The 142,395-nt window shown below is 44.7% G+C and overlaps 5 protein-coding genes across 8 annotated transcripts; 1 reads left to right on the top strand and 4 right to left on the bottom strand.

The window, feature by feature from the left end:
• Positions 1-6,537: 6,537 nt before the first annotated feature.
• SAT1 (spermidine/spermine N1-acetyltransferase 1) lies at positions 6,538-9,454 on the bottom strand. Of its 2 annotated transcripts, XM_004587820.3 has the most exons (6): positions 9,321-9,454; positions 9,038-9,089; positions 8,855-8,938; positions 7,318-7,419; positions 7,193-7,233; positions 6,538-7,066 (listed from the first exon to the last, which is right to left on the bottom strand). In XM_004587820.3, exons 1-6 carry the CDS (start codon positions 9,384-9,386, stop codon positions 6,896-6,898), a joined length of 516 nt encoding a protein of 171 aa, XP_004587877.1. In that variant the 5' UTR covers positions 9,387-9,454; the 3' UTR covers positions 6,538-6,895. The 2 variants fall into 2 exon arrangements, with proteins under 2 accessions (XP_004587877.1, XP_058514567.1); XM_058658584.1 differs by lacking the exons at positions 8,855-8,938; positions 9,038-9,089; positions 9,321-9,454 and adding an exon at positions 8,331-8,443.
• On the bottom strand, positions 9,371-9,460 carry LOC131478513 (uncharacterized). Its single transcript, XM_058658585.1, has one exon. The coding sequence runs from the start codon at positions 9,458-9,460 to the stop codon at positions 9,371-9,373; it is 90 nt and encodes a 29-aa protein (XP_058514568.1).
• A 22,599-nt stretch (positions 9,461-32,059) lies between these two features.
• Positions 32,060-68,291, top strand: ACOT9 (acyl-CoA thioesterase 9). The gene is made up of 15 exons (XM_004587817.3): positions 32,060-32,231; positions 37,921-38,018; positions 47,245-47,290; positions 49,914-50,084; positions 50,323-50,360; positions 52,970-53,053; positions 54,062-54,165; positions 59,509-59,582; positions 63,780-63,847; positions 65,338-65,449; positions 65,611-65,701; positions 65,990-66,075; positions 67,241-67,328; positions 67,481-67,631; positions 67,988-68,291. The coding sequence occupies exons 1-15, from the start codon at positions 32,212-32,214 to the stop codon at positions 68,074-68,076; spliced, it is 1,320 nt and encodes a 439-aa protein (XP_004587874.2). The 5' UTR covers positions 32,060-32,211; the 3' UTR covers positions 68,077-68,291.
• A 5,448-nt stretch (positions 68,292-73,739) lies between these two features.
• On the bottom strand, positions 73,740-75,209 carry LOC101524411 (E3 ubiquitin-protein ligase RNF168-like). Its single transcript, XM_036497922.2, has one exon. The coding sequence runs from the start codon at positions 75,207-75,209 to the stop codon at positions 73,740-73,742; it is 1,470 nt and encodes a 489-aa protein (XP_036353815.2).
• A 14,092-nt stretch (positions 75,210-89,301) lies between these two features.
• PRDX4 (peroxiredoxin 4) lies at positions 89,302-110,521 on the bottom strand. 3 transcript variants are annotated; one of them, XM_058658819.1, is made up of 8 exons: positions 107,908-108,244; positions 104,232-104,349; positions 99,649-99,765; positions 97,080-97,202; positions 93,988-94,118; positions 93,236-93,270; positions 89,962-90,008; positions 89,302-89,413 (listed from the first exon to the last, which is right to left on the bottom strand). In XM_058658819.1, the coding sequence occupies exons 1-8, from the start codon at positions 108,122-108,124 to the stop codon at positions 89,410-89,412; spliced, it is 792 nt and encodes a 263-aa protein (XP_058514802.1). In that variant the 5' UTR covers positions 108,125-108,244; the 3' UTR covers positions 89,302-89,409. The 3 variants fall into 3 exon arrangements, with proteins under 3 accessions (XP_058514802.1, XP_012783232.2, XP_004587873.2); XM_012927778.2 differs by lacking the exons at positions 89,962-90,008; positions 107,908-108,244 and adding an exon at positions 110,102-110,521; XM_004587816.3 differs by lacking the exon at positions 89,962-90,008.
• Positions 110,522-142,395: the final 31,874 nt, after the last annotated feature.

Here is a 142,395-nt window from a genome sequence, read left to right on the forward strand (position 1 = left end):
TAGACGGGACAGGAGAGCCCAGAGAGGTCAAAGAGCAGGAAAAGGTCGAGCCGTTGCCTGACGTTTGTCTTGAACTGACTGAGCATTCTCGAACCTTAGCTGTGTATTCCTTCAGCAGTTCCTCAGGTTACCGCTATTATTTCTGTTGTCCAGGCTTGTTGTGCTTGTCAGCTAACACCCTGCTGGTGGATAAGCATCTGCGAGATGTGCAGGAAACAAGGCCTGGTGTAATTACAACATAATGCCATAATAACATTGCCCAAGACCGCCTCAATACTCCACGCCAGGGTCCATAATGACCATCTCGCCGGCAGGCATTTGGATGGCACTTAGTGTTGGATCGTGTCTGGGAATCAGGCTTGCAGCCAGAGAAAGTGGAAAATGATTTTTGTTGCTTAACTCCTTGGAAGCGCGTATGGAAAATTTAGGAGGGCATAGCTTGGTTTCTAGTAACAGAACTCAGATATAATTCGAGGAAGAGAAAACAAAGCGGGATGGTTCAGAAACCACTTGCTTTGCTGGGCTTTTCATGGCAAGAGTGACTGTTCCTGCAGAGCTGGCCCGAAGTGTTGAGGCAGCAGACAGTGGCTAGGAGGTCCATACTTCCCGTGGCCACTCCACACCTAAGCCAAGCACGAGCAGGACCTTTACTAGGTTTTGAAGAAACAGTTTTAGCCCTGAAGCACTGGCAGTGTTAAGGCCGCCGCTCATGGTTAACCTAGACAGGGAGATGTGCTTTGTGAGGTATGTGGGGAACATGCCTCCCCAATTCAAATCTGCCTCATTGCTTTCTGGTGGAATGGCATGAAATAATTGTCCCTCTCTCTACACCCTACTTTGCTTGAACACAAAAGGATGGCTTTGTTTTAAGCATGAAGTAACATAATCCATGTGTAATACTTTGCATGTAGAAAGTGCCCTGTAATCTTTAGCTTTTTTTTTTAATTAAATGGTGACTCTCAAAACAGATGTCATAGGCCCTTACACTGAAACCTCTTTATTCCTTGTATGTAATGGATATTGCTTAAATGCCATGCATGGACTGAAGCCTGAGGACACAAAGAAAATGGGACATGGCCCCTGCTCCCAGGATGGGTACAGTTAAGGGAGGTAAACCTTTTTGTTCATGTTGGTATGCCCAAAGCATAGGAAATATAACTCAGTCTGAGATCAAACAGTGTAGATGAGCCTCTTGGAGAAGTGACATAAATGAAGATGAACCAGGATCTAGTTCAGTTTCCTTCATCTCCAAGTCAGGTGTGTGCCAGACCCAGCCTGTTGCTGGAGCATGTCTGTTTGCCAGCAAAGAACCTTTTTGTTGTGCGTTCCGCTGTTTTTGAGCCATTTTGTTGTTGTTGATATTGGTTCATGAGAAGAAAGTCATGTAAGCAAGCAAGTGGAAAACTGAACTGGCCCACAGCTGCTGGGCCTTCCCTGCAAGGAACCAGAAGGGCAGACCGCTGCCTTCCACCTGTCTAAAAGAAAGTACCTCTTGTGCCTGGGTCTCTGTCAAAGCCGAGAGCTGTGAGCGATGCCTGCTTCCAGTAGGGGTGGTCTCCCCTCGGAACCTCTGAGGCCATTGATGTCAGTTTGGGGGAGGAAATGTGCAAGATGAACCTGGACAACTTTAAAAGAAAGGAAACTAATGAGGAATTCTGGAGTTATATTCAAAGGATTCTGGAACCAACAAGAACAAGCTCTTACTGGACAGTCGGAAGTCTGATCTTCAGTGAGAGGACTAGGGGCAGGTGTTTAATGCAGTAGTTAATTTGCCTCTTAGCTCACCTGCCTCTTGTATCAGAGTGCCTGGTATGAGTACCAGCACCTCTGATTCTGCTCCAACTTCCTGCTAATGCACATTTCCAGGGAGATAGCAGGTGATGGCTCAACCACTTGGATCCCTGCCTTCCATAGAGACATGTGGAGAGAGTTCTTGGCTGCTGGCTTTGCCCTCACCAGCCTTCAATATTATGAGCATTTTGGGAGTGAATCAAGTGTTGCTCTGCCTTTCAAATCAAATCTTTATTTATTTATTTATTTTTAATTTGAAAGGCAGAGTTACGGAGCAAAGGAGAGAAAGGGAGATCTTCTACCCATTGGTTCATTGCCCAAATGGCCACAACGTCCAGAGCTCGTCCAAAGCTAGGAGTCAGAAGTGTCTTCCAATTCTCCCATATGAGTACAGGGGCCCAAGTACGTGGGTCATCCTCCTCTGCCTTCCCAGGCCACAAGCAGGGAGCGGGGTGTGAAGTGGAGTAGCTGGGACATGAACCAGAGCCCATATGGGATCCTGGCACCACAGACAATTAGCTTGCTATATCATAGTGCCAGCCCCCAAATAAATGCTTTGTGAAAAATGAAGTTACTGCTTGCAGAGGAAAATGGTAGTGACGCTGGGGTGGATGTTCTTTGGTTTCAGCATTGGATGGAATAGAATGACACAATTCCCTGATCATTTTGCTGATAAAACCTCTCTAGAAGTTCTCCTTTATGTAGTGTGCCATGCCTTCAGTGGTTTGGCAAGATCTGACAGTTAACTGTGGAGCGTTAGGGTGACTATATAAACACAAACTGAAGTGGCTGTATTTCAGTTGAGACTAGGATTCAGTTACAACCTGAATCCCACATCCGTGGGCCTGGACTCTGGCTTCACTTTGGAAAGCTCTTTAAAATATAGGCAAACTGGGCCTGGCGGCGTGGCCTAGCGGCTAAAGTCCTTGCCTTGAACGCCCCGGGTTCCCATATGGGTGCTGGTTCTAATCCCGGCAGCTCCACTTCCCACCCAGCTCCCTGCTTGTGGCCTGGGAAAGCAGTTGAGGACGGCCCAATGCATTGGGACCCTGCACCCGCGTGGGAGACCCGGAAGAGGTTCCAGGTTCCCGGCATTGGATCGGTGCGCATCGGCCCGTTGCAGCTCACTTGGGGAGTGAATCATTGGACAGAAGATCTTCCTCTCTGTCTCTCCTCCTCTGTGTATATTTGGCTGTAATAAAAAATGAATGAATCTTTAAAAAAATATATAGGCAAACTAAGAATCTGTCCATGTAGAACGTTAGTATTTTGTTTTGGTTTGTTTTGTTTTCTCAGTTGGAGTATTAGTATTTTTAAAAAGCTTCCTAGAAAGTTCTAACATATAACCCATACTGACAAACACTGATTTTAATGAAGCAAAAAATACTGTGATTATTTTTTACAAATATTTATTTTCATTTTACTTGAAAGGCAGAGAGAAAGAGAGACAGAGACAGAATATGTTTCACTCCTTAAATGGCTACAACAGCCAGGGCTAAGCAAGGCTAAAGGCGGGGGCCAGGAGGTCCATCCAATTCTCCCATGTAGGTGGCAGGGACCTAAGGCACTTGAGGCATCGTCTCATGTGTTAGCGGGGAGCTGGATTGGAGGTGGAGGAGCCAGAACTCCTCCTAGTCACTCCAATATTGAATATGGGTGTCCAAAGCAATAACTTAACCTCCTCATTAAGAGCCTACCTATTGATTATTCTTTTGTATATAATCCAAAAGAAATACCAAAATTCAGTCATTCTTAGGATTCATGAAGTCTTCACAAAATATGACTGGAGTCCTTCAGGGGTTTGGGAAATTGGTAGAGAACTTTATTCCCAGGCCTAGTTGTGTGGCCTTGGATAACTTAACTTCTCTGAGATTTAGTTTCTCATAAAAAGCTAATAATAGTACCTACCTCAGAGTAGTTGTGAAAATTAGATGAGATAATAATGGATACAAAGCACTGAACTTAATACTTGGCTCCTCTTATCATCAGCTATTATGTTGATAATCATCTGGAAGCTAAGAAAACATTTGCTGGGCAGGTATGAGCCACAAGAAAGAGCTGATTGGGGGAAATCGGATCCTGAGAGAACATTTATGAGAATGGGCATGATGACCTCAGACAGGTGGGCAAGCAAAGGTAATGATGACGGGGTGGATTCAGTGAGGGTTTGGGCTGCGTATCAGGCTGAGCTGTGGGTAACAAGTGACTGCCTTCAAGCCCACACTGGAAGACAGGGTCACCCTGAAGTGATAACCCACAGGAAGAAATGATGAAGAAGCAAGAAAATAAAGATGGTTTCAAGTGGAGCAAACTGAATTCTGGGAGCAGTCCTGGCTATCTGTGGACTCAGAGAGAGAGAGAGAGAGAGAGAGAGAGAGAGAGAAAATGCCTCCCACAGGCAGCAGGAGCAGGTGGCTGCTCCCTCAGGTCGTAGCCAGCTTTACCAGTTACTGCTGAGTAGTCATTTGGCTTGCGGGGGCCGTGGCAAGTGTCATCTGTCCAGGTACCTGAAGGAAAGGAGACTCATTGGAAGGGGTAGAGTCCATCTAAATCTGCCTTCACAAAGTATCTCGTGTGGGATGAGGTTTGGAGGCATATTTTGCCTCCTTTTCAGGTTTCATAATGATTAGATTTCTTGTGAAAGACACACTTTCTCTAGAAAGAGAATCACACAGAGTCTAAACAGTTGATGATCTTGACCTCTGCCTTGAATAAGAACAGACCATGAACTTGTCAGCAACCTTGTAATCGAAGCAGGGAGCAGGATGTCTTAGCAAGCCTAACTGCTTCCAGCTTTAATTGCATCATTCTTATTTTGTAACTCTCTTAGTGATATAATAAACTTAGCAAAAAAAAAAAATCCTGAAAGACAACATAGAGTAGACCCCCCCCAATATCCTGATGTAATAGTTGCCTACTTCTTTGGGCTGATATGTCATTCCTGATTGGTTATGTCAGGCATCATATTTTAGTGAAAGTTATCATTACAGTGGTGTTGTATAGCTGGTCTTTGTATTCTCTTCCTTGTGTATCAGTTTGTTTTTTTCTTTCTTATAATTCCCCTGGAATATATTTTCCTAGCTTCCCAGAAATGTCAATTTTTTAACATTTATTTATTTTTATTGGAAAGGCAGATTCACAAAAAGGAGAGAGAGAAAAAGATCTTCCATCTGCTGGTTCACTTCCCAAATGGCCGCAGTGGCCAGAGGTGAAGGATTAGACAGTTGAGGCATTGCGCCAGACCAAAACCGTGTACATTTGTGTTATAGCTCAGTTTTTAAAGAGGCGTCTACACTTGAACATCGAGTGGACTAACAGCTTTGAAATTTTACACTTACGGGACTTCTCCCAGGTAGACGCCACCATTTCCTGAAAGCTTTCCTCATGACAACACTGATCCTTTAAACTTAAACTTTGGAAGGATGAGAAAAGAGTTATATTGTGATTTGTCTGGTTAATTCATGTAGTTGTTTTTCTCTAAGAGGCCCATTTTCCAAAAAAACACAGTTTTCACAATACCTTACATGTCTGTTAGGCTTTGTATTTAGTTACCCTTTTACTTTCTGCCAGCGTTTCTCTCATGTAGCTAGTTCAAATCCTGGCAGGATGCTGCTTGAGGATGCACTCTGGCGGCCTGTTTTCATGCCCTGCTGTCTGAGCTCCCAATAAATCCCAAAGCTCTGCTGTGTTCGGCGCAATCCAGGAGCTGGCTTCTCACCTAGGAAGCCCCAACAGCTGCTGACACAAATCTCCTTTCACTGGGGAGCCCACTGTGTGTTTCTGGCAGCACACAGGAAGACTACAATGTGTTTCAGGTACCTGATGATTTCTTCTGGAAGGCATTAATCTTGGGCATAGAACTCAAAGGTTTTAAAGATGTAGATTTTGTAAGAGGGAAGCTGTGCTTTCCCCTTGCCTCTGCTGTTTTCACTTTCAGTTCTTGTGGAAGCTTTTGGTCATGCTCACATCCCCCCAAGTTTGAAGTGCTCTGCTTGTTCATATTAGCATAATACAACAAATGGACTCCCCAAATGGGATGCTAATTGATTTGATTCCTCCCAGTTTCAGACTATTTGCAATGTTTAAATTTACAAATCTCCTGCAAAAATACACAGTTGCTTTTCTCTTGCCTTATTGGGAAAGTGAGCTTTATCTTCCAAAATCAGCTTGCGTGGGATGAAGTTGTTGGGAACCTCTTTTGTGATTGTGTTTCATAATCCCACCTCCACTTCCCCCCATTTTAATTTTACTATAATAGGGTTATTCATTGTGGATCGCAGTGGGTTTTTTTTTTTATCATTTATTTGAAAGAGAGACAGCGATCTCCCATTTCCTGGTTTTCTTCCCAAATGCCTGAAAGAGCCAGTGCAGGGCTCCCACATGGGTCAGGGATCCGAACATCTGAGCTGTCACCTGCTGCTTTCCACACTGTGCATTAGCAGGAGACTGGAACGGGATCAGGCATCCCAAACAGCAACCTAAACACTGCAGCAACAGCCGCTCCAAAGCCTGAGTTCCTAATCTGGTTTTTTTTAGCTTTTGAATGTTTTCCGTGTAAAATCACGTTTCACACATTGCCAATGTTTAAAACCTTGGGAGCCAAGTGGCTCCGTTTTGGACTTTGCTACCACATGACATCCCAAAGTGTCAAATGGGTGAAAAACTTTGTAAGCAATTGCAGTTATTACACTGAGCATTTTTGTTTTATATGTAATAGCCCCCCAAAAATTAAAAAAGGATCAGAACTCAACCAATTAAATGAGAGTAGTTTATTAAAAAAGAACCAAAACAGAAACTCTAAGTACCAGTGTGTACATTGTACACATTTAAATGACTCACAAGAATGAAGTTTTCCATATATATTATGATCATACCACCTTGCTGTTTATCAAAAGTTGTTCAAGGAGAAATTTGACTCCAAATTGTATATGAGACTGCCATTTTCAACAGATTGCATTTGAAACATGCAACAACGCCACTGGTAATAAAGCTTTGGAATGGGTGCTCATTCTATTATTTTACTACAAACAGGATAGAAAGCAAGAGAAGTTGAGAATTTATTCTAAAATAGAATGGAAGTTGTCATCATTTACACCAGCATTCCTCACTCCTCTGCTGCCATTTTGATCAAGTACTCCTTGTCAATCTTGAAGAGCCTCCACCCCTCTTCAGTGGACAGATCAGAAGCACCTCTTCTCTTGTAGAAGCTGATAGATGGTTCATTCCATTCTGCCACCAAGAAGTGCATGCTGCTACAGCGGCACTTGATTGCGACCTGTTTGGAGGGCAGTGAGACACAAATCTTGTGACATTGGATCCCTTTTCCAAGGCTTGATTTTGCTTCCAAACTAAAACTATCTAGTAACTGCCACAAATTCAGAAACCCCAAACTAGGACATACCTGGCTTAGATTCTTCAGAATTTCTGATCCTATACCAAAACCTAGAAGAGGACAATTTCAAAGGCCATTGTAAGGACTAACGGTGTGGTTTCTCTTTAGACCCTCCCCAGTCAACTCAAGCTTACCTCTATAATCACTCATCACGAAGAAGTCTTCAAGATACAGTAACTTGCCAATCCAGGGGTCATACGTAAAATAGTACATGGCAAAACCAACAATGGTGTGTCCTGTAATAAGAGGATCACATGAGCTACAGAGAAGAAAAGCAACCCATTAAAGTTGTAGATGCAGAATCTGAAGCCTTTTATAGGTTTTAAGAAATAAACATGCATGTATTTATGGAAATAAGCAGCCACTGAACAGGACTGCCCCCTGACTTAGGCTAGGATGATCTCACTGCCCTCGGAACATGTATTTGTAAAAAAGCACACATTAGAGCAAGCTGAAGGCAGGCTACAGCTGTGGACTGGCCACGCAGCCGGCCGCTGGATCTCACAGGAAGCGAGAAAGCTTTCATTACTTGCCAGAGCAAAACTGCTATGGGCTTCAACTACACACACGCACACATTATGCACATCCTACTGATACAGTGGTATGCTGACTTGGGCATAAGATGGGATGACACGGCAGTTCAGAAGAGGAGATATTATACTTAACAACTCTTGCTTCCTTGAAGACTGAACACCAGGCCAAAGTACGATGTTTAATTTCAGAACTTGTCTTCCAATTTACACATTTTCAATTTGCTCTCCCCAGTTTTTAAGGCAGAAGCAGCAGCAATACCCAGAAACAGGTAGTTGGTAAAATCCATAGGCCCCTAAAATGCAGTCCCTCTCTCCCTGTGCTTTCTGCTCATTTCTTCCAGCTGGGGATCAGATGTGAGGACAAACATCAGAAAGCACCCACCCACACAACTTCCCCTTTCAGCTGTCTTCTGACCAGTCAACAGGGGCCAGCAAAAAAAGGAGGGGAGGGGCCACATGACTCCCTCATAATGGGAGACTACAGTTTCAAATGGAGACAAAGATTTCAAATGCAACTTTGTAGCCATTCTCTATTTCTTTGCAAACAAGCAGGAAGCGAGTATAATGGTATTTCTGATCTACCGTGTTTTAAGTGTGTGATATTAGGACCTTACCTCATTTATCATGATCATCTAGTTTATTGTGTAAAGGATCTTTTAGTTACCTCCCCGCCCATCCATGTACACGGAAGGGCCATGTACATGGCGAAGCTAGAGACTGTAACCTGAAGATTGGGACAAATTAAAGAAAAAAATGTGATTTAACACAATTACGAAAAAAGGTTACGTTAGGGTCAAACAAGAACCACTTTATGAAACCGAATGACAACAAATGACATCACTTATTCCTAATTCTTCTGGGTCTCCACGGAATTCTAATACTTACGTAAACAGGTCAACCTTTGCAGGGTCTCCACAATCGTCTGACTGATACCTCAGTAACCCGCCCTATTTATTTCTATGGGCGGCACACCTGTCAGTTTCCCACCTACAGATGGAACTTGAACGGTGGTTGGCTGTTAGTTCCAGCCAACTTTTCATCAAGAAACTTCAGCCTGTGTGGGGAGTGGTTCTACACAGCAGACCTACTTTCACCCAACAGTTGGCCTGGCTGGCTTCAGGCAGGGGGCAGGGCTTACCTTCCGCTGTCCGCTGCTCCTTAGGCACTTCAGCAACCAGGCAGTGGTAGAATGGGTGCTCTCCGAAACCATCCTCTAGCAGATCTGTGGGGGGGAAGAGGGTGGCAAGCCCACACAGGGTTGGCTTCGGTGAAGGGGCCAGGCGCCCACCCCTTGCATCCCACCCTGTCACGGCTCTGTTACCTTTTTCAGTTAATAATACTTGGTCTTCCATATATTCATATTTAGCCAGCTCCTGGAGCCATACACATGGGAGAAAGACAGAAACAAGTTGAGGCCTTGGTCGGGCCAGCTCAGAGGGAGGGGAATGGGGCCGGAGGGGAGGGGTGGCGCCGCGGCTCTGGGCTAAGGATGAGGGAGGCGGGTGGAGAATAGGCCATCAGCCCGGGGCCCGTGAGGTCCGTCCTGCCCTCCCCATCCCCCCCCCCCCGCCTCCGTCCCGGGAGATGCTCCAGCCTTCCACTACCTTGATTAACCGCAGGATGTCACTGCAGTCGCCGGCGGTGGCCGGACGGATCACGAATTTAGCCATTTTCGTCTTTTGCTCTTCTTCCCTTTGCGGACCAGGCCCCTGTACTTGAACAGTAGGAGGAGGTGGTTCCTCATTCGTTTCGCGGGAGCGTCCTCTTCTCAGTCAGGCTGGCACCATGACCCGGCGAAGCTCTGCGTCTCAGGGAAAGCTCTGCTGAGAATGCAACTAACAGCTGCGCAGCAAGCGGCGGCCAGGCGCGTATTTTAGCTCGAAGAAGTCCCGCCCCAGGCGTGAGACGGAGGCCCCTCATCCAATGGGGCCGCTGCCTGGCGGCGCACCGCCTCCTTTTCCGGACACCGCCCCTTCTTTCCGGAGGCCCGTGAGAACCCGGAGGGCGCGGGAGGCGTGGCGAGGCGCGCCGGGAGGCTCTCTGGCGGCACCCTCTAGCGTCGTCTCGTGGAATTTTCCCGCAAACTGCGTCGAGAAGGACGCACGTCCTCCTGTAACCTTTGCTAAAGAAAAAGGGAATTCCCTCTGCGTCCCCCTCTTGGGCTGCCCTTCCCTTGGCCTGTCAGGGAAACCTGAGCTCCGGCGATGGAAAAAGGATTTAGAATATCAATTCTCGACGTGATCCTGGTGACCTTGTGGATCCTGCCGTCATTTGCCTTTTCACTCTTGCTGGAATTTTCCAGAGGCAGCCTGCTGGGTAATGATGTCATTGCCCTTGTGACTAAAGGAATGTGTGCTTGTGTATTGTTTTCCACAATTTCCTAAGGTCAACTATTTGGGTTTCTCCATTTTTTCCTTATAGTTTCTACAGTTACCGAGGTTTTCTCGCCTTTCTGGCCATTTTCTCACTTCACTGTTGTAGAACGTTGCTGTAATCCCTGCTGCCTGTCATCTTTTCCTTCATTTCCTTTAACTCACCTTGATTTCCTCTTAAATCATGTATTTAAGGAATTATGAGGATGTCGTTGCTCTGGTGACTGAAAGATTACAGGCTCAAGTTTCACAAGTAAAAGCTTTACGTTTTTCACTACAATGTCCCCAGATTAAAATGCCCACCCACAGTTATGCTACAGCGTCCTGACGCAGGGATTCCTCCGGCTTCCCCCCACGGCCGCTGCCGAGGGCGGCTTTGAAGTGGCTGCCGGGTTCCACGCTGAAACACTAAAGTGTTTCCTTAAAGTGTAAACAGGTTCGGCCGTGTTTTCAGTTTAGTGAGGGGTAACCACCTATGACACTGAGCAAGCTTCTGCCTTAGTAACGTCCTGTACGTAGAGCGGAAAGCAGAAGTAGGTTCCCTGTCCCCCTCCCCCTCCACACCCCACCGCGGAGTCCATGCCCAGTGAGTCATCGTGAGAATTGATAAAATGTCTGTCTCAAGACTGTTAAAAGAGCGTTGTTTCTCAGCTGTGAATTAGGGCAACTAGACCCCGTGCACAGTCAGAGAGCCCTTCTCTCCGTTGTTGCGCTTACCAATGCCGCAGGATTTAGATCTTGTTACACATGTGCTGATAACGGTAGACTTCATGACTAAGCTCTCAGGATGGCTGCCTAGTTGAAGCAAAAACAAGATGTTTTCTTGTTTGGACTCGTGTCCAATTGACATGTACTTACCCTGAGGCAAACAAAATGTAGTCTTTATGGAAAGAGACTTCCTTAACCGGGGAGGGCTGACGGGGTACTGAGGAAAGACAAGGGCCAAGACACCGTGCTGGGTGCTTTGCGGCATTCTCTGGTCCTTACATCTAGGCTCTGAAGTAGGTTAAACCACACAGATGAGGAAACCAGAAGCTCGCAGTGCTTACAAAATGGTCACCACTTGGTAGGGGCAGAGTTGTGAATAATATTTATGTTTTGAGACTAGCTTTACTGGTCCAGGGGCCATTGAATATACTGGCTTATTTATTTACTATTATTTTTCATTTTAAAAAATTTTCTTATTTTAAGTTTTTTTTTTAATTGGAAAGGCAGATATACAGAGAGAGAGAGAAACAGAGAGAAAGATCTTCTGTTCATTTCCAAAGTGACTGCAACAGCTGGAGCTGAGCCAATCTGAAGCCGGGAGGCAGGAATTTCTTCTGGGTCACCCCAAGGCTTTGGCCTGTCCTCAACTGCTTTCCCAGGCCACAAGCAGAGAGCTGGATGGGAAGTGGAACAGCCAGGACTTGAACCAGTGCCCAAATGGAATCTCAGTGGATGAGATTTAACCACTAGGCTATTGTGCTGGGCCCAAGATGATGATGATGATGATGATGATGATGATTTAGCTTCCAAAACCCATATTTAGCCTCCAAAAGTTTGGTTATTGAATTCAGTCACTGAAATAGTAGAAACTATCAAATATGCTTAAAGTAAATATAAATAAAGCCTACTTGCCATTTAATAAGATTTTTTTTTAATGGAAAGGCAGATTAGATTCACAGAGAGAAGGAGAGACAGAAATATCTTCCATCCACTCGTTCATTCCCTAAGTGGCTACAATGGCTGAGCTGAGCTGATCCAAAGCCAGGAGCCAGGAGCTTCTTCCACGTCTCCCACGTGGGTGCAGGGTCCCAAGGCCTTGGGCCAACTTCTGCTGCTTTCCCAGGCCACAAGCGGGGAGCTGGATGGGAAGTGGAGCAGCTGGGACATGAACCGGCGCCTGTAAGGGATCCCAGCACATGCAAGATGAGAATTTAGCCATTGAACCATTGTGCTGGGCACTATTCATTATTTATTTGAATTAACTTATTAGAGAGAGACACACAGGAAGAGAAATTGTCCATCTCCTGTTTCACTCTGCAAATGCCTGCCGTGGCTGTGATTGGGTTGGGCTGTGCCTGTGAGCACTTCTATTTCAGGACTGTGCAAAGACTGAATTCCAAAATGTTCCTTCTGGTACTTTGCATGGGCCCTGCTACCAGAAGAGTCAATTATTTGAAAAAGGAAATTGTTGTAATACCATCCATCCCTTTTGTTAGTCACCTGTTGCCACATAACGAGTTATCACAACCTTGATGACTTAGAATGACAGAGACAATTGCAGTTTTGGTGTGTCAGGAGTCTAGGTGTGTCTGAGCTGTGTCCTCTGTTCAACCAAGAGGTATTTTCATGTGGAGCTAGCCACTGCCATGCTCATTCAAGCTACTGCTATTGGCAGAACCGTTTCTTGGGTTGTAGGGCCTTCCAGAGGCCTCTTGTGATTCCTTGTGATTCCTTGCGAAGTGATCCTATTCCGTAAGGCTCTTGGCTTTCTCAAGCCAGCAAGGAGAGTTTCTGAAAAAGTCTGCTCACAGGATAGAATTTTTCTTTTAGATTGTGGAAAAAAGCACATAACATGAAGTTTGTGGTCTTAACTGTTTATAAGTATACAGGGTAGTCAAACTGACTGCATTTAGCGTGTTGTACAACAGACCCTCCAGAACATCTGTGAAACAGAAGCTCTCGAGCCCTCGAGCCCTTTCCCCTTCTGGTCCCTGGTGTTCTACTTTTTGTTTCTATGAGCTTGAATACTTTTGACATCTCATATAAGTAGAATCAGGCGAAATTTGTCTCTTTTTTTAGTAGCTGTTTTTTTTTTCATTTTGCATGATGTTGACCAGATGTATTCATCTGACAGGCATTCCAGGAGCCCCTGGAAAGTAAAGAAAAACATAAGAAAGAAAAAAAAGATATGGTGTAACTCTGCGGGAACCTGGAGGGGTGGGGGAAGAGTAGATCTGGAGGCAACATGTACAGTGTCATCTACAGATGTTGTTGAGTCTGTCCAGTAGACCTGAATGAGAATTCTGCCCATTTTTGTGCAAAACAGCTTACTCCAATGTCAATTTTCTAATTGATTCATGTAGTGCCTCATTAGCATGCACTGTCAGTTCCCTGATTGGTTAACACAGCATGCCTCATTAGCATATGCTTTCAGATTGTTGTCCCTCTCTCTTCTGATTGGTGGTTATCTCTGCTTTCTGATTGATTGTTATTTTGGCTTCCTGATTTACTGCTCTTCCCTGCCTCCTGAATGGTTGTTATTCTACTCCTTTCCTAATTGGTTAATCTAGATTGGTTTTCGAAAAGGGACCAATCAGAGAGAGAAACTTTATGTATAAAAGAGCCAGAATTGGCAGGCTCCTTTGGAAACGCTTGTGTTCGAGTTCCCCTCCTGACTGCTGCAGCAGGTGGTTTCTCATTCTCAACAAACCTCACTTTGCTGACTATCCCTTGTCCATATGGAAATCCTTCAATATGAAACAAGAACTGAGATTGCCTTAGTCCAGCAGCAATAGCATGGAGAAGATTTTCTGCTCTCTTTTTAAAAGTTGAATAATATTCAGTTATATGGATATGCCATATTTTCTTGGCTGTTATGAATAATGTTTCTGTGAATATGGGTGAGCAAATACCTCTGTGAGACCTTGTTTTCACTCCATTTGAATTCTCAGAATTGGGATCTCTGCATTTTATGCTACTTTAATATTTAATATTTTAAGGATGCTCCATGCTGTGTTCTGTAACAGCAGCAGAGTTTCCCCTTCATTTCAACATTGAATGATGATAACAATTTCTCAACATTCTTGCCAGCACTTGTCATTTCTGAGTTTTTTCTTTCTTTTTCGCTAGTGATCATCCTAATGGGTGTGCAGTTATGTCTCATTGCAATTTTAACTTAGATTTTTCTGATTATTAGTAATGTTGAGTGCCTTTATATACTGGTTGGTCATTTGTATGTTTCTTTTAGATAAATGTTCAACTCCTTTATCTAACTTAAAATCAGGTTATTCTGGTTTTGATGTTGAATTGCAAGAATTTCTTTATCTATTCTGAATATTAATCCTCTGTTCCATTTTGCATCTTGCCTTTTCACTCTGGATTGATATAGTACCCTCTGTCTGGTTTTATGCTTTGGTTGCCTTCCAGGGTAGTGCCTGGCTTGTGTACTAGTTCTACATTTTATTTTTAAAGTTTATTTGTTTATTGGAAAGTCAGAGTGAATAGAGAAAGGAGAGAGAGGGAGAGAGAGGGAGAGAGAGGGAGAGAGAGGGAGAGAGAGGGAGAGAGAGGGAGAGAGAGGGAGAGAGAGGGAGAGAGAGGGAGAGGGAGAGAGAGAGAGAGAGAGAGAGAGAGAAAGGAGAGAGAGAGTGTCTCTGCTGATTTACTCCCCAGGTGACCACAACAGTTGAGACCAGGTGAGGCTGAAACCAGGAGCTTCTTTCAAACCTCCCACCTGGGTAGTAGGAGTCAAATCACTTGAGTCTTCCTCTGCTGCTTTCCCAGGCCATAAACAAGAAGCCAGAGCAAAAGTGGAGCTGCTGGGACTTGGACCTTCACCCATTTGGGTCACCACCTTGGTGGGTGGCAGCTTTACCTGCTATACCACAACACTGGCCCCAATGAGCCTGGCTCTGTTTCTGATCCAGGTTCCTGCTAATGTGCACCCTGGGAGGCAGTGGTGATGGCTGCAGCAGCTGGGCTCCTGCCCCTGCATGGGATATCTAGATTGGTTTCTGGGCTTAGGGCTTTAGCCTGGCCCAGCCCCTGCTCTGGGCATTTGGGAACTGAAACAGTATACGAGAGATCAGTCACTGTTGTGTCTGTCTGCCTCTGCTTCTCCTTTCAAATAAAATTTTTTTTTTTTTTTACAAAGTCAGATATACTGAGAGGAGGAGAGATAGAGAGGAAGTGGAGCTGCCGGGACCAGAACCAGCGGCCATATGGGATCAAGGCGAGGACCCTAGCCACTAGGCCACGCTGCCAAGCCCTCAAATAAAATTTTTAAAAATCTTATTTTTATTGGAAAGGCATAGATATACAGAGAGGAGGAGAGACAGAGAGGAAGATCTTCCATCCGTTGATTCACTCCCCAAGTGGCTGCAGTGGTTGGAACTGAGCCAATCCGAAGCCAGTAGCCAGAAGCTTCTTCCGGCCACTAGGCATGGGGCATGGTCTCTTAAATTTTAAAAACTTATTTGAAAGGGGGGCCTGACACGGTAGGTAGCTAAAGTCCTCACCTTGAAAGCGCGGGGATTTGTATGGGCACTGGTTCATGTCCCAGCAGCCCCACTGTCCATCCAGCTCCCTGCTTGTGGCCTGGGAAAGCAGTGGAGGACGGTCCAAAGCCTTGGGGCCCTGCATCCACTTGGAAGACCTGGAGGATGTTCCTGGCTCCTGGCCTTGGATCAGCTCAGCACTGGCCGTTGTGGCCACTTGGGGAGTGAAATCATTGGACAGAAGATCTTCCTCACTGTCTATCCTCCTCTCTATAAATCTTTCTAATAAAAAAAAATCCTTAAACAAAATTAAAAGAGCACCTCCCATCTGTGAGCTCAGGGTTGAGGCTATAACTCCTCATAAATACTTAGGAGATCCTGAAAAGTGTGATGCACCAAACTTGGGTCTCCTAAACTATCAGCTTTCTGAATCTGGATATGGAGGTTACTCAATAAGATCAGAGAAAATAATTGCCTGTTAGTCCACACAGTATAAGACACCCCCTCTTTTCCCTATGGCCTCTGGGTACATGCAGTAGATTTTAAAGTTCAGAATCCAGTTTATCAATCTTGGTACCATTCTCAAACTGGCAATTAAATGTTAACAGTGAGTCCTGGAAAATAGAGGATACTTCAAAGAAGGAAACGCAAACGTGAGAACCCCACCCAAGCAGTCTGGGTTTGACCCAAGGAACAAGAGACAGAACCATGTTCTGACCCTGGTGTGAGTGGATGGTTGGGGTAGCCCGCTGGTAGTAGCACAGGTTGTTGCTTGAAAACTCATTCTAGAAGTTGAGGATGTGGGTGTAGCAGGATGATGAAGGTATAAAGGTGTAAGAAGATAACAAGGAAACTCGGGATCACAGGATTGAGGGAATTGTAGCATCGTTTAAGGCCTCCTTCAAAGATTGCTTTAGCAGGGTGCTACAGCTGAGCAACAAGTAAACAGTACAGCTAGCAATGCCCTTGTCTCTCTTTTTTTTTTTTAAGATTTATTTTTATTACAGTCAGATATACAGAGAGGAGGAGAGACAGAGAGGAAGATCTTCCGTCCGATGATTCACTCCCCAAGTGAGCCGCAATGGGCCGATGCACGCCGGTCCGATGCCGGGAACCAGGAACCTCTTCCGGGTCTGCCACGCGGGTGCAGGGTCCCAAAGCTTTGGGCCGTCCTCGACTGCTTTCCCAGGCCACAAGCAGGGAGCTGGGTGGGAAGTGGAGCTGCCGGGATTAGAACCGGCGCCCATATGGGATCCCGGGGCTTTCAAGGCGAGGACTTTAGCCGCTAGGCAACGCCGCCGGGCCTGCCCTTGTCTCTTTTAACAGTCTTTATGGTAAAGTATTTTGTCTGATATGAGAATGGCTCTATATGCTCATTTTTTGCTTTCTGTTAGCATGGAATATCCTTCTATGCCTTCAGTCCATGTGTATCTTTATTGGTGAAGTATATTTCTTGTGGAGAGCAAACAGATGGGTCTTGTTTTTTAATCTACTAAGTCAGTCTCTCACTACATATATATATATATATATATATATATATATATATGTATAAAATTTTTATTGGAAAGGCAGATAAGATTTATGGAGAGAAGGAGATACAGAGAGAAAGATCTTCCATCTGGGCCCAGGAAGAAAGCACGGTGGTTAAATCCTTGTCTTGTATGTGCTGGGATCCCATATGGGTGCCAGTTCATGTCCTAGCTGCTCCACTTCCCTTCCATCTCCCTGCTTGTAGTCTGGGAAAGCAGTCGAGGATGGACCAAAGCCTTGGGAGGCCTGGAAGAAGCTCCTGGCTCTTGGCTTCAGATTGGCTCAGCTCCAGCTGTTGTGGCCACTTGGGGAGTGAACCAAAGGATGGAAGATTTTGTCTCTCCTCCTCTCTGCATATCTGCCTTTGCAATAGGAGGAGGAGAGACAGAGAGGAAGATCTTCTGTCCAATGATTCACTCCCCAAGTGAGCCGCAACGGCCAGTGCTGAGCTAATCCAAAGCCAGGAGCCAGGAACTTCCTCCAGGTCTTCCACACGGGTGCAGGGTCCCAAAGCTTTGGGCCGTCCTTGACTGCTTTCCCAGGCCACAAGCAGGGAGCTGGATGGGAAGTGGAGCTGCCAGGTTTAGAACTGGCGTCCATATGGGATCCCAGCGCTTTCAAGGCGAGGACTTTAGCTGCTAGGCAACTGCGCCAAGCCCAAATCTTTTTAAAAAAGAAAACACAAATCATCACTTCTCCCCTATCCTGTTGATCTGATGTTGTAGATTGCCCAGGGAAGGGGGTATGGGGATGTGTGGAGTGGTGGCTGCTGAGTGAGTACTGTATACATGTCAATAACTTCTGGGGGCTTCCACTAACCAGGCTATTGCACTTACAGGTAAATGAGGGAGTTGAGACCCAGCAGTTTAAAGAGGGAAAACTGCATGTCTAGATCAGATTTATGTATTCTCCCATGTGGGAGAGCTGGGCTGGGCTAGATGGCATCACCGGCTGTCCACTGGTACACACAAAGGCTACGGCTGGGGGGCCTACCTGGCAGGGCTAGGCTGCAGTACCTGGCAGCAAATGTAGGGTCAGGGCATAGGCCATGCCAGGGTGGGCCATGATAGCAACTGATGCATGAGAGAATCAGGTCTGGGTGCAGATTTTATAGGGAATATGTGGGCTCATCCCTGTGGGTCTGCAGTACCCAGTGGTTTGCATGAGATCTGGTAGTGGTGATGAGCCAGGCTAGACGTGACCACAGAACTCAACAATACTCAGGAGAACTGGGGTTGGAAGCACGTTGGGCTGACCTCGGCTGCAGCATCCACGGGTGCACCTGGTCTGGGCCAGGCTAAGCTGGGCCAGGCCAAGCCTTAGCACCCACTGGCATGCAAAGGAGCCAGGACAGGGTTTGGGCTGTGCTGGACTAGGTTACTTCACCTGCCAGTTCATTTAAGAGCCAAGATTGGAAGCAGGCTGTACATGGCTAGGCTGCTGCACCCACTCACAAGAGTTGGGACTGCTGGGAGGAGGGGGTGGGCTGGGCCAGGCCAGACTGCAGCATTGGCTGGCAAATGCTGAGACTGAGGGTGGGCCATGCCAGACTGGGTCAAAGCACCACGGGTATGTGCAAGATCCAGGCTGAGAGCAGGCCTGGTAGGGGATTTAAGGGGATTTTTCCCCTGCTTGGCTGTGGTTCCCACTGGTAAGCCTGAGAGCTGGAGTTGGTGTTGACAGGCTGAATATAGCTGCAACACCCTTTGGCATGCATACTGGGTCTGGGAGCATGCCGGACTAGGCTATGCCCCAGTACCCACTGGTGCTCGCAAGAGCTGGAGTAGGTGCAGGATGAGCTAGGCTAGGTTGCACCACCTGCTGATCCATATGAGAGCTGGATCTGAGTGTGGGCTGGTCAGGCAAGGTCATAGTACCTGCCAGTAAATGCTAGGACAGGAGGCAAGCCATGTTGGACTGGGTGGAGTAACCACCCAATGGAGTTTGAAATCCAGGGCTAAAAGGGGATCTTGGGAAACTGTCAAGCTGCAACTCCTGCTGGTGAACACAAGAGCTGAGGCCATGGGCATCCCAGGCCAGGTCCAACTACAGTATCCATTAGCATACAGATGGACCAGATGGGAGCAGGCTGGCTGGATGGACCCGTCTGCAGCACCCATTGGCAGGGCGCGAGCCAGAATGGGCTGTAGGCCATGCTTGGTCGGACTACAACTCCTGGCAGTTCACATGAGGGCCAGGCCTGTGGACTGGCCAGACTGAGTTAAGCTGTAACACCTACCAGCATAAGCTGGGACTGGGAACAGGCTGGGTGGAGCCAGGCTGCAGCCACCAGCACATACAAGACTGGGGCTAGGGGCAAGCCTATAGGGGAGCTTGAAGGACTTTCCTATTAGGCCAGTGTTCCCACTGGTGAGTATGAGAGCTGGGACTTGGGGTAGACCAGGCTGGGCAGGGATGCAACACCTGTAGGCCTGCATATGAGCTGGGTTTGGGGGAGGTCTGGCCTAGGCTAGGTCACCGCATCCACTGGCACATGCAAGAGCCAGAATAAGTTCAGGCCAACTGAGCTTTGTCACAGTATATGCTGGCAAGTTCAGGGACTGGGTGCAAGTCATGTTATACTGAACTGCAGTACACCTTTGGCAAGTGCAAGATTGGGGCTTGGAGTGGGCCTAGTAGGGGAAATGTGGGCACGCCACTACTGCATTGCTGCTCCCACTGGTAAGCATAAAAGCCAAGGCTGGGGGTGGGCTGGGCTGGACAAGGTGGCAGTACCTGGCATACATGTGTGTGCTGGGTATGTAGGTAAGTTGGGCTGAACTAATCTGCAGCACCCATGGGTGTGTATGAGAGCCAGATGGGATGTGGGATGGACTGAACTAGTCTGCTACTCATACTGGCACATGTAGAAACTGGGGTCAGGGGCAGGCCTGATGGGAGTTATTGAGGGTTACCCCAACTAGGCTGAAGTTCCCACTGGTATGTGTGAGGACCGGATCTGTGGTGGGCTGAGTTGGGATATTGGGCTGGGGGCAGAAATGACCAGGCACTGCGTTCACGGTATGTGAATAGGCTGATAAGGGTAACAGACCCTGCAATCGCTGACACATACAAGAGTCAGGTTTGCAGTAACTCCAGGCTAGGTTTCTTGAGGAGGGAGGTGGCAACTAGACCATTGGACTCAAACTTCAGTCACAGGGAAAATCATAGGATATGTGGTCTGACTTTGGAATGCATGCATTAGGAGTGGGCCTCTTCAGTTGCTGATGCTTGTGCAGTGGACAACATGACCCGATGCACACTGGGGACATGAAGGCCAGTTCATCTAGGCCAGCAGGGGATATCAAGAGCTATGTCAGAGAATGGAAAGTAGAACAGGTTGGACCACTCTCCTAGTCAGGCTTTGCAACATGATCCTGGGCATGTGGATGACTAAGCTGGACCTGATCAGCCAGTAGACTTTGGAAAGCTTTTCTCAACCCTGGAATAAAGACACCAACAATGTCTCAGAACTATCAGAATCACTTGAGTAACACCCTCAGAACATCCTTCCTCACATTAGGGTCTCTAAGATGACATCAAATGACCAATCCCTGGGTGCTGATGTAGTTTCACAGCAAGGAGCCACCCCCTCCCTCCATCACCCCTCCGAGATACAGGAGAAAGAATTTGAAATATTTACCACAGGCCCCGCGCAATGGCATAGCAGCTAAAGTCCTCGCCTTGACCGCGCCGGGTTCCCATATGGGCACCGGTTCTAATCCCGGCAGCTCCACTTCCCATCCAGCTCCCTGCTTGTGGCCTGGGAAAGCAGTCAAGGATGGCCCAAAGCTTTGGGACCCTGCACCCGCGTGGGAGACCCGGAGCACTGGCCGTTGCGGTCACTTGGGGAGTGAATCATCGGACGGAAGATCTTCCTCTCTGTCTCTCCTCCTCTCTATATATCTGACTTTCCAATAAAAATAAATACATCTTTAAAAAGTAAAAATTAGTAATAATTATAGGAGTTAGAAAGTTTTCTTAGAAGTAGGACATCAGGACCAGCAGATAAATCCTTTGCCTGCAATACTGGCATCGTATATAGGCGCAGATTCATGTCCCTTTTGCTCCACTTCTGATCCAGCTCCCTGCTGATGACCTGAGGAAAGCTGCAGAAGATGGCTCAAGTCCTTGGGCCCCTGCCATCCATGTGAAAGCCCACATGGATCTCCTGCCTTCAACCTGGCCAGGTCCTGGCTGTTGCAACCATCTGGGGAGTGAATCAGCTCCCCAAATATCTCTCTCTCTGATTTTCAAGGTAAAAGTAAATACATCTTTAAGAAAAAAAAAAAGAAATAGGATTTTGATTAGGCACTGAAGATCCATAATGGGAGGAGAATACACAAGGAAGAGCGTGCAGCCCAGCTGGAAAGTCCAGAGGCTTAGTTGTTTCATCTGCACAATGAGTCAGGAAGGCAGACACGTGTCCCTCTGAAGCAGGGACTGTTGTTTTCACTCATGTGGCTCCTACGTCAGACTTTCTCAAGGTCAGCACTTGGAATGTGTGTTTTGATTTGAACAAACAAGGCTCGAGGAGAAGAAGGCTTGGAAGACATGCTTATTCAGGGTCAGAGTTCATGTTAGCAATCTGTGAGTCTCAGAACAGTCTTGAGAAAGGCACGCTACTTCCCCCCGGGGCACGGAACTGAGCCCTGGAAGAATGAACCAATAAGGTGTCTCTTGTCGGTGCAGCTCACTTGTGCTGAGGACACGTAAGCTCCAGTAGCCTCCAGCCCTGGAGTCATCTGATTTGGTGCGATGCTGACACTGCTGGGTCACTCAGGGGCATCTGGGCCATTGACACAGTGCTGCCTGGCCACGTCCCATCTGTGTCTTTAATTAAAATGATGCATTTTAATTATCCAGATATTTAGGTATATGTTACAGTGGGAAAAGACAAATAAAAATATTTTATTTTTAAAGAAAATTCTCTTAGCCTTTCAATAAACGGTTTAGTTATAAATCTGGAAAATACAATTTGGACAATTTAGGTTTTTTTAAGATTTTATTTATTCGTTCATTTATTTAAATATTTGGAAGGGCAGATTTACAGAGAGGATATAGATAAACATCTTCCATCTGCTGGTTCACTCCCCAAGTGGCCACAAGGGCTGGATCACAGATGATCCGAAGCCAGGAGCCAGGAGCTTCTTCCGGGTCTCTCACACTGGTGCAGGGTCCCAAGGCTTTGGGCCATCCTTGACTGCCTCCCTAGGCCACAGGCAGAGAGCTGGATGGGAAGGGCAGCAGCCCAGGTAGGATTCCATCACCGCAGGCGGTGGCTCTGCCCACAATGGATTCCAGTGCTACAGGCAGAGTACTAGCCTGCTATGCAACTTTGTAGGCCCCTTAGTCTCTTACTATAAGGAAAGAACTTTCTGTTGTCATCTCCTCTCTGTGGCTTTCCAAGCATTATCCTGCCATCTCACTAGACTCCTGATGTATAGTAGATGCTCAGTTAATGAATGAATTGTAATTACACACACATATTAGCTCAGTTTTTAAAGAGCTAAAACTAGGGCCCGGTGCCATAGCCTAATGGAACCATTGCAACCACTGGGAACCCATATGCATGCTGGCTCATGTCGCAGCCGCTCCACTTCCCATCCATTTCCCTGATTGTGGCCTGAGAGAATGGCCCAAGGCCTTGGGACCCTGCATTAGTGTGGGAGACTTGGAGGAAGCTCCTGGATCCTGGCTTTGAATCCAGGAGCAGCTCTGGCCATTGTAGCCACTCGGGGAGTGAACCAGAGGATGGAAGATCTTTTCATCTGTATCTCCTTCCCTCTATAAATCTGCCTTTCCAATAAAATTTAAAATAATAAACAAATATTTAAAAATGAATTAAAGGTATGGAGGATTTCTCTGCACACCCCTCCCAACAGTGTTCTATGCCTCAGCGGGTGTCACATGCCTTGCTAAAGGTATAAGCCAGTTTAGACTACCCTAAAATCTGCCAAGTTCAGTAATAATTATGCTTCAACACAATAAACTGCTAAATACTAAAATGAAAATAGACATGAGATAGCTGAATGGTATCCTATAGCCAATTTAAGGTAGATAGAAGCCAGTTGTATACAAACTGTAATTGAAATGTTAATGAAGTCGTCACAGGATATGGTTAAGAACTCGCAGTGTCTAACATATCATTCACTCATTACAATGTTAATTAACCCCATAATGTTGGAAACTATTGTTGATGTTATGTTATGGCTTTTAATTGGTCAGAATGATATTCTGCCAGCTATGACTTCAGACCAGAGTTGTTCTCCCCAAGAAACTGTTGAATTGAACTGGACAGTAAGATACTGGACTCTATGCATGGCACAGGCTTGCAATGAAAGAAACAAGACTGGATTTGAACTGTAATACTGCAACAAGGTGGAGCAATCCACCATGGGGGGAGGGCACGGGGAGGGGATGGGGGAACCTCAGAGCCTATGAAACGTTGTTATAAAATGAAATGCAATAAAAATATATATATTATTTTTTAAAAAAAACAAAAATGCGATAAAAATTCAATTTCCTTTTATAAAATTTAACAGAAACTCTATGAAAAATGGAATGCTACAGTCTAAATATATGACAGAGTTTGAACAATGTTGATATAGATGATACATTTCACAGGGAAAAGTCAAAGCACAGATCAATGAAATGAACCTCAAAGAAAGATTCTAAATCTGCATGGACAGTACTGAAAATAAAGTGGCACAAACATCCTAAAGACTTTTAAAAGTTAAGAAGTAAAATATTTAAGGTAACCTATACCTATTAGTTGAAACTAATATGATCCATACACCTTGGAGGTACATAATAAAATATTTAGAAGATGCAAAAAAAAAAAAAAAAAAGAATTAAAGACGAATTTTGTTGAGTTCCAGAAAGATCAGGCATAAACTCATAAACCTGAGAAAAATTCTCATTACACAAACCCAAGAGGTAGAGTAGTAGCATTCCAAAAATAAAAGCTTCAGAAGTGATTAAATAGAATTACCAGGAAAAAAATTACCTAGTGCTGGGAAATGCTTTGGTGACCACGTAAGATCACCAATTGCTTACACTTATTTAATGGACATATTTGTAGCACAGATAATCATCCAAACATGTTTTAGTTAAAAACAGAGGTGGATGGTTTGTGTAGCTGCATGCATCCCCACTTGGGACAGCCCCAATCCATACTGGAGTGCCTGATTCAACTTCCAATTTTGAACCCAGCACAATGGCTCTATTAGCTAATCTTCCCCCTTTAAGTGCTGGCATCCCATATGGAAGCTGGTTCATGTCCTGGCTACTCTACTTCCCATCCAGCTCCCTGCTTGTGGCCTGGGAAAGCAGTCAAGGACGGCCCAATGCATTGGGACCCTGCACCCGCGTGGGAGACCCGGAAGAAGCTCCTGGCTCCTGGCTTTGGATTAGCTCAGCTCCCTCCGTTGTGACCATTTGAGGAGTGAACCAGTGGATGGAAGATGTTTCTCTCTGTCCTCCTCTCTGTAAATCTGCCTTTCCAATAAAAAAATAAATATCAAAAAAATAATCAAATTCCAGTTCCTCCACTCCCCATCTAGCTTCCTGCTAAAGCAATTCTGTTAGGCAATGGGTAATGGATGACTCAGTGACCTTGGTTCTTGGCACACGTGAGATCTTGGTGGAGCTCCTGGCTTCAGCCAGGCATAGCCCTGACTGTTGTCAACATTTGGGGGAGTGTAACAGTGAGTAGAGGAGCTTTCACTGTCATTCAAATAAAATGAAAATAGATAAATAAAGTATTTTATGAGAAGAGTTTTGGTGTTGAAAAATAAGAGAGACATTTTTGGAATGAGAGAGGGAGCTGCTGCATCTGCTGGTCCATTCCTCGAAAGTTTGGACCAGGACCAAAGCCAGAAGCTGGCAGTACAATGTACTTCCTCCCACCCCCGTGTGCCAGGGACACAGTTACTGTACTCATCAGCTGCTGTTTGCCCAGCTCTGCAGTGCCAGAATGCTGGAGCAGCACTCCAACCCAGGGACATTTACTGGGAGACAGCCTCTCTCTCTTGTCAAAGATTTATTTGTTTTTATTTGAAAGACAGATTTTTATATAGAGAAGACAGACAGAGAAAGTCTTTCATCTGCTGGTTTACTCCCTAAGTGACCACAACAGCCGGAGCTGAGGCGATCCAAAGCCAGGAGCCAGGAGCTTCTTCTGGATCTCCCACGCGGGTGCAGGGTCCCAAGGCTTTGGGCCACCCTCCACTGCTTTCCCAGGCCACAAGCAGGGAGCTGATGGGAAGTGGAGCAGCTGGGACATGAACTTGTGCCATATGAAATGCCATCACTTGCAGGTGGAGGAGTAGCCCGTATATCTTTACTGCTAAGCTAAGCTTTGATATACTGTTTGTAATTACAGTATTAGGCTGAATATGTAAAGCAACTTCATGTACTCATGCCACAGGCAGGGAGCTGGATGGAAAGCAGGGCCGCAGGGATTAGAACCGGCACCCATCTGCGATCCTGGAACAGGCAAGGCGAGGACCCCAGCCACTAGGCCACTGCACTTGACCCTCATATTGTCTTTTTTATAATATCCAAAAAGTAGAAGCAACTTGAGTCTTTGGATAAAGATGGCTGTGCTATGCGATTTCCACGGACTACTGTTCAATTGTAAAATGGAGTGAGGCAGTGCTGTGTGCTGTAACTTGGGCAATCCTTTATCTTAAGTGAAAGAAGCCAGTCACCAAGACCACATACTGTAGAATTTCATTTATGCGAGATGTCTGGAATTGGGAAATGAATGGAGACAGGAAGTGGTAGATGGGGGGGTGGGGGAATAGAGATTGGGAGGTGGCTGCTAATGCATACAGGGTTTCTTTTGGGGGCAATGAAAATATTTTGGAATTAGTAGCAATAGCTGTACAGATTTGTGAATATACTAAAATCTATGGGACTGTATATTTTTTTGTGAACTTTATGGTCTGTGAATTCTATCTAAAAAAAAATCCCCAGCAGGCTTATGGCAATAGATTTGAAGAATGGTGGACAAAAATTAGACGTTAGGGCCGGCGGCATGGCCTAGCAGCTAAAGTCCTCGCCTTGAACGCCCCGGGATCCCATACGGGCACCGGTTCTAATGCCAGCAGCTCCACTTCCCATCCAGCTCCCTGCTTGTGGCCTGAGAAAGCAGTCGAGGACGGCCCAAAGCCTTGGGACCCTGCACCCGCGTGGGAGACCCGGAAGAAGATCTGGGCTCCTGGCTTTGGATCGGCACAGCACCTGCTGTTGCGCTCACTTGGGGAGTGAACCATCAGATGGACGATCTTCCTCTTTGTCTTTCTTCCTCTCTGTATATCTGACTTTCCAATAAAAATAAATAAATCTTAAAAAAATTTAGACGTTAAACATTAGTGCTTCACACTGTTGATGTGAACATAAATTGGTACAGCTATTGTGAAAAAAACAGTAGGAAAGTTCTTCAAAAATTTGAAAAGAGAACTACCATATGATCTAGCCATCGCACTGCCGGGTATATCAAGAATGGAAATGAAATTGTCAGAAAGGCACGTGCACGCTCATGTTCGTTGCAGCGCTGTTCACGGTATTCACTGGGTGAGCATGCACTGATGAACAGATAAAGCAAACATGGTACAAATGCAGTGAAGTTCTACTCAGATGTAAAAGAGGGGAGGAAGTTTTGTCATTTGCTAAAACATGAATGGGCTCAAAGGTCATTATGTTAAGTGAAATGAACCAAGCTCAGGAGGTATTGCATGCTCTTGTGCCACAAATATTGCCCTTGATTTCTCTACATGTGCCCTGGTTCAACATGTTCTTCTATGTTTTCTCTGCTTTCTCTCTGTGTTTTCCTGCCTGTTACCTGTAGTGCTGTCCGGCAGGAGAAGGGGTTTCTGCACTTGTCTTCATCTGTAGAATGGAGGCCTTGGATTGGTAAGCTTGTTTACTGTTCTTTTTGTTGTTCTACAATCCTTTACTTCTTACTGCAGTGTGTTTTTCGTACCTTAGCAAACAGCCAAGGTATCTATTAAAGTGCAAAAATCCAATAAGAACCTCCTTTTAAAATAAACTATTTTTTGTTTATTAATTTTTAAAAAGATTTATTTATTTGGGTCCAGCGCAATAGCCTAGTGGCTAAAATCCCCTCCTTATATCCACTGGGATCCCATATGGTCACCAGTTCATATCCAGGCTGTTCTACTTCCCTTCTGTCACCCTGCTTGCGGCCTGGAAGAGTGGTCGAGGATGGGAAAAAAAAAAACCTTGGGACCCACGTGGAAGACCCAGAAGAGCATCTGGCTCCTGGCTTCGGATTGGCTCAGCTCTGGCCGTTGCGGCCACTTGGGGAGTGAACAACCAGACAGAAGATCTTCCTCTCTGTCTCTCCTCCTCTCTGTAACTATGCCTTTCTAATAAAAATAAATAAATCTTTTTTAAAAAGATGTATTGATTTGAAAGTCAGAGAAAGAGAGATTGTCCCTCTGCTGGTTCACCATCTGAAATGGCTGCAATGACCTGGACTGGGCCAGGCCAGGACCAGCAGCCAGGAGCTTCTTCCGGTCTACCTGGGTGCAGAGGCCTAAGCACTCAAGTCATCTTTTACTGCTTTTCCAGGCTGTCAGTACGGTCTGGGTTGGAATTGAAACAGCAGGAGTTGAACTAGGCTCACATATGGGGTGCCAGTGCCTCAAGAGGCAGCTTGAGCTGATGTGCCAGAACACTGGCCCCATACATACTCTTAAAAATACTGTTTGTGTGCCTGGTGCGATAGCATAGTGGTTGAAGTCCTCGCCTTGCACGTGCTGGGATCCCATGTGGCCGCTGGTTCTAGTCCTGGTGGCCCTGCTTCCCATCCAGCTCCCTGCTTGTGGCCTGGGACAGCAGTTGAGGATGGCCCAAATCCTTGGGACCCTGCACCCGCGTGGGAGACCCGGAAGAGCTCCTGGCTCCTGGCTTCGGATTGGCTCAGCTCCAGCCATTGCACTCACTTGGGGAGTGAACCGTCAGACAGAAGATCTTCCTCTCTGTCTCTCCTCCTCTCTGTATATCTGACTTTCCAATTAAAAAAAAATAAATCTATAAAAAAATACTGTTTGTTTCTTTATAAGGCAGAGTCAGAGAAAGAGGGCTCTTCCATCTGCTGGACACAATAGTTGGGACTGGTCCAGGTTGAAGTTTATGTGACACAATGCTGGTCCCTAAAATACAGACTCTTAAATGAAGAGTTGCTTCTGCTGGTATCTTATTATGAGTTTGCTAAAACCAAATGTAACCAATGCTGCCAGTTTTATTTGGAAAATTCATTATTTTGAACCAAACTGTCATAAGCCTAGTGCCTTAACGGTAACACACTGAGTAGCAATGACTGGTTCCTGCTTTCATTTCTTCAGCTGTATTTTCCTGATTTCCTGACTGCTTCTTGCCTAGTGGCTCATGAGTTAGAAAGCATCAAAGTGCTAGAGTAGGACAGAGCAGGGTGTCAGGCCTGGCCCTGATGGGAGATGCTTTGTGGACCTACAAGCCTTTTTCTGGTGAAATCCAGCAGTTTCTTTGTTTGCGTGTGTTGCTAGGGGAAGGAGCATACATAAATCTGGCTTTTAGTCTGTCACTCAAATTGAGTTTTGGCCTTATTGCTCAGTCCAATGTAAAAATCAGGGGTGAGATGAGGATGATGCAAGTGACCTTTGGCGCAAAGTTTAAGGGGTAGCTCTCCAAAAAAAATAAATAAATAAAATGATACTTCCGTACAGTGCTTTTTAAAGTTCCAGTCTTGTGCTTAAGGCAGCTACATTTGCTTCTCCTTGGTCGAAGCTCCACTTTGTGTATCTGCCTGTCTGACTGCGGGAGTCTGCGATTTGTTCAGCTCCAGGCAGAGCTGTAGATGGCACCAGCCAGCAGGGCTGGGCCTCCCAGATGACATAGGATGTGAAGAGATGACCTTTGAGTTGATGAGAGCAACGGAAAGGTATGGAACAGCCCGTCCCTGTTCTGTGCTTGCTTCTGAGTCTGCATGGGAAGGCAGAGCTACTGTTCCCTGGGCCGGCAACCATCAGCATCTTAGGTTGCATGTGCAGAATAAATGTTTGAAATAGTCTTGGGAAACGCACACTTGTGACTGAAGGAACCAGCAACATGTATCTCTAAGAACATGGAGGGTAAGAAGTAATAGGGCAACGACTTACAAGACAGTGTTGCAACAGAAGCAGGGTAGACTTAGACCATGTTATGGCAAGGGCAGTTACTGCGAAGTAGATATTAGCTCAGTGCGAGGAGAAATGTTTCTTAGCAGAATGTCCCTAAAGAACTGCATGGAAGAAAGGGACGTTTCTGGAAAATAAGGTTGCAAAAAAAAATTTCTACTTTATGAGACAGATTCCCTGAACGTGCTTCGTGGGAGGCCTTGCCAAGTCCAAGATCCTATTTTTTCTTTCTAGATCGATTGCCAGGAATCATTTGACTCGTGTTCTGTCACTGTGGGCTCGTGGGGCTGCTGCAGCCTGATCAGCACTTGCATGCCAAGAGTGGCCAACGGACAATAGCCTGATTCATCTCTGCCCCAACTCAGAGAAGCAACGGGCTGCAATGTGTGACGTGAACGCTGTGATTCTCTTTTCCCCTTTTCTGATAGAAAAATATGTCCTGCTGCCTCATCGCACATGCCTGGCCACGCACGTGGAAGGTGCTGCTGTTGTGGTCTGAAGCTTGACTTGGAACTTGTCTAACTTGTGTTCTTTGTAAAAAAAAATTCTTTACATTTTCGCAGAAAAAAACCTAGATTCTTGTAAAAAAAAAGTTAAATTATATATAGAGATATATGTATGCAATGAAAATTTACATAAATATGAAGACAGAAGAGAAGGACTAGTATAGTTTTTTTGGTCTCTTACAGCTGTGAAATTTAATGTTTGTACGACGGTTGAGTCAAGAATAGCTGTTTCATGTCTTATTCCATTTCCCCCTTCCCGTCTCTATCCCCAAATAATCATATTCAGTGTGGGTCGGATAACCAGCTGTCATAGGATGCAATCTCTTCAAAGCACGTCGAAATGGAGGACATTGCCCTCAGCCCCTGGGCCAAGCTGAGCAGTATGCGTTCAAGGTGAGCAGAGGTGAGTGTGGGAGAAGTGAGGATGGCGACTGAAAGGGAGAAGGTAAAGGTACATGTGCGGTGGCCTCAGTGGTCCTGCTGGCGGAGTCGAGTGGTGACCAGGATAAAGGATGTGCATGTTCCAAAGCCAGCACTGTAGCTCTCTGGGCTAATCGTTTACCCCATAGAAGACCTAGAAGAAGCTCCTGGCTCCTGACCTCGGATTGGCGCAGCTCTGGCTTGGTGGATTATAAATGAAAGTTTTCAGTTACTCAGAAAATTGCTCTAACAATTGGCTTTCACTAGAAATAATAATTGGAAAAAAGTAATAAAATATTGTTCACAAACTGTCGTCATAAAGGACCATGTGCCTGTATTAGTTTTCTTGGAAGTCAGAGTTATGGGGGGAGCGGGTTCCATCTGCTGGTTTACTCCCCCAGTGGCTGCAGTGGCTGGAGCTAGGTTAATATAAAGCCAAGAGCCAGGAGCCAAGAGCTTCTAACATGTCTTTCAGGTGGGTACAGGAACCCAGGGATCTGAGCCATCCTCCACTGCTTTCCTAGACTATAAGAAGAGAGCTGGGCAGGAAATAGAGCACCTGGGACTCAAACCAGTGCCTATATGGGATGCTGGTGCTGCTGGTAGAGGATTAGTCTGTTTTGCCACCACACCAGCTTCAAATCTGCACTTTTAAAAATCATGATCAGTGATGCTGAATAAGGTGGGGAAGAATGTCATGTCAATTTGGCTTCTTTGAACAGAGCGGGAAAGCTGATAAATACATGATAGAGGACTTCAGACCTCTGGATTATTCACAAAGCTGTTGGCAGGGGGCCGAAATTTCTTGCCACATGGATTTCTCCATAGGAGTCCTTTAGTATATAAGCGGCATTAGAAATGGACTTCCTCAACAGTGAATGACCTGGGCCCGGTGCGATAGCCTAGTAGCTAAAGTCCTCACCTTGCTCACACTGGGATCCCATATGGGTGCCGGTTCTGGATTGCTCCAATTCCCAACCAGCTCCCTGCCTGTGGCCTGGAAAAGCAGTAGAGGATGGACCAAAACCTTCTGATCTTGCAATTATATGAGGCCTTTTTAAAAAATAAAATATTTATTTATTTTTATTGCAAAGTCAGATCTATATATAGAGGAGGACAGACAGAGAGGAAGATCTTCATCTGATGATTCACCCCCCAAGTGACCACAATGCCTAGTGCTGCGCCAATCCAAAGCTAGGAGCCAGGAACTTTTTCTAGGTCTCCCACGCGGGTGTGGAGAATCAGTTCTGCAAATGAAATCTCTGTTCTTGCCTTGAAGCTCTGTGGGTGAGCCTAGGTGTCCAGATGGCAAAGATTAAGGGGCGTGACAGTTGCAGAAGAGGAACAGTGCTTTCTCAATGAGGTCAGTGGTTCCGACAATCCTAAATCCAGACTGCAACCATGACTAACTAAGTCAGAATGTGTGCAGGGTGGGGCGCTGGTAGCAGTATTTTAGAAACCTGTCCAGGAGATTCTAGCGTGCAACTGAAGGGCAAGAACCACAGACTGGCAGACAAGCCGCAGGGGTCAAGGATAACAGAGACAAAATGCGCAGAACAGCCTGTAGCTAACTTCCGAACCACGCCCGTCCGTTCTAAGTGGTCCATTTACTCAATAATAGCGGGAATAGGCGGGTTCTAGGGTTGCTAATAGAAACTGGGCAGTTGATTGAGCGGGGAAAGCCCTTAAGGGCGTATTTAGTTTCTAGCCAATGAACGGCCAGGGACTGGCAGGCTCAGCATGGCCAACCCCCCCCCACCAGAAGCAGCCTCACCCTGTTGACAACCCGCACCCCGAGAGCGGCTGGATCCCTGGAATCGTGACCCCACCCATCTCCCTCGGGGCCACGCCCTCTCACTGTGACCCCGCCCCCAAAAAGAGAGGCCCCTACCTCCTGACAACCGGGTCCCCACATCCCGGAAAGCCTGGGCCCAGGCCTCCAGCAGGGTGGCCTCGCCCTCTGCATCGTGGTCCGCCCTTCTCCCCACCCCTCACAGGGTAGCCCGCCCCTGGCAGCTCGGCTTGGCCCTTCAGAGGGCTTTCCCTGCGGCGCAGCATGCTCCACCCACTCCGGGCAGCAAGGCTCCCCTCCGCAGCATGGCCCCACCCTTTGACGGCGTGGCCCCGCCCCTGGGTGGCCTCGCTGCTAGGGCGCGGTCGTGGGGAGCGAGGTTCCGTCTCTTGCCTGCGTTCCTTGTGGGCTCCTTTTCCCTTTCCCTTTGTCCACCGGCGCGTGAGTCCCATTCTGCAACGGCTGGCACAGCGGCCGAGCACGATGAGGCGGGCAGCACTGCGGTAGGTAGCAGGGCGTGGGGTGGTCTCATAGGGAGCTGTCCCTGGGCACCCATGTCCTGCTTCTGATCGCGGGGCGGGGCGGGCCGGAACGGAAGGTGGCAAGGGCGTGGAGAACTGATGCCTTGGGCCTTTCAGTTTTGGGAGAATGGGCAGCCACCCACAGCAAACCCGCCATGACATTGGCCTGCAGGCTCAGCGCTGCAGACACCTCTCAAACATTTGTAGCCTGGGGTTTGAACGTCATAACGAAGTCTAACTTTTAAGGGAGGAAATTGGGTGTTGCCCGAAATTCCTTTCTCTTTGCTCCTTGGGGATGTGGTTGAAAGTGTCTGTGGGGTAGTTCCCGCTCCGGAAGCTTCTTTTGCCCCAGCACCGGGGAGTTTTGCTTTCCTTCAACATGTTCAGGGGTGGGCACCTGACACACTTTGAGTGACTAGTGTGTTGTAACTTGCGTACAAATTGCAGGGTACGTTTTGGTTCTCGGGGCTTAAGGAATTGTTTTACTAGCACTCCTGGTGTTAGTTTGAAACTTCCCTGAGTAGCCAGCCCTTTGTAAAGGGGCTGCTAGTGTTAATTAGTCTGCTTGGTGAGTGATCATTCCAGCTGGCCCAGTGGCTCTCCTCCCCCACGGGGCTCCTGGCTTTTCCCCTGCTTGCTTCTTGGCTGCCTCTCCGGGTTGGTTCTGTCCACACCTGTTGCTGCTTCTGAAGGTGTTTGCGCCAGTGGGCCTGCCCCCCAGCTGCACACCATCAGTGTAGCCTCAAGACCTGAGCCGCATTGTTTCATCTGTTCTCTTGGCCCTGGGTCCCTCTGGCCCTGTCTCCCTCCACAGGTATCTGTATGTATATTTATCGTTTTGTTTCATGGTGCTTAGTGTCTTTGCAGTGTGCTGAATGGAAGGGTTCTTTCAGTCTCTCTTGCTCACTGTTGCGCAGTTGACTTTAGTTTGTGTTGAATCCCTTGTGAAAGGCCCTGGATGCCCTCCAGCGAGGCTCTGCTTGGCGCTGAGCTCCCACAGGCCTGCGTGCCTTCTGGTGGACCCCTCTAACCTTCCATGGCCTCTGTGAGTGGCTATTGAGAGTTCACAATGGAACACAGACACTGAGGGTCAGGTTGCCTGGTGGGCAGCCTTCGTAGCTTTTTTGTTTTTTGTCTTGACTCACCTTAGTTTAGTCTCTTAATTGAAAACTAGGATATATGAGTGACAGTGTCTGTCACTGTAATAAAAACTTTGCAGTCATTTGAGAAACAAAACTTGTAATCTTGGGAGTCAGGATGACACCATACCTTGTGTGTGTGTGTGTGTGTGTGTGTGTGTGAGAAAGATTTACTTATTTGAAAGGTGCCATTACACAGAGAGATGAAGAGAGAGAGCTTCCATCTTGTTGCTTCACACCCCAAATGGCCTCAATTGTCAGGGCTGATCCAGGCTGAAGCCAGGAGCCAGGAGCTTTTGCTAGCTCTTTGACATTGTTGACAGGGACCCAAGCACTTGGACCATCTTCTGCCATTTTCCCACACCCTTAGCAGGGAGCTGGATTGAAAATGAAGTGGCTGGGACTTAACTGGTGGCCATATGGGATTTTGGCATTGCAGATGGTGGCTTAATGGCATTATGTCACAGTGCAGGTCCAAGACATTTCTTTGCCATCTCCCGTGACTTCTGTGATTCTATCAGCAACCCATGAGAGCTTGGGCTCCCTGGGCTCTTCTGACTGGCAAGGTGTAATCATGAGTCCTGGGGACTGTGTGTCCCTCAGGCCTCTGACAGTTTCTTCTAAAGACCTAGAGCTTTTGCTATGGGGCTCCTAAAGGCTGAAAGCGGCAGGCACTGAGGACTTAGGGATTGGTGAAACCATCCTTCTTTCTCCACCTGGGTGCTGCATCTTCAGTCCTGCAGGCGAGAAACAGATGGTTAGGTGATTCCCTGTGGACCATCACAGATTTAAAGCAACCTAAATGGTCTAGCCTGCTGCACACCGAGGCCACATGCTGTATCCTGTTGCGCTTGGGCTGTGGGTCTGTACAGCAGGATCCTGTGCTGCATACCACACGCGGGGGTAACACAGTGACATTTGTGTATCAGAGAACGTATCGCAGAAGTACACTATGAAAGACAAGGGTCCATCTGTTTAGGGTACATACTATGAATGGGCCTTCCAGGACTGGAAGTTGCTCTGGGTGAGTGACAAGTGAGTGGGAAGGCCAAGGACATTACACTCAATCTCAAAACATTTTTCTTTCTTTAGTAATAAATGACTTTTAGCTTACTGTAACTTTTTAAAAGGATTTATTTTGTTTTTATCTGAGTGGTAGTTACAGAGAGAGGAGACGTGGGGAGAGAACGGTCTTCCATCCACAGGTTCACTCCCGAAATGGCCCCAATGGCTAGAGCTGGGCTGGGCTGAAGATGGGAACCAGGAACTTCTTCCAGGTCTCCTACATGAGTGCATGGTCCCAAGGACTCTGGCTTTTTGATTAAGATGTGAGTGTTGTGGCACCCTGGGTTAAGCAACCTCTTGGGGTGCCTGCATCCCCTGTCAGGATGCTGGTTTGAATTCTGACTACTCTGCTTCGGATTCAGCTTCTTTCCAATGCATCCTGGCAGGGAGTGGAGAGAGGTCCAAAAGCTTGGGCCTCTGCCACCGCATGGGTACCAGGTGGCGTTCCAGGCTCCTGGATGCCCTTGGTAACGTGGACATTTGTGTTGCTGTGCCTTTCTACTAGATAAAAAATAAGTGACTGGGTATTTTGAAATGAAGATGTTAACTGTCCAGTATCTTTAAAAATCACATGCACACACACAGGGCCTACACAGAATAGGACTGCCAACATTGTGATTTTCCACCTCCCCATCTGGTCCCACTCACAGGCCTTTGATGACAGTGCCAGCCTCTGATTGGTTTGTTTCTTTTTCCATTTTGGATTGGCTTACAAGCAGATAATGTACTATTAACATTCTTCTCTGTTAATGAAAACCTTTAACTGTTGGGATCTGTTTTCACAGTTTTTTTTTTAAGCTTTGTTTTGGGCCCTGTGTGGTAGCCTAGTGCCTAAAGTCCTCTCCTTGCATGTATTGGAATTCCATATGGGTGCCGGTTCATGTCCCAGCTGCTCCATTTCTCTTCCAGCTTCCTGTTTGTGGCCTGGGAAAGCAGTAGAGGACAGCCCAAAGCCTTAGGGCCCTGCACCCCTGTGGGAGACCTAGAGGAGGCTCCTGGCTCCAGATCAGCTCAGCTCCGACTGTTGTGGCCACTTGGAGAGTGAACCAGTAGATGGAAGATCTTTGTCTCTCCTTCTCACTGTAAATCTGACTTTCTAATAAAAATAAAGGATTTATCCATTGGTTCACTCCCCCAAATAGCCCTATGGCCAGAGCTAAGCAGAACTGAAGCCTGGAACCAGAGGCTTCTTTTGGGTCTCCCATGTGGGTGAAGGGTCCCAAAGACTTGTGCCATTCTCTGCTGCTTTCCCAGGCCATTAGCAGGGAGCTGGATCAAAAGTGAAGCAGTTGGTACACAAACCTGTGCCCATATGAGATGCTGGCACCACAGGTGGAAGATTAGTATACTATGCCACCATGCTGACCCATTTAAAACTGTTTAAAGAGCTGATTGAGGCCTGGTGCGATAGCCTAGTGGCTAAAGTCCTCGCTTTGCACGTGCTGGGATCCCATATGGGTACCAGTTCTAATCCCGGCAGCCCCGCTTCCCATCCAGCTCCCTGCTTGTGGCCTGGGAAAGCAGTCGAGGACAACCCAAAGCCTTGGGACCCTGCACCTATGTGGGAGACCAGGAAGAAGCTCTTGGCTTCTGGCTTTGGATTGGCACAGTTCTGGCCGTTGCGGCTTGGGGAGTGAATCAGTGGATGGAGGATCTTCTGCTCTGTCTCTCCTCTATATATCTGACTTTCCAATATATATATACATATATATGTATGTATATATAAACAAATAAATAACTGAATAAATTAGTTGATTGAGATCTGCAAAACTTATATTTCATTTCACTGTGAATTTTCTGAGGTGTTGTTTTTCTTTTGTGATTTTCTCATGCCTCTTCAGGTATAGATTCCGTGGATCATAGGAATTTTTTAGTGCCATCATAATATTATTGGACTATCATTGTATGCAATCCTTCATGGACCAAAACGTCATGCCACGTATGAGTGTACATACTCATACGTGGATACTTCCAAAAGTTAGTGAAAACGTGAAATTAAAAGGAGGTTGTTTTGATCAAAAGCATTTTTGAAATCCATGCAGTTTTTTCATAATATGCATTTTCTTAAACTTTTAAAAGACCCTGTGAAGGAATTAGCCGGATATTGTGAAAAGAGCAACTTGTTTGTGCACATATGTGCGTGTGTTGCAGACAGCAGAATTGGGTCTCTGGGGACTTTGGCAGCAAGTGCATACTCCTATTTCTGTGTTCTTTGGGCTAGTTGACTTGGTGAAAGGTCAAGGATTTGTTGCAGCAGCTTATATGTGGATTTTACAAATTTTTATGGAAAGTCAGATTTACAGAAAGAAGGAGAGACAGAAAGATTTTCTATCTGCTGGTTCACTCCCCAAATGGCAGCAATGGCCAGAACTGAGCCGATCCAAAGCCGGGAGCCTCTTCTGGGTCTCCTACGTGGGTGCAAGGCCTCTAGACTTTGGGCTATCCTTGGCTGCTTTCCCAGGCCACAAGCAGGAAACTGGCTGAGAAGAGGAGCAGCCTGGATATGAACTGGCACCCATATGGGATCCCACTGCTTGCAAGAGGAGTATTACTCAATTGAGCCATCTTGGTGGGCTCCCAATGCAACCAATTTTTTTAAAGATGTATTTATTTTATTACAAAGTCAGATATACAGAGAGGAGGAGAGACAGAGAGGAAGATCTTCCGTCCGATGATTCACTCCCCAAGTGAGCTGCAACGGGCCGGTGCTGCGCGGATCCGAAGCCGGGAACCTGGAAACTCTTTGGGTCTCCCTCACGGGTGCAGGGTCCCAATGCATTGGGCCGTCAACTGCTTTCCCAGGCCACAAGCAGGGAGCTGGATAGGAAGTGGAACTGCTGGGATTAGAACTGGCGCCCATATGGGATCCCAGGGTGTTCAAAGCGAGGACTTTAGCCGCTAGGCCACGCAGCCAGGCCCTAATTTAAATTTAAAGAGAGAAGCAACTAGCTATATTTGAGCCGATAGTTTTTATTCTGTTCTGGAACTAGGAAATATCTACTCAAGCACAATAAATTCTTTGAGCCTGGAAAGGGATAGTTCAAAGTTCAAAGTTGAATCATTGATAATTAGCCTTATCTTATTTATTCAGGAACTACAGTGTGACAATAAGGAACAAAATAAGTGGTCATAATTTGTTTAGTTGTTTACTGAATCAATTTTGGGCTTCTGGAGCTAGTAAAATAGAGCAAGAATACATTCATCATTAAACCTGTTTGACATGTTTTATTTATTTTGAAGTAAATTACTTAATTATCAGCTGGCAAGAAGTGTTCACTCTAGCTGGAGAGCAGCCTTATGGAGTAACCTCATATGCCAGTGCATGTGGGAAGCAAGTGCAGGCGCCACCAGGCAGCGTAACCGGAGGCTGTGCTGCGGCCGTATGCTCTGCAAGAAGGCGGGGGCTCTCGAGCTGCCAAGGAAGAAGCCCTGGAGTCTGTTCTCAGTGTGTTTTATCTTGCTTATAGGCTTTGCGCCTTGAGCAAGGGGCTGCCGACTCCTGCCAGAACACTGACTCAAGGGTCCCAGGAGCCGCAGACGCCGGGGATCTTCCACATACGTGAAGGCAAGTATGGGTTTTATCTCTTATTGACACATGCTGAATACCCATATTCTCATTTTGGTTGGGAGATGCATGCGATGATACCTTCTTTTTGATTTTTTAAATTTTTCATTATACAGTTCCATAGGCTCATGGATTTTCCCTGCCCGCCTCCCCATTCCCCCTCACCCCTCAGTTACCCTGTGTTATTACAATAGTATAATCCCTTCAACAGCAGCCACAAGTCCATCATTCTGCTAGTTAAATGTAGCAATAGAAATGGCAGAAAGTCCAGCATCTTATTGTCAAGATTTATTGACAAGAATGTGAAAAAAATCAGCTGGCATCTAGAGGAATCACAATGAGACTCATAACTGACCTGTCACAGGAAACTCTACAGGCCAGAAGAGAATGGAGTGACATATTCCAGATTCTAAAAGCAAAAAATTGTCAGCCTAGGATCACGTACCCAGCAAAGCTTTCCTTTGTCTTTGCAAATGAAAGAAAATTCCTCCACAGTAAAGAAAAGCTCAAAGAATATGCCTTTTCCAAACCTGCGCTGCAAATGATACTTCAAGATGTTCTCTAGAGAGAGAAAAGGAATAGCGCCCACCAAAACCAAAGGCAAATGTGGAGAAACTACCAGTAGAATGACAGCAAAAGACTAAATGAAACAATGACAGTCCATTGCTAAAATGACAGGACCAAATTACCACCTATCCATATTAACCCTGGGTGTAAATGGCTTAAACTCACCAATCAAATGTCATAGATTAGTTGACTGGATAAAAAACAAAACCCATGTTTCTGTTGCCTACAGGAGACACTCTCACCAGCAAAGATAAACAGAAACTGCATCTTGTGGATTTCGATGTTTTTGTTTTTATTTTCATTTATTTGAAATAGTTTTTTTTCATATTTGTCGCTGACTCGTTTATACAATAGCATCATTTTCTTCAAGAAGGTTCATGATTTTCTTTTTCATTTATTCAGTCACACATTAGTCATTCTTTAGCATGTTATTTAACTTCATGGTGTCGTTAATTTTTTTTTTACTTCCTGCTGTTGATTTTGTTTTATGGCTTTTCATTTAAGGAGATGTACAGTAACTGTGTAATAGACATTATCGAATCCAGATGTGAGGATGTGATACAGCATGCATCTCTACTTCTAGGTTAAAGATGAACTCCCAATGAAACTGTAAAATATATCTTGACAACAAGATGTTGGATTCTTTGCCACTGTCCATGCCTACAATTTCAGGATGCACTTAAATAGCAGAATGATGGACTTAAGTCTGTTTATGAAAAACTATACTATTGTAATAATATGGGGAGGGGCTCAGCAGCGTGGCCTAGTGGCTAAGGTCCTCGCCTTGATCCCATGTGGCCACTGGTTCTGGTACCGGCAGCTCCACTTCCTCTCTGTCTCTCCTCCTCTCAGTATATCTGAGTTTGTAATAAAAATAAAATAAATCTTTAAAAAAATAATATAGGGGAGATCGGGGAGGGGGTTTTGGAGAGGGGGTAAGAATAATCCCAGAGCCTATGGAACTGTATCATAAAGTAAGTAAAAAGATGAAAAAAGATATTTAACAATTTCTGCAAAAACACGTTAAATCAATTGGAACAACCATATTAAAGGTGGAAGTTTCACAAGCATCTTGTTTAGACAACGCCCGGAGTCGCTGCAGAGGCGCTGGGCATAGAAATCACATTGTGAGAATTTGAGCTCCTGTTTCTGGGGGCCTTGGGGACTGAGTTCTTGTTCTTAAGTGATTTGACTGCTCTGTGTAGGCACTGAGGGCTGGATGAAGAGATCTCTTACGACAGTTCCATTGGTTGTACCAATCAAACAATCCTAGAACATGGTTTTGTTAAGAGAAACTGTTTACCCATACTTAATTGAAGTTCATAATTCATATATGCAAACACGCATTGCTGTTATTAATTTGGGAGTATTTATTATCCTTAAAATGGTGACCTTGTAAGGGTCCAAATTAGTGTATTTATTCATGCATATGTAAATGAAGCTTCAAATTGATTATTGGCTTTAGCACCTGCCACTCTTCTTTTTTTTTTTTTTTTTATTATTATTGGAAAGCCGGATATACAGAGAGGAGGAGAGACAGAGAGGAAGATCTTCCTCCGATGTTTCACTCCCCAAGTGAGCTGCAACGGGCCGGTGCGCGCCAATCCAATGCCGGGAACCTGGAACCTCTTCCAGGTCTCCCACGCGGGTGCAGGGTCCCAAAGCTTTGGGCCATCCTCGACTGCTTTCCCAGGCCACAAGCAGGGAGCTGGATGGGAAGTGGAGCTGCCAAGATTAGAACTGGCGCCCATATGGGATCCCGGTGCGTTCAAGGCGAGGACTTTAGCCGCTAGGCCACGCCGCCGGACCCTTCTTCTTTTTTCTTTTTTTTTTTTAAAGATTCATTTATTTTTATTGCAAAGCCAGATTTACAGAGAGGAGGAGAGACAGAAAGAAAGATATACCATCCACTGATTCACTTCCCAAGTGGCCGCAACAGCTGGAGCTGAGCCAATCCAAAGCCAGGAGCTTCTTTCGAGTCTCCCATTGCAGGTGCAGGGTCCCAAGGCTTTAGGTATTCCTCTAGTGCTTTCCCACGCCACAAACGGGTAGCTGGATGGGAAGTGGAGCAGCCAGAACAGGAACTGGTGCCCACATGGGATCCTGGGCATGCAAGGTGAGAAGTTTAGCCACTAGGCTACTGCATCAGGCCCTCTTTTTTTTTTTTTAGATTTATTTATTTTTATTACAGCAGATTTACAAAGGGAAGGAGGGACAAAGCTCTTCCATTCGCTCACTGACTCCCCAAGAGACTGCAACAGCTGGAGCTGAGGTGATCAGGAGCCAGGAGCTTCTTCCAGGTCTCTCAATAGCTTTGGGCTATTCTCCACTGCTTTCTAGGCCATACTCAGACACAGTATGCTGGATGGGAAGTAGAGCAGCCAGGACATGAACCGGTATCCATATGGGATCCCAGGGCATGCAAGGCGAAGATTTAGCCATTGAGCCATCATGCCTGGCCTGTACTCTTATATTGACCAAAATGGTAATTTTTTATGTCACTGGGTATCAATAGTCCATGCATTGTTTGGGGGTATTTGCTTTCCATTTATTTATTTAATTAGATTTACTTAACTACTTTTATTTGAAAGGCAAAGTTACAGAAAGAAAGAGAGAGAAAGAGAGAGGTGTTCCATCTGCTGGTTCACTTCCCAAATGGCTGCAACAGCCAGAGATGAGCTGATCTGAAGCCAGTAGCCGAGAGTCACCTTTGGGTCTTCCACGGGGCTACAGTGACTCAAAGACTTGAGCCAGCCTTTGCTGCTTTCCCAGGCCATAAGCAGGGAGTTTAGTTGAAAATGTAGCAGCTGGGACATGAATCTGTAGCCATATGAGATGCCAGTGCTGTAAGCAGAAGTTTAGCATACTGTGCCTTAGTACCAACCCCTCTATTCTTTTATTTATTTATTTTCATTTTTAATTTTTATTCTTTTTATTCTTATTATTCAGCATTGGGGTTTCCCCCTCCCTCTCCCCAACCCCTTTGTTCTCCCTTCCTGTCTTTCAATAGGTGTCTTTCAGGTACCCTCAGAAGGCCATCACACTGCCATTGAGGTGTCTCCTTTGCCTTAATGTAAAAATAGTATGACATCAAATCTAAAAATTGTACCTGTGAATTTTATCTTATTGTACTTCCTAGCTGTCTGTACCACATGTAATAAAATCTTGTGATGTAACCTATTTATTTTTTTTGTTTTTGTTTTTTTTTAAAGATTTATTTATTTTTATTACAAAGTCAGATATACAGAGAGGAGGAGAGACAGAGAGGAAGATCTTCCGTCCGATGATTCACTCCCCAAGTGACCACAATGGCCGGTGCTGCACCGATCCAAAGCTGGGAACCAGGAACCTCTTCCGGGTCTCCCATGTGGGTGCAGGGTCCCAATGCATTGGGCCGTCCTCAACTGCTTTCCCAGGCCACAAGCAGAGAGCTGGATGGGAAGTGGAGCTGCCGGGATTAGAACCGGCGCCCATATGGGATCCCGGGGCTTTCAAGGCAAGGACTTTAGCCGCTAGGCCACGCTGCCGGGCCCAACCTATTTATTTTTTACGATAATTACTTTTGATGATTTTTACATAGTTGATTAGGGTGCAAAGGATCAAGGGCTACAGGAAGGTGAGTGAGACCGTTATTTCCACATTCTCTTTTTTCCCTTCCTGCATCTGGGGGAAGGGGAGAGACAAGGGAAGAAGCCACACCCAGCATCCCAACTGCCTCCATATCCTGGGATATAGGACAGCTACCTGACACCATCCCAGGGTTCCCCATGTGGGACAAGCTCCGAGGGTCCCACTCAAGAGATAGATAGTTCCACAGTTCTGAATTGCTGCCAATCTTGCCACTCCAAGTATGATGAAATCTCTCCAGAATCCATTGGTTGACATAGTCCAACTTAGAATCTCCGTTTGCTCAGATATTTATTACCAATGCTTTGCTGGAGTAGTGGATCCATTTCTTCTGTCCTGTCCTCTGTCATGGTACCAGGTTTCCTCTGTAGGCTCCATTGTACTGCTATATCCTTTATGTCCACCTGGATATGCTGTCCACTGCTCTATCTAAGCCACTGAGGAGGCCCAGCTCTGACACATGCACTCCACGGTCAGACCATGGAACCTGCAATTCTCTCCATGTTTGGGGTTCTGAGTCCAGTGATTCAGTTGCAGGGGATCCCCATAGAATCTTCATCTGAGATGATCCCAGACCTGGTTCTTGTGTGTGCATGCCAATACAGGGTCTGGCATAGTCTGTTGCTCAAATCAGCCTATGCACATGCTGGTGGTTGCAATTGCCTCGTCAGTTCTGGCTCCAGCCACATCTCCTACACAAACCAATGGGTATTGCAGCCCAGCCCGATCCTGCCCATCACACACTCAGCCCTCACACAAATTAGTAGGAGCTGCAGCCTAGTCAGAGCAACCCACAATAACTACCACCAGTTCTGCCCCTGTGCTGGTTCCAGTGTTTGCCAGTATGTACAGCAGACTGGTCCAGTCTCCCACATCCCAGTCAGTTCTTGTACATGTCAGTGGGCATTGAATTCTCGTTCAACCCAACCAGCCCCCTTATCCAGTCCATACACATGCCAGTGGGTGCTACTCTCTGTCTAACCAAGCTTGCCCTGGTCCTGGTTCTTATGTTCCCAGTCAGAGTGGCAACCCAAGAGGGAGGTGCCCACTCTTTCTCTAATGGGCCCACTTTCACTCCCAGATCTTGCACTCTCCAGGTGGTTCTGCAGTATAGCTTGACAGAATTTTCCTCCCATGCCATCATCTGCCAGCTAATGCTACAGCAAAGCCCAACCAACCTGCACTCACTCTGACTTCTGCATACACCAGCAGGAACAGTCAACCCAGCCTGGCTTTCTCCTGATCCAGCTCACATGAGGCCAACATGTGTTGTAGCCCTGCCCTGCCTAATGTGCCTCTGATCTCAGCTCTCATGCTCAGCAGTGGGAGTAGTGGCCCAGGAGGGGAGCCCCCCGCACCCTACCACCAGTGTAACCCCTTCCCTTCCCCCTGGGTCTCACATGTGCTTATTGGGATCTGTGGTCCAGTCTGGCAGAGACTGCCTCACCTTGGCATTTGCCAGTGGGTGCTGTAGCCTGGCTAGGCCCAGGCCACCTCCAATTGCAGCTCACTCTGCTGGGGGCTACAGTCTAGCCCAGCCCAGCCGGCCCCCAGACCCAGCCTGGCCCACACTCTATCCTGGTGCTCGGATTCACCAGCAGGTAATATGAACTGACCCAGTTTGGTTTGCCCCCAACCTGAGCCAAATGTATGCTGGTGGGTACCATTACTTGGCCTAGTCTGGGCTGCTCGCTATCATGGTTCTTGTGCTCACCTGCAAGGACTGTGTCCTGACAGAGGAGTTCCCCAAGCTCCTCCATCAGGATCTCTCCCAATGCCAGATCTCACACCTACTGGTGGGTCCATGGGTCAGTCCTACTTAGTCCACCTCCTTTCCTAGCAGGAACAGTGGCCTTTCCTGACTGGCTTTCACCCATTCCAGTTTTTGCTGTTGGGTGTTACAGCCCAGCCAAGCCTGGTCCACACCCAGACACAGCTCGCACAGGTTCAGCAGTGGCAGAGACCTAGCCCAGCCCATCCTACACCTACCCTAGTTCTCACGAGCACCAGTGGGTGCTGGAGTCTGACCCAATGTAGCGCACCCCAGACCCAGTCCACATTCATGTTGAGGGACACTGCAGCCATGTCCAGATCAGACAGCATCTCTCATTCCAGCCCTCACATTCACCCGTGGGAACCACAACTCAGCCAGGGCATCCCCTTTGCTCCTCAACCATGCCTATTCCCAACCACAGATCTCACATGTGCCAGTGGTTGCTCTGACCCAGCTTGACAGAGTCCCTCACCTGTCTTGGCCTTTGCCTTTGGATGCTGTAGCCTGCCATGACTCAGCTGGCCCCTAGTCCCAACTCTTGCTGGTGAGTACTGGAACATGGCCTTGCTCAGTCTGTTCCCAACCCTGGCTCATGCAAACCAGTAGGTATGACAGCTTAGCCTGGCATGACCTGCACTCTAGCCTGGTTTCTGCACTTGCCAGTAAGCTGAGGTTTTCTTGGCCCTGCCAGGTCTGTCCCCTTCCAAATCCAACTCAAACACTTGCCAAAGAATGGAGCTACATTGCTTAGCCTGCCTGACCCCTAGGTCTGGACCATGTGCTCACCAGCGGGAGTTATGTCCCACTAAGGGTTTCCCAAATTCCCCACTCGGCCCACTCTCAGATCCAGATCTCACATGCTCCAGCAGGTGCTAGGCCCTTGCCTGGCATAGCCTCCCTCTCCATCTTGGCCTTTGAATGAGCTGGTGGATGTTATGGGCTGGCATGCTCCACACCCTGTTTTAGGATGCACATGCAAGTGCTGCAGCATGTACCTGCCCAGTCTATTTTCAGCCCTAGTACCCATGAGTGTTGGTGGGTTCCATGGTCACACCTAGGTTAGCCTATCACCACCTCAACTCTTTGTTTTTTTAAAGATTTATTTTATTTTTGTTGGAAAGTTAGATACACAGAGAGGAAGAGAGACAGAGAGGAAGATCTTCATCCATTGAATCATTTCCCAAGTGACTGCAACAGCCAAAAATACACTGATACGAAGCCAGAAGCCAGGAGCCTCTTCCTGGTCTGCGCATAGGTGCAGCGTGCCAAGGCTTTGGGCCATCTTTTACTGCTTTCCCAGGCCACAAGCAGGGAGCTGGATGGGAAGTGGGGCTGCCAGGATTAGAACCAGCATCCATATGGGGTCTTGGCATGTGCAAGATGAGGACTTTCGCCTCTAGGTTAGGCTACCACACTGGGCCCGCCACCCCAACTCTTAAGCTAACCAGCAGGACTTGTATTTCCATAGGGTTGGACCCACTTATCCCCCACAGAATCTATCCCCGGACCTGGTTCTCTTGCGTGCTGGTTAGTGTCATGGCTCTGCCTAATGTGACTCATCCCCTGTTCCGACACTCAGTTGGGTACTGGGATCTAGCCCTGCTAAATAGGCCCCCAGCCCTAACTTTCGTATGGACTGGCATGTGGTGGTCAGTGATGTCCTGCATTAACACACCCATCTCAGGACTCCCATGTGGGCTGGTGCATCGGTCTGACCTATGCAGATCTTCGGTCTCTCCCCTCCAATCCACCAGTTCTCAGTCCCCTCGCTTACCTGCAGGTAAATGGCCCTGTTGTTGGGAGTCCTTCTGGATTCATTCTGCACCTACACATATGATGGCCTTATCCATGGATGTCCCTAGGCAGTAATTCCACACCCCCAAGTCCCCAGAGCTCGTCGCTGGGCAGCCAGTGGGCAAGCAAAGGTGGCACTGGCTGCTTTTAAGTGGTCAGGCCAGGCTGTGCCACCCGCCCCCACCAGCAGCCAAAAGCGGTTGGTGGAATGGAGGTTCCTGTTTGCATGCCTAGCCCCCATTTTTTTATTTAAAAGAGCTTTGTTGCTCTGAGTTTCAAATAATTTTTAAATATATTTTTATTTTGAATTCTGAATTATGTGGTACAATTTCGTATAGGTTGGGATTCCCCCACAAACTCCCACCCCCAACAGATTTTTCCCATTTACTACAGTATTATAGTCCTTCATAAGGAATAATTCTATCAGTCTCTTATTTAAGTGTACCCCGACATTGTTGGTACAGACAATGTCAGACAGTCCAGCATCCCATTGTCTACACATGTCCAACAGCTTCATTGGGAATCCATCTTCTGTCTGGAAGCAGGGATCCTTGTTCCATTATACCCCCACGTCTGTATATGACAGACCCCAGTACTCCATCACTATACATTTCCATAATTGAGAAGTCATGAAACCAGGTCAACAACTGGTATGAGTTAGAACAGCCACAACAACAACAACATCAACAACAAATTACAGCACCATGAAGAAACGCGCCACTGAGTAACCAACACGTGAGTGACAAAAAGGAAACACAAAAGTCTCTTGGGAAAAATGCTGACTTTTGGATTTAATGAGATTTCTTGCAATACAAAATTACATTTTAATTTCCAGATATGTATTCTGTTTTCCTATACAAAGTGCATGTGGCTCAGGTTTTGCGGGACAACAATTGGATCTGTGATGTTCACAATATGATATTATAATGCTGATGCTTATTTTTGATGCTCATTTTCTTTTTTTTTAAAGATTTATTTTATTTTTATCACAAAGTCAGATAGAAGAGGAGAGACAGAGAGGAAGATCTTCCTTCCATTGATTCACTCCTCAAGTGGCCGCAACGGCCAGAGCTGAGCCGATCTGAAGGCAGGAGCCTCTTCCGGGTCTCCCACACGGGTGCGGGGTCCCAAGGCTTTGGGCCGTCCTCGACTGCTTTCCCAGGCCACAAGCAGAGAGCTGGATTGGAAGTGGGGCCACTGGGATTAGAACCGGTGCTCATATAGGATCCTGGCGTGTACAAGGCGAGGACTTTAGCCTCTAGGCTCCCGGGCTGGGCCCCACACACAGTGTTTTAGGAACCTAGATTTTTTTTTCATAATATGTGTAAAATGTGTATTATGAAGAAGCGCTTCATGGATTACAAAAACATTTGCTGAAATTCATAGTTTTAATTATGTTTCTGTGAACTTTTCCAAGTGCTCTCGTGTTTCTGTGTTTAATGGAGTGACCTCTTTTTGTTTCAGTACGAGATAAGTTGCGGGAGATAGTGGGAATATCCACAAACTGGAGGTACGTATGTGGGTTTCTTCCTTCATCCCCAGGATATTGTGACTAGGCCCAGTGGATGGGGAGCCCTGTGGTGGAAGATAGATTGTTTGTTGCTAGGAGAAAAAGGTGAACATTTTAATATGCTCACTAGTTGTATCAGTATTAGAAAACAGTGTGACTTATAGGTACCATGTATTTCTCGAAGTACATTCCGATGCATCACCTAACTGATCCACATTTAAAATATACACCCAAATGAAACTTGTGGCATGCTTACAGTATGTTTCTCTTTTTATTTTTCTCACCTGACGAGACAGGAATTCCAATTAAAATGTGAACGGGCAGGGTTTTGGGTTTGAACCCAAGTGTCCTGCTTTTGTCTGGTTTTGCACCTTGATTTCTTCATTGTTTCTTGTCTGTTCACAATTAACTGGGCCTGCTACATTGTGTGAATAATCACTAGACACAACTTTTTTCAGTTGTTGGTGCAGAAATGATCTGGTTGCTCATCCATATCCAGGTTTCCTCAGCTGTTTCCAGAATGTCCTTAACACATTTTAAAAAGATACAATAAAGGGCTGTGTGGTGCATCTGGTGGTTCTGTTTAGTCTACCTCAAATAGCTGACACTTACCCCTCCCATTCCCACCTTTTGTGTTAGCTTGGCTTTAAAGAGACCAAGCCATTTTTCTTGAGAATGTTTCCACATTGTTAATTCACCAGGTACCATTTCACTTTCTCCTGTATATTTTTTTAGATTTTATTTTATTTAGAAAAGATTTGATTGGACGGTCAGATATATAGAGAGGAGGAGAAACAGGAAGATTTTCCATCCGCGAGTGGCTGCAATGACCAGAGCTGAGCCAATTCAAAGCCAGGATCCCAGAGCCTCTTTCAGGTCTCCCACACAGGTGCAAGGTCCCAAGGCTTTGGGCCGTCCTCAACTGCTTTCCCAGGCCACAAGCAGGGAGCTGGATGGGAAAGGGGGTCGGCAGCACATGATCCGGTGCCCATATGGGATCCTGGCACGTGCAAGATGAAGACTTTTTTTTTTAAAATATTTTATTATTATTGGAAAGCCGGATATACAGAGAGGAGGAGAGACAGAGAGGAAGATCTTCCGTCCGATGATTCACTCCCCAAGTGAGCCGCAATGGGCCGGTATGCGCCAATCCGATGCCGGGACCTGGAGCCTCTTCCGGGTCTCCTACGCGGATGCAGGGTCCCAAAGCTTTGGGCCGTCCTCGACTGCTTTCCCAGGCCACAAGCAGGGAGCTGGATGGGAAGTGGAGCTGCCGGGATTAGAACCAGCGCCCATATGGGATCCCGGGGCTTTCAAGGCGAGGACTTTAGCCGCTAGGCCACGCCGCCGGGCCCAAGATGAAGACTTTAACCCCTAGACTACTGCACCAGGCCCTCCTGTATATTTTTAGGCTTGACATTTCTGTGAATGATATTTCACCAACTACATTTAGAAAAAGTTTTTAACTCATGGTAACAACATTGTATTCCTTGTCCTTGGCTCTCTTTCTGTCCCTACTCCTTATGCCTCTCATCTTTCCTTTGCCTCTTTTCATGCTCTCTTTCTCTTTTTTTTAAAGATTTATTTATTTTTATTACAAAGTCAGAGACATACAGAGGGGAGGAGAGACAGAGAGGAAGATCTTCCATCCGATGATTCACTCCCTAAGTTGCCACAATGGCTGGTGCTGCACCGATCTGAAGCCAGGAGCCAGGAACTTCTTCCAGGTCTCCACATGGGTGCAGGGCCTTTGGGCCGTCCTCGACTGCCTTCCCAGGCCACAAGCAGGGAGCTGGATGGGAAGTGGAGCCGCCTGGATTAGAACCAGCGCCCATATGGAATCCCGCCGCATTCAAGGTGAGGACTTTAGCCGCTAGGCCACGGCACCAGGCCGCCCTCTTTATTTTTTGTTCTGCCTTCTGGTAGACTTCATTTTTCCTCCTCTGTCTCTCCTTATGAAATTAGAGCACTGTGGTGGAGCTGGCAAAGCTGCTATCTGCGTCACCAGTATCCCATGTGGGTGCCAGTTTGTGTCCTGGCTGCTCCACTTCTGATCTGACTCACCGCTGATGTACCTGGTAAAGCAGCAGAGGATGACCAAGTGCTTGATCCCCTGTGGCCACATGGGAAACCTAGAAGAAGCTCCTTGCTGCACTCTGGCCCAGGCCTGGCCATTGCAACTATTTGAGGAGTGAACCGGTGAATGGAAGATCTTGCTATCTCTGTTTATCCCCCCTCTCTCTAACTCTGCCTTTCACATAAATAAATACATACATTCATAAATCTTTTTAAAAAATGAAGGTAGTGAGAGGCACAGAGAGGACAGAGGGATTCAGAATTGTCAAGGTAAGAAATGGGACTCTGGAGTTCAGTGGCCTTGCTGTTCATTAATTGTTGATGAGGATAAATATTTATTCTATCACTTTTAACTCTATTTTTCTTATCTACAAGCCTAAGAAATGGCACCAGAAGTGTTCGGTTTCCACAGCTGGTGATTGGGCGGGGGAGGGGAGGAAGAGAGGGTGAGGCAGGTGCAGACCGACAGACATTTCCCCCTTGTGCATGTCCCCAGGATTGCAGGACGATGCTGTTCCTGTGTTTACAAAGCTTGCTTTCTTCTCAGAGACCATGTGAAAGCAATGGAGGAACGAAAGCTCCTTCACAGCTCTTTGCCGGGCTCACAGAAGAGCTTGTCACCTAGGAGAATGAAGGACAGTTACATTGAAGTTCTCTTGCCTTTGGGCAGTGAGCCTGGGTTACGAGAGAAATACTTGACTGTTCAAAACACCGTAAGGTAATGTGACACTAGTCTTGTTTGATTAGATTTGATTTCCTGTTTGAGAATCAACTGAAGGATGTAATTCACTGGTCGCACAATTCACCTGTTTGAAATAAACAACCCTTTGGTTCAGAGAATTGTGTAGCCATTACTGCTATCGATTTTAGTACATTTTCTGTGCCTCTAACTTGTTAATTTTTAAAAGAATATCATCATGACTTGCGCTTAATCAATGGTTCACTTTCTCTCACAGATTTGGCAGGATTCTTGAGGATCTTGACAGCTTAGGAGGTACTTGTTATTCTAATATTTCTAATACTTACAGTATGTATTGACTAATGATGGACAGTCCTTTTCATTCTTGAGCTTGCACAAATGAGGTTATTCTAAAAGCACAGAAGGGGATCTGCTACTTTGAGTTCTAGTTTATGTCTCATAAATATAAATGCAGTTTCGAATGGGATTATAATCTGAGTGCATTTTAATAATGTTTGAAGACTCTTAAGAGACTGGTACGGTGGCTCAGCAGGTTAAGCCTGCTCCACTTCCAATCCAGCTCCCTGTTAATGGCCCTGGAAAGCAGTGGGTAATGGCTGAACTCATTGTGTCCCTGCATCCTTGTGGCATCCCCACCAGTTGAGGCTGTTAGGGGGGTGAATCAGTGGATGAAAGATCTCACTGTCTCTCCTTGCTATCTCTGTAACTCTTGCAATTAAAAAGGTAATATAATTCAAAGTAATTAAATCTTAAAACTTGAAAATACAGTATAAAAATTGTTATTTGCAGGATTATCTGAGAGTAAATTGTTGACACCCTGCTTTATGACTCCCCAATTTTTTTAACTAAGATTTATTTATATGAAAGGTTAGAGTGACAGAGAAAGTGAGTAAGAAATGGACATGATTATGAATCTTACATTGCTGGCTCACTCCTCAAATGACCAAGGTTAAGCCAGGAGCCTGGAACTACATCTGGGTTTTACATATGGATGTCAGGAGGCCAAGTACTTGGGCTGTCTTCAGCTGCTTTCCTGTGCTCATTAGCAGGGAGCTGGAGCAATTGCAGCTCAACCCAGTACTCTATGGGGTGCCAGCATTGCAGGTGGCACCTAGTGAACTAGGTGCCAGATAAACCAGGATGCCAGTTACATACTCTAAAATATCATTTATTTTTTTTTTATTTTTAGGGACTGACTTGTTCATTTATTTGAAAGGCAGAGTTATATATATATATATGTATGTATGTATATATATATATATATATATATATATATATATATATAGAGAGAGAGAGAGAGAGAGAGAGAGAGAGAGAGAAAGAATGAATGAAAGACAGATTGAGAGATAGAGAGCCCATCCCTGATTCGCTCCCCTAAATGGCTGCAATGGCCAGGGCTGGGCCAAGAGCTTCAACCTGGTCTCCCACATAGGTGCAGGGGCTCAACCACTTGGGCTGTTTTCTGTTGTTTTACCAGGTGTATCAGCAGGGAACTGGATTGAAATCAAACTGTTTTGACTAGAGTCAGTGCCCACATAGGACACTGGAATCATAGGCAGTAACTTAACTTCCTACAAGGCCGGCCACCCACCACCCTGCCCCCAAGTGCCTTAATGTGTTTTTCCTACAAGCAAGGACATTGTCCCGTATAACTGTAATGTAACCTTCAAACTCGGGGAATTTGCAGTGATACATTTTCCTGTGTAGTCCTCAACCATGGTCAACTTTACTAATAGCCCTTTTTTAAAATTGTTTTTTGATACAGTTTAGTTGGCACTGTGGTCTCCCTTCCCCCTCCGCCAAATTCCTTCCCCTCCCCTCTGTTCTCCCCTGCAGTCCTAAAGCCAAAAGATACAATTCTGAATCACATATTGCATTTAGTTGTCATGCCGGGGTTACTTTCTCAGTCTTTCCTTGACCTCTATAAATTTGGGAAAGTTCCCGACTTACTTTTTGTCTGATGCTTCTTCATAATTAACCCTGGAATGTATAACCTTGGCAGGAATGTCATAGAAGGGATAACTGATTTTTTTTCTTTTTAAACATTGGAAATGGAAGAGAGGGAAAAGTACAAGAGTGGACATGACAACTCTTACTTCTGGAGTGGCATTCACAGAATCAGTACCTACCCTATGATACAAGCAAACAAACCCAAACCGTGCTTTTTGCTTATTGTGTCCTGTCACGTGGTGTGTGGTTTTCATTTGTCCCATTATTGATGATATAAAGTTTGATTACCTGGAGAAGGGGATGTCTGTCAGGCCTCTTAACAAAAAAGTTCCTTTTTTTCTTTCTTCTTTAGGAAGATGCATTTAGACCTTAGAACAATATCCTGTTCCTCATTAGACTCTGAATTTATAATTTTGAAAGCACTGTGAAAGCAAGGATTCCTTCTTTGTTGACTGGGCTGTCATAGGTCATTGTCATCAGTGTTGGTATACAAACCATCCCAGAACTGTCCCAATGCCATCGAGCTACTTTCTGGATCATTTTTTTTCTCCATTGTGTGCTACTCATGGAGTATTCCCTAGTTTCTTGGACAAGTAGATGTTCTGGGTTCATCTTGTGCTTTGCTGGCCCAACCCTGGGATTGACCAAATTTCTGAAGAGCCCTGGTTCTTTTGTGTGGGCTCCTGTTCTGATTTAGGCATTGCGTCTGTAGAGGGGTGGTAAGCTACTTTCTAGGACTGAACTTTGGGCTTTGGTTTGCTCACCATATTAGAGAATCTTCAAATCTTTTCAACACAGAGAAGTCTGTTTCTAGGAAACTGTCACTAGTGCTTTTCTGGAAGTTGGCTCTTGAAAGCCAGATAAAACATTTGAAGGATTTCAAGACCAAATTACAAATGTTGAGAGATAATTTGGGTATTTTCTTCTTTGTTACACTCCCTGTTTTCCTACAGTTCTTATTTGCTACATGCACACGAGAATTCCTTCAGCTAAGATGTCTCCTTTATCGATAGTTACAGCCCTGGTGGACAAGATTGGTAAGTGATACCACTTTCTATGCATATTTGGAATTCTTACTATTGATTTTCAAGATTTTATTGAAAAAAAATGTCAAAATGTCAGAGTGAGGGAAAAAGAGGAGAAGAGGCAGAGGAGTGTTGATTGGTTTTCCATCTGTTGGGTCACTCTCCAAATGGCTGCAAAAACTAGGGCTTGACCAGGCCAAATGCTAGAACTCCATCCAGGTCTGCTACATGGGTATCTGGAACCCAGGAACTTGGGTTATCTTCTGCTGTTTTCTCAGATATGCTAGCAGGGAGCTAGATTGGAGATGGAACAGCTGGGCCTTGAAGCAGCAATCTTACAGGATGCTACAATGTGGGCAGCAGCTTAACTCTCTTTATTACAACATTGGTCCTATGGGATTCTTTTTTTGTTTTTAAAGATTTCTATATTTGGAAGTCATAGTGACAGAGTGAGGGAGTGAGAGAGAAGGATAGACTTTGTATCACTGGTTCACTTACCAGATGGCCACAATAACCAGGGCTGAGCCAGGCCACAAGCAGGAGCTAAGAGCTTCTTCAGGATCTTGGCCTTGACCGTTTTCCACTGCTTTTCACAGGCACATTAGCAGGGAGCTGGATCAGGAGTGGGGTGTCAGTGACCTGAACTGATGCTCATAGAGGATGCAGACATCACATGCTGCCTACGCTTTACCTATTACACTGCATCACCAGCCCAAGGAATTACTTTATGGGAAATGTTACTGCATTTTCGCATCTGAAAATGTGTGCAATGCCCCATACCGTGTTAGTTATTATAGCTAGGTGGAGGAGTGTTGCATGATTCCAGTTTTACTTTTATAGTCTTGTAATTGTCTACATTTCCCAAAAAAGACATGCCAAATTCCTTTATGTGTTTAAAAAAAAGTCATTTTAGTTTTGAGGACAAGAAAAAAATGTAGTGGATTCACCAGAATTTTCAATGCAGTTGTACAGAGAATGTTTTGCATGGTTTGCATGCAGACTGATTTTGTGTTTTTACAGATATGCGCAAGAAGAGCTTAAGCCCAGAACAGGACATCAAATTCAGTGGCCATGTTAGCTGGGTAGGGAAGACATCAATGGAAGTCAAGATGCAAATGTTCCAGGTATGACCGCCCCTGAGGATTGTTGCTTGTTCAAGTAGCACCTGCCTGGAGTCAGTGCCAGGGAGGCCTGCAAAGCCCTGTCCTGAGAACCATACCCAGCTCACTACTTCTTTGAAACACAGGGAATGCATAGCATACTGCTGGCTGGTGGTTAATTCCACCTACTGGACAAAGGTCGACGTGGTATTCGGTGTTCACATTCAATGTTTATTACTTTCTGATCAGATACAGCACTCTACTGAGGGCCCGCATCTGATGTTGCCCAGGAGAAAGCCACAGAAATCTGAGTTCTGTCAGGGGTGAGGGGAATTGGTCCCATTATGAATGCCACCCATCCAGGAGTGCGGGTTCAAAACTGCAGAAATGCACTGTTTTAGTTTAGAAGCTGGAAGACAAAAAGCAAGTTGTTGGGCAGACCAGGCTCCCATGAAACCTGGAGCGGGGAGGACGCCTCCTTGCCTCTTCCTGGCTTTAGGTGCTTTGGCCACAGTCCTTGATGTTCCTTGGTAGTCCTTGACATTCCTTGGCTTGCACCTGCTGCACCTCAGTGTTGGCTTCTTTGCTTGTATCTCTTGATTTCTCATTAGGACACTAACCACATTGGGTGAAGCCCCCAACTCTACAGCACTGTAACCTTATTATAACTAAGTATGTCTGTTTTACCCAGACCACATTTCCAAATGAAGCCATGTTAATAAGTGTGGCGCTTATCTTTTTTGGGTGACACAGTCCAACCCTTCACAGTCAGATGGGCCATAACAGCAATGAGGAATGCCCCCATATGAAGAACAATCAGAATGCATCTTTTTTTAAAAAAGATTTATTTATTTTATTACAAAGTCAGATATACAGAGAGGAGGAGAGACAGAGAGGAAGATCTTCCATCCAATGATTCACTCCTCAAGTGAGCACAACGGTCGGTGCTGCACCCATCCGAAGCAGGGAACCAGGAACCTCTTCCGGGTCTCCCACGTGGGTGCAGGATCCCAAAGCTTTGGGCCGTCCTCGACTGCTTTCCCAGGCCACAAGCAGGGAGCTGGATGGGAGGTAGAGCTGCCGGGATTAGAACCGGCATCCATATGGGATCCCAGTGCGTTCAAGGCGAGGACTTTAGCTGCGAGGCCACACCACCGGGCCCAAGAATGCATCTTTTAAACAAAGAAGTTTGACAAGAAAAGTACCTCTGTGCAAAAATCAAGTAATTCAGAGGATGTCCCCAAATTTCCTTCCTGAAAATTGGCTTAAGAATGACTTAGTAGGCTTTGCTAGGGTAGTTAGTAGACCTGTAGTTCAGATGCACTTTTTTTTCTGCTGTGAATTCTTCAGCATTTCCTCTTTTGGTGAAAACCAACTTTCAGGCTTCTATAAAAGCTCTGAGGCTTGCTCTGTAGTAATAAATTTTCTAAAGTAAGTAATTTTTTCTATAATGTTATGTGTAAGAAATTGCTTCAGTTCCCTTGTTGATGTAACTGACAGCAGTTTTATTTTTTTACTTAGAGATATATTTTGAAAAGCAGAGTTACAGAGAGAGAGAGAGAGAGAGAGAGAGAGAGAGAGAGAGAGAGAGAGAAAGAAAGATCTTCAATCCAGTAGCTCATTCCCAGATGGCCATGATAGCTAGGGCTGAGCCAGGCTGAAGGCAGACTCTCCATCTGTACCTCCAATGTGGGGGATAGAAGCCCAAACACTTGGGCCATCTTCAACTGCTTTTCCCAGGCTATTAACAAGGAATTGGATCGGAAGTAGGACTGGAACTCGCACCCATATGGGATGCCGACACCATAGGTGGAGGCTTTACTTGCTGGTCACAACCCAGTACTGGTAATCCTGGTTTTTTGTTTTTGTTTTTTTGTTTTGTTTTTTAATATTTATTTATTTTTATTGGAAAGGCATATATACAGAGAGAAAGATCCTCTGTCCACTGGTTTACTCCCCAACTGCCCGCAATAGCTGGAGCTGAGCCGATTCAAAGCTGGGAGCCTGGAGCTTCTTCCAGGTCTCCCACACGGGTGCAGGGTCCCAAGGCTTTGGACCATCCTCTGCTGCTTTCCCAGGCCACAAGCAGGCATTGGGAAGGGAAGTGGAGCAGCCAGGATACAAACTGGCTCCTATATAGTATCCTAGAGCATGCAAGGTGAGGACTTTAGCCACTGGGCTACTTACTGTACAGGGCCCGTGCTTGTTTGTTTAAAGATTTATTTATTTATTTTTATTTGAAAGGCAGATTTACAGAGAGTATGAGAGACAGAGATCCTTCATTTGCTGTTTTCCTTCCCAAATGGCTGTAATGGCCAGAGCTGAACTGATCTGAAGCCAGGAGCCAGGAACTTTCTTGGGGTTTCCCACATGGGTGCAGGGTCCTCTACTGCTTTCCTATACCATAAGGAGGGAGCTGAATAGGAAGTGAAACAGCCAGAACTTGAAGCAGCACCCATATCGGATGCTGGCATCATAGGTGGAGGCTTAATTTTCTATGTTATGGCTCTGGCCTCAATAATACTGTTTTAAAATAACGTAAAATGGCTGGAAATGCTGCTACGATTTGTACTCTTTTTGTGATAGTGTCAGTTAATTTCTGCTTTGCTCAATGTTATGTGCAGTTGATAACTGGTCCAGGACCTGCCATCTAGGGAATCTGGATAGATTGAGTGCTGGATAGATAGGCCAATAAAGAGATAAAGGCATGATTGAGAAAAAAGGCTGATGAAAAATCAAAAGCCGGCAACATCATCAGTGCCAAACAAGTACAATCTTTTTGTTTTAAATTTGTGTTCTTCCTTGGCTATTTGACTCCTGTATCTGCTGATGTAAGTGATGTTTCTGTTTCAGAGAGGTGGCTAGCATGAGCACTCTAGCTCAGGTTCTGGTAGGCTTAGGTTCTGTTCCCAGCTCGGCTGTTCTTTAGCCGTGTGACTGTGTCCACTACTTCTCTGAGCTGCTGTTTTCTCGTGTGAAACAGGAAATATCGATCGTACCATGTTACATGACTGTGGTAAGGATGAAATGGAAAACGAAAAACAATTCTTGGAAGTTCTTGAAATACTTGGACCAGTGCCTGTCACACAGTGCCCACTGTTGGTAGTGATGTTTATTTATTACCAGAACAATTGTAATCCTGGATCTCTCCGACACCTGACCTTCCTCTGTGTTCCTGTATTTCACTCAAGTCCTCAAAGCCTCTTAATATGTCAACGTATTAACTGTCTTTTGATGTGCCCTTCTCTAATCTGTCCTTTCTTGTTGGTTTTATGCATTTTTACCTAGTGAATTTTCCAGAATCCATTCTTGAATACATGATTTCTCTTCCCAAAAATCACTCAGATCACTTTGTGCAAATTAAAGTTGAAACTCAATGACAATAATAAAAAGAAGTTAAAAAAAAAAAAGACACAAAAAAGTTGAAGCTCTTTTGATTGGTTGGGATTCCAGATGCTCCAGCCCACCTCTCTGTATTTTGTGTGACTTACCAGTGTTCAAAGAACACATTCATCTTTCATTCCCAGGGATTGGTGCTAGAGCTGTTCATTAGAGTTAACTAACTTGTACAGTGAGTGCCTTAGCTTATGCATTGTTCTTTGCCTGAAATCCCTTGTCACCCTTTAGTGCTGTAGGATGCCCTTATGTTTAACACCTTCCCTAATCCTCCTAACCCACAACACCTGTTCCTTTTCTCAGGCACCTTCCTTGGCATCTTGCCTCCTACCCTCTTTCCCTGCACCTGCTACTTGTCTGACCTGTAGAGCTGTCTATAGATCTGCCTTTTCCTTTCTACTAGACCATAGCCTCCTGAACATTAGGACCTGAGTTTGCGTCTCAGCCCACTTCCTGACATTGATTTGTATAACATTCACTTAGCAATTATTTATTAAGCACTTGTTCTTGGCTACTCACACAGCAGTGAATCAAACAGGCAAAATTCCTTTACCTTACAGTGACATTCCAGCAGAGGCCAATAATGATCTTTGTCATCATTCACTGGCTGTCCCTGATGGAGCGTCTGCTGTCTGCTAGCCTGTTGGTGCCTAGTGCTTGGGATGCCACTGTGAGGAAGAGTGCTCTGAGTCTCAGGGAGCCCACAGTGCCAGCGGGAGATAGCCAGATAAATGCAGGGTTATTGTACATTGTGCACTGTTTCTCAGCAAGGACACGATGGGCATTTTGTGTGGGCAATTTTTTTGTTCTACAGGCCTCTCTCCTGCACTGTCAAGTGTGTAGCTTCCTGGACTGGCCTCCACCAGTAGTAGTCCCTAAGTCATGTGACACCCCGCACTACCTCCATGTAGATACTTCCAAATGTTCCCTACATAAGTCATTGTCAAGGGAGGACTTTGTTTCCATTATAGTGGCTGAACATGAAGGAGGGAATGAATTATGAACTTGGCCTTGGAATTAGGGGTAGGATAGAGGAAAGGGAGGACTATTCTGAAGAAAGAGGCTGGTGGGGAAGGCATCAGGTGTAAGCATGGACCAAGACCAGCTTGTTATTGCCCAGGACATTTAGCTGCTGCCTTTGGCTGGGGAAAAGGTGCAGGTGTTGAGAGAAATGTCTGGTGAACCACAAAAGGCAATCTGGCCCTTACACATGAGCTCAGGAGTGGAAGGAAGGAGGGGTTATTGAAAGGTTTGAACAGGGCAGAGGCCTCAGGAGATTTCTGAGATAATTCCTAGGCTGAGGGGGAAAGCAGTTATGGGTGTACACAGGCAGAGGTGATGAGGTTTGGCTTCTTCTGAGGAGAGAGCTAAGCAGACCTTCAGATTACAAAGAGCTTCAGTTCCTCCTTTAGGATACAACTCCCTGAGATACACAAACTTCTAGGAAATAAACACCCTGAGCTTTCCCCTTCTCAGGAGCTCCTGTGCTAGCTAAGGAAGTGCAAACATGTGTAACCAGTTGGCACACCACAGTTCCTGCAAATGCCAGTGGCTGTGAGTGCAGAGGAGGGCCACTTGCGTGGCATGCCTTCAGGAGATGGACTGGCCCCAAAGGAGGCCAGGAGTCTGTGTGATGGATACAAGCTGAATGCAGATGGTGCAGAAGGTCCCTCTGTGAGCCTTGCCCCTGGGCCCCCAGGCGTGCACAGCTACATCCCCTATCCTAGCACTGTGTGGGTTTTGGGGGCAGATTTCTCCTGCAGTAGATGTGGGCTCCCTGGTCATCCTCTTATTTTCAGAGTGTCGTGCTGTGTCTCACTCAAAGCTGGCTATAGCAGATAGCGGGTAGTGAGCATGCTTCCCTTTGGCCAGTTACAGACTTTCCCACGGCAGGTGCTCTGTTAGAATTACAGTAGGTTTTCCTAGAACATGTGTTTCTTACACCTGCATTTTCTTTCCTTTCTTCTTTAGTCGCACGGTGGTGAATTTTCTCCTGTTTTGGGTGCAACATTTGTGATGGTGGCTCGTGATTCTGAAAATAAAGGGTAATTATTGTTTTTTTTCAATGATTCTTTATTTTGAAGAATTTCATGTATGTAAAACTAGAGAGAAGAGTATAATGCATTTCCATATACTCATCATTGGATCTTTTAATTTTAAGATAATATTTATTTATTTGAAAGATTGACTGAGAGGAAGAGAAAAAGATCTTCCAACTACTGGTTTACTCTCCAAACGGCCACAGCAACTAGGGCTGGGCTGAAGTTGGAAGGCTGGTGTTACCAGCTGTGGCTTAACTTGCAGCACCACAGTGGTGGCCCCTGTTTTTGATGGCATTTTGAGGGGTGCTATCCGGGGAGTACACTGCAGTGCTTTAGGGAGTACCTGCGGTATTTCTTATGCTCATCCTGGGATTTCAAAGGGCTTGTTCTTGTCAGCGGGACTTCCCTGTGTCATCGCCAGTCCCAGCAGTGTCAGCTGTAACAGTGATGCCTTAGTTACTTTGATCTGTATTTTCTTTTTTCTATCTTATTTTTTTCTATTTAAAAAAATATTTTAATGCACAGGTAATAATTGTGCATTTTTATAGTGTGCATGTGATCTGATAAGCTTTTTTTTTTAAAGATTTATTCATTTTATTACAGCCAGATATACAGAGAGGAGGAGAGACAGAGAGGAAGGTCTTCCGTCCGATGATTCACTCCCCAAGTGAGCCGCAATGGGCCGATGCACGCCGATCCGATGCCGGGAACCAGGAACCTCTTCCGGGTCTCCCACGCGGGTACAGGGTCCCAATGCATTGGGCCATCCTCCACTGCTTTCCCAGGCCACAAGCAGGGAGCTGGATGGGAAGTGGAGCTGCCGGGATTAGAACCGGCGCCCATATGGGATCCCAGGGCTTTCAAGGCGAGGACTTTAGCCGCTAGGCCATGCCGCCGGGCCCGATCTGATAAGCTTTTAAGTTGTGTATTGATCAAATCTATTTTTCTTTATAACATTTTAAAGTAAATAGCAAATCTAGTAAAAAGTCACATTTGTATTTCAAAATATCTGCCTGTCTATCCATCTGTGAGGTGAGGAGACAGAATCTTCCATGCACGTGATCACCCCCTAGATGTGTGCAGTGTCTGGGGCTGGCTTAGGCCAAAGTCAGGAGCAGGAGCAGGGCAGTCAGTCCAGTTGTAACCACGTGCGTGGCAGCAACCCAAGTACTGGAGTCATTGGCCACCTTCCGGGGTACATGTTAACAGGAAGTGGAATCAAAAGTCGAGCTGATGAATGGTACCTTATAGCCATTTTAAGGTAGATAGCAGCTGGTCCTGTATGTAAACTAAAATTGAAATGTCAATGAGCTAATCATAGGTTGTAGTTAGAACTTGCTTTTTTTTTTTTTTTTAACATACTGGTTACTCAAAACCATGTCAATTCCATAATATTGCAAATTGCTGTTGATGTTATATTGGGACTCGTAATTGACTGGGATGATATTCTACCAGCTCTAACTTCAGACCAGAAATGGTCTCCCCAAGAAACTGTTCAACCCATCTGGACAATAAATAGCTGGACTCTATGCTTGGTATATGTTTGCAAGGAAAGAATCTTGATTGAATTTGAACTGTAATACTGCATCAAGGTGGAGGAATCCACCAGGGGGGAGGGGAGGGGGAGGGGGAGGGGTGGGGGATTCCCAGAGCCTATGAAACTGTCACATAATGCGAAATAATTAATAAAAAATATATATATAATAAAAAAAGTCGAGCTGAAAGCTGAGCCCGGGGACTGTGACAGAGGCTGTGGATGTCCGTGGCGGTGGTATAACTGCAGTGCCGAGTGCCTGTCCTGACACTTCACCTCTTAGTACTCTTATTTTCATATAGGCATCTTTTAGAAGATGATGTTTTTCTTAATAACTGTATTACTGCTATCATGTTCAACAAAAATAATAGCAAACCCTTTCTATGGTTTGATACATGGTTTTCCCCAAGTATCTTTTTAACGACTTGTTTAAAATCAGTTATAAATAAGGTCCGTATAACACATTTGATTTTTATGTCTCTTAAGTGCTTTTGGGGGGACATGCTAACAGTCTTATCGAGATATAATGTACATTTTACACCTTTCATCCATTGAAAATGTACAATTTAGGTCCTGGCACGATGGCCTAGTGGCTAAAGTCCTCGCCTTGCATGCACCAGGATCCACATGGGCGCTGGTTCATATCCCAGCTGCTCCACATCCCAACCAGCTCCCTGCTTGTGGCCTGGGAAAGCAATAGAGGATGGCCCAAGGCCTTGGGACCCTGCACCTGTGTGGGAGACCTGGAAGAGGCTCCTGGCTCCTGGCTTCTTATCACCTCAGCTCTAGCCATTGTGGCCACTTGAGTAGTGAACCAGCGGATGAAAGATCTTTCTGTCTCTCCTTCTCTCTGTAAATCTGACTTTCCAATAAAAATAAATAAACCTTTAAAAAAGAAAATGTATAATTTAATGGCTTGTATATATGTATTAGAATTGTGCAGTCTCTTAAATCTGTTTTAATCCAGAATAACGTGTTTCCCCATGCCCCCATTGCTTTGTGTCATTAAGTTGTTGCAAGGCTGTGTCTTGGTCCCTTTTCAGTTGCTATTAGTGAGTGTCACGGCTGGGCCATAATATATGAAAAGAGGAGGGTGATTTGGCTCTCATGTCCCGTAGTAAGGTGCTTCTGCCCACTGAATGTCTTGCTGTCACATGGAGATGAGCTGGAGGTCATCCTATTCCAGAGAGCAACCCTGCAAGCTTGGGTGTCGTTTTCTCTTCTTTTGGAGCCGCTCAAGGCATCATGGGGCCGCCTTTGTGACCTCTCCCCCCTCCCCCTGCCTCTTCCTTTGCTCTCTCCCTCTTCCTCACCCCTCAACCTATCACTGCCTCCCTTTACTCTTCTCTCCCCTTCCCCCACTTTCTTTGCCTTTGCCTTCCCCCCTCTTCCTCTTGCCCTGTGCTTTCTCCTGCCTGTTTCCTTTCCCCTCCTTTCCCTTCTCCACCCTTGTCCTCTCCGCCTCCCCTCCCCTCCTCCTTCCTACCCTCCTTCTGCCTCACCCTCTCCCCTTTCCCTTCTTTCTCCCCCCCTCCCTCACATCTTCCTCTCTCCAGGTAACAGTTAACATGAATATGGAGATTAAGTGTAAAACTTCTGGGAGTTTAAACCATCGCAGATTGGATCCCTTATTTTATTCACAGTCCTACTATCTGGATTTGTCTTCCTGTTTTCTCACAGCTTTAACGGATTCTTTCAAAAAAAAAGTTATGTATTTGAAAGGGAAGGAGGGAGGAAATATGGTAGGGAAGGAGTTGTGCATGTATGTATGTACACACACATCTTTTTTTTTAAGATTTATTTATTTTTATTGGAAAGTCAGATATACAGTGAGGAGGAGAGACAGAGAGGAAGATCTTCCATCTGATGGTTCACTCCCCAAGCAGCCGCAATGGCTGGAGCTGAGCCAATCTGAAGCCTGGAGCCTGGAGCCTCTTCCCAATCTCCCAAGCGGGTGCAGGGTCCCAAACCTTTTTAGGCCATCCTCGACTGCTTTCCCAGACTACAGGCAGGGAACTGAACGGGAAGCAGGGCTGCTGGGATTAGAACCTGCGCCCATATGGGATTTTGGTGCAGTCAGGGTGAGGACTTTAACCAGTACACTATCACACTGGGCCCAGATCTCCCACTCTGTTGGTTGCTTTTTTGCTTTGTTGATCATTTCCTTTGCTGTGCAAAAGCTTCTTAGCTTAATGTAGCCCCATTTGTTTATTTTGGTCTTTATTGCCTTTGCTTTTGATAATTTTTCTAGGAAGTCTATGCCTACATGTATATCTTGCAGAGTATTTCCAACTTTTGTTTCCAAAAGTTTGATGGTTTCTGGGTGTAGGTTTAGATCTTTTATCCATTTAGATTTGGTGTTTGTGTATGGTAGAAAGTGCGGGTCTTGCTTCTTATTCTGCAGGCTGTTAACCAGTTGTCCCAACAGCAATTACTGAAGCTGCAGAATGTATCCTTCACAAAGCGTGAGCTTCCGTGTGTACTGTTATGTCTGTACCTAGAAGCCCCTGAGTTGTTTCTACCGTTCATGTAACACTAGAAAGCATTACAGCCAGTAAGCATGACCCATAAGGCAAAGTGGATTTTACAGCTAGTGGGTCGTTGTTCTTTTTCAGTGTTTACTTAGAGAAAGGTACATCTTAAACCGTATTTTCTCTTCTCTTTAGACCAGCGTTTGTAAATCCACTCATTCCTGAAAACCCAGAGGAAGAAGAACTCTTTAAACAAGGAGAATGTATGTTAATCTCTTCCTAATAAAAGACTTTCTGAATTTCTTTTTAAGCCTTTGCTTCATTTATTTGAAAGGCAGAGTTAGAGAGCTTGGTCTTCGTTCTGCTTTACGCCCCTCATGAGTGCTCACAGTCAAGGCTGGGCCAGGCCAAAAGCAGTAGTTTAAAACTCTGTCCTGGTCTCCCATGTGGCTGGTGGGGGCCAAAGCCCTTTCGTCATTGTCTGCCTTCTTGGGCACATTGACAGAGAGCTAGGTCAGAAGTGGAGTATTTGGGATTCTAGCTGGTATCACGTGGGATGTTGACATCACAAGTGGCAGTGTAACCCATGGTCAGTAATTTTTAACGTAACTAAAATAATTTTTAAAATCACTGTAATTGGGCCCAGCACAATGGTTTAATAGCTAAATCCTCATCTTGCAAGTGCCGGGATCCTGTATAGGCACTAATTCATGCCCTGGGTGCTCCACTTCCCATCCAGCTCTCAGCTTATGGCCTGGGAAAACAGTAGAGGATGGCCCAAGCCTTGAGGCCCTGCACCTGCGTGGGAGACCCGGAAGAAGCTCCTGGTTTCTGGCTTTGGATCAATGCTACTCTGGCGTTTGTGGCCACTTGGGGAGTGAGCCAGCAGACAGAAGATCTTTGTCTCTCCTTTATGTAAAATATGCCTTTCCAATAAAAATAAATCTTTTTAAAAATTTTGCATTTTAAAAAATAAATAAAATCACTAATTTTTCTGTAAAAAAGATTAAGATTATATATGGAAAGTTGCGTTGCAGCATAGTGGAGTAAGCTGCTGCCTGGTCCACTGGTGTCACATATGAACACTAAGTTGCTGCTAATATACCTGGCAAAAAGGCAAAAGATGACCCAGATACTAGGTCTCCTGCCCCCGTATGGGAGACTGTGATGGAGTTCTAGTCTCCTGGCTTTGGCCTGGCCCAGCCCACACTCCTGAGGCCATTTGAGAAGTGAACTAATAGATCAAAAATCTAACTTTGCCTTTCAAGTAATACATTAAAAAATACATTGAAAAAAATTTTTAAAGGTGTATATGGACTGTTTATAGCATTCAGAAGTTTTGCGCATGTACCGAGTTTATTGAAATTAAAACAATTCATCATTTGTTCTTTGGAGTCTGTACTTGGAGTGATGTTCTTGACCACACTGTTAAGTAAGGGAATGATTGGATTGCTCAGACCATCAAGTAAGGGGTTTGCTTTCTCATTCTTAATGAAACGGCATGTGTGTCTTAGTGGATGAGTACAAGTCAAGGGCTCTGGATCACACTGCCTTCACACTGAGCTGACAGTGGTGTGGAAAGCAGACTGACAAGGAGTTTCGTGTGACCTCAGCAGCCTTCCCTTGGAGATCTGTATGGTTTCCAGTGGGGTTTTGACATCTACAAATACTACTATCTTTGTGAGATCTGGGGTGTTGTGGGTGTGACTTCATGTGATCTTGCTGATCGGAGCTCGTGGTTCTCACATCACAGTGAACAAGGGCAGAAGGGTCGCCTTCAGCTCCACTTCATTGCTGAAAGTGGCTCCCAGTGCCGAGGAGAGGACTACCATCCACGACATGTTTCTTAACACGCTGGATCCCAAGTAAGTCAGCACGGTGAAATTGCAGGTTGGCAAAGGACTGAAGCCTTGGCCTTCTGGCTTGCCACACTTGCCTAAATGTACTGGACGTTGTCTGCAAATGTTGACTTTTCAGCAGTGAAACTATGGCACTAATAATGTTTTATTAATCTCCGCTTATATAGGACAATCAGTTTTCAGAGTCGTGTTTTGCCCCCTAATGCAGTATGGATGGAGAATTCAAAACTGAAAAGCTTGGAGATTTGCCACCCTCAGGTATTACAATTTAGTGTGAAATAGTTCACAGTTGTGACATATGTCGCAGGTGTGATGCAGCTTTCAGCAGACCTGATAAGTTCCTATTAATTCCCTTGTTCTGTGTGTGATGGAGACTGTAAGTTTGCATGAAGTCTTCAAAATATTCATAGAAAACAGAATGAAAGATCTGTTTATTTTGGTTCACATCCTTTTGAAACTCATGTCTACTTTTTCATAACACAAATTGCCCATGACCTTTTAAGGAACCTTTGTGTTTAATGAATATTTATTTTGTGTCCTATGTAGGAGCGGAACATTTTCAATCGGATTTTTGGTGGTTTCCTTATGAGAAAAGCATATGAACTTGCTTGGGCTACTGCTTGCAGTTTTGGGTGAGTTACCTTTACACAGGGTTAACTTGCAAGAAACTCATACGCCCTTCCTAAATTCAGCAATTAACATTGTACTACATTTGGTTTACTCTTGCTCACTCTATAGATGTGTGCATAAGCAAAGTTTTCCCCAGAATCAGTTGAAAGTAAATTTGAACTGCTTCACTCCTCCACAGTAAGCATGTATCTGCTACATTTTCCCCAGTGCCTTTGTTAGACCCAGTAGTGATCTAATATGTGGTCCATATTTAACTTGCTAGTTGTCCGTTAAAGTATCCTTAACCTTTCCCCTGTTAGGATCTGACCAAGGGTCACATATTGTATCTGGTTATCATATTTCTTTTTTGAAAGATTTATTTATTTACTTTAAAGAGTTAGAGAGAGGGGGAGAGATAGAGATTTTCCATCTGCTGGTTCACACTCCACATGTCTGCAGGGGCCTGGGCGGGGCCACGGTGAATCCAGGAACAGGAAGTTCCTGTGGGTCTTACATGGAGGTGTCAGGTGTAGGTGTACAAGTACTTGGACCGTTTTCCACTGCTTTTCGCAGGCCATTAGCAGGGAGCCAGGTCAAAAGTGGAGTAGCTGGAACATGAACTGGTGCCTAAATGGGAGCCAGCATCACAGGTGATGGCTTTCCCCGCTACTCCACAACATTGGCTCCTAACAAATTTCTTTTTAGCATGGTTCTCCTACCACTTGCTGTCTTGTAAGACGTTGATATTTTTGGAGCGTTGGAGGCAGTTGTCTTGCAGAATGGGCCACAACCGATTTCAAACTGTTCCTGATTAGAATCTGATTCAGTGTTTTGGGAAGCAGCTTGGTTATGATTGCAAATATGTGATGTTGTTAAATGATTACCACACTGATACTTACTGATTTTGATCTTCATTTTAGAAAGCTGTTGCTCTGACTTTGTAAAGCAGTTCCTCAAACAATTAAAGGGAAAATACAGTGATGATATATAGAGGCCATAATAAGACAGTGACTCTGCCCTGATCTGGTCATGGTGGTATTTTCTTACGATTCCTTGTGGGAATTATTATTTCCCCTTATCAAAGCTGATTCTTTGCTCATTTTTGTTTGACTTCAGTTGGTTGTTAGAGAAAAAATCGAGGTCATCTGAGTTTTTTAGTTAAACCAAACTTCTGCCTTTCCTTAATAGTGGTTCCCGACCGTTTATCGTAGCAGTGGATGACATCATGTTCCAGAAGCCAGTTGAAATTGGCTCGCTGCTCTTTCTTTCTTCACAGGTAGGTGTGCAATGAGAGATAAAATGCAATTTGGGGGGTCACCTGGGCCTCGAATGGTAGCTTCTGGGTTGGAGAGCCACTGTTTCTCTTATGAGTGCCTCCACCCTCCCACCCCCGTTTAATGCAGTTGACTAATGTCTAAAATCTGTTAGGTGTGCTTTACTCAAAACAACTACATTCAAGTGAGAGTCCACAGCGAAGTGTCCTCTCTTCAAAACAAAGAGCACATGACCACCAATGTCTTTCATTTCACGTTCATGTCGGAAAAAGAAGTGCCCTTGGTTTTCCCCAAAACATATGGAGGTAAGCATCAGCTTGGCCCGTCCCCAGTGAAGGGAAGAACTTTCAAAGAAATTCTATTTTAAGTTGTTCCAGGAAGTGTGTCCGTGCCTTTCAGCACTAGAGCCTGACATTAGGAGAGCTTGCCTTTGAGCTTCTGTAGCCCTGAAAGCCAACCCCCCGGTTGGCTCTCCAGCAGCTCTTGCTGCTCTTACACTTGGCTCTTGTCTGCAAAGGCTGATCCAGCACAAGCAGCCATAGGAAATGGATGGCAGTTGTGGCCTGCTGCCTTGAGAATACTTTTTGCTGCCCAGATGCCCATGTGTATCTATGATAGTCTGCCTGTAAGTTTCTCCAGGGTTCATTTTCTTGTGTTTCAGAATCCATGTTGTATTTAGATGGACAGCGCCATTTCAATTCCATGAGTGTTCCAGTGACCTTGAGAAAAGACGACCTTGTGAAGCCGTAGGAGAACCTCACTGGAAACCAGCACTCCACCTTCAGTGACATAAAGGCAGAGCAATGCCTGCTCAAGTGTATTGTTTTTGGTGCTCCTTCTAATCCTCCATAGAGGAGGAGAATGTATTCAGCTTTTAAGGTGATCATAAAAAAAAACAGAATGAAAGAGTGGATGGGACTGAGGGAAGAAGGAGTTTTTAACCAATAAATACCTTCAAAAAAGTTTTTAATTGTGAACTTACCATGTTGCCTCTTTTCTGTTAAAGGAAGGTCTTTTTATACAGTTGTTAAAATTGTTTTCTTACGTATATTACAACAATCAATGTGTAAGGTTCCTTCCAGGGTATTTCAGTGACTTTTTTTGGAGACTTCTGTATATGGAAAGCAGAATCAGAGACACACATGCAGAGAGAGAGCGAGAGAGAGAGAGAGATCTTCCTGATGGGTTACTTTCCAAATGACAGCCGAGGCGGGCCTCAGCCAAAGAAGTCAGGAGCCCAGAACTAAATCCTGTTCTCCCATGTGGACAGTAAGGGCCACCTTCCACTACTTTCTCAGGCTCATTAGTGAGAAGCTAAATCAGAAGTGGAGCAGCCAGGACTCGAACTGGTGCTTATATCAGATGCTAGTGTTGCAGGTGACAGCTTAACCCACTGCATCACAATTTTGGCCCCTTAGGAGCAGGGGTGTGATGCAGTGGTTAAGATGCCATCTGATGGGCCCGGCGCCGTGGCCTAGCAGCTAAGGTCCTCGCCTTGAACGCGCTGGGATCCCATGTGGGCGCCGGTTCTAATCCCAGCAGCTCTACTTCCCATCCACCTCCCTGCTTGTGGCCTGGGAAAGCAGTTGAGGATGGCCCAAAGCCTGGCGACCCTGCACCCGTGTGGGAGACCCGGAGGAGGTTCCTGGTTCCTGGCTTGGGATCGGTGCAGCAACGGCCGTTGTGCTCACTTGGGGAGTGAATCATCGGATGGAGGGTCTTCCTCTCTGTCTCTCCTCCTCTCTTTATATCTGACTTTGTAATAAAAATAAATAAATCTTAAAAAAAAAAAAAGGATGCCATCTGAGATGCCTGCATCCATATCAGGGTGCCAGGGTTCAAGTCATGGCTCAGCTTATGATTCTGACTTCCTGCTAATGTGTGCCCTGGGAGGCAGCAGGTAATGGCTGAAGTGTGCGGGTCACTTCAGCCACATGGGAAACTGGATTGAGTTACTGCTTCAGCTGCTCCAGCCCTGGGTGGTATTGGCATTTGGAGAGTGAACCAGCAGATGGCATCAATCTCTTTGTTTCCCCTTCTGCCTTTGAAAGAAAATAAAAAATGTTTAAATATTTCCTTAAAAGAACCATAAGTGCTGTCCTAGGCACTTGATATAAATTAGCCGTTTCACTTTCAGCTGAACAGATTAATGAATAATTATTAATTTAATCTGCTGTGTGTGACACCAGCATTCCATGTAGATGCTGGTGTGAGTCCTGGCTCTCTGCTTCTGATCCATCTTCCTGCTAATGCACCTGGGAACGCAGCAGAAGATAGCCCAAGTGCTTGGGCCCCTGTAGCAACATGGGAAACGCAGATGAAGCTCCTGGCTCCTGCCTTTAGTATGATCCAGCTGAAGACATTGAGATTATTTGGAAAGTAAATCAGTGAATATAAGATCTTTTTGTCTCCCTGCCTATTTCAAATAGAATAAACCTTTAAAAATAATTGAAATAAAGAAGTAAAAATTGTAGACAGTTCACATTTAGCTATGGCTGATCCCAGATCAAGGTAGGAACTTAATCCAGGCCTCCCATTTGGGTAGAGGAACCCACCTATTTTAGCAATCATTTGCTATCTCCCAGTAGGCACATTAGTGGAAATTTCAATTTGGGTGTAGAGCAGCACTTGAACTCAGACACTCCAATATGGGATGAAGCTTTCCTAAAAATGCTATACCAAACACCTGTCCTGAATATCATAAATGTAACCTAGAAGCTTTTATGTATCCACATATTTATAAATAAAGGTTTAGTTAGTTATTTGAAAGGCAGAGTTAGACACAGGTCTTTTATCCACTGACTCATTCCCCAAATGACTGTAATAGCCAGACCTGAGACAGTCCAAAGTCAGGAGCCAGGAGCCTCTTCTGGGTTTCCCAGCTGGACACAGGGGCCCAAGGGGTCCAAGCACTTGGGCCATCTTCCCCTGCCTTCCCAGGAGCATTAGCAAAGAGCCAGATCGGAAGTGAAGCAAGTGGGGAACATAAACAGGTGCGTGTATGGGATGCTAACAAGATTATTAGAGAACTTTGGGTAATTTTAATGGTGTCATCTTTTTATTTTTAAAATTAACTTTTAAAGATTCATTTTTTTATTTGAAGGGCAGATTTGCAGAGAGGAGGGGAGACAGATATCTTCTAGATGTCACTCCCCAAATGGCCACAACAACTGGAGCTGAGCAGATCTGAAGCCAGGATCCAGGAGTTTCTTCTGAATCTCCCACGTGGGTGCAGGGACTCCAGGACTTAATTCATCTTCCTCTGCTTTCCCAGGTCACAAAAAGGGAACTGAATTGGAAGTTAAACAGTTGGGACATGAACCAATGCCCATATGGGATGCTGGTACTGCAGGCAGAAGATTAGCCTACATGCCATGGAACCAGCCCCACAGTATCTTTCTTAAAACATAAACTGCTTTTAGAAAAGCATTGCTGGACCCGGCAGTGTGGCCTAGCGGCATGGCCTAGCGGCTAAAGTCCTCGCCTTGAATGCCCCGGGATCCCATATGGGCGCCGGTTCTAATCCCGGCAGCTCCACTTCCCTTCCAGCTCCCTGCTTGTAGCCTGGGAAAGCAGTTGAGGATGGCCCAATGCATCGGGACACTGCACCCGCATGGGAGACCTGGAAGAGGTTCCTGGTTCCCAGCTTCGGATCGCCGCAGCACCGGCCGTTGTGCTTACTTGGGGAGTGAATCATCGGACGGAAGATCTTCCTCTCTGTCTCTCCTCCTCTCTGTATATCTGACTTTGTAATACAAATAAATAAATCTTTTAAAAAAAAAAAAAGCATTGCTTTGATGATAGATTTGTTTTATATAAATTGAACTAGTTTGTGACTATACTTACCATTCCAATTATTTCTCAGGGCACTTTTTTAAGGAGAGAGAAGCTATTTAAATCATATTTTCCTCTCAGTTCCCCCTTTCCTTCCTCCCTCTCTCTTTAAAATTTTTTGTCTTGTTTTGCAAAAACAATTTTTTAAAGAATGTTGTTATTTGAAAGAGCAAGAGACAGAACTTCCATCCCCTGGTTCACTTGCAAGGTGCTTGCAACAGCTGCAACCAGAGCTGACTGAAGCCAGGAGCCAGGAGTTCCCAGGTCTCCCACGGGGCGGGGATCTAAGCACTCAGTGTGCTGCCTTCTAGGGTGCTGCAGAGCAGGAAGCTGGATCAGAAGCAGCGGCAGGACTGGGAGCAAGGCTCTATGAGGCAGAATCAGGTGTCTCAAGCAGCGGCTCAGTCGGCCACACCACAGGGCCCAGTGCCCCTGACTCAAACCCATCATCACCCCTTCAGTACTGACAGATGCCGTCAAACATGCAAAGATTAACAGCATTTCAATTACAACAGTGAGGTGGAAAAAAAAGCTTTAACGACATAAAAATCTTTGGAAATTTAAGTGAGTTAGACTTTAGGATATTTCATTATCATTACATTAAAAAGATGGGTAACCAAACATAAGCAGAGATGCTGTTTGCACTGTCAAAGTTGTTAATAAAACAAAGAAGATCACTGGTCTATGTAAAAGTTTACAAAATGAAATCAATGCTTTCTGTTTTAACTTTCAGAAGCAAGACACTGCAAAACCAAAAAAATCATGCTCTGTCCATAAAGAGGAAGTCAATAAAAATACCATAGGTAAACATTATGTTTCTAGTTGTATAACCTAAGATATTGTGATACATGTTTCTTACAGTAAATTCATTTTTTTGGAGTAGCAGATTAACATAAATGTGAAGTTACAGAAATCAGTTCTGATTTAGACGATACTATAGTGTGAAAAGCTGTAACACTGAAAATTTTTTAAAAATGCATTTGAGAGGCAGAGGATTGATTCAGTCTGCTAGTTCACTTCCCGAATGGCTACAAGAAGCTGGGAGCCAGGAACTCAACTCACGTCTCCATCAGGGTGACAGGGACCCAGCAGCCTGAGCCATCAATTGCTACACCAAGGCCTGCATTCCACAGGTAGCTGAATGGGGCGGGGGGAGGGGGGAGGTGGGGTGGAGGACTGGGGTTGGTTTCCAGGCCCTCTGATGTGCAATGTGTTCATCTTAACCCCCAAGCAAAATGCCTGTGGCTAAAATGTTCATCGCTGATAGGGAAAGAAAGAGGAAGATACCCTGACAAAGCTAGCACTTCCTCCATCCTGGAGGCTGTTTCTGAGCATTCGTTCAATCCCAATGCTCCCGAACTGTCCATTTATCCCACCCAACCCCATCCCAAGCCTTAACTAGTTTTGCATTAAAAAATCTAGTTTTCCTTCCATTTCCATTTTTTCTAGAAAATACATTTGCTTATTTTACATTGATCCTAATTCTATTTAAATCAAAGAAAATAGTGTACTAAACTTTTTAAAGTAAATTCAAAATAGAAGTTAGGTCACTTTAGTGTTATGGAGATACATTTCAGCTGCTGTAAATATGTAAGAAAGAATGACAAAAACCTACACTTTGGGGCCCGGCACGGTGGCCTAGCGGCTAAAGTCCTCACCTTGAACACGCCAGGACCCCATATGGGCACCAGTTCTAATCCCGGCAGCTCCACTTCCCATCCAGCTTCCTGCTTGTAGCCTGGGAAAGTAGTCAAGGACAGCCCGAAGCTTTGGGACACTGCATCTGCATGGGAGACCAGGAAGAGGCTCCTGGCTCCTGGCTTCGGATTAGCGCAGCACCAGCCATTGCGCACACTTGGGGAGTGAATCATCAGAAGGAAGATCTTCCTCTCTGTCCTCCTCTCTGTATAGCTGACTTTCCAATCAAAAAAAAAAAAAAAAACGGACCCTACACTTTAAATAAACTGCCTCAGTTTCTTAACCCCTTGCGATAGTATACCCTTGCTTCATGACAAAGACGACAAAGGCCATCAAAAGTGTATTTCTGAGGAAAAGAATGATGTCTGAAAAGTGTTGCAATTGACCAAAGCATTTTAAAATTTTTTTTGTGAATTTGAATAAGAAGCAACTGATGGATCGGGGAATACTGGACCAAAACAAATATAGCAGACTTGAAGCATTTAGACCCTTAAGGACTGTTGAATAGGCCATCACAATTATTAACAAAGGAAAGGATAGGACCTCTGACTACTGAGTTTTGCACTCACATTTGTACACTCTTCCCTGAACTCAGAAAGCACTAGCTAAAGTCATTGTGCACATCTATAGAACAGAAGTTAATGACAAATTACAGAAAAGAGCTTCACCATACAGCTTTGCAACATTGCAAAAACACCCCCTTTATGCAAGGCTTTGCATCTGAAACATTTAAAAACTACTTTTCTAAGCATGACTAGACTGCCGGAATGAACACATCTAGGCATATAATGGCCATTTCTGTTATCTTTAATGACAATTAGATGCAAAGGATTGCCACCACTAGCAACAAAGTGCTTCAACCGGAGCTTAAAACTAGGCCTCTAATTGTCATCTGTGGAGCCTTTCTGAGATTCCAAAACTTCAGCTTTTGAAGTTCCGGCCTTGGGACTCTTCCCTTGAACATCTGCGAGAGCGGATGCAGTTCGTAGCTGGTACTCATCGGATGAGCCCTTCTGCCGGTTTGGCTTCATCCCTTTTCTGTCCTCCTCTTCCTGGAGTTTTAATGCGAATAACCAATCTCGTTCTTGCTGATGGCTTTTGGTAAGGAGATTCTGCAGATTGCTCAGTTTGTTGATGAGATGATTTTCTGCTCCCTCCGTGTCTGAGGAAGAACTGGGTGACAATTCCCTTCTTTTGGAAGAGAAGCAAGGGTCATTGACATCTCTGAAGGAAGATTCTTGATTTTTCCTTTTGGCAACGGCTTTACGGGCGGTGCGAGCAGGCTCTGTCTTTTCTGTCTCAACTGTGTTGTTCCCAGTTGTCTGTGATAGATCTGACACTGAGGCAACCTGTTCTCTGAAGCTGGGAACTTTGGCTTGAAGTTGGTCTCTATCAGGGTTCTGTGATCTTGTTTTCATTCTTCCTTCAAAGCCACTTTCTGTGTTGTGCGGATGGTAGGACAGCATTGATGGATCTGTGGATGATGTTGCAGCCTGTTCCGGAATCTCAGGGGTTACTGGTGCAGGAAGTATTGGCTTATCTTCTTTAGTATCTGTGCCTTGCCACAGTGGAGCGTTCTTGTTAGTCTGTGCAGTTTTCTTCACTTTCGACTTTCTCCTGACTTTTTGTACACTCACAGCCTGGGACGTTGACCCGAATTGAGAGGTTGATGACAAGCAGGTATGAATCTTGCTGATGTTTCTTTTTTTGGCTTTGTTTTTTCTCGGCGACTCGGTTGCCATGGGTTCAGGTTTTGTAGATTGTGAAGGTAAGGGCACACTGTCCCTCCCACAGACATCCTTAACGTTAACACTTAGCTTCCTTCCCAGCGCCTGGATCTTCAGCCTTTTTTTTAACTCACACTGGTGTTTTCCTGCCTGTCTTTGTTCTTCCTCTGCCGATAGTTTCACACTGTGCTCTTTACTGGCCTTGCTCTGTGCCTCAGTCGGGACCTGGCACTCTGCACCTGTCTCATATTTTTCCTCTTCACGGTCTCTTTGTAGTTCCCCGGGCTCGCTCACTCCCAGATGCGCTGGCTGGGACTCGTCCAGTGTGTCCTCGTATTCTTCTCCCAAAATCCTCAGTCGACACTTGGTTGGGTAGTGTTTCTGAATTAGCTCCCACAGCTCAACATTCACCAGGGAGTTTCTTCCGGCATGGTATCGAGCCCACGAGGAGATCCGCCGGCGACAGAAAGGACAGCATATGCTCGTCTTTTCGATGGTCAACTGAAAGCATGACTTGCACAGAGTATGGTTACAAGGCAGAGTTACAGGCTCAATCAATATATCCAAGCAAATCTGGCACTGGCAATCTGACAGAGATGGTACAGAATCTTTCGGGACAGACATTATAACCCACTAATGAGCTTGCCTCAATTTCATTACCAGGTTAGGGCACTCACTTGGCTCTCAGCATGTCGACTGCCTGCCGTGGTTCTGTGAATAGTGCCGCTTCCGCCTGGACCCCAGGACTTCTGGTGGACGGTTGCCTTGGGAATGCTTGTGAACTCATCAGGGCCCAGTTCATAGGTGTCCAGCGCACTTGCCAGTAGTCCTTGCACTGACCCCTTCGCTATCAGCCCTTAAGGGGAACTTTAAATCAATAACATCTCTCCTAAGCGGCCAGCACAGCTAGTTTCTGAAAGTTTGTTGGAGATTGTTTGTACTGAACAGTCTGTGCTGAGATCCCAGTTTTACTTGAGTACTTCAGGCCATTTACTTGAGTACTTCAGGCCATTTATTACGAAGTTGTGAGGCCAGTTTTTTGTTTGTTTGTTTGTTTCTTGACCCATCAGCTGTGATGTCCAATGTATTCAAAGGTTGGGACTACTTTTTATATTACTAAAACTCAGAAAAATACTTTAAATTGAAAGATAATGATTGTGCATTTTTGTTTATTGTTTTTGCTTAGATATTTCTCCATTGTGCAATCTTTGAGGATGCTGTTTTGTCACTGGTTTCGTTTAAAGCTATTACTTCTCACTCACATGCTTTGTGCACAGGTAAGGCTGCGTTGCTCTGTGACCACCCAACTCTTCGGACTGCACATTCCTTTTCATAGTTGCTTTATCTCTGCTATGATCTGCTTTTGGTCAATTCTGAATAGAGCCAGGAACTTGATTCCTGAAGAACTGAACCTTTCACCTTATTACCCTTGCATTTGACCATTTTCTTTCTCCATTCTTTGAGTTTGTACAGTTTTTGCAAAGAGTATTTGATTCTGTGGGATGCTGGACCCACTTGGGAGTTTTTTGGTGTCATGTGGAATTGGCTGGAGTTACAGCTAGTGAGTTCTGGGACTGGGACATCTGCCATCCCAGCTGGGGTGGCTGTGATGCCTTGGGGGTTCTCTGGCAAGCAGCTTGAATATCTTTAAAAAAGTTATTTCCGTTGAAAAACAAACTTGGAGTGGGAGAAGTAGAGACAGCTCTTCCACCTGCTGTTTTACTCCCCAAATGGCCATAAGAGCTGGGGTTGGACCAAAAGGAAGCAAGCAGCCAAGAATCAAAGCTTCTTCCAGGTCTCCCACATGGGTGGCAGGGGCCCAATCTCTTGATCTGTCTTCTGCTGCTTTCCCAGGTGCATTAGCAGGGAGCTGGATCAGAAGTGCAGCCATATGGGATTGCAGGCCATAGCTCAAATGTAGTATGAAAGGACATTCTAGTGTATTGTCCAAATAGTAACTTTTCATACCCTCCTTTGCTATGAAAAGTCAAATATTAGGTTTAAGTGTTTTACAAGAAAATTTAATGACATCTTAGATCGGACTGACCTTTCCAGCCTGTAAGGGTTGACACTCTTGCTTTTGAACAGCAGTGTATTGCTTACTGTCACTGTTGATATTTATAAAATGCATTTAATTATACACAAATGCTGGATAATAAATGTTAGCACTGTGCTCATCTTTACAGATGAGAGAAGGATGAAAGAGCTGCAGGTACATCAGGAAGATGGTAAAGGTTGGTTTGCATTTTGGTTTGTGGAATACAAGTTTATATTTTAACTTGGGTTGCTCAGCAAGAGTTTCATTAAAATTCAATAATGCTTTATGCTTTAAATTCAATAATGCTTTATGCTTTAACATGAAAACATTTGAAAGGAATTCAAGATTATTTGGTTAAAAATATTAATGGCAAAAATGTTAGAGAAGTGTGGTGCAAAGTTGGCAGAAAATCTCTTAAAAGATGTACTCATTGGGGCAGGTGTCATGGCAAAAGGTACAAGCCACCACTTGTGCCCCCTGCATCACATATCAGAGTGCTTGGTTACGTGCTATCTGCCTTGCCTCTGATCCAGATCTCTGCTTATGACCCGGGAAAGAGGCAGAGGATACCTCAAGTGCTTAGGCCTCTGCCACCCATGTATGAGACCTGGATGCAGCTCCAGGGTCCTGGAAGATATCTTTCTTTTTTGAGGGGTCCCTCTCTCTCTCTCTATCTCTCCCTCCTTTCCTCACTCCTTTCCTCCCTTTCTCTTTTACCTAGCCTTTCAAAAAGAAAAAAAGACTGCTCACCCAGGACCATGGCACTCTGCTAGGCACTACAGCAGGTGTAGAGAGTATGTGCAGGTACTGGCCTGTGACAGAGACTGTTAGCATTGGCTGAGTTCTCTGTTTTGGGCACTGAGTTCTAAAACAGTACCATGATTCACTCTGGGCTGCCTACCCAGGGTTGCAAAAGGGGTACTGGGGGGAGCCCCTTAGCTACTGAGTCTCACAGTCACCAGGTCCTGGGCAATCTTGATGGTGCACACCAGTACCATGAGAGGTTGGTGCTATGCCCACAGGCTGCAGGTCTGCCTCATTTGGGGACAATCCAGAGGCTGTCGTAGACTCTGGCCTGGTGAAGGAAACTGTTAGGATCTGCTCAGTGTCCTGGGTTTCAGCAACCTATAGTGGGAGGTGGCTGACTGGGGCCAGTCCAATGGATGGTGAAGGATTTCCCTGGAATAGTCAGGGAGATTGACTAAAGACGGACTTACTGAATGACTGGGGGCAGTGGGCAGGGTAGCTGGGGCTGTCTGCTGTGCAGGAAGCTTTGATTCAAGAGGGTCATGTAGGGCAGGCAGCTTCCTCCCAGCCCAATTGAGTTTCTCTCTTTTGCAGTCCAACAAGTTTTTCCACTGGCCAGGTAATTTGCTTTTTTGGCTGGAGCTGAGAAATGTCTACTGCTATTAGCTACAGACATTTTCTACTTGCCAAGTGCCGCAGGCAAGCCCCACACAGCCCACCACTGGTTTGCGAGACAGTCTTTTGGTCCCCTGATATTTGCTCAAGATTGGAGGAACAAGATAATGGCAGGTACCTAGTGTCTCCATTGATGCCAAGATGGACATGTTAACTGTTTCTGCCACAAATCTAAGATGTCAGGCAAAGCAAGTGAGCCACACAAGTGAGAGCTCCTTTTTTTTTTTCTTTTTTTTTCTGGCAGAGCAGAGAGAGCAAGCAAAGGGCAGAGGCCCCTTTATAGCCTCGAGGTGGGGTGTGGGAGTGCAGGACAGGGACTGGCAGAGGCTGCTGTAGGTGGACAGCAGAGATAAGTGGCTCAGGGGACTGGTGGAGCAGGGCCTTCAGGTGTGGGGGCATAAAGTACAGGGATTGGCAGAGAGCACAGTTTAAACCTAAAGGGTGCTTTAAACCTAAAGTTTAACCTAAAACCTAAAGTTTAAGCCTAAAGTTCACTTAGGTGAGTGGACTTAAAGGGGACCGAGATGTAGGGGATTTATGGTTGTGCTGGGTACGCAGGTATTCCAGGAGGCGCTGGGTCCAGATTGGTGGGGTCAGTGTTTGGAGTTACTCTTTAGCTTCTTCGAGCTGAACTGGGGTGCCAGACCATTGCTGCGATGGTCTCACGGTGACTGAGGGAGGAAAGGTTGGTCAGTCAGGAGAGGCTGAAATCCCTGCAGATGAGGCTGGTGTAAGGTTTGATCAGAAATTTTCTGCATTTGAGCATGGACAAATTTTTGAAAGATATACGGTTATTTGAGTGGGGTGAAGTTACAAAGGTCTCCTTGGAGCCAGTAGTCTGAGACAAAATTGGTAAAGCAGACTGGTACAGTTGGGTAGTGGCGGCTCTCCTGCAGAAGGATCTGGAGAAATCTGTGGAATTCAGGGATTGTTAGGGACATAGGAATGGAGGGAGAAATTACTTACCAGAAGTGCTTTGGAAAGTAGCTGGAGTCCTTCCAGAGAGTCGCAGGAATATGTAGTCTCTGAGGGTTGATTTTGGTGAAGAGCTTCTGTCTCCAGGGCTGTCTTCAGTGGTAGCAGGTGGATCAGCGGATGTACCTGTGATGTGCCATCATGGCATGTGCTGTCCTTCTGGGGCTTAGCGTGATAGCCTAGTGGCTAAAATCTTTGCCTTGCACATGCCAGGATCCCATATAGGCACCGGTACTAATACCTGCGGCCCTACTACCATCCAGCTCCCTGCTTGTAGCCTGGGAAATTAGTAGAGGACAGCCCAAAGCTTTGGGACCCTGCACCCGCGTGGGAAACCTGGGAGAGCTCCTAGCTTTGGATTGACTCAGCTCCAGTCATTGTGGCTGCTTGGGAGAGTGAACCAGTGCACAGAATATCTTCCTCTCTGTCTCTCCTCCTCTCTGTATATCTAACTTTCCAATATAAATAAATAAATAAATAAATCTTGAAAAAGCATCTCTGGATGGAGTATCAGCTTGATTTAGCAAGGTGCTGGATGCTTGTCACTTCTGCTCAGCCCCAACAGGAGATGCCACAGTTCCTAAGCTCCGCCGAATCCTGGGTTATCATCTTGACCTGCCAAAGATGGTGGCAGCATGCACAGCAAAATGAATCCACCGCAGAGCAGCGCTAGTGTCTGCCTGATGGCAGGCCAGGCCAGTGGCTTCGTCTGTGAGCATGGGCTTGGGGGTGGGGTGGGGGGTGAGGCCTTGGCATTTGCTCAGACACTTGGTTGCAGCACAGTAAACCTGTCTTCCCGCTTCAGGCCCTCTTCATGTGACTACAATTTTTCTTTGTCCTGGTGGTAGAGATCAGGGTGGCTGAGATTTGGCGTGGCGGCGCCAAATATTTTCCCCACAGGTCAGGGTCTGAGTTGGGGTCCTGGTGGGCCAGACCCTAGGATTCAATTGGCGCTCTCTTTCCTAAGTAGGAGGAGTCTTCTTGGAGACACGGCACTTTTTGGAGCTGCCAGAGTAGTGACGCAGCCACTGTTTGCTTCTGGCATTCTTCAACATGACTTTTCTTACGATTCTAGCAAGGCAAGGTGTTGTGGTCTCTCACCTAGCTTCTGCAGCTCTGGCCAAGGTCACTTGGTGTCTTTGTGTAGCTGTTCATCGCCAGAGGCCAGCTTCAGTCAAGTTCAGAGTTTGAGAAGGGTGTGTGGATTCGGCAAGGAAAAGAGACACAGACACGGTCACTTGGTACCCTCTACTAACAGCTCAAAAAGCTGTCTTTTTTTGTTTTTAACTCAGACACATCACAAGCCGCCGTGCAAACATTATTTGTTCTATTTTTACTTCATGACTAAGCAGGTGCTCTTAAAGATAATTCTGCAAAAGACTATATTCATTTTCTTCAAAGCAAGCCATTATTCATTCTTCAGTAATAGCCATTGGGCGACGGCCAGGACTCGGAGGCCAAGGCACATGCGGTTACCTGCTAATCAGTAAAATACATTGCTGCTACATTTCTGTTTCTACAACTTGCCTATCACTTAATGAGAGAAATATGTCACAAGGGAAAAAACAAAGATCCAAGACAAAAGTTTCAAATATTAACCCCTCCTACAATTACAGGTTCTACTACCCCATAAACAAGCAAGCAATAATTAAAAGCATATCTCCATAATATTAATAAAGCATGCTGTAATTTCTCTAGCCAAAAATTATAGAAGTGACTAAAGCAGCTACGTTTCCTGTGCTCCAAAGAAATCGCAAAGGCAGTACAGCCTTTAAGGTCACAGTAACTGTATTTTTTGCCGTAGCAGTTTCAGTTTATATTCCCATCACTTTCATTGATTTTTAGGCTATTTATCAAGCCCTTTCCCAGAAGGCTTGCTACATGTCTGGGCCAGTCTCCGGGGCAATAGTTAGGCACACAATAAGGAGTCCAGAAACAGCATGGGCTTAATTGTATTCCTGTGTGTATTAATTCTCATAAATTGTTAAAGGCCCACTCACCAGGACATCATCAGTAATATTAATTCCCAAGCTCATATCAGTTGCAAAAACCATCTTACAAGGGCCAACAACAATGCCTCAGTGAATTACAGAATTCTTGGTGGGGTGGCTGAGTGCCATGCAAAGGGGGTGAGACTGCGTCAAGGTGGTTGGAGAGACATCTGCCAGGCCCTGCCACACAGCTGGAAGCTCCTCTTTACACCTGCAGGTTTTCCACACCCACCGCACGGACCCTCGCAGTTCATGTTGATGGCTCTGCAGGCACTTCTTACTCAGCTGCATCTTATCTCCACCTTCATTTGGATATTTCAATCCCTGGATAGTTCCTTTCTGCTGCTTAATTTGCTCTTTAGGTGAGGTGATGATGTCTTGGGAGGTTTTTTTTTTTTTTAATTTGTTTAATCTGAAAGGCACAGTTACACACAGAGGTCTCTCCTATGACTGATTCTTTCCCCAAATGGTCCTAACAGCTGGAGCTGGGCAGGTTGGAAACCAGGAGTCAAGAGCTTCATCTGGCTCCTGGCTTTGGATCGACTCAGCACTGGTCATGACAGCCACTTGGGGAGTGAACCAGTGGACAAATCTGTCTCTCCTTTCTGTAAACCTGCCTTTTTTTAAAAAAAAGATTTATTTATTTTACCACAAAGTCAGATATACAGAGAGGAGGAGAGACAGGAAGATCCTCCATCCAATGATTCACTCCCCAACTGAGCCGCAACGGCCGGTGCTGCACCGATCCGAAGCCAGGAACCTGGAACCTCCTCCAGGTCTCCCACACGGGTGCAGCAGCCCAAAGCCTTGGGCCATCCTTGATTGCTTTCCCAGGCCACAAGCAGGGAGCTGGATGGGAAGTGGAGCTGCCAGGATTAGAACCGGCGCCCATATGGGATCCCGGGGCGTTCAAGGCGAGGATTTTAGCTGCTAGGCCACGCTGCCGGGCCCAAACCTGCCTTTCTAATAAAAATAAATTAGTCTTAAAAAAAAACAAACAAACACAGTGTTTCCAGATTTCTTTATGGGTGCTTTCCCAGGCCCTAAGCAGAAAGCTGGATTGGAAGTGGAGTGGCAGGCCCAGCGTGGTAGCCTAGTGGGTTAAGTCCTTGTTTTGAAAGAGCTGGGATCCCATATGGACACCAGTTCTAATGCCAGCGACCCTGCTTCCCATCCAGCTCCCTGCTTATGGCCTGGGAAAGCAGTCAAGCATGGCCCAAAGCCCTGGGACCCTGCATCCATGTGGGAGACCCGGAAGAGGCTCCTGGCTCCTGGCTTTGGATTGGCTCAGGTCCAGCCGTTGCAGCCACTTGGAGAGTGAATCATCAGAAGGAAGATCTTCCTCTCTGTCTTCTCCTCCTCTCTGTATATCTGACTTTCCAATAAAAAATAAATAAATCTTTTAAAAAAAGAAATGGAGTGGCTGGGACTTGAACTGGCACCCATATAGGATGACAGAGTTACAGATGGCAGCTTAACCGGTAAGCCACAGTGCCAGCTCCTCTTTGGACATTCTTGATGCTTGTTGATGTAGATAATCCACACATTGAAGGATTAGTTGCACAACAGTAGTCTGGCTTCCTTTGTGATTGTCTTTCTAGAGATTTTAAGTAGTCCATTTATTTTCTCTGAGCCAATGGCTACTTTTACTTTTTCAATGTTAGTTATATGGTTTGCCCTATATCCCTGATAACATAATTTTACTGTCAGTCCTTTAATACTCCCCAAATTCAAATTTATCCTGAATCTTCAGTTCATGTGTTGAGTAGAGCAAATGCCTGAAAGAAAGTAGTTCAACCCTACAAAGAACTAGTCCATCCCTCCTTCTGAGCCTGTAGTGCTCAGTCTTACAATGTGTCTGCAAACACAATGATACTAGCTCACACCTGGGCTCATAGCCCAACAAAACCAGCGCTGTCTGGGCTGGGGACCAAAGCTCACCCTACTCTTCTGGTCTCTTCGCTGCTGTGATGGGCTCACTGCCTGAGGTTGCTTGGTGGTGTTTGTTGGGGTAAGAGACCTGTCTGGAGTCTGGAGCCAGGACCATTAAGATCTGCTCAGTGCTGGGTTTGGTTAGTCTGGAAATGATTTCCAAAGCAATGCTGTGTTTCCTTGCTGCCTGTCCAGCATTAGAAGAGAGGTGATAAAACCAACTCTGTACCTAATTCGGCAGGTGCTGAGTGGATCACGTGTGGGTCTCACAGCCGCCAGGCTCCACGCAGGGTGCTGGACCCCACGCGATGGTGGGGAGGTTGGGCACTTACCTGGGAATGGAAGCCATTGGCATCTGCCCAGCATTTTACTTCCAGTCCAGCAGAGTAATAGGACAGAGTCTTGTGGCTGCTTGCCCAGGCTACCCTCGGGCTGGTCCCACCTAGGTGCCGCAGTCACAGGTCCCCACCGGGGTCCTGCAGTGACACAGGCCAAGGGGAGTCTGGTGACCTGGAGCGCAGGTCGCCAGATGCTAGCAAAGCCCAGCAGCTCAGCCTGCGAGCAGCAGCCGGGGTGAGCTGCTGGGCTTTGTCAGGGGCCCTGTCTTGGGGTGGCAGGCTTGCCTCTGTGCCCCCAACGTGCCGCCCTAAGCTGCCTGGCCTGGCCTTTCTGTTTTCCTGGGTTTCTATTTCTGCTGTCAGCTGGGGGAGGGTGGCAGCAGCTGCTTGCAGGTGGAGGCTCCAAGTATGCACTTGGCAGGTGTGGGGCAGGGGCAGAGCAGGTGGGACTTTTGGGATGCTGCCACTGCAGATGTAGGCTTAGCCTACTACACCAGGGCACTGGCTCCTAGGGTTTTTATTTATTTGTTTGTTTATTTATTTGTTTGTTTGTTTAGTTATTTATTTTTGAGGAACCCCTGTACTGTACCATGACAGCTGTATGAACTTGAAATGCCACCAGCTTGTTGTTTTCCACGTCCTCACCAGCACATCATTTTTCTCTTTGAAGGTAGCCATTCTAGCTGGATCGATATGATACCTCATTGTGGTTTTCACTTGTTCTTTTCCTGTTGCCTAGTAATATTAAGCAAATTTTTCATGTGTTTGTTGGACATTTGTAGTTTTTTTTAAAGATTAATTTACTTTTATTCAAAAAGCAGATATACAGAGAGGAAGATTGTCCATTGATTCACTCCCCAAATGACCGCAACAGCTAAGCTGAGCCGATTTGAAGCCAGGAGCTTCTTCCAAGTCTCCCACATAGGTGCAGGGTCCCAAGGCTTTGGGCTGTCCTACACTGCTTTCCCAGGCCAGAAGCTGGGAGCTGGATGGGAAGTGGAGCTGCTGGGATTAGAACCATCACCCACATGGGATACAGGCGCATGCAAGACAAGGACTTTGGCCACTAGGCTATCATATCAGGCCCCATTTGTAGTTTTTGATGCTAAGAAATTTCTGTTCAGATCATTTGTCCATTGTTTAAAGATTTGTTTATTTTTATTGCAAGTCAGATATACAGAGAGGAGGAGAGACAGAGAGGGAGATCTTCCGTCCATTGATTCACTCCCGAAGTGGCCGCAATGGCCAGAGCTGCGCCAAACTGAAGCCAGGAGCCTCTTCCAGGTTTCCCATGTGGGTGCAGGTCCCAAGGCTTTGGGCTGTCCTTGACTGCTTTCCCAGGCCACAAGCAGGGAGCTGGATGTTGAGTGGAGCAGCCAGGACACAAACTGGCACCCATATGGGATCCTGGTGTGTGCATGGGGAGGACTTTAGCCACTAGGCTACCACACTGAGCCCATTTGTCTATTTTTAAACTGAGCTGTTTGTGTCTTTTGTTGTTGTTGTTGTTATTGTTGTGGTTTTTGGAACTTCTGATGTGTCCTGGTTTTTAATCCTTTATCAGATGCATAGTTTAGAAATATTTTCTCCCATTCTGTTGGTTATCATTTTACTGTTCATTATTTCCTTGTTTTTTGAAAGAAATATTTATTTATTTGAAAGACAGAGTAAGAGAGAGAGAAAGAAAAGGAAAGAAATCTTCTATCCACTGATTCACTCCCTGAATGCCTGCAGTGCCCAGGATCAGGCTATGTGAAAGCCAGGAGCTTCTTCTAAGTGTCCCACATGGGTGCAGGGGCCCAAGCACGTGGGCCCACATTTACTGCTTTTCCCCGTCATTAGCAAGGAGCTGCTTTGGAAGTGGTGCCAGCTGGGCAGTGCACCCATGTGCATATGGGATTGCAGCATTGCAGGCTGCAGCTTAGCCCACTAAAACCATCCTCTGTGATTTTATTAAGCACCTTGGTTTGATATAATCCTCTGTCTATTTTGGATTTCGCTGCCTGTGCTTTTGGAGATTATCTAAGGAATCCTTGCTTATGCCCCCGTCTTGTGGTGCTTCCCAGTATCTTTGTGTGTGTGTGCGCTTGATAGTTTTATGTCTAATTTAGATCTTCCTTCTGCTTGGACCTGATTTCTGTGTAGAGTGAGAGGTAGTGGGGGAGTCAGAGATCACTGAAGAGACTATTTTAGTATATGTTTTGGGGATTTTTTTTTTTTTTTTTTTTTTTTTTTTACAAAGGTGGCTGTAGATGGCCTTATGATTTACTTTACTGAGTACAGCCTGTAAAGGTGCTGCCCATTTTGGCAAGTCACTGTTGGGTTTCCATGTGCTGAGTGCCACCTTGTGGTCTTTGCATTGTAGTGCAGCGCACTCCCTTTAACAGAGAACTTGAAAATCCTGTGTCTGCTGTCGTTGCTGAACAGCACAGATGGCCAGGACTTGAAGTTAATTCTTAACTCGTGTCTCAGCTTGAGCACACACTGGGCTCCTAATCCTAGCCAATCAGCTCTACAGTGTGTGCCATTTCGTAGCAGATTGTTGTGAGAGAGGAAGACCAGCCGGAGCCTAGCAGAGGTGGGTTTGAACCCAGGCATGCTGATACGGAATGCATGGTTCCTAAATGGAAGGTTAATCACTGTGCCAAGTGACAGCCCCTGGTTTCATTTTTGTTACTGTAAGCTTATTGGAACAATTCAAATTGCCTCTCGTCCTTTCACCTTCTCTTAACAAAGTAACTTGCACATGGGTAGGTAATAAATGCTTTATGAATAAATGCATGAGGTAGGCGAATGTAGCTGTTTGAGTTGGCTTTGAATTTGCTAGCTGAAAAAAATCACAAACTTAAGCCTCAGGATTTAAAAATATTTTGGGCCTAGCACGATGGCTCAATGGCTAAGTCCTCACCTTGCAAGCATTGAGATCCCATGTGGGCATTGGTTTTCCGGCTGCTACACCTCTGATCCAGCTCCATGCCCGTGGTCTGGGAAAATAGTAGAAGATGACCCAAAGCCTTGGGACTGACCCTGCACTCACATGGGAGACCCAGAGGAATTCTTATGGCTTCGAACTGGCTCAACTCCTGCTGTTGCAGCCATTCGAGGAGTGAACCAGCAAATGGAAGATCTTTCTGTATCTCCTTCTCTCTGTAACTCTGCCTTTCCAATAAAAATAAATTCTAAGAGAAACTTATTTACTTATATGAAAGGCACAGTTACAGAGAAAGGGAGACAGTTTTCAATTGCTGGTTTACTCCACAGACAGCTCCAGGGCAGTGGCTGGGCCAGACTGAGCTAGGAGCCAGGAACTCCATCCGGGTCTCTCACATGGTGGGATTGGCCCAAGTCTTTGCACTTTTGCGATCTTCCCAGGCACATTTGCAGGGAGCTGGATCAGAAACATGGCAGCTGGGACTTGAACCAGCACTTACATAGGAGACTGGTATCAGGCGGTAGCTTAACTCAGTGTGCCACAATGCCAGCCCAAACTTTCTTTTTTAAAAATTAGGTAAAACGTTTTAGTGCACTGATAGAAGTGTTTGCGTATGTATAGGGGAGTATGTTTATGTTAACATATTAACATAACTATGTACTTGTTATATTTTCCATATTAAAACCATGTGTTCAAAGATATTTCATTGCTTAGTATACTTTTTTTTTCTGGGGTTAGGGGTTAGGATATAAAAAAAAATCTCACTAATTAATGAAAGAGCAGCAATGTGTTTAAGAACAAAAGAGGGGGAGGGAGTTTATGTTGTAGGGTTTGAAGCACCTTGGACAGAGAAGATGCGATGGAGGTATATAAGTGCGGTCTGGGGAATCCCTAGTCTGCAATTCTGGGGAGATTTCTGAGTGATTGCCCACAAACATTGGGAAGTTCAAGGACGTAGAAATATCTACCAAAAGACCAGAAATTTAACAGAGAAGCAGGGAATCACAGATGCTACGTATTAATGCACTGGAAAAACATTGCTTAATGCATTCCTCAGAAACTTCTCATCACCCTGGACTCTGGCTAAGCTCAGCTGATCGTGGCATGGTTCTGGCCTCCTGCTGCACAGGTAGCTACTACACCGTACTCATCCCATACCTTCCTCAGTCTGCTGGCACTTCTGTCTCGGGCAGTTTCTCAGCCTTCCCACTACTGACATCTCAGGTCAGGGTCTTCTTGTTGGGCTAGCCCTCACACTGCAGGGTGCATAGCCCCTGCTCACCAGGTGCCATAACACTCCTTGGTTTTGGCAACCACACCCTCACATATCAGCATGTCCCATAGGGGAAAAAAAAACTCTCCCCTACCTTATGTTGACAGTCATATTTTGGGAGCTGGATCACAGGCTGGGACTCATCCTGCCAGGAGAGGAAGAGAGTATGTCTTGCGCATATTGTAAATGCCTATTCAAGGTTACCTGTAGGGTGTAATTGAGGCATTGTGGTACAGTGGCTTAGCACTTCAAGGTGCTGCCTGAGATACCAGCATCTCATGTGGATACTGGTGTCCCAGCTACTCTACTTCTGATCCAGCTCCTTGCTAATTGCCTGGGGAAATGTAGCAGCAGGTAGCCCAAGAACCTGGGCACCTGCTGTCCATGTGAGAGGCCTGGTCCAATCTGGCTGTTGCAGCTATCTGGGGAGTGAAACAGTGTATGGAAGGTCTCTCTCTATGTGACTCTTTAATTGACCTTTTATTCATAAGCTAGTTTTATCACCTGATTGATATGAAACAAAGTGAGCTGTATATTTTCACTTCTTTGTAAGTACAAAGACATCACTACACAACTAGCGTCTGCTACAGTATTCACACAGTAAGCATCTTGAGGGAAGAAATTTGCTGTTTGGTCACTGGTATAAGCCAAGGATTTAAGAGTAGGTGATCAAAAGCTGCCAAATGTTGAAAGATGAATGACCAGCTTTTCTGAGCGGATCTCAAAGTAGCTGCCCTTCTTGTGCATAAACCTAACAAGAACAGGAAAGAGGCTGGGAAAGCATCAATCCAAGGGGTACAAACTCATTGCATAAGTAAAAATTTTGTACTTTTCAGATTGCAAAGAGGAAATCGGAGAACAAGATTCCAATTACACTGGATGTTATTGATTGACAAGATCACCACAAATTTGTTAGTCTTCAAGTTCACTAACAGGTTGGTTTTTAAAACTTGTACTTTAAGCTAGCATTTGGGATATTGCTCGCTGTGGAAAAAAGGCTATAAACGGCAGTCAGTTTTTCACATCTGCCTACAAATGCCCACCACCAGAAACCTCCCATTTGTTTTGAGCTGGGAGACCAAGAAAATCCCCAGCACTTCTAGCTGTGGCCTTCCCTGGGGAGCAGGGCTTCCTGTGAGTAAAGGGAGATCAGCATTCAAGACAGGATGGGATGCACCAGTTTCTTCAGTTATATAGCACAGTGCTGTCATTTTGGGGTGGCAGATACGATGAAGTAGCACTGGAGTTCAGCTTTGCTTTACTGATTCAACTTTTACTTGTTGAATATAAAAATATCAGTGGCTACTTACACATTTGGTACAAGTTGAAAACACAAGTTTAGAGAAAAGAGACAAGGGCAGTGGGCCATGGCACGAGCTCTCCCTAGCCAATGCTGCGGAAGGTGACTGCACTCAACTTGCTTACTACTGCTGCTTTCAAAGGTGCCAGGCGCTGAGCACAGCACAGCCTTGTGAGCTCAGAAGATAGAATTAGCTTGTTTGGGTTCAAAGTCAGCTTTTATCTTTTCTAGCCATTTGTCTGATCTTGGACAATTTATTTGAGCATCATTTTTTTTCCCCTCATTTGTGAAAAAAAAAAGTTTCTGTACTAAACAAAAGAGTATATCTAACATAATGCAATCAGTACTATAAGGCATGCACTTCATAAATGTTAGTCATTGCTGTTGCTAGTTGCATTCATTCTGACAGAGGGTAAACACTTCTCTTTTGACATCAGTGTTTGCTTTGAACACTTCATATCTGGGTTGTAACATGATTTTTATGTTCTCTAAATAATTACTCCTGGAACACAAGGTGGTAGTGGATTGGTGTTCTTTATTGAGGATGTTCAAGCACCATGACTTGAGGAAGTATTTTCAATTTAGTTTATCGAAATACTTCAGTTTTCCAGCTGGATCTGGGATTATCTGTTAAAATAAAACATAAAAAAAAACAATTATTCATCTTAAAAGCCAACATATATATCAGTGGTAATTCGATATTAGTTTCTTATTTCTTGCCTTAAAATGATGAAGATTTTTTTGGGAAGACTCATTTATTTGAAAAACAGAACACAACAGAGAGAGGGACAGACAGAAGCAGAGAGCTTCCATCTGTTGGTTCGTTTCTCAAAATGGTCAGGAACTCCATCCGGGTCTCGCACATGGGTGCAGGGTCCTGAGGACTTGGGTCATTACCTGCAGCTTTCCCAGGCCACAAGCAGGGAGCTGGCTCAGACAGAAGTGGAGCAGCAAGCACTCGAACTGGCATGCAGCTGTGGCATGTCAGTGTTGGGAGCAGTGCTTTAACCTCTTGTATCACACTGCCGGCCCCCAGAGATGATTTTGAATATATCAAAATATATAATATATAGAAAAGCAGATTTGTCCTAATTATTAATCTCAGCTGTCCCACAAAGCAAATAAGTTACCTAAAAAATGAGTATCTGTACTCAAGCACCCCCAAATTTACTTACAGCTCTTCTCTTGGCCACCAGGCTTTCATGGCATCTTCAGGTTTGATCTAGTTAAATCAAACATATTGAGAGCATGGCTACAGATGGTAATGCATTTTAAGTCATTTGCTGATTAGATAACCTGGAAAGGGGGTAGTATATTCACTAAGGGTTTAACCAACGAAGTTTTGGGAGGCCCAGAATGCAGTTTTCTTGAGTCTCAAACTAGAGTAAAAAGCCAAAAACCAAAAAGCCTTTAAAAACTCCATCAAGCATTGTCTTCAGGAACTGTTCAGTGAATGGATGAACACTGTAAAAGATAAAGTGCCCTCCTTAAAAGCACCATAGCCAGGCCGGCACTGCAGTGCAGGTTAAGCTGCTGCTTATGACGCTGGCATCTGGCATGAGCACTGATTCGAATTGTGGCCGCTCCACTTGTAATCCAGATTTTGCTGATGCAGCTGGGAAGGCAGCGGAAGATGATCCAACACAACTGGACCAGCTCCAAGAGGTGCAGCCATTTGGGGAATGAACCAGCAGCTGGAAGATCTGTTTCTTAACTCTGCCTTTCAAATAAGTAAGTCTTAAAAAAAAAAAAAAGAGTATCATAATCTTAGAAAGTTATTAGACTTAAAACATTTTGTAATAGAATTTGGCTTCACGTTAACTATTTTACTTGCTAATTATGCATAAAAGACATCTATTTTTATATATCTATAACATATATATATATATATCATAAGCATACTATAATCATTGTAATCCACTAACTTTAAATCAGTTTCTGATTGTTTGCCAAACAGCTGTGCTTTCAAGATTGAGTTAATGTTACACTATCAATTTTGCTCTCTACACAGATCTGACAGATCTCAAAAGGATTGTGAAGTTAGGCAGTAAAGGTACTTTCAATTATAGATTAGCTGTTAGTATAGTTTACATTTATTGATTGTGTAGGCAGGTAGAAATATGAATCAGAAGCTGTTGGCTTAAAAAGCAATTATTTAACAGTGAGCAGTCTCCACCGTTAGAGCTGTGTTTTAATTCTGTCTTTACGCTTACCAGTTTTTGTTTCAGACAGTGCATGAGAGAACATGTGCAAGTGAGACAGAAAAGCAAAAGAAAGTGTGTGAGTGACAGTGTTCCCCTGTCTGCTGGCTGATTCTCTCAGTGACACTAATGGTCAGAGCCAGGCTGAAGGCAGGGCCCAGGCAGTGAACCCAGGTTCCCTATGTGGGTGGCAGGGACCCAAGTCTTCAGCTGTCACGGGCTGTTTTGTTAGCAAGAGGCTGGTGTTGGGAGGCAGAGCTGGGACTGCCAACCAGACACGCGATGTGCGATATGGTCATCCCAGCAGTGTTTTCGCTGCCGGGCTAAAAGACTACCCTCATTCTACTTTTAAAAATGGGTTGAAGGGGTACATGGGGTGGGGATGAAGTGGCGAGGAAGTTCTGAGTCAACATTTGAGCTGAAAGATGAATGGAAAGAGGGAGCCAGGACCCAGAGCAGCAGCCCAGTGGCTATCCTCGCCTTGCATGCACCAGGATCCCATGTGGGCACCGGTTCTAATCCTGGCAGCCCCACTTCCCATCCAGCTCCCTGCTTGTGGCCTGGGAAAGCAGTCAAGGATGGCCCAAGGCCTTGGGACCCTGCATCTGTATGGGAGACCTGGAAGAGGCTCCCGGCTCCTGGCTTTGGATGGGCTTAGCTCTGGCTGCTGTGACCACTTGGGGAGTAAATCAGCGTACGAAAGATCTTCCTCTCTTTCTTTCCTTCTGTCTGTATATCTGACTTTGTAATAAAAATAAATAAATCTTAAAAAAAAAAACAGTGAGCCAGTCTTGCACAGAACAGTAGACAGAACATCCAGGACAAAGGCACTGAAGCAGGCAGTAGCTTAGCATGCTCCAGGAACAAGAAGGCAAACAAGTTAGTGCAGTTTTACCTCTGATTGTGGCCAACAGTAAAAAAAAAAAAAAAAAAAAAAAATTTAATTTTTGTTAGAAAATCCGATCTACAGAGAGAAAGATCTTCTATCCATTGATTAACTCCCCAAGTGGCCACAATAGCTGGAGCTGTGCCAATCTGAAGCCAGGAGTCAGGAACCTCTTCCAGGTCTCCCATGCGGATACAGGCTCTCAAGGCTTTGGGCCATCCTTGACTACTTTCCCAGGCCACAGGCAGTGAACTGGATGGCAGGTGGGGCTGCCGGGATTAGAACCGGCGCCCATATGGGATCCTGGCACGTGCAAGGCAAGGACTTTAACCGCTAGGCTACTGCGCTGGGCCGACCAACAGTAAATTTTATTTTCATTTGCTAAGGAAGTAGTCTTAGGAGCTATATTTCCCGACTAATCGAAGATAATGATGTCTTCCTCTAATGCTGTAGTATTTCTCAATTTCCTAATTACAGTTTGTGTAGAGCTCTCAATTTCTTTCAATTTTATTTTTAAAGGATTTATTTACTTATTTGAAAGGCAGAGATACAGAGAGAGAGAGAGACAGAGAGATCTTCAATCTGCTGCTCCGCTCCTTAGATGGTGGCAATGGAGTGTGAAGCCAGGAGCCAGGAGCTTCTTCCGGGTTTCCCACGCAGGTACGGGGCTCCAAGCACCTGGGCCATTGTGCACTGTTGTCCCAGGAGTATAAACAGGGGCTGCATCTGAAGTGGAGCAGCTAGAACTGGAACCTGCCACGGCTGGCCTTGCAGGTAACTTTCACTTGTGGCGCAGCAGTGTTTAGAAGGTACCCATGCTATTAAAGAAAAGATTCAGGGCCCAGCTTTGGCCTGGCTCAGCCCCAGCCATTTTTGAGTGAACCAGCGGACAGAATATTCTTTCTCTCTCTGTAATTGTCTTTCAAATAAATAAAAGTCTGAAAAAAATCAGATTCAATTAAGTTTGTAAATTGTCTTCTGGAGACAGACTACGTCAGAGACTGCTTATAAACAATGCAGCCTCCCTAAATGAAAGAGTAGACCTATTTCAATCCTTTGTCTTCAAGTGACTAAGGGGAGAAATTTACTTTCAGTGTTAATTAAATTCCATATGTGACCTCTAAACTTAATCTTTCTTTTTCCTTTTGTTTCCCTGAATACTTAGCTTCAACTCATAGCCTTAAACTCTGTTCTGCTTTTTTCCAGTTTGAGCAGCTTTTCCTGGAGTCCTGAGGGTGTGTGTACTCAATGGCTTCTACCTGACTCAGTGTCACGGCCGTTCTAGCACACGGGAAAGACTATCCACAGGTTGGCTTTCTTGGTTCCACTCACCCCATTAGCAGAAAAATCGATATGACTTACTGTTTCACTACCAGGTTTCCAGCCAGCAGGGCAGACTAAAAGGAACAAAAATCAGAAAAGACAGTGTGTTAAAAATAGTCCAGTTCTCTTTAGAAACTCTTGAGTTACTCTGTTTCCATGTAAAAGTAGAGACTGTATTGCTAAGAGCATTTTCAGATTACTAAGTGCTTACGACCAGTTATGTTCAGTTACACTTACAATGTAAGAAAGCAAGTTGAATGTCCTCTTAATAAGGCTGGCCAAAGTTCCGCTGACTTTCTACTAACTTCTAGTAGGCATGCCTGCCCACGTATCCTACAGAGTTGTGGACCAAAGCCACCGTTTGTGTTTGTCCAAAACAAATGCAAGGATGCACCCTGACCCAGGAACTGACATTTTTAAGAGAAACGTGTTTTAATTTGGCAAAATCTTACTTTCCAATTTAGCTATTGCCAAAGCTTGGAGTAAAAGGATGAACTGATTAGCATTATGATACTGTGTAACTCTCAAGATTATGTTATTTAAAAAAAATCCAATTTTCTCTTTGATCTTAGTCAAAAGCATGATAGAAACAATGAATATTTTTGCATCTTATTCAATAAGCCAACTATACTAATTAATGATTTTTGTTAAAATCATTTTAACTGCTTGGTCTGCTAAACAAGTCTAGTAATTTGAAATCAACTGGAAGATTTTGGAACTGCACAAATTACTTTAATGATAAAAACTAATTATGCCGTTAGCTGTCACACTAAAACATCAAGGAAGGGTACCTTCTCCGTGCTTGTCGGTGTACTGGAATGCTTGAACCAGACGCAGTGTCTCATCCACTGATCTACCCACAGGCAGGTCGTTCAGAGTAATCTGTCTTAGGACTCCTTTGTCATCGATGATGAAGAGCCCTCTGGAAAGCACAAGAACAGTAGAGGTGAGGCCATTTCTGGTTGTTTTTTTTTTTTTAAAGATTTTGAAAGACAGAGTTACAGAGAGGAGAGATGGAGAGAAAGGTCTTCCATTTGCTGGTTTACTCCCTAAATGGCTGCAACACCTGGAGCTGAGTCGATCTGAAGACAGGAGCCAGGAACTGCTTCCAGGTCACCCATGTGGGTGCAGGGTCCCAAAGTTTTGGGCCATCCTCGACTGCTTTCCCAGGCCACAAGCAGGGAGCTGGATGGGAAGTGGAGCAGCTGTGACCTGAACTGGTGCCTGTCTGCAATACTGACGCCACAGGCAGAAGCCCAACCTACTATGCTATGGAGCTGGCCCCAAGTGAAGACAGCTATCTGTGCATGTGAATTCCTGTATCATTCACACAGGATTCTATACTGAACCAACAACACTACTTGTTTACATACACCTGTCTACATTCATACATCCCGGTACCCCCATCTACCATGTAAATTTAGGATTAGCACTGTTAAAAGATAGTTTTAAAATTTTGCTTTTCATTATGAAATGTACTGTATCATTATTTACTTACGATAACCTGACTTTAGGGGTCAGTGTTGTGGTACAGCATGTTAGAAGCCACCTGCAATTCCAGCATCCCATATGAGTGCTGGTTCAAGTCTCAGCTGCTCTGCTCTGCTTTGCTTCCTTGCTAATGCAGAAAAGCAGTAGGGGATGGCCCAGAGCCTTGGGACCCTGCATCCACATGGGGGACCTGCAAGGAGTTCCAGGCTTCAGCTTGGCCCAGGCCATTGCAGCTATTTGAGCAGTGGACTAGGGGATAGGAGATTTCTCTTTCATGTTTCTCTTTCTGCAATTCTTTCAAATAAATAAAATACATCTTTTAAAAAAACTACCACAGTCTTTGTAGTGGCCCATTTATTCTGTAGGAGTTAAAATATTTTATAAAACAGAAAGCAGGGTCTGACATAGTAGCCTAGTAGCTAAAATCCTTGCCTCGCATCCACTGGGATCCCATATGGGCGCCAGTTCATATCCAGCTGCTCCACTTCCCATCCAGCTCCCTGCCTGTGACCTGGGAAAGCAGTTGAAGATGGCCCAAAGCCTTGGGACCCTGTACCTGCGGGGGAGACCCAGAAGCTTCTGGCTCCTGGTTTTGGATCAGCTCAGCTGCAGCCACTGCAGCCACTTGAAGAGTGAACTAGCATTATGGAAGATCTTTCTCTCTGTAAATCTGACTTTCTAATGGAAATAAATAAATCTTAAAAAAACATTATGGACTTGTTAAGTACAGAAGGAAAAACTTGGCAGTGATATATAGCATAGTATGGATGAATCTTGAGGGAAAGAGAGTAGTAATTAAATAACATTTTGTAGGATTCCATTTACAAGAAATGTCCAAAAGAGGCAACTGCTGAGCCATAAGGGAGATTAATGGTTGCCCAAGGCTGAGGGAATGGGGTTGGAGAAAGCAGGGAGTGCCTACTAACACATTGGGGATTTCTTCTTAAAAGTAATGAAAATGTTCTAAAGTTGAATAATTGGGTGAGCCTTTAGCCTAGCGGCTAAGACGTCTGCATTCTCTAGTGGAGCATCTGAGTTGGATTCCTGGCTCAGTCCCTTCCTCCTAATGCAGACCCTTGGAGGTAGAGGTTTTGGCTCAAGATCTGAGCTTCTGCCAAGCACTTGGGAGATCTGGATGGAAGGCCCACCTCCTGGCTTCAGCTGTCAAATCAAGTCCCGGTTGTTCTAAAAAGCCAGGGGAGAGAACCCATGGATGAGATCTGCCTCTCAAAAAACCAACCAACCAACCAACCAACCAACCAACCAACCAATGATAGTTGCACACTTCCGTAGATACGCTGATAACCAAGGAATTGTATACTTTTAAAATTTTTTATTTTTGTATTTATTTATGTGTGTGTGAGAGAGAAAAAGTGTGAGAGTGTGTATATGTGTGTATGAGAGAGAGAGAAAAAAAAAGAGAGAGAAGGTTTGCAGGTTCCTCCATCTACTGGTTTACTCCCCAAATGCCTGCAATGTCTGGGGTGGGCCAGGCCACAGCCGGGCACTCAATTTAAGCTTCCCACATGGGCGACAGGGACCAGCTACTTGAGTTATCATTGCTGCTTCTCTGTCTGCATTAGCAGGAAGCAAGAGCCCGAAGCTAGATCTGGGAATGGAGCCAGTTGCTCTGACATGGAACATGGGTGTCTAGACCAACATCTTACAGTTACATTAAGTGTGCACCCTCGATAGGATACTTTCAATGGGTGAACTGTATTGTATCTGAATTACATCTCAAACCAATTATAAAGAAATAGGATTTAAAATGCATTTTATGTGAACATGTCTTTTAAAATACATTTCTTTTAAATACATTTAAAAGACATGTTCACATGAAAGACTGAAAAAACCTACTGGCACTGCAAAATCAGTATAATTATAATTATAAAATTACATTTTAGTCCAATATTTCCTTTTTTCTACCAGAGAATCCTGTTAGCATGTTAGCTCAAGTAACCCAAGAGAGAGCTGCTGGGTAAAATAGGTCTTTCCCACAAATTTACTAAAATATTATATTTATATTTAGAAAAAATTACTGGGATTATTTTGAAAAAGACATGCACAAGGAGCTGGAGGAGCTGGGTTCAAGTTTTGGCTCTGTCATTAACTAATTATGTAACTGGCTAATTTCACGGAACTCTAGGCATCTAATTTATCTGTAAATTGACAGGGTTGGTCTAAGGCCTCTAAATGATCTTCTAACTAGTCTATGACACTAATATAGTTTAAAGTAGGACACTAGCAATTAAACTAACGTTTCTACATTTTTGCAAATAGAGCAAATTATTTCTTGATGAAAGCTTGTATCTCCTAATTCACCAGTAATATCCATTTCAAGGAGGATTATAAACATTTGGTTTCATCACAATATAAACCCACCAAAAGATACCTGAGAGTGTGGCCTGAGTCTTCCAGATAAACGCCATAGTCCTTGGAGATCTGATGGGTCAGATCTGAGAGAAGTGGAATCTTTATTGACCCAAGTCCTCCTTGTCTTCGAGGGGTATTAATCCTGTAACAAACAGAATACATGCCTCTCAGAGCTAAGGAAATGGTAGATATTAAAAGTCAATTCTTTTTCTCCATTAGTACATGCTTACAGAAAAACACACATTCTAATAAAAACAGGCTTATGTCCTTGCTGTTTTACTTCTCCCCCTCTTTAATGATAATATTGATATCCTTTGAGCACTAAATATTTATATAAAATTATGTTTGTAATGCATGGACATGACTATATTTTTTTAATCTCTAGTGACAGGTATTTAAACTGTATCTTTTTCCCTTTGATAAACACTGCTGGAAATGTCCTTGTAAACAGGTCCTTCAAACTGTTCATGTAAAATGGATTCAAAAACTGGTTTTATTTTGGTGCAGAAAAGTTTGAAGTTCAAAAATTTCCATGAACTTTCTGAAGACCCCTTATGTTGTCATCACTGTACGTTTGTCTGATGAATTTCTATCAGTGCAGTTGATAGGTCCAAGGCCAAGCGTTGTCCTAAGCACGACTTTAGAACTCGTTTGAGAGAGAGGCAGGATAGAAGTGGATAGCATTTTAATATTTTGTGAGACAAAGAAACGCAAGGAAGTTACAAGCTGCATCAATCTTCAAGTGCTTTTATCTAACTTGAAAAATGGGCTGTTGGCCGGTGTCCCAAAGGGATGGCATTAACAGAGCAGCTAACAAGCAGGAAGAGGCAGCTCCAGCCCCAGTTCTGAAAGCCAAATAGAAATCTCAGGTTGATATGAAGAACTATGCAGTTGAGAAGATAGCTCCCCCCAAGTTTACTGGGGAAAGGAATCCCAAATTATTTGGGATGATGTAACTTTTTCCTTAGTGGGCATGCATTTTAATCCTTGAAGAATTTAGAATTACTATAGGAACCATGAAGCAAGTTAGGCATATAGTTTTACAATATGTTTATATAAATATTGTATACTTGCATTATTTAAAGTGTTTAAGATAATACAGCATATAAGAACTTGGGAAAGTTTGAAAACAGATATTTAAACGGAAATAAAATATATTAAATATACAACTGAATTTTAAAATAACTTAAGGGAATTTAACTAAATTCTATCACCCTAGTAAATTAAAAATTTTCATATACTCATGTACGTGCATGTGTATAAAAACTGTAAATAGAGAAAAAAATCATGCTTTGAATTTGTAACTTCAGTAACTTAGAAGTTAAGCTGTAAAACCAAAATGCTTCTAAATGTCCTCTACCATGAGCAACATTTTCAGCATAAAACTGCAGACATTGTAATGTGAAATTCACAACTGTGTGTACATTTCATTTTACTAGAAAGCCTGTCTGCTTTGTAGAAATGCTGGACCAACTGAGTTCTATATCTTCCCACCTTTGGCAACAGAACACGCATTTTCTTCAGTCTCGTCAATCTTGGCGAATCAGATAGGGGAAAATGACTTCTCTTAACATCTTACAATTTCAATTTGCACTTCTTCACAACTAGGTGAACATGTTTTCAGGATTAATGAAATTAATTTCAAGAAGTTTAAAGTTACTCAATTTACGTTAATAATCATGTAATGTAGTGTTTTTATTGTAGAAGTCATTGATGTCAATCCCCTCCCCTCAATTCTGAAATGTCCTATAAATTTTTTTAAAGATTTATTTCTTGATTTATTATCACTGTTACAGAGAGGGAGAGACAGAGAGCTTTCATCTGCTGTTTCATTCGAACCCAGATATCTGCAATGGCTGCTGTCGGGTCAGGATGAAGACAGGAGCCAGTAGCTTTTTCTGTATCTCCCACATGGTCCAAACAATTGAGTCATCTTTTGTTGCTTTTCCCAGGCATGAGCAGGGAACTGGATCACAAATGGAGCAGCTGGAACTCAAACTAGCATCTATACAGGATGCTGGCTTTGTAGGTGGCAGTTTAACCCACTACTCAATGACACAGGCTGCATTACAGGTGGCAGCTAACCCACTACTCCACAATGCTGTCCCCAAAATGTCCTATAAAATTCTTAAGTCTTTCCACCATAATTTTATTGAACCAGTAGTTATCTTTAACACTAGCAGATGCATCTACCCTCTAATTGATTAATGATATGTTAATTACTTTTCTGGGACTGGTGTCATGGCATAGCAGGTTGATCTGTTGGCTAAGATGCTAGCCATCTATTTGGGCACTCATTCATGTCCCAGCTACTCTGTTTCTGATCAAGTTCCCTGTTAATTGGCCTGGAAAGCAGTGAAAGGTGGCCCAAGTGTCTGGAATCACACATACATGTGTGGAACCTGGCTTTGGCCTGGGTCAGCCCTTTGCCTTGTGGCCGTTGAGACGTTGCCAGTGGATGCAAGATCTCTCTGCAACTCTGCCTTTGGAGTAAATAAAGGAGTAAATAAATAAATACTTGAATTTAAAAAGTTATCTTCCCATGATGTAAGAGTAAATTCCATCTTTTCCCCCACAGACTTACTGACCAGGCCAAATGAGTGAACTGTGAATCAACGGAGCATGCCACCACTTCAGTATTTATGGCTCTGAATTCTTCAATTCTGTCGCCAAAAGCGATAATTTCAGTTGGACACACAAATGTGCTGAAAGTTAAAAAAAAAAAATTAGTATTCTCAAAATAAGCATATATGTGAACTTCCAAATGATTTAATTTTTTACAAACATCTTTAGTATACAAAATTTGATGTTTAGAACCAATTTATATACACACATTTTCTAGACAGAACAGTCTTAAACAGCAAGCCCTGCATTTTCTGACAGTACTTTACATGTCCCGTGCTGCAGCCAGGTGTTTTACCCTACCACCTTCATGTCGTCAGAGCAGCGTGTTTAGAAAACTTTATGTATGGCAGTGTTTTAAAAATTGCAGTAGGGATGCCTTAACCTAGTTTAGTGAGTTCCAACCAACATTTTAAAAAGTAAAAGATGTGAACAGACATCACACATATATATCATACATTTATGTGATATGCAAAATAACCTTAAACAACCTTAACTTAGAATTCAGAAAGTGGCTATTTGCCATTTAGTGTGGATGTTTATTTGGTATTTTAACAATAGGCCTGGGTGTGCTGGTACATTTGGACTGAATGTTATTCAACTTGTGTGTGTATGTACATAAAGACATATATGAAAAAATGGCCATGAAAAATGTGTCTTATACCATGAGTCAGTCAAAAAAGATAACATGGGGACAAATGGGAGGAGGGGGAAAAGGGAAGGGAGGAACCCCTAAACCTACAAAACTATTACGGAAAACAATAAAAGAGAGAAAGCATTAAGGGCTTTCCCCCTGCAACTGAACCGTTAGACTCAGAACTCCATGGGTAGAATCAAACATCCCCCAACTCAGAACACCCCCCAAGTGAACCACTGGACTCAGAACTCCAACCATGGACAGAATCACAGTATCTGTGGTCTGACTGGAGAGTGCAAGTGTCAGAGCTGGGCCTCCTCAGTGGCTTAGATGGGGTAGTGGACAGCATGCCCAGATGAACATACAGCAGTTTAGTGGGGTCTACAGAGGACATCGGTACCATAGCAGAGGAAGGAGGACAGAACAAATTGGACAACTACCCCAGCCAAGCATTAACAACAAATATCTCAGCAAATGGAGACTCTAAGGTGGACTGTGTCAGCCACTGGACCTTGCAAGGATTTCCTCATCTTTGGAGCAACTAAATCAACAGCACTTCAGAACTATTGAAAGTACTTAAGCAGAACCCTTGGAGCATGCTCCACACTGTGGGTCTAGGATGACAGCAGGTGGCCATCCCTCATCCCCAGGTACTGATGCGGTTGGGATGCCTGGTGCAGTTTCTCCCTTTCTCTCTCCCTTTCCCCCAGATACAGGAAGAAGCAAAAAGAAAATCTGGAAACAATGATCAAACATCATGAAAAAAATTTTTTTAATGCAAGAAAAGTAAAAAAAAAAAAAAAATGACTTATTTTTATTGGAAAGGCAGCTTTACACAGAAGTACAGACAGAAATATCTTCCATCCGCTGGTTCACTCCCCAAGTGGCTGAAATGGCCAAAGCTAAGCCGATCCAAAGTCAGGGGCCAAGAGCTTCTTATGGGTCCCCCATGCAGGTGCAGGGTCCCACGGCTGCTTTCCCAGGCCACAAGCAGAGAGCTGGATGGGAAGTGGAGTAGCTGGGACACGAACTGGCGCCCATATAGGATCCCAGTGCATGTAAGGTGAGGACTTTAGCCCCTAGGCTATTGTATGTGGCCCTAATATGGCACCTGAAATGTTTCAGTTGTACAACTATATAGCACTGTCAAGAGCAAGCAGACACTGTGAATCTAGGATCACCTGGGATCTTGGGCTTGTAATTTTCAACATTTTCTAAAGGAATGGTCAGCCTCTGCTTTCTTTCCTATCATCCCAAGAAACACTAACCAGTGGCACATTTGCCCCATCTCTCGGTAAAGAAAAATTTCCGACAGGAGACTGAAGGGTTATATTTGTTACTGTCCCCTTGCGTATTGTGGGAAGTGCTCAGAATGTTTTCATCTCTAACTAGTCCCAGTCAGGCTCACACAGGCACAGAAGTTAGCAGCTACCTTATGCCCTGCTGCTGAAGTGTGGTTAACAACCCAGTTCTTTAAGATGTTTGCTGGAACTCACTAAATGAAGAAGTCCCTGCTACAATTTTAAAAACACTGCCCTGGGCCCGGAGGCGTGGCCTCGCGGCTAAAGTCCTCGCCTTGAAAGCCCCGGGATCCCATATGGGCACCGGTTCTAATCCAGGCGGCTCCACTTCCCATCCAGCTCCCTGCTTATGGCCTGGGAAAGCAGTGGAGGACGGCCCAATGTTTTGGGACCCTGCACCCGTGTGGGAGACCTGGAGGAGGTTCCTGGTTCCCAGCTTCGGATCGGTGCAGCACCAGCCGCTGCGGCTCACTTGGGGAGTGAATCATCCTCGGATGGAAGATCTTCCTCTCTGTCTCTCCTCTTCTCTTTATATCCAGCTTTCCAATAATAATAAATCTTTAAAAAAAAAAAAGAACCTATTTAAAAAAAACACTGCCCTACAGATTAGTTTCTAAGCATGCTCTTCTGACAAGATGAGGATGATGACATGAGGTATAGTTTCTGGCTGCACAGGACATAGAAAGTACCATTGGATAAAATTGAGTATGTTTCTTGTTACAGAGTTTTAAATAACACCAGAGAAACACAGAGCCTATTTTTCTATTATGTTAGATGTTTTTCAAAATTTGAGCTAGTGTTATATACACTTCACTTACATTTTAACTTTCTGATTTTACAGCAACATGAATTTAGAAGGACTATCATTTTCTATACCAAGAGTTCTACTTCTGGTTTCTATTAGAAATTGAGTTATATTTTTGGCTAGTCAAATTACAGTGTAAGTTGATTAGAAAGAACCACAAGTTCTTAGTAATTTAAGACTTCCAATATACAGATTCATAACCTGTTTTAGTTTAAGTATACTAATACTTAGAGGAATTTTTCCTATTTTGGTTAGGGCAGGGGCTGGTAACTTTGGCTCACACTCCATATTTTTCCATCCTACTTGTTTTTTGGTGGGTACATTTCAACAGAACACGGCAACAGCCATTCATTTATGTATTGTCTATATTGCTTTTGTGCTACCATGGTAATGTTCAGTATCTGTATATAGATTACTACATAGCTAAAATATTTTATTTACTCTCTGACCCTTTATGTAAATTTGTTGGCCCTAGCTTAGAAATAACCTAGAGGGCCCAGCGTGATGGCTCAATTGGCCAATTCTCCCCTTGTAAGTGTTAGGATCCCATAGAGGCACTGGTTTGTGTCCAGGCTGCTCTGCTTCCCACCCAGCTCCCTGTTTGTACCCTGGGAAAACAGTGGAGGACAGCCCAAAGACTTGGGACCCTGTACCTGCGTGGGAGACCTGGAAGAAACTCCTGCCTCCTGGCTTTGGATCAGCTCAGCTCTGGCTGTTGTGGTCATTTGAAGAGTGAATATCTGGATGGAAGATCTGTCTCTCCTTCTCTCTGTAAATCTGCCTTCCCAGTAAAAATAAAATAAATCTTTTTTTAAAAAAAAGATTTATTTTATTTTTATTACAAAGTCAGATATACTGAGAGGAGGAGAGATAGAGAGGAAGTGGAGCTGCCGGGATTAGAACCAACAGCCATATGGGATCCCGGCGCATTCAAGGCGAGGACCCTAGCCACTAGGCCACGCCGCCGGCCCAAAATAAATAAATCTTAAAATAAAATAAAAAAATAACCTATAGAAATGACCTTAAAATAGCTATATAGCTCTAGATAAGTCCTACTGGAAAAAAAGGTACAGCATCACAAAGATAGAGGAATTTTCTACTTGGTTTTTGAAGCCAAAAAGTGAGTTCAGAGAAAGAAAAGATAAAAGTTGGGGGTAACTGTCTTTTGCTTTTGGTCTTAGTTCACTTTCATGTGATTTGAAAATTACTCAAAATAGTGTTTTTAAAAATAAAATCTAATACTTAGTGTGATTAAGCTCTAAGACTTTCTCTCAACATCTATAAAAATGCCTCACTGTCAGAGTTAAGAAATCCCCAACAATTGCTATAAATTATATTAATAGGTAGTATTCCTTAAGCAGGACACAGTATTTTCAGGAAAATAGTTCAATCCCAGGAAAGCAAGATTCAACAAAATATAAAAATGGTAAAATTCTAGTTAATTGCAGAAAATGACTTATTTATCTAAGTAACAAACATACATAATTATAGCATAACTTTTCCTATTACATGCTCCCTAAAATATCACCAGTCCACTTTCTTACCGTAATAAGAAATACTTAATGAAGATATTGTAGCTTGGCTCTAATCACATCATGATAACACAATTATACAGATATAAGTATAACGTTTTCCATACAATGGGTTATGATAATATGGTAGATATTATCACTCAGAATAAATTTCTCATGTCAGCTTGCCTTTCTAAGAATTAAGAGCTGAATACAAGAATTTCTGTTGCTGTTTTTGCATAATGAATGGTAAAGACCAAGGTTCTCAGGGCTGCTATTTACATGTCCTACTTACAAATCAAGTGGGTAGAAGAAAAAAACCAAGTATTTTCCACGGTAATCAGTTAACTTGAGCTCCTTGAATTCTCCATTTATCACAGCTGTTCCTTCCCAGTAAGGTGCTGGCTTGGAAACTAAGAAAGAAAAAGACATGATGTTCTATAAATGCTGAAAATATTGGCAAACTGGCAGATGGAAACCTTCAGAAAAATTGCTAAAATCAGGGCTTGTCAACCTTTGGACCTCTTGGGAGTCTGGTGAAGCACACAGACTTCCTAGAACTGTGCTACTGAATTCAAAATACATAGAAATACAAAGGAAACCGATTACAGTGAGATGCAATTAGTAACTTAAAAACCCCAACTGCAGAGTATACATGTTCTTTTTTATAAGCTTTGGCGGTGATCTAATAACTACCTAATATAAAAATAAATATAATAACATTTCCAGATACCTTCAATAACCTACATGACATGACAGCGTCTGTGCTTCAACTGCGATAGTTACAACCAAGTACTGCTCAATCTAGTGTGGTTCATTACCAGTGTCCGCAGCAGAAATGCTAACTTTCACTTGTTGGTTAGTGAAAAGACTTTTTCTACACAGGCTCACTGTGACCCCCTACATTCCATCCCTACCTGAAATCCGACTGGATTCTTTAGTCCTGCTGAGTTATTGACTTGCCTACGTTTCAAGAATTTTCCTTTCTCTAATGGTGGTCTACTAGATGTACTAACATGGTTTATCCGGCTTCTCAGGTACACAGGGGGGGAACCTAGTGTGGATGAGGCTAAAGTTGAGGGGGAACTCTGCAAATCCATCAGGCCAGGAGGGTAACAATCTCTGGCCAGTGGGATAATTTGCCCAGAGGGCTTTGAAAGGAGACCACCCCTTCCCTCCCATCTTGAAAGGGGTTCAAGTGAAATGGAATACTTTCTGTCACTGTCATGTAAGGACATACTGTAACTCTACCCACCACACTGTGATAATAGATCTTCATGCTCTCTTGGACACATTTACATTGCACTTACTTCTTCAAGAGCCATCACACACACTGAGGTCAATACTTGCTTTCAGGTTTGGCTTAAGTTTCCTAGAAAGTAAAGTTTATACGAGTGCTTTTGCATAACAGTCAACATTTAAGGTCACTCTGAAAATAAAGACAAAGTGAAGATGAATTTCTTAGGGTGATTGCTTAGCGTGAGCTCTAAGCCCATCTCATATATATAATCCTGATCTGATTAGGTGAGGGCCAGGTGGGAAAATTAGAAAAGTATCAGAGTATATATGTTTTTTCTATGTTACTTAAAATGCTAGTCATGTGAGAAGTTATAATAATTGTGACAATCTGTTACGGTGACACTCTAGATACTCACTCTAGATACTTTAGCCTGGTGGCTAAAGCTCTCACCTTGCATGTGCCGGGATCCATGTGGGCACTGGTTCATATTCCAGCTGCTCTACTTCCCATCCAGCTCCCCACATGTGGCCTGGGAGAGCAGTGGAGGATGGCCCAAGGCCTTGAGACCCTGCACCTGTGTGTGGGAGACTCAGAGGGATCTCCTAACTCCTGGCTTTGGATCAGCTCAGCTCTGGCCTTTGGGGCCCCTTAGGGGGTGAGCCAGTGCATGGAAGATCTTTCTCTGTCTCTCCTTTCTCTGTGTATCTGCCTTTCCAATGTAAATAAATAAATAAACAAATATTATAAAAAGAACTACATTCCAAGAGCTATAAATGCAATTCCTACATGCTTTAGGAATTCAGAGTTTTAAACAACACTAGGTTTTAAAAAAAAAAAAACCTGTCCTGAATGTAAGCTATAGATCAATAGTCCGATAAATGCAAAGAAATATAGAATATTCAAATCTCCTTTATCAATAATCCCAGTCATTTTAGTAAGCATTAACATTTTGATGACTTTTCCTTCCAGTGTTTTTTTTAAAAAAAAAAACACAAGTTTAAATCTTATTACCCTGTCCTTTTCTTAAAGGAAACAGTAAACATGAAGGTTTTCATGCTACTGAAGGGGTTTGATCCACAGTATTCTACTTTATGATTAGAAGTCATTGAATCTTTACTTATAGATAAGCCTACATGTGATACAACAATGTACCAAGTACCTAAAATCTAAAAGAATTGCTGGTGAAGTGAAAGTTGTTACTACTGGGCCCATATGGGCGCCGGTTCTAATCCCGGCAGCCCCGCTTCCAGCTCCCTGCCTGTAACCTGGGAGGGCGGTTGAAGACGGCCCAAAGCCTTGGGACCCTGCACCCGCGTGGGAGACCTGGAGGAAGATCCTGGCTCCTGGCTCCAGATTGGCACAGCACCGGCCATTGTGCTCACTTGGAGAGTGAATCATTGGACGGAAGATCTTCCTCTCTGTCTCTCCTCTCTGTATATCCGCCTTTCCAATAAAAATAAATAAATCTTTAAAAAAAAAAAGAAAGTTGTTACTATTATTTGCCTGCTTCCAGAGGCAGCTTTGGGAGACATAAGTAATGTCTGGAAACACTTACTGGCAGGCGTATTTGAAAATGTATGCGCCATATGATGTGTAATACTATGACTTTGAAAGGAACAGACTGGCTTTTTACAAACAAAAATCCAAAAGCAGTTAACTTCTAGCAGGAAAGAGCTGCCTATGTTTAAGGAGGCACAACAGTTTCATTTATCATTCCCACTCCAGCCCGCGTCTTAAGAACACTGCATTTCGCCCCGGAGATTTAGAATACTGGGTATTACCTTTCCCACTGAACACTGGCAGGGGAACATGCCGTAACTGAATCACAAAAGCCAATTACACACCTAGAGACTATAAAATGATCCCTAGAAAAAGCAGGCTACTGGAAAGCCAGCAAGGGGCGGCTGTTAGAGCTGCAGGTCACTTCTTTTTGGCTCATCTTAGCAGTCAGATGCAGCAGGCCACAACGTCCTCAGTACCTACTTAGTCTGACGTGTCCTTCCTGAAAGTGGCCATTAGCTTTGTACCCTGGACAGAAATGCAAATAATCAAAAGGCAAATTGGCAGGGTGCAAATTTGCCAAGAGATTTATCATCAACCCAAATGCGTTCCTTTAAACCTCCCTTTTTTCTCTGTCCTTGTAAAGCGCACCCTGTTAACAGTCTTTTCCTGTCTGCGAAATACAAAGACTACTCCGTAACTACACTGCTTTGTGGGAATGTGGCTTCTAATACTCTTTATAAGATGCAACAAAGAAAGAAAAAAAGAGAAAAGGGAAAGGTTTGGCTTCCGAATCCTTGTGCTTAAGCAGTTCTCTACTGGATCAAACTTTTTGTGAATTATTATTCAAAGTCTTCTTCCCTGAATGTACTTGCGAAGGGATGGGACGTGCTGCAAGGCACTGCACGATGTCTGAGGAAGTGTTTCAGTTTGCACAACATCCTGGAAGCCAGAAAGCCCGGGGCTAGGGTCACCTACTTTGTTTCATCTGCGGTTTTTGGAGTAACCACTACTGCTTCCAAAATCTGATCACGGGAACCACCCCTTGTTTCCCCCATCGCAGTCACTCTGCAACCTCCCTCTTCCCAGGAGACAGAACCAGGCCTGCTCAGGGCCTGGAGACAGCTCAGGGGGAGCCGCCCAAGCCTAGGCCCCCGGGAAGTACTCGGAGTACACGTGTCTCCAGGCTTTCCCCACCTCTCACCCAAACCCTTGCCACAGCACCACCTACTCTTGGCTTTGCTTAGGTGCAAGGAGTGGTCTGCGACTGATACCCGGGACGCTTCCCCCGGGTACACTTGTCCACCAGCGTAGAAGTGGCACTCCTCTTCGCGGGTCCGGGGCCTCTCGTCTGCCTCCAAGTCCCGCAGAGTCACGGCCAGCAGCAGGAACAGCAGCAGCAGCTTTGGGCTCCAGCCAGCGGCCGGCAGCTGCAGCGGCACCTCCATGAGCACACGAATGCAGAAACACGTCCCTGCGCGGTAGCCTGGATTCTCCCGCCGCCAGGCAGTCACCACCGCGTGCACGATACCCGCGCGCGAGCTGGGGCGCGGCCGCGCGAGCCTCGCTCCGCCCCTCCGCCTCCGCCCCCCACGTCCTGCTCCCCGCCACGAGGGCGCCGGCCCCGCCTCCTCGCTCCGCCTCAGCCAGCGTGTGCGCCTGCGCCGTGGGGCGGGCCCAGGCGGGGCGCGTCTCTCAAGCGCGGGACGGGCGGCTCCAGGCGTGGCTCTCGCTGAGCTTCCGCGCCGCCGCCTCTGCGCTCTGGCAGCTGGCTTCTCCCGCCTCTTCCTCACAGCCTCAGCACTGAGCGCCTTCTCTCGGAAAGCCACAACTGTACGTCTAATATGCTTTTGAAAGTTACTTTGAAACACACTTAAACATTAGTTGCCAAATCATCACTGGTTTCTTTTATGGGATACAATGTGGAATGATTCAGTCGGGTCAATTAACGTCGTCACCTCTTTTTGCTACTACATACAGGGCGAAACATTTGAAATGAGTTGTTTTGAAATCGGCGAGGGCATTATTGCTGACTGTATTTATACTGTTGGTTCGGAGGGCTGCTGGCGGGCAGGAGAGTGGGAGGAACGATGCGGTGCGTGGTTGCTGGTCAGGGAGGTACAAGCATTCAGATAGGCAGGTTACACTTGGAAACTCAGTAGGCATTTCCATGTTTGTTTCCCTGCATTGGTTTGTGGGAACAGTCCCCTCTACTCGCAACCCGTTCAATACCAGAAACACCCTAGCCGTTGGCTCTCTTCCACCACAGGAACGCATAAACAAGTAGTTTGATTTTAACATGTCGCGAAGTCACCTGTTTTCATTTCTCTTTTTAAACCAAAGCTTGCTAAGTTAGCTGAAAACTTTTTTCTCTCACCGCGGCGAGGGGGGGGGGGGTGGTTCGGTCAGCTTCTGACCTTTGCCCTATTCCCTACACGGAGGCCCGCTCCCTGCTGGGTGGGCCTCCCCTCCCCCAGCCCCTGGCCTTTGCGACTGCGCCCCGGCGGGGCAGCCCGCAGCCCCAGGCTGAGTCCCCTGGTCCCTTTGTGAAGTCACAGGCCTGTGACCCGCCCCATTGCCTCTGGCTCCCCTAGGGCTCCACCCGGGTCCTCTTTTCCCTCTAAGTTTTACGCCAGTGTCCCTGGCAGTGATGGAGCCTTAGCCTTCACGGGGCCTTGGAGGTGGGCCGCCTCTTACCTTCACCAAAGCACTGTTTTAAAGCCCGGTAGCCGGTTTCAGGCCCTAGGTGTCCCCAGAGCTGTGTCCCGATGCCTTGGGGCCCTTCCCTCAATCATGTTGGGCCCTGCAAAGCCTCTCCATCCCACGCCATCTCCCGTAAATTGGAAATTAAGCTTTCTGCCTTTGAACAGCTTGCATTTGCTTTTCCTCCCAGGCATTTCTTCTTTCCCTTGCAGCCATTTGCAGGACTAGTGCCCCTGAATTCCCTCTTTAGTCACCACCCTGTTCACTCCTGGGAAACCTTGGGAGAGCAGCTTCCAGCCTGAAAAGCAGCATCTTTAAGCCATTTCCTTCTTTCAGCAGAGAAGGAACTGCCGGGCAAACGGAGTTTGCTAACTTACACCTCTTTCAGTGTGTGAACTTTTTAAAATTAGGACTTGAAATGGTCCCAGAAGACCCTGTGTCCCAGTTTCTGACATTTGCCCCAGGAGAGCCGAGCACCCACTTAACTAGTTCCCCACCTCCTCCCTGAAAACGCCCCCTCACTTGCTAGGCCGCCCGGAAGGGTACTGCTTGTAACAACGTTTTGCCGCAGAAAGTTTGTGGTTCTGGCCCTGGCTATACTTGTCGCTCCCCCTACTGCCGCCCAATAGCTATTCTGCCTTCTAGTCCCCGCTTGCTGTGGCCAAAGGCTGAAAAGGGCGAAGCCAGTCCCCTATGCCAGGAGAGGGACAGCGTGGCCTTACCCATGACCGCGTCTGGCAGCTCTTCACATTCTGCTGGCCTGTAGGTAGGAGTCCTCGGCCGAGGTAGCTCTCGTTCCCATTCTTCTCCTTCCCTGGCCTCCTGCTCCACATGCAGAGGGACGGGGGTCCGGGGGGCTCGGGCCTGAGGCCCAGGGAGCCGGTTCAGGCCTACACTCCGGGGTCGGCCTCGGTGATCCATGGTGACTGTTGGGCAGTCTCCAGGCTCAGTGAACTGCGCCTCTTGAGTCTGGACCTACACTAGGAAGCTGGAGGAGGACGTTACGTCCTTATACCTCTTAACCCTGGGCTCAGAGGAGGTATCCCAGCTAGCAGCAGGGACCGACCCCCTCCTCCACCCTGTGGGTCCCAGTGGACCTGCTGCCCACTGGAGAGTGACCTGCTGGGCTGCCTCCCACGCACCTACTGGACAGATGATACTGTGACACTCACATTGTGCTGTCATGATGATGTCAGCGAGTAAGGTTGAGGTGGGGGCCCTGCCCTCAAGGCACTTAGCATTCAGCCAGAGTCAGTTGCCCACATTAATAATACAAAACTCACTAGCCAGAGTCATGCTTCAGAACCCAGGGTATACGTAAGAAACACCAGGAGGGCTTAAAAACAGCCAGGCGAGGGGACCGACCACAGCCCCACCAGTGACAGCTGAACAGGTCCTGGAGGAGAGGGATAAGTGTGTTTGGTTGCTCTCCTGGGCATGTTTGGGTAAGAACATCATGCTGATGGTTAAAAGTACACACTGGGGGCTGGTGTTAGGATGCATTGGCTTATGCTGCCGCACACAACAACTATGTTCTGTTGAGTGCAAGTTCAAGTCCTGGCTGTTCTACTTCCTATCCAACTCCCTGCAAACTGTACCAGGGAAAGCAGCAGCAGGTGTCTCAAGTGCTTACAGATGTTGCTGCTCGTGTGGGAGACCTGGATGGAATTTTAGGCTTCAGGCTTTGGCTTGTCCAGCCCTGTAAGATGTGTGATCAGCCATGTCTAGGTGAAATCTAGGCTCTGCTCCTTGTTGGTCTTGTGGCCTTGACAAACATGTTTGAACTTTTCTGAACCTCAGTTTCTTCATCTGCAGGTGGAAGATAATACTTTCTACGTTGTGAAACTGAAATAATAATTGTCAAGCCCAACTTTGCCTTTGGGACGCAATTTTAGTGAATATGGCAAAAGTAATGCTTTGTGACTTCAGAGGCTGGATCATAAAGCAAGATTTTTCTATCTTATGCTTAGATGACTCATTCTGGGAGAAGGCTTTTTGTCCAGAATTTTTATTTAGATAGAATACATGAAGCATAGTGGTTATTTTTTACTTTAAACTGCGTGTGTGATTCAGTGGTTATTAGTATAGGTCCAATGTTATGCTTTGTACTCACCAATTTGTTTTAAAAAAGTGATCTGCATACGTTTTAGTTTTTAAAAAAAAGTTCAGACATTTAAAAAACAAGAGGGAAGAGTGGGAGAGATATCTTCCATCTTCCATCTGCTGGTTCACTTCTCAAATGGCCCAAACTACTGGGGCTGGACCAGGCCAAAGCCAGGAGCCTGGAACTCCAGCTTTGTCTCCCACATGAATTGTTGGGCCATCTGATGTTGTCTTCCCAGGTGCATTAACTGGGAGCTGGATTCATAGTGCAACAGCCAGGACTCAAACTAGTGCTCTGGTAGGGATGTTGGTGATGTAAGCAGCAGCTTAATATACTGTGCCGCAGTATCAGCCCGTGTGTGTGTAAATATGTTCTACAGTGTGGGAGATCGCCCATTTCTCTGCTTGCCTAGCCCACGTGGGAGGCTGTAAGCACACCGTCCCTGGGAGAACCTCTGACAGGAGTCTTGGCTAACCAAGAGCCCAACATGGCCTGTTCACTGGACATGCAGCAAGAGTGAAGGGCTGTACCCCAGTCCCTCTTCTCTGCCTCTTTAACAAACTATGCTAGGACTTCCTTTGTAAACAACTCTAGGAAGTCAAATGTTACATCCATCCTGCTTTTCAGCAGGTGAGGAGTCTGCCCTGAGACATAGCTTCCTGTGCTTCCTGACATATAACTTCATTGGAGCATCCAAAGAGATAAACATACCTATCAACCAGTCACAGTGTCATTGTTGGCTGGAAGTACTGTCAGGACCTCCCTTCCTGGCCCCCTTTCCTACTCTGCATAAGCCTGTAACTTTTTTTCAAATAAACAGACATGGCTCACCGCCAATTTGTCTGTGGTGTTTCTGCTGCAAAAGAACACTGCCGCCTCAATCCTTGGTGGTCTTGGGGCTGATGGACAGAGGACCCCTGAGACTATAGTATATGTTGTAATGTATTTTAATCTATATTTTACTTACGTGAAAGGGAGAGAGAAAGATAGGTGTCAACCCACTGCTGTACTTGTCTTCTACATCGAATTTTGGGCGGGACTGAAGCCAGCAGCCTGGAACTCATTCCTGCCTCCCAGGGTGCAAATTAGCTAGGAAACTTGGGCAGTTATAGATCCAGTACTTGAACTTAGGCAATTTGTCATGAGCTATATGTGTTCCAAGCTGTAGTTTAACTACTGTTCTAAGCATTTGCTCCTGTATTCATGAATAATTCATTCTAAAACATTCATATCATTCTCCAGAGAAGTCTTGTGCCAATTAGCCATTCTGAAATCTCCCCTTCTCCCCATTTCCTGACCACGTCTGATTTACATTCCATGTCTGTGGCATCACATGTGGCCTTTTGTATTTGTGTCTTTGATTGAAGCATAATGCTGTCATGATTTGTTGACATTGTATCTTATATTGCCGATTTTTTTCTTCTTCCTATTTTGGTAGATTTCAGTGGCATTAAGTACATTCACACTGTTGTGCAGGCATCACCACATTGTCCAGAGTGTTTCATCTTCTTAGACTGAAGCTGTGCCTGTTAGACAATAATCCCTTGTTGCTCCTTATCCTCAGGTCCTGCGAATTAACATTTTCCTTTCTGTCTCTAGGAATCTGAATACTCTAGCTTTCTCATAGAAGCTGAATCATAGTGTATTTGTTTTTTTTTTTCTTTTGTTTATTAAAGAAAGGGTTAGGGAGAGAGGGAGCGAGGGAGCGAGGGAGCGAGGGAGCCGTCGGTGGGGAAAATCCAAATCTCCACGAAATCGTAACACAGAATTCAAAAACTCACAATAAAAACAATATATATATATATGTAAAAAAGAAGTGGAGCAGACATGGAAAGGAGGGGGAAGAAGAGAGACGGGTGACGCAGAAAGAAAACAGACAAGAAAGTCAGTTACTATCGAACATCTAAACACGGGGCGGGTGGGAGAGAACCGGTGGTGCAGAGATGGAAAGGGGGGGTGGGGAGGGGAGGGGAGTGTTAGGAAGACCGAGGACACAAAGCAAACAGATAAACAGCGACACCTAGTGGCAGATAGTGCGCGGCAAGTGCTGCCGGGCAGCTGGTCCACCACCCTCCTCGGAAAAGGAAGGCAGGGAGGGGAAAGAGCCATCGGGACCGCCAACCCACGCGTGCGCCCACGGGGCCAGGGGTCCCGCGTCCTCCTCCGAGAGCTCTCCTCCCGCCACCCCGGAGGGAGAAGGGGCGCTCCCGGCGCCCCTCCAACCCACCCGAGAGGATCACGGGCGTGGAGGAAGCCCAAACTCGGTTGGGGGGAGCAGGCCCTCTCCTCTCCTCCCTCCACCCCGTGATGCCCCTCCCACCCGAGGCCACACGCTCACACAGCCAACCCCCACACCACACGCTCCCGCAGGCAGGCGAGCGGGGGCGGGGGGCACACGTGCGTGCTGCGCGCGACCCTCGGGGTCGCCGGGAGGGGTCGCCCAGCGCGGCGGAGAGAGAGCGAGCGCTGGGCGAGCGAACCAGCCGAGGCCCGGCCGCCACGTACACGCGGCATAGTGTATTTGTACTGCCACATTTGACTTCTCTCACTTAAGCTTGATGTTTTCAAAGTTTGTCCATGTGTAGCATGTATTGGTACTCCATCCCTCTTTGTAGTTGAATACTATTCCATTGTTTTTTTTTAAAGACTTATTTATTTTTATTACAAAGTCAGATATACAGAGAGGAGGAGAGACAGAGAGGAAGCTCTTCCATCCGATGATTCACTCCTCAAGTGGCCGCAATGGCAAGACCTGAGCCAATCTGAAGGCAGGATCCAGGAATGTCTTCCGGGTCTCCCACGCAGGTGCAGGGTCCCAAAGCTTTGGGCCGTCCTCGACTGCTCTCCCAGGCCACAAGCAGGGAGCTGGATGGGAAGTGGAGCTGCTGGGATCAGAACCAGCGCCCATATGGGATCCCAGTGCATTCAAGGCGAGGACTTAAGCCACTAGGCCACGCTGCCGGGCCCGATTCCATGTTGAATATACCAATTTAGTTGACCATTTCATAGATCAGTGGATATTTGGATTGTTTGCATTTTTATGCTGTTATGAATAAGATACTGTGAATGTACATTGGGTGAGTGTTTGTATAAATGTATGTTTTCATTTCTGTTGAATATATACCTAGACTGGGATTATAGGCCACATGGTAATTCAGTGATTAACATCTTGAGGACTGGATGAGCATTTTCTGTGGAAGCTTCACTATTTTTCAATCATACCAGCAATGAATGAGGGTTTCAGTTTCTCCGTATTCTCTTCAATACTTGTGGTGTTAGTTTTTGTGATTATAGTAATCCTAATAGGTATGAGTTTGTGTCTCATTGTGATTTTGGTTTGTATTTCCCAAATGACTGTAATATTGCATACCTTTGTATTGTCTATTGGCTATTTACATATGATCTTTGAAGAAATGCCTGCTCACATCCTTTGTTCGTTTAATTGACTTGTCTGTGTTATTGAAATGTGAGAGTTCTTTATTCTGAGTACTAAACTCTTATCAGATATGTTTTGCAGATTGCCTTCTCATTCTGTGAATTTTCTTTATACTTTTTGATCATGTCATTTCCTGCAAAAAGTTTAATTTTGATGAAATCTAGCTTATCTGTGTATTTTTTGGCTGCTTGTGCTTTTGATGTCGTATAAGGCTGGTTAAAAATTTATTGAGTGCTGGTGTTGTGGAGTAATGAGTTAAACCGCTACCTGTAGTAACCCAGCATCCCATATGGGTGTCAGTTCGAGTCCCACTGGTACACTTTCTGTACAGCTCCCTGCTAATGCACCTGGGAAAGCGACAGAAGATGACCCAAAAACTTGGATTCCTGCACCAATGTGAGAGACTAGGAAGAAGATCTTGGCTCCTAGCTTTAGCCTGGCTCAGCACTGGATGGTGAGGCCATTTGGGGAGTGAATAGTGGCTAGAAGATCTTTTTATTTGTTTCTGTTTCTGTAGTTCTGCCTTTCAAGTAAACATTTTCAAAAGTTTTTGAAAATTATAAGTAAAAATTACATGCATTTTCCATGAAAATTTTGTAACTACCTTCTATTTAAGAAGCTATTGCTTAATCCAAGGTCATAAAGATATATGCATATGTTTTATTTTGAGAGTTTTACAGTCTTTTATATTTAGGTATTTAATCCATTTGAGTTTGTTTTTGTGTACAGTGTGAAAGTAATATATTCAGAAAACTTTTTGAGCACTTGTGATATGGAACACACTGTCATTGGAAGGTAGTAGTAAGAAAACACACATATCCCTAATATTCAAGTGAAAATTCTAGTTTTTCTCGCAAATATTAGTCCATGTTCACATAAATACCTTTTTAAAGAAGATTTATTCTTTGTATTGGAAAGTCAGATATACAGAGAGGAGAGAGAGGAAGATTTTGCATCTGATGATTCACTCCCCAAGTCGCTGCAACGGCTGGAGCTGCACCAATCTGAAGCCAGGAGCCAGGAGCCTCTTTAGGGTCTCCCATGAAGGTGCAGGTTCCCAAAACTGTGGGCTGCCCTGTACTGCTTTCCTAGGCCATAAGCAGGGATGGGAAATGGGGCTACCTGGATTAGAACCAGCACCCACATGGCATCCTGGTGTGTGCAAGGTGAGGACTTCAGCTGCTAGGCTACAGTGCTGGGCCCTGGGATGAGATTCTTATGATCAGCTGCCACACAAAGGGCAGAGTAGGACAGATCAAGGCTCTCTAAGATATGGTAGTGAATCTCTTGTCCACGGTAATAGAATAAGAATTCTGTGGTCCATCCTGTTTCAAGGGATGTGGTAAGATAAAATAGATTCTCTGTGATCAAATAGTGTATGTTGTTTGGTATAAAACATTGCAGATCTAGGTAACAAGAAGTGATGTTGGAATTACCTGTGCAGCTGATGTCTAATTACTGTTCTGGTGCCATTTACTCCCTCTCTGTGTTCCACTTTTCCTTATTTCCTGGGACTCCAATTAAGGAGCGTTGATGGTCTTCTGGAAGCTGGTATTACAATATCTCTGTGAAAATGCTCATCATCTGTGTTTCTGTAAGAAGTGTTTGAATGTAGCCACTAGAGCGTATGGTGAAAATAAAAGTTAAACATGATTTTGTCATGAGTACCTTATGGAACAATTAATTGTAAATACCATGTACTAATTAATAGTTTAGTTTTAAAGTGAGCTACATGTTGAATGTTCATATTATATTGATGAAAACACCTCTTATGACTAATCTTTTTGTAAAAAGATTTATTTATATGAAAGGGAATTCAGGGGACATAATTTACTACTAGCTATAATATTCAATAAGTAAAAATAAGAAGACCACAGTTCTATAGGAGTATGAACAGGTCTAAAAATAGTAGTCATATCCCCAAATATCTTTAATTCCTATACATTTTTGATATTCTGTATTAACTGCTACAAATCATACAAAACATGATGTTTATCTACCTGAGACTGCCTTGTTTCACTAAACATAATGATTTCCAGGTATATCAATTTTGTTGCAAAAGAAAGTATTTCATCATTCTTTATGGCTGAGTAGTATTCTATTGTGTATATGTGTCTAGCCATCCATTGAAGGGTAGCTGGGTTGGTTCCATACCTTAGCTATTGGGAATTGAACTTCTGTACACATGGGGGTACAGATAACTCTCTTTAAATGTTGATTACATTTCGTGTGAATATATTCCCAGGAGTGGGAGGGCTGGATCATATTGTAGATCTATTTTCAGATCTCTGAGGAATCTCCGTGTGTGGTCTTCCATAATGGTTGTACCAGTTTACATTCCCAATAGTGGATTAGGATACTTTCCCCCGCATCCTTGCCAATACTTGTCGTTTTTCAAATTTTTGAATGATAGCCATTCTAAGTGAAGTGCGATAAAGCTTCCGTGTGCTTTTTATTTGCATTTCCTTAATGAGTAGTGATCCTGAGCATTTTTCATATATCTGTTGATCATTTGTATTTCATCTTTTGAAAATTCATGTCCTATTCATGTCCTTTGCATATTTCTTTCTTTCTTTTTTTTTTTTTTTTTTAAGATTTTGTTATTATTGGAAAGCCGGATATACAGAGAGGAGGAGAGACAGAGAGGAAGATCTTCCGTCCGATGATTCACTCCCCAAGTGAGCTGCAATGGGCCGGTGCGCGCCAATCCAAAGCCGGGAACCTGGAACCTCTTCCGGGTCTCCCACGCGGGTGCAGTGTCCCAAAGCTTTGGGCCGTCCTCAACTGCTTTCCCAGGCCACAGCAGGGAGCTGGATGGGAAGTGGCTGTCGGGATTAGAACCGGCGCCCATATGGGATCCTGGGGCTTTCAAGGCGAGGACTTTAGCTGCTAGGCCATGCCGCCGGGCCCCTTTGCATATTTCTTAACTGGACTGTTTGTTTTGTTGTCAAGTTGCTTGAGTTCTTCGTAGACACTTGATATTTATCCTTTATCAGTTATGTAGTTTTTCAAATATTTTTCCCATTCTGTCGGTTGCATCTTTGCAGTGCATAAGCTTCTTAGCTTGCTGTAATACTATTTTCTATTTTTGCTCTAACTCCCTGTGTTTCCCCAGCAGCTCCCTGTCACTAGTCACAGTCTCTACTTGTGTTATTCAGATGGTGCTTCCTCGCTGCTAGTTGTTAGGCACCCCTGAGTGGGGATGGGGAGAAAGAAATGTGCCCTTCCTTCATGGGTTACATGGGCACTCTGCCCCCCACTAGCGCTTCATGATTAACTCAGTCGGTGTGATCCACGTTCTCTGTCAGGCGCAGCCAGGACCCAGTCTGCTGCAGTCCCCTGTCATGTCACTCCTGGCAGGTGGTATTCCATCCTCCTGCTCTGAGAGTTGTGGATGGTGTGCTTACTCACTATTGTGTGTACTGTCCTCACTGCTCCATGGTATCTCTCCTTTGTGTAGAATTTCCACTGCAAACTTCTCCAACTCTACCCTGGGAGCACATTTCCTCTGCTTTTATCTTCCTGTGGTCCAAATCAGCATGTCTTTTCCCTACGCAAACATTTTGGATTCCCTTCAGAGTTCATTTTTTTAAAAAAAGATTTTTTTAAAGATTTATTTATTTTTATTACAAAGTGAGATACCCAGAGAGGAGGAGAGACAGAGAGGAAGATCTTCCATCCAATGGATCACTCCCCAAGTGACTGCAACGGCCGGAGCTGAGCAAATCTGAAGCCAGGAGCCTGGAACGTCTTCCTCCTGGTCTCCCATGTGAGTGCAGGGTCCTAAGGCTTTCGGCTGTCCTCTGCTGCTTTCCCAGGCCACAAGCAGGGAGCTGGATGGGAAGGAGGGCCGCTGGGATTAGAACCGGCGCCCATATGGGATCCCAGAGCATACAAGGCGAGGACTTTAACCACTTTTTATTTGAAAGGTAGAGTTACAGAGAGAGAAGGAGAGATGGACACATACAGCTCTTCCATCTGCCGGGTCACTCCCCAGGTGGCCACAATGACAGGAACTTGGCTGGTCCTAAGCCAGGAGCCTGGAGCTTCTTCTGGGTCTTACATGCAGGTACCTTGAGCCATCCTCTACTGCTTTCCCAGGCTGCAAGCTCAGAGTTGGATGGGAAGTGGAGTATCTGGGACACAAATTAGTGCCTATATGGGATCCTGGTGTTGTAGGGTTTTTGAACCCCGAATACTGCAGCAACCTCAAATTCTTGTCTCGCAGGAAAGAAGAATTTTCATGCGGACACAGTTTAGTTTTAAAGTAAGATTTATTAGAAAAGCTGAGAAAGGAGACTTCCGTCCTAGTGACGAGAGGGGGTTCTGAGATAGAAAAAGACCCTTATCCCCTGCCATCGTGGCAGGAGGAAAAGCTAAAAGACCCTAGTCCCCTGCCATCGTGGCAGGAGGAAAAGCTAGAGAGAAAAACCCTAGTCCCCTGCCATAGTGGCAGGAGGAAAAGCTAAAGAGAAAAAACCCATATCAATGGTGGGGAAAGCATCTGTTAAAGGTTCCCCTCAAAGATGTTTCTCCATAAACAAAGGAAATCCTGGTTTCCATGGTACCTGGCCTTGGGACAAAAGGCCAGAAAGGTGTCACTGGCCAACTTCCTTGGTCCCTTTCTAATGATAAAGAGGCCAGTCTGAAGCCCACCCCCTTGGCAGTGGCTGGAGACAGAATTGGGTGGAGGCTTCAGGTAGGGAATAGATATGTTAATGTCACCCTTGTCTCCTGGGGGAAGCACTCCTGATAAAATATGCATTTGTCTTGGGAGAGATGTGCTCTGGTGAATCCAAGACATGGTGGGGAAAATAACCCTTTATATTTGGGAAGAAAAATGACTTGGGGACCCAGAATACCCTAACTGCCTACCACCCAGTCTAACTCCTCTCACACTGGCACCACAGGTCAAAGGCTTAACGTGATATGTTACTGTGCCAGCCCCTGGAGTTTCATTTTTTTTTAACTGGAAAGGCATATTTACAGAGAGAAAGAAAGACAAAAAGTTCTTCCATCTGCTGTTTCACTCCTCAAAATGACCACAATGGCCGGAACTGAGTTAATTTGAAGCCAGGATTCAGGAGCTTCTTCTAGGTCTTCCATATGGGTGCAGGATCACAAGACTTTGGGACACCCTCCTCTGCTGTCCCAGGCCGCTGACGGGAACTCGATGGGAAGTGGAGTAGCCAGGACAGGAATCAGCACCCTTTATAGGATTCTGGTGCTTGTAAGGTGAGGATTCAGCCTGAGTCATTGTGCCACCTTCCTTCCCCCTTTTGTTTTTTCCATTGGAAAGGCAAATTTGCAGAGAAATAGAGACAAGGTGGAAGAGTGGAGTTTCATTTTAAAACAACTGTATTACAAGCTGAAGTGTTCTGTGTTCTTTATGTTGTAGGGTTTTTTGACCCTGAAAACGGCAACAACCTCAATTCTTGTCTTGCAGGAAAGAAGAATTTTCGTGCGGAGACAGTTTAGTTTTAAAGCAAGAATTATTAGAAAAGTTGAGAAAGGAGACTCCCGTCCTAGTGACGGGAGGGGGCTCTCAGACAGAAAGGACCCTTACCCCTGCCATAGTGGTGTTAAGACCGAGGCCAAACTTGGCCTTCTGAACGGGACGTGAGGTCGCTCGGTGAAACAGCACACACCAGCCGAAGGATGCAACAGCAAGAGGTTTTATTTGGTTACCAGCGCGCTGGGGCCGAGGCCAGTTCCTCACGCAGGAAGCTAGGCATCGACCCCGAATCATTAGACAGAGGGGTTTTTAAAAGGCTAAGCTAAGGCTAAAATCATGAAACCATAAGCAGGAAGGGTGAACCATTAACATAAGCAGGGAGTTGGAATCATTAACATAAGCAGGAAGGGTGAACCATTAACATGAGCAGGGAGTGGGAATCATTAACATAAACAGGGAGGGGGCCGTGCCATTAGGGGCGGAGGCTAGTTGCAGGTGCCCCTTATCTCTCAGGCCCCCAGGCTCTATCATGAAATGTTTCACTGCCCTTCACTGTCCTTTTACCGCAAGCAGAATACAGAAAGTAAAAAGCAAATTAAATTCTTCTGTCATTTCAATCCTAAATGTCCCTTTTCAGTGGCAGGAGGAAAAGTGAAAAAGAAGACCTGTATCAATGGTGGAGAAAGCATCTTTTAAAGATTCCCCTCAAAGATGTTTCTCCATAAACAAAGGAAATTCCTGGTTTCCATGGTACCTGGCCTTGGGACAAAAGGCCAGAAAGGTGTCACTGGCCAACTTCCTTGGTCCCTTTCTAATGATAAAGAGGCCAGTCTGAAGCCCTCCCCCTTGGCAATGGCTGGAGACAGAAATGGGTGGAGGCTTCAGGTGAGGAATAGATATGTTAATGTCGCCCTTGTCTCTTGGGGAAGTATGTTCCTGATATGTTAAAATATGTACTTGTCTTGGGAGAGATGTGCTCTGGTGAATCCAAGACATGGTGGGGAAAATACCCCTTTATATTTGAGAAAAAAATGACTTGGGGACCCAGAATGCCCCAACTGCCTACTACCCAGTCTAACTCCTCTCACACTTTGTGCATTTTGTCACAGGCAGTTCTTGTTCAACTTTTCTTTATGCCAGCACCACACTAGGCTCTGTACCCTTTTATCTCAGAGCCATGAGTAAAACTTCCTAAAGCTGTTGTGTTTGCATCATTCATTCATAATCCATTGTGATTCTCCACTCATACAGATGGAGTTTTACAAAGAAGTTCATGGTGGATGATGAATAATATCAGCTTTTCCAACTGTAGGGGACGCCTTTACTACTGGGTATCTTAGGAGAAGAAAACCTTGGTGTAATGCATGTTTAGGGCATCATATTGTTGTAGGTTTTTTTTGACCCTGAATACGGCAGCAACCTCAATTCTTGTCTCGCAGGAAAGAAGAATTTTCATGCGGACACAGTTTAATTTTAAAGTAAGATTTATTAGAAAAGTTGAGAAAGGAGACTCCCGTCCTAGTGACCGGAGGGGGCGCTGAGATAGAAAAGACCCTTACCCCTGCCATAGTGGCAGGAGGAAAAGTGGAAAGAGACCCTAGTCCTCTGCTGTAGTGGCAGGGGGAAAAGCTAAAGAGAAAAACCCATATTCATGGTGGGGAAAGCACCTTTTAAAGGTTTACTTCAAAGGGGTTCTCCAAGGACAAAAGGAGATCCCCTGGTATCTGGCTTTGGGGCATAAGACCAGACAGGTGTCAGACACTGGACATTCCTGGCCTTGGGAACAGGAGTACTACACTGCCTCCAGTCCTCTTGTCAATGATAAGGAGATCAGCCTGAGGCCCTCCCACACAGTGGCCTGAGATGCTTCAGGTGGGGAATTGATATGCTAATGTAACCCTTGTCCCTTGGACTCTTCTGGTGAATCCAAGACATGGCAACAAATATCTTGTTAGAATTATAAGCCAGTCTAGATTATCCTAAACTCTGCCAAGATCAGCAAAATTATACTTCAATACAACAAATGGCCAAATTCTAAAATGAAATAGACACGAGACAGCTGAATGGTACCTTATAGCCATTTTAAGGTATATAGCAGCCGGTCCTGTATATGGACTAAAATTGAAATGTCACTGATCTAATCATAGGTTGTGGTTAGGACTTGCTTTTTTTTTTTTTTTTTTTTTAACATATTGGTTACTCAAAACCATGTCAATTCCATAATATTGCAAATTGCTGTTGATGTTATATTGGGACTCTTAATTGACTGGGATGATATTCTACCAGCTCTAACTTTGGACCAGAAATGGTCTCCCCAAGAAACTGTTCAACCCATCTGGACAATAAGTAGCTGGACTCTATGCTTGGTATATGTTTGCAAGGAAAGAATCTTGATTGAATTTGAACTGTAATACTGCATCAAGGTGGAGGAATCCACCAGGGGGGAGGGGAGGGGGAGGGGTGGGGGGATTCCCAGAGCCTATGGAACTGTCACATAATGCAAAATAATTAATAAAAAATATATATATATAATAATAAAAAAAAAGACATGGTGGGGAAAATACTCTTATATTTGAGGAAAAATGACTTGGGGACCCAGAATACCCTAACTGCCTACTACCCAGTCTAATTCCTCTCACAATATGTACACTCTTTTGGTGATCTTACATGTGTACATATAGGCCATGTAGGCACATGTCTTGTAGCACAGGTCATCTGAACGGGTAATATGCCTAGAGATGATTCTGGAACAAGCAAAAATGTGAGGCTTGTAAGGAATTCTTTAGAGGTATATTCCACTCATCTCCCTTCAAGTGTTGTTGTGAGGCAGTTTAATTTTTACTGCATAGTCTTTGAAACACAGGACTTTTTGCAGCTTCTTTTCCCCAGAATGGAGCTGCAGAATAAGAAACACTGCAATGTCCAGAACATTGGTGTGCAGTCCAGGACCATTTTACTAAAGTGTTTGGTGATAAGGACATATCTTTGATTCTTGTCTCTGAGACATTTTCTGATTTATATAGGTGTTTGTAAGGGGAAGAAACCCGCAAATCTAAGAAAAGCATCCTTTCATTCTTGCCTACCCTTCTGTGTCATGGAGATGTTACATCGACTTATTTTGATTGGTGGCTGTGTTCATAGATAAAACAATCCCTCAGAGTTGGTCATCTATGCGATAATGCATTGAGGTCCATTCCTACAAGGAACACTTGACAAAATACAGATATTTGGTCAAAAGCACAGTAAGATTTGAGTGGCTTATATCCTAAGCTAGGAACTGAGTTATCCTTTCCAGTTGTGCTGGAGGGGAGATACATAGATGAGCTGGTTGCCCAACAACAAGGGCTGTATTCCAAATCAGTTTCGCCACCACTACCTTGCTGATAACAGGAGGAAGAAGGACAAAAGATCCAGAGCTCATTGTTGAGATCTGTGTTGTTGCAACTACTTTTAAAAATTGATTTATGTATTTATTTGAAAGGAGGGGTCTTACACACACACACACACACACACACACCCAGGAGTGAGAAAAAAAGTGATCCTCTGGTGCTTCACTCCCCAAATGGCTACAATAGCTGGAGCTGTTCCAAGCTGAAGCCAGGAGCCTGGAGCTTCTCCCAGGTCTCCCATGAGGGTGCAAGGGCCCAAGGAACTTGGACCATTCTCTACTGCTTTCCGAGGCCACAGGCAGGGAGCTGGATCAGAAGTTAAGCAGTGGAGACTCGAACCACTGCACGTTAGTTAACAGGATGCTGGCAACACAGGCTGTGGCTTTTTCCATTGCACCATAACACCAGCCCCAAGACTATTGCTTGTTTAATGCATTCAGTAACATTTTTGTACCTAGACCTTTGTGTTTCTTTTTTTAAAAAAGATGTATTTATTTTTATTACAATGTCAAATAAATAGAGAGGAGGAGAGACAGAGAGGAAGATCTTCCATCCGATGATTCACTCCCCAAGTGAACGCAACGGCTGGTACTGCACCAATCTGAAGCCAGGAGCCAGGAACTTCCTCCAGGTCTCCCACGCGGGTGCAGGATCCCAAAGCCTTGGGCCATCCTTGACTGCTTTCCCAGGCCACAAGCAGGGAGCTGGATGTGATGTGGGGCTGCCGGGATTAGAACTGGTGCCCATATGGGATCCTGGGGCGTTCAAGGTGAGGATTTAGCTGCTAGGCCACCGGGCCCTATACCTTTGTTTTTTAAGGACAAAAGTGCGTAGGCTAGATGTTGAGGGCCAGCTTTCCTCAATTGGAACTAGAAGCTTTATTCACTGGTCATGGTGCCTTAGAGATTTGACAGCATGCAAATTCTGTCATTTTAGATGTTGTGGAGACTAGGGCCAGAAGTCATTGTGGTTTCTGAAGACCTGCATGGATATACTGAACATTTGCTTTGTTTATGGATATAACTCCGAGATTGGACTGTAGACTTGTATGAGCTTAAACATGGACATATTTGAGCCAATGCAAAGGCAAGTTGTCATTGATAGTGCTGAATGTGTTCTGGTAAGAATTGTGTTAAATATGTATAATTCTCTTGATTTTAAGCGATGTTCCTAATGGGGAAATGTTCTGATTGAAACAGTGACAATAGGACAAGTAGGTAACTTAGAGTCCAGCCACAGTAAATCAGAGTTGGAATTCTAACTTGTGGGCCTTGGGTGAATTTAAGGAGGTCCTTGTAGTAATCAATGATTTAATGGAGACAGATGTGCTTAAAAAAAGGGCCACCTGCAATAAACCTGTTCGGTCTATGAGAAGGCCTTTGATATGTGATACTTCACTGTGATGTACTGTAAATTGAGTGTGTCATCAGTCCTTCTTGAACTTGCACTACCAAGTAATATAATAGCCACAGAACTGCTTATGGGCCCTGGCTTCTGGTGGTAGAAATGATACTGCTTTCTTAAGATCCCACTGCATCCATGAGGTCAAAGCCTTTTGGCTTTTACAGCATTTTAATTACATATATAGTTACCTTGTTTCCACAAGTAACCCACAATCTCTCACAGTTCCTCATGTGTGCAGTTGAGACTAAAAGCTCACCAGAGTTGTCTTAATACCTTTACATGAATGATAGTATCCTAAATGGAAGGGTTAAATCAGTGTACCATTGTCTTAAATAGAGGCTTCTATACTTTGTAAATGGGCTAAAAGTTTTAGCCCTCAGAGTAAGCATGTGAGTGCTCATAGTTTTAAAATTTTTAAAATTTTACCTTTCATATTGTTTACATAGTTGAGAGGGATACATACCCCTGTGGGCCTCTGATTAGGGTGGGGAGGATCAGGTAAGGAAGATAGGTGGAACAAATGTTTCAGTTTTTTCCCCCTGTGTCTGCAGAGGAGGAAGGGGAGTGGGCTACTTCTTGCTTTCAAATTACATCAGCACCTGGGGATGGGGGATGGTCGTTCGTTGACACCTAGAGACCTAAATGTAGGGAGGACTATTCTGAGGGCATTGTTACTTGAGTGGTTTGAGTAGTTCTGAAAAGTTGTTGGTTTACTTGCTCTGGGATTAAGAAAATCTTTCCAAGGTCTTTTGATTGACAAAATCTGTTTTAGAACGTCCTGAGACACAGAAACATGCTGTAAAGCTTGGCCAGGAGAATTGTCCAACCTGCTCTGCCCTCATCCTCCAGTGAGGTAGTTGACGCCCCCTGCTGGCCTAGATGAGCTGGCTGTTGTGTCCCCCATGTGTATCTGGACATGCTATCCACCTCACAGTCATCAACAACTGAGGAGGCTCAGTCCTGATATAGCTCATGAGTTTTGTGAACCATGTCAGGCTGATTCTCAGAGAATGAGTAAGTATGATGACCTTAAACTAAAAAAAAAAAAAAGCGTATAAAATGCTTGTTCAGTAGTGGGTAAGTATTGCATGCCATGTAAGGATCTTTCTAATTTTATTATGTAAGATTACTTGGATGGTGGCCATTTTGGTAAAAAAAAAAAAGTGCCTAGAAACACCACTCCAATGAACTGTGCCAAACATTTTTTCATGAAAACAGTTTACCTATGTAGCACATTTTGAGAATGGCATCTGATATTTATGCAAACTGAAATCTGTGGCAAATGGTGCCACCTCGAAATGGCATCTTTTGTTCATGGTGCTTACCTGAAGCCATCACCTGATATGCCTTCTTTGAAGCTTCTTCTGGACTTTGGGTGGGTGCTGTTGATGTTGAGAGCAACAGAGTAAGAATTATTATTGTTATGCAATGACTTCCTTATTGCTGGGTGGGGCCCAAGTGAGAACACTAATAAAGAGGGCATCACCCAAAGGATGCCCATTTGTATTGAGTGAATATGTAAACCAAGCATTATAAGAAGTGCATGAAAAGGTGTTCCCTGCCCCCAAGCCCCTGCCAGATGAGGGTGTCTTAAGTAAAGGAATGGTGTCAATACCTCTCTCTCTTCTTGAATCTGCTACAACCAAGGTCCTGAGGATTACTGCATTACTCTTACAAATGAATCAGCTAATTGGAAGACATGTAGAGTTTATCGACTATGGAAGCTGTAGGGTCCCAGAGGAAATGGCTCCTGTGCATGGAAAGAAGGAATTGTGAGCAATAGGAGGAATCTGGGCTGCTCCAAAATGCTGTTACATTTTGGCTGACTCCTGACAGGCACTTAATGGCTGACAGTGTGGAATTGTGTCTGGTAATGAATGAATTGGTTGCATGATCTAGTCTTGCTCTCTGTGGTAACAAGTATGATTAGATATTTACACAAAACCAACACTCCCTGTTTATGCCCCATGCTATGTATATGGATAAGGACTCTTTGAAGACAAAAAAGAGTCTAATCAACAGCTTCATCACACCTATTCTGCTCAAGACCATGACCACTTGGGTGGACTATGCAACAAGGCATGGTAATCCATCTACAACTTGGTACCTGGTCCAAAAAGAATATTTAGTGATTTCAGTAGTTTAAGGAAGCATGGAAATGTGCCTTGTGTTCTGTTTGCACAGTTGGGTACAAGGAATTCTTGGATCCCACAGATAAAAGTTCTAGTTCTCTTGCCATCCTTTCCTGCCAGGAGTACTGCCAGGCATTCACAGCAGTAGATTGCTTTTGTGATTATGGCACTGCCAAACCGATCCACATAGGTGATGGTAGAACTCATCAAGGACTCATAGTTGACCTGTGTTTCATATTTTGACTCATGAGTGACATTGAATCAGATAGTGGGACCAACCTTACAGCCAAGTGAACTAGTGGGAGGATATTTGAAACTGTTTCTGGACAGTTAATACTGTGTCTCCCCAGCTAACAACTATCAATGAAAGATGTTATGGGGCAATGGCTCAGTGGCTAAATCCTTACTTTGCAAGTCCATGATCCCATATGGATGCTGGTTTGTGTCCCAGCTGCTCCATTTCCCATCTAGCTCCCTGCTTGTGGCCTGGGAAAACAGTAAAGGATGGCCCAAAGCTTTGGCACAGGGATGGCCCAAAGCTTTGGCACAGGAGACCTGGAAGAAGCTCCTGGCTCTTGGCTTCAGATTGGCTTAGCTCTGGCCTAGCTCACATGGGGAGTGAGCCAGTGGATGGAAGATCTTCCTGTTTCTCCTTCTTTCCATAAATCTGATCTGCCTTTCCAATAAAAATAAAATAAATTTGTTGATTATTTTTTCCATTTTAATTTTTAAAAAATTTATTGATTTCATTATTTTATGAATACAGTTCCATAGGCTCTGGGGTTTCTCTTTCCCCTTCCCCATATTCTGCCCCCCCCCCCGAGTTTCCTCTATAACAATTGTATAGTCCGTCATAACCAGTCTAAGTCCATCATTTTGCTATTTAAGTGTATAATGACATTGTAGGTGTGCACGGGATAGAGAGTACAGCATCCTGTTGTCAAGATATATCTAACAGTTTCATTGGGAATTCATCTTTGCTTTGAAAGTAGAGATGCACACTGCATTATAGTCTCATATCTGGATATGATAGTCTCTATTACACAGTTATATACATCCCCTTAAATGAAAAGCCATAAAACAGAATCAACAACAGGAAGAAAAATGAAAAGTTACAGCACTAATGAAATTAAATAACATGCTACTGAATGACCAATGTGTTGCTGAAGAAATGAAATTAAAAAACCTTCTTGAGGTAAATGATGCTACTGAATGACCTATGATTCAGTTAAAAAATTAATAAGAAAAAACTATTTTAAAGAATGAAAATAAAAAAGACAAATATCAAAACCCATGAGATGTAGCAAAAATAGTATTGAAAGGGCTATTGATCTTGTACTTTGCATGGAGGTTGCCTTATATCTATGAAACATATGGTATTTGTCCTTTAGGGATTGACTTATTTCACTGAGCATAATGGTCTCTGGTTGGTACCATTTGGTTGCAAATGGTAGGATTTCATTCTTTTTAATGGCTGAGTAATATTCCATGGAGTAGATGTACCATAGTTTCTTTATTCACTCCTTTTAGATGGGCATCTGGGTTGTTTCCATGTCTTTGCTGTTGTAGATTGTGCTGCTATAAGACATAGGGTTGCAGATCCCTTTCTCATATGCAGATCTCATTTCCTTTGGATATATTCCCAGAAGTGGGATAGCTGGGTCCTATTGCAGGTCAATTTTCAGTTCTCTTAGCACTCTCCATTGCTGATTTCCACAGTGGTTGTACTAGCCTACACTCCCACCAACAGTGAAGGAGGGTGCCTTTCTCTGCACATCCATGCCAGGAGGTTTTGTTAGTAGAGTTATGAATGAAGGCCAACCTCACTGGAGTTAGGTGGAAACTCAATATGGTTTTCCTTTGTGTTTCCCACAGCTAGGGAGCCTGAGCATTTTTTTCGTATGTCTATTAGCCATTTGAATTTGTTCTTTTGAAAAGTGCCAGCTCATTTCCTTCACCCCTTTCTTCATGGGATTGTTTGTTTTGCTGTCACTGAGTTTCTGAAACTCTTTGTAAATGCTGGATATTAGTCCCCTAGCGGTATCACCCACAGGTCCACAGGTCGAATTTACTGATTGTGTTTGGTACCCGGTTCTTTGTTTGCAGTCACTTGTACCACTCCCATGATGGCAGACTGTAGGAGAGAGTGAGCCTGGAGCTTCTTTAGGGTCTCCCACATGGGTGCAGGGACCTAAGGACCTGGGACATCTTTTGCCAGTTTCCCAGGTATATTCGCAGGGAGCTTGATTGGAAGTGGATAATGGATACCTGAACTGGTGCCCATCTGGGATACTGGCACCACAGGTACAGGTTTAACTGTTATGTCACAGTGTTGGACTGCTAGTCATTTGTTTCATAGAATGTACCTCAGTGTGGGTTTGTCCGAAATTCTTTTTTTAAAGTTCTAATAAGTTTTTTTTCGACACATTTTTCATTTAATATTTAATTAGTATTTAGCAGATGCCATGTAATGTGTAGATACAGTTTTAAAAACAGTGATATAAAAACATTGAGATTATCTTCCTCGCTCTCCATCTCCTTCCATCTCCCTTTCTGTCTCCTCCTCTCTAAGTTTTGAGGTCTGTTAGTATTTTTATTGTGGATTTTCCTGGTGATGGGTGAAAACAAAGCAAAAAGTGTTTCAGTGTAAAGCTTCCACTAGAGGGTAGCAAAGAGTTATGTTTTCTACTCTCATGATGCTTTGGGCTATTTATAATATGCTCACATCTGTAAAATTTAAAAAAATCTGGAAAAGTGAAATATATCTGAAATGCTTGTCTACTTGAGGGTGGTAGACACATTGGTTCCAAACCTCAGAGAAAAAACACTGGTGAAAGTTATTTCCTCAGTGGAATAATCTGGTCATAGTGGCAAGAAACACCAGTCTCAGGCCAGGAAGAACACTTCATTTGAGCATCAGCTTGACCTTGTTGTCAGTTTAAAGACCCCTTCACTTTCAGCTGTTTTGGTACCTTCTTCCGTGGTTACACAATGCTCTGTCCCCCTTCCTAGCCAAGGGGGGACAAGAGTTAATGCAGAAACATTGCTGATAAAGTATTTTACCCTAGATCTTAAGTTCTGGTTATTTTTCTTTGCATACATTTTTAAAAGGTGGGGTTGCAGAGGCTTATTTGGTACTGAAATTGCTTGTCCCGAGCCTTATTTTCTGATACATTATGAATCTGGTCTTGATGGGGATTTCTCTGCACCAGGCACTGATCTCACGTGGGCCCTGGTGAGCCTCTTTGCAGCTGGAGAGCAGCCAGCTAGCTATCTTCTGGGCATGTTCTGTGCATTCTTCAGTCCCCTTGGGACTTCCTAGTAGCTGTCATGCAGGGTGGTCTTGCTCAGAATCTTCCTATGTGCTGATTCTTCCAGGGTGCCTGCCTCTTTTAGGTAGACATTGTGCATGTCACAGCAGCTTCCACAAGAAAATTTAAAGTGGAATCTTTCCTGAAGGCATTAGCATTGAGCTGGAATTATTTGGTCATGTTAATATAAAACCACCAGGCATATAGGAATAGTTCTAAACCTAGATTGTACCTCTGCAATACATGGGGAGTTAAAAAATTACTCATAGGGGGCCAGTGCCATGGCCTTAGTAGGCGAAGCGTGTGTCTGCAGCACCAGCATCCCATATGGGTGCAAATTCATGTTCCGGCTGCTCTATGTCTGATCCAGCTCCCTGCTAATTTGCTGGGAAAGCAGCAGAGATGGCTCAATCCTTGGGGCCCTGAAGAAGCTTCTGGCTCCTGACTTACGATTGGTTTAACTCTGGCCTTTGTGGCCATTTATGGTGTGAACCAATGAATGCAGGGGCATTCTGTCTTTCCTTTTCTCTGTAGTTCTGACCTTTAAATCAATCAATCAATCAATCAATCCACTCATGTGCTTGCATCTTAGTTCCACAGTTGATTTAACTGGTCCTTTCGGCAATATACATCTTTGGTTTCACACACTGGAATGTCTGACATCACTAGTGCAAGTCAAGAGCACATTTTGTTTTTTTGTTTTTGATGATGATTACATGGTTGAGCAGGGTGAGAGGGATTGAAGGTTAAGGAAAAGTGAGTGAGATAATTGTTTCCAAATTTTCTATTTCTTCTTATTGTTTCTGGATTGAAGGGGAGAGATAAAGGGGGAAGCCACACCCAGCCTCCCAAATGTCCCAGTACCCAGGGATAGGGAACCTCCACCCAGTATCAACTCAGGGTCTGGAAGTGGTGCATGTTCTGAGGGTTCTGCCCAAGTGGTTCAGATAGTTCTGAAATGTTGGTTTCACCAGCCCAAGGGTGAGGCAGTCCTCCTAATGTCCATTGGCGGACATAGTTGACCTCGTCTCCACTCACCCAGATTTTTTGCTGTTACCGTTTGGTGGGGTAGTTGTCCAATTTGCTCTGTTCTCCTTCCTCTGCTGCAGTACCAAATAGGCTGCCATATTCTCCATGTGCATCAGGGTCTGCACCTTTTTCACTCACAGGCAGGCCTAAGGATCAGGGCCAGGTGAGCTGAGCCCAAGAACATAGTTTTTGGATCAGCCAGTTGTAAGTTCAAAAATGAACTGTGAAGGTCAGCAAGGTGGCATAGCAAGGTAATTCTTCACCGTGTAGTGTCAGCATCCTTTATGGGCACCAGTTCATGTCCTGACTGCTCCGCTTTTTATCTAGCTCCTTGCTTATGGCCTGGGAAAGCAGAGGAGGATGGCTCAAGTTTTTGGGACTCTGCCCCCTTGTTGGGAGACTTGAAAAAGCAGCCAGTTCTCAGCTTTTGATCAGCTCTGCCGTGGACATTGTGACTATTTGAGCAAGTGACCCAGTGGATGGAAGATCTCTCTGTACCTTTCTTCTCTTTGTAAAAATAAAAATAAATAAATAAATTAATTAAAAAATAAAATCTTTTAAAATGAATTTATTAGCTCTGTTTGTAGCCTTGTAAAGTGTATTTGGTTTCTCTGAATGTCAGTTTCTCCATCTGAGGATGACAGAGAGCAGTATCATCTCCAGGAGATCAAGTTGAAATGATTAGGATAAATGTGATGCTTTTCCTTCAGTGTGGGCGAGACGCAGGCATTGACTTCTAACAAATATTTTTGGTGAATATTTAGGTCATAAATTTAGGTCATAAATAGTGGATAAGTCTTTTTTTTTTCTCTTATTGGGATTGTTTTTGGGGAAACTACCATCCAAGTCATGAGGACATCCTAGCACTCTGCAGAGAGGCTGCTGTAGGAAGATGCTGACTTCTCCAGCCTCCCAGCGTCTTTGTGCCAACCTTGGGAGTATATCTCTTTGGAAGTAGATTTTTCCAGCGCCAGTCAATTCATATGACTTCAGCCCTGGAAGATATCTGACTCTAATTTCACAAGACATATTTGTGCCATAATTAGCCAGTTTATCTGTTTCTGAATTAATAACTATGAGTATAAAGCCTGTCTATTTTTTAATTTTAAAAATTTTAAGATACAATTCATATACATAAAACTCATTACTTTAAACTGTACAGTTCAGTGGTTTTTAGTATAATCACATTGCCGGTATTGTGTAACAATTGCCTCTGTGTCATTCCATGAACGTTTCCATCACTCCAGAAATCCTACTTCATATCTCTTAGTAGTCACTCTCAGATCCCCCTTCCCCTCATTACCTCACAAAATTACCTCCCCCTTACCTTTCAAAATAAATAATTGCATCTCTAAAAAAATAGAGAAGGTTTTGGGGGAGGAGTAGAAAATAGAAGATATAGTGGTGAATTCTGGGAAATCAAAATTGGTGCAGGTAGATAAGGGCTGCATTCCTTCATCCTGTTGCTGTAGCCATTGACAAAGCCTGCAGACTCCTTCCATACATGCCTGCTCTCACTAGTCTTTGAGCCAGAGTTGTCTTGCTTGTTTTCAGAGAGTTTATATATTAGATTATATTCAGTGTGATAATGTTCCTGTACTTCTAAGTCTGTGTGGGAGACAGTGTGTTTTGAATATTTAAATTTATCTTAAAATACTTAGTATCTTTGCAGTTTCAGATATCTGGTGGAACTCGAGCAGTCATTGTTAGAAGCTCTTCATTTTACACATCACTAGGTTCAACATTTTTACTTCAATTTCCTATGGTAATGTGGCATGTCAGGGTTCTAGGTCAGTTCTTTTATAATTTGGAAGATCCTTTAGAAAGTAATAGAAAAATATACTTGGGAATAGTTAAGAAATCACAATGTGTCATTATCTCTGGCATTGGCTGTCATATAGCGTCAGTATGGATGATTCCTCTGCACTCCTTACTATTACTTCAAGGTTGTCATATAATTTTAAAGTGTTGTCAGATGGAATTGGATCATTGTTTCTTTGTTCAAGCCTTGTTGAGCTGATGTAAATGAGGTCTGAAATAAAATAATTTCATTCTTTTTCTTTTCCCAGTGGAAACTATTGTGAGCCTATTGTAATCTGGGGGGAAAATGCCTAGAATGTTCTAGTAGCTTTTCTGCTTATTCTTTTTTTTCTTAAAGGTTTATTTATTTGAAAGAGTTACAGACAGAGAGGGAGGTGGAGTGGCAGGTTGGGAAGAGAGCTGCAATTTCTACAGCTGGGCTGGCCTGAAGCCAGGAGCTAGGAGCTTCCTTTGGTCTTTCACATGGGGCAGAGGCCCAATCACCTGGACCATCTTCTGATGATTTTTCAGGAGCATTAACAGAGAGCTGAATTGTAAGTGGAGGAGGACTTCAACTGGGCATATATGGGATACCATCTGGGATGTAGTGGCTTCATTCACTATGCCACAGTGCTAGCCCCACTGGCTATTCTTATAGAGCCAGATGTCTGTAGCCCATTGCATTTTTTAAAAGAAGCATAATTTGTTATAATAACCAATGTATCATTTCCTGAATCTTGGGAGATTTTTTTCTATTTTCAGTTGAAACCTGCTTGATAATTAGCATCCTGCAAATGGTGTGCCTTTGGGTTAGAGTGGAAGTGGGCAACTATTTTTGTCTTTTATCTTCTCAATCTGTATCAATTGACTGTTCATTTTGATTCTGACTTTTCGAGTCTCCAGAAAGGGAGACAGGGAAAAGAGTGTACTGTTTTGCAGTTGGCTAGGTTGTAATGTGATTGTGGAGATGTGAGGTGTGGAGAAATCAGGAGCAGATGCTCTCGGGGGACATTTTTCTTCAGGGTCCTCAGACACTATGCCTTGGCCACAGATGGGAACTTCCTTCTTACTGGTCACTTACAATCACTCACAGCTGCTTAGCTGTTTGTAGTATCTACTGGGGATGGGCCATTTTTGTACCTGCGTGTGGTTGTCTTTTAAAGCTCTTCTGTTTTCTCAGGGCCACATGCTGACTCTGGAAATCACAAATTTTTCTTTTCCTAATGGTGGAATTGCTATTCCTTCATGAGTGAGCTCAGCCTGCCTTTCTCAAGGAGTGCCTTCAGTCTCAGTCTCTTGTTTGTTTCTTCTATGAGCCAGAGGCTAGTCCTAAGTGTTTCAGCCATCACATGTGTTGGTTAACTTTTGTGCAGCTCTTGGTCATCAGTTTGCATTGAAGAAGAACCATTCATTGTTCCTTCCTTCATGAGTATGAAGAAAATGCCCACCATACTGAAGTTCCTTCTCTACCTCAAATATTTTATATCTCTCTGTTGGTTAGAGGTCAAAATTCGAGGTACTGGCTGATTTCATTCCTTTTGAGGACTATGATGGAACAATCTGATCTAGTCTTCTCATCTTCCTGTATTTCCTGCTTTGTTCAAATTCCCTCTTTTAAGAGCACCAGTCATATTGGAATAGGGCTACCATGTTGGTTCATTCCATCTTGATTGGTTCTGTAAACCCCTTGTTTACAAATAAGTTTATATTCTGAGGTTCTGGTTATTACCTCATAATGTCTGAAATTTGGGGAAGACATGATTCAGTCTGTAACATAGCATCTGCAAACTGTCTTTAGTGAGAAGGTTTGGGTTCAGCCTTTTACTTCAGGCTTTTGGGAATGTGCCACTAGAGTGGCCACTAGATGCACTCTAGCCTGTAGGACTTTTTGCCACACCCTTTTGTAGTGGTCTCTCTTTTATTTCCAAAGGCTTTTCTTGGGTATTTTAGCTTTCATATAGTCTGCATCAACATTGTAGCTGCTACCTGTTAACATTGGAACTTGCAAGCTGTTTCTTCTGCATGCGGTGAAACTGTTTTTCACTGCCAAGTCAGTCTCTTATTGTGTCTTCTGACAGGGAAGTTCCAGCTCCAGGTTCTTGGATTCATTTGTATGAGCCTGGTACTAACACCTGTATTTTACCAACTCCAGCAGGTGTCTGATAAGCTTTCAAATGCTGGGGGACTCAAACTGTTGTCCTTATGGGATTCTGGCACCATACCTGCTACACCATAGCACTGGCTGCTTGATTAACATTTATGCGGATAGGAACCTATGGCAAAAGATGTGGTCACTAGGCAAATGTGGTCCTTTTCTGCATTTGAAAGTTAATTTCTAGGCTTATTAGTGGTTGTTCATGGGCACTGTGAGAGCAACAAAGTAAAATATATGTTGTTATGCCCTGACTTACTTTTCATGGGTTTGGTCTTAAATAAGAATATCAGCAAAGTGGTAGCATAAATTTTTAAGTAGAGTGGCATATCCAAGGGAGAGGTAATCCAGGAATTAATGGTGCTGCAGAAGTACAGGAAAAAGGGTCCAGTCATCCTCTATAAGTGACTGTCTCAGGCACAGAGCCTGGGCTGGCACCATGAGATTCTGATGGCTTGAAACTACCCAAGTTCCAGAGAGTATCTGGCTCTGGTTCATGAACACATTAACTAAGTTTGATGGAGACAGTTTGGGGACAATTTAAGCTGTATAATATCCAAGAGATCTACTATGACCTGTGTATAGAAACTTCTGTCTTTCAAGGGGAGAGTGCAGTATTTGACCATGTATTTTGGGAATGGGGGGATCTAGGCTCATGATGGTGGGGAATATTCCTATCACATTGACAGTTCTCACTTAAAATTCTCTATTCAGCTCATCTATTTTATATCTTTGAGCTAGTTCAAAGGATAATGCCAGCACAACTAGTTATGATTCTTTGGCATTTAGTGCTTTGCCCCTTGGATGTCTGTCATATATCTTTTATGAGAGGAACATGTTATATTCAAATCTGATGCATATTTTAAGAATGTGTGATTCCTTATGTGTTGAGACATTTTTAAAAAATATCTATTTTTAGGGCCCTGCACATTAGCCTAGTGGCTAAAGTCCTCACCTTGCATGTGTTGGGATCCCATACGGTCACTGGTTCTAATCCCGGCAGCCCCGCTTCCCATCCAGCTCCCTGCTTGTGTCCTGAGAAAGCTGTCAAGGACGGCCCAAAGCCTTGGGACCCTGCACCCACGTGGGAGACGTGGAGGAAGCTCCTGGCTCCGGATGGGCTCAGCTCTGCCTGTTGTGGCCATTTGGGAAGTGATGGAAGATGTTTCTTTCTGTCTTTCCTCTCGATAAATCTTTCCTCTCTATACATCTGCCTTTCCAAAAAAAATCTTAAATCTGTTTGTACTTGAAAATCAGATTTTACAGAGAAAAGGAGAGGCTGAGAGAGAGAGAGAGAGAGAGAGAGAGAGAGCGCGCTTTTATTCACTGGTTCACTTCCCTAATGGCTGCAATAGTCAGAGCTGAGCCAATCCAAAGCTAGGAGCTAGCAGCTTTTTTCAGGTCTCTCATGCAGGTGCAGGAACCCTAGGCTTTGGGCCATCCTCTGCTGCTTTCCCAGGCCACAAACAGGGAGCTAGATCAGAAGTAGAATAGCCAGGACATGAGCTGGTGCCCATATGGGATCCCGGTGCTTGTAGGTAGAACATTACCCTGTTAAACAAGAGTGTTCATGTTGAACCAGTAGTCTTAATTGTAGGCGATGTAGGTGTATTTTGTTAAAACTCTTTACATATTTCTCTAATCTATGATACTTCCTTGTGATTCCATGTGGTGTTAGTGCCTGTTTATTGCTACGCCCTCAGAGTTACCCTAAGATAGGAGGTACATGCCTATAGGAATACAGAGTAGATCTGTAGGTGGTGTGAGAGCCCATCATTTTTGGTTCTGACATGAACTCTATCATTTTTAAGCCCTAGGGCCTTGTCGTAGATGTTTAATCTCTGTGAACTTCCTTCTCTTCACCTTTAGCTGAGAGAAATGTTCTTACTCTGAAGTGAGAGGCTAAGTATAAGCTTTAGACCAGGACCTGGTAGTATTGTAGGTCTTCTCAATGATCCTTGAAGGGGTAGTGGTGGGCAGGACTGAGGTGAGCAAAGATTTGAATTACGTTTTAGCTTTAGAGTCTTTGGCTGTTGGGCAATATAGTAGGATGGTTGGAGGCTCTTGTGGAGGTTCACTTTATTGGAAAGAACTAACCTCATACTGCAGCATTGGGCTCTGAAGTGTTTTACAGAATGTGGCCAGCAAAATACAATTTGGAATAGGTACTCCATGGAAACAAAAGTCCTTTCATCAAAGAATGTCCAAGCACTCAGGAGCAGACTATTTCCATTCATAAATTGTGTGAGTTCGGTACTTTGTCTCCTTCTGTTGGAATTCTCTGTTTCTCAGGTTCATGTTTGTGCAACTTACCTTTTAATACAGTGTTTTTTCATTAAGTTTTGTGAAGTGTACTTGCTGTCTGGTAATGCAGCCCTTTACTCTGCTTGTGGTCAAAATGCCTCAAGTTGGCCCTCTGTTGTGCTTCTTATCTGAGTACTTCCTGACCCAAGTTCTTGACTTAATTTGCAGGAGTCAGATTGTGGCTTCATTGTTCCTCTGACTCCAGGATATATAAGCCCAGCTATCCGAAGAAGTCATTTTCTTTAGGAAAGGGAAAGCAGTTCCCTCTCCCTCATGCTGAGACAGAAAATGCTTACTGCACTCTCCCACAGAACCCACATGGCCACCATGGAAAACCCAATCCTTTCTGTCCTAGCAGCTTAGACAGGCACTTCTCCTCCAAGGGTGCCCTTTTTTGTGCCTTCTGGCAGAGGTAGCAACAATTTCCATCTTTTCTGTGTTTTTTTTTTAATTAATTAATTTTTTTATTACAAAGTCAGATATACAGAGAGGAGGAGAGACAGAGAGTAAGATCTTCCGTCCAATTATTCACTCCCCAAGTGACCGCAATGGCTGGTGCTGTGCCAATCCGAAGCCGGGAACCAGGAACCTCTTTTGGGTCTCCCATATGGGTACAGTGTCCCAAAGCTTTGGGCTGTTCTCAACTGCTTTCCCAGGCCACAAGCAGGGAGCTGGATGGGAAGTGGAGCTGCCGGGATTGGAACCAGTGACCATATGGGATCCGGGGTGTTCAAGGCGAGGACTTTAGCCACTAGGCCATGCTGCTGGGCCCAATCTTTTCTGTGTTAATCATTCCCCAGGCCTGTGCCACTCCAACTTCAGGGAACATGAATGAAGTTTTTGGAAATGTTGAACCTGGGCCAGTCATTCCAACTCTCATCCTCATAAGGCAGTTTTCTCATTTTTCTTTCTGGTATGTTGAGATATGAGGATTTCTGCTCTGTCCTTAATTAACAGGAGAATTCAAGAATAAAAAAATCTCATAGCTGGACTTCCCACTCTTTATAAGGAGGTATCCTACAAACTACACTATCATTTTTAATATTCTTGTTATCTTGGGGTATGGGATGAAGTTCATGGGGAGCTGACACATTTCACTTCATTTTCCTCTCTGCTGTTTTTGTTAAGTATTAAAGTGCTGTAATGTAAAAGTAGTTTATTTTTGTATTTTTACTGGGGAATTGTAAAAAAAAAAAAAAGACTGTAGTTTTACTGACCTTGAATTTGCATCTCTCTGTGCATGAGATGGCAAACTTGTCTTGTGTGTCTGATAAAATTATCATGTCCTTTTATTAGACAAGAGGTCACACTGGTCAGGTAAGTGCCTAGATGTATTTCCTAGCATCTAGTATGGCATGCTGTCACCTAAGTGGTGAATGAGAGGAGGGGATGGTTCCTCTCACTAAGCGATTGGAATTTCACATTTGGATGGACAAGGTATTAAGATGAGTGGGGTATGAGTCATTGGATGGATGAGACACCCCAATCTAGTCATACAGCAGTTGTGTGTTAAGAGAAATCAGATTCTCTAGGATTTTGTAGAGCAAAGTTATAAGAGATATAATTCCCCAAATCTGGTAGCTTCACTTGCCTAGGAGGTTGCTGAAGGGGGAGAATAAGGGTCCTCTCTCTGTGCAGTTTTTGAGGGTATGTTGATCAGGTTAGGGCTAACATAGACCCTGGAATTTGATGATACATGCTGCCCGTTGAAAAAAGTGTGGAGGTTTATGCAGCAATAAGTAGGATTGTAATTACCTGACCAGTGAGTGCCCAGTTTTTGTTAAAGATACATTTTTTGTGTGTCCTGAGAATGGTTCATACCTGTGCCTACTGATGCCAGTAGCTTTTCCTGCATATTTCCTACCACTTGTTTTTCAGACTTCCACCCTGGAGAGTAGTGTTGTCCTGGAAACTTGTGTTCTAGTATCTGTAAACATTCAAAGTCTGTGTTTCTGGAAAAATGTCTGAATGCAATTGTAGAACTTGTGAAATGATAGAGTTAAGTATTGTGTAGCTGGTTAAGCTGCCTACCATACAATATCCCACATGGGATTTTGAGCATAGGCTACTCTGCTTGTAATCTAGCATTCCCTGGGTATGCAGTGGAGGGAGGCCCAAATGCTTGGGCTCTTTCATCCATGTGGGAGACCTGGATGAAGCTCCTGGCTCTTAGCTTTAACCTACTCCAGCCTTGGTCGTTGTGGCCGTTTGGGTGGGGGAGTGAACCAGTGGATGAAAGATCTCTCTCTATCTCTGTCTCTCCTTCTCTCTCTGTAAGTATCTTTCAAATAAAAAATAAATCATAAAAATATTTTAAAACAGTGTTTTTGTCATTTGAAGGGGGCACTTATTTGGATTATGCTATATATTGATATTCACCAACAAGAGCTGATCAGAAAATGGTTCTACCTTTAGGAGAAACATACAATGGGTATTTTTGCAGGATATTTTGTACGCTTTTCATATTTTGTCTTATTCAGCAGCACAAGGTGCCATTTGAAAGATAACATGTATTCTTAGACATTGAATAAGTACACAAGCAATGCTTGGGTCTCAGTGAGTTTGGATTCGAAATAAAGCATTTCTCTAGCTTTTACCATTCACTTAAGTGCAAGGTATCATAATGAGGATGAAGAGGGGGTGCAAGAGGGCCAGAATTAGGATAGGAAATAGTGTCAAGTTTCCTTCAAAATTCCTTTTCGTCCTTTTCAACACAACTTTTTATGTCTGGAGGTGTGTGATGGGCTAATTACCATATAAGCCAATGGTTTTGTAAGATACAATAGAACCTTATTTTAGACTATGATGTACTCGGAAATTTTTTTTTATTTTAGTGTTTGGAGCCTCCAGAAAAACTGTTATATTTGAGGATATTTATAGGAAGACAGGAATTTGTAGGAGGATGGGAAACCTTGACATGGTAAAAGCATAACTAACTGTGATCTTGTGAGAAAGCTCTGAGAATTCAGGGCAAAGGTCCTGAAGCAGTTAGAATGGGAAAACATGGGCGTAGGAACTCTCTGTTCCACTAGCTTTGGTGATAGATCAAATAAAGGTGTTTTCAGTTTCTTTCAAACATATGCTGGAAAAACACATTGTTCGCTGATTGACTGCCCTTGCATACAAGCATGTAAAGCACATTCTGTTTCAGACCTTCCTCCTTATGCCTACATGACCCTCAGTCTTTAAAAATCTTTTGCTGTTAATAAACTGGCTGTTGATCCTGAGTCAGTAGGCCATGTGTGTGATTATCGGCTCTCTGCTGATAATAATAAGCAAGTCCCTTGCTGCAGGACAATGAACAGGTATGGCTTTCAGTGTTCTATGAAATGCATGTTTTCAGGGATATATCCAACCCACAGCATCCTTACTCATTATGCTGTTGTTGTAGGTACTGTGTACACTAACTACCAGCTTTACTTATCTCGAAGTGCGGAAGGGCATGCTAGTATCACTGCATCCACCCATTCTTTGTGTTGGTAGGGTATATGCAAAGCCTGGCATGCATTTGACTGCCTACAGCTCTCTCTGGAGTCAATGCCTTCCTGTTAGTCTCATAATTTTTCTTGTTGAATTATATGCAGTGAAAAATTATCTACCAATTTAAAACATGGATATTTAGATTAGTGGGTTTTTTTTAAAAAAGACTAATTTATTTTTATTACAAAGTCAGATATACAGAGAGGAGGAGAGTCAGAGAGGAAGATCTTCCATCCGATGATTCACTCCCCAAGTGACTGCAAGGGCTGGAGCTGAGCCAATCCAAAGCAAGGATTCAGAAACTTCTTCCAGGACTCCCGTGCGAATGCAGGGTCGCCAGGCTTTGGGCCATCCTCCACTGCTTTCCTAGGCCACAAGCAGGGAGCTGGATGGGAAGTGGAACTGCTGGGATTGGAACTGGCGCCCATATGGGATCCTGGAGCCCATATGGGATCCTGGCACGTTCAAGGCGAGGACTTTAGCCACTAGGCTACCACACTGGGTGCTAGTGGGTATTTTCTAAGTCACTTCAAAAGCACATAGTATTTTCTTTTTAAAAAAAAATTTTTAATAATCTTACTTAGTTGATTAGGGAACAAAGGGTCAAGGGCTACAGGGTGAAAGTGGGTAATACCATTGTTTCCACACAATATCATTTTTCCCTGTATCTGGGGTCAGGGAAAAAAGCAAAGGGAAAAGCCCCACCCAACCTCCCACCCATCCCAGATCCGCAATGGGAGGCACACTCTGAGGGTCCTGCTCATACAGTTTTGATAGTTCATCAGTTCTGGATTGCTGCCAATCTCTCAGTTCCAATCGCAATGAACCCTATTCAGAATCCACTGGCTGACAGTCTCTTCATGGTTGGGGTTCTAAGATCAGCAGTTCAGTTGGAGGGATCTCCAAAGAAACTTCATCTGAGATGATCCCAGGCCTGATTCTTGTGCGAGTTTGCTAGTACAGAGTCCGACACCGTCCGTCCACATAGTATTTTCTTAGGCCTTTTTCTTAGGGGATTCC

This window comes from Ochotona princeps, chromosome X, assembly GCF_030435755.1.
Source record: "Ochotona princeps isolate mOchPri1 chromosome X, mOchPri1.hap1, whole genome shotgun sequence".
Taxonomy (NCBI): domain Eukaryota; kingdom Metazoa; phylum Chordata; class Mammalia; order Lagomorpha; family Ochotonidae; genus Ochotona; species Ochotona princeps.

What these genes read in the sequence shown, in the direction of transcription:
- SAT1 (XM_004587820.3), bottom strand. Translation starts at nt 9,386, where the DNA reads ATGGCTAAATTCGTGATCCGTCCGGCCACCGCCGGCGACTGCAGTGAC. An exon ending in ACATCCTGCGGTTAATCAAG is followed by an intron (nt 9,090 to 9,320) that starts GTAGTGGAAGGC and finishes GTATGGCTCCAG; the next exon opens with GAGCTGGCTAAATATGAATA. An exon ending in GGAGCAGCGGACAGCGGAAG is followed by an intron (nt 7,420 to 8,854) that starts GTAAGCCCTGCC and finishes CTCTTATTACAG; the next exon opens with GACACACCATTGTTGGTTTT.
- LOC131478513 (XM_058658585.1), bottom strand. Translation starts at nt 9,460, where the DNA reads ATGAGGAACCACCTCCTCCTACTGTTCAAGTACAGGGGCCTGGTCCGC.
- ACOT9 (XM_004587817.3), top strand. Translation starts at nt 32,212, where the DNA reads ATGAGGCGGGCAGCACTGCG. An exon ending in ACTGTTCAAAACACCGTAAG is followed by an intron (nt 50,085 to 50,322) that starts GTAATGTGACAC and finishes TTTCTCTCACAG; the next exon opens with ATTTGGCAGGATTCTTGAGG. An exon ending in CGTGATTCTGAAAATAAAGG is followed by an intron (nt 59,583 to 63,779) that starts GTAATTATTGTT and finishes TCTTCTCTTTAG; the next exon opens with ACCAGCGTTTGTAAATCCAC.
- LOC101524411 (XM_036497922.2), bottom strand. Translation starts at nt 75,209, where the DNA reads ATGTCTGTCCCGAAAGATTCTGTACCATCTCTGTCAGATTGCCAGTGC.
- PRDX4 (XM_004587816.3), bottom strand. Translation starts at nt 108,124, where the DNA reads ATGGAGGTGCCGCTGCAGCTGCCGGCCGCTGGCTGGAGCCCAAAGCTG. An exon ending in GCACCTAAGCAAAGCCAAGA is followed by an intron (nt 104,350 to 107,907) that starts GTAGGTGGTGCT and finishes TTTCTTTCTTAG; the next exon opens with TTTCCAAGCCAGCACCTTAC. An exon ending in CAGTTCACTCATTTGGCCTG is followed by an intron (nt 97,203 to 99,648) that starts GTCAGTAAGTCT and finishes TGTTTGTTACAG; the next exon opens with GATTAATACCCCTCGAAGAC.